Source organism: Carassius auratus, unplaced genomic scaffold (assembly GCF_003368295.1).
Source record: "Carassius auratus strain Wakin unplaced genomic scaffold, ASM336829v1 scaf_tig00011242, whole genome shotgun sequence".
NCBI classification, from domain to species: Eukaryota; Metazoa; Chordata; class Actinopteri; order Cypriniformes; family Cyprinidae; genus Carassius; species Carassius auratus.
In genome coordinates this window covers 293,906-415,801 of record NW_020524184.1, presented here as the reverse complement: position 1 = coordinate 415,801, position 121,896 = coordinate 293,906, and the positions used below count along the sequence as shown (strand labels likewise).

General features: G+C 38.5%; 5 protein-coding genes and 1 long non-coding RNA gene across 7 annotated transcripts in view; 4 read left to right on the top strand and 2 right to left on the bottom strand.

Moving 5' to 3' along the window:
- The first annotated feature begins 407 nt into the window (after window positions 1-407).
- Window positions 408-66,522, top strand: LOC113073031 (antigen WC1.1-like). The gene is made up of 18 exons (XM_026245903.1): window positions 408-693; window positions 827-904; window positions 1,000-1,053; window positions 1,192-1,314; window positions 1,401-1,583; window positions 1,682-1,765; window positions 4,365-4,424; window positions 4,595-4,651; window positions 4,779-4,795; window positions 53,374-53,434; window positions 56,277-56,336; window positions 56,767-56,841; window positions 57,720-57,782; window positions 61,587-61,646; window positions 62,967-63,041; window positions 65,431-65,493; window positions 65,982-66,041; window positions 66,166-66,522. The coding sequence occupies exons 1-18, from the start codon at window positions 477-479 to the stop codon at window positions 66,213-66,215; spliced, it is 1,440 nt and encodes a 479-aa protein (XP_026101688.1). The 5' UTR covers window positions 408-476; the 3' UTR covers window positions 66,216-66,522.
- LOC113073023 (uncharacterized) lies at window positions 15,008-16,472 on the top strand. The gene is made up of 3 exons (XR_003280438.1): window positions 15,008-15,755; window positions 15,859-15,924; window positions 16,451-16,472. It is a non-coding gene; the product is annotated as an uncharacterized LOC113073023 (long non-coding RNA).
- A 14,299-nt stretch (window positions 66,523-80,821) lies between the features above and the next one.
- LOC113073001 (uncharacterized) lies at window positions 80,822-86,596 on the bottom strand. The gene is made up of 6 exons (XM_026245882.1): window positions 85,431-86,596; window positions 84,236-84,369; window positions 83,880-84,027; window positions 82,940-83,188; window positions 81,895-82,156; window positions 80,822-81,504 (listed from the first exon to the last, which is right to left on the bottom strand). The coding sequence occupies exons 1-6, from the start codon at window positions 85,844-85,846 to the stop codon at window positions 81,304-81,306; spliced, it is 1,410 nt and encodes a 469-aa protein (XP_026101667.1). The 5' UTR covers window positions 85,847-86,596; the 3' UTR covers window positions 80,822-81,303.
- A 287-nt stretch (window positions 86,597-86,883) lies between these two features.
- Window positions 86,884-95,121, bottom strand: LOC113073000 (uncharacterized). 2 transcript variants are annotated; one of them, XM_026245880.1, is made up of 12 exons: window positions 94,630-95,121; window positions 93,701-93,910; window positions 93,244-93,482; window positions 92,051-92,160; window positions 91,647-91,963; window positions 90,835-91,032; window positions 90,372-90,458; window positions 90,044-90,294; window positions 89,556-89,687; window positions 88,199-88,339; window positions 87,951-88,065; window positions 86,884-87,405 (listed from the first exon to the last, which is right to left on the bottom strand). In XM_026245880.1, the coding sequence occupies exons 1-12, from the start codon at window positions 94,805-94,807 to the stop codon at window positions 87,188-87,190; spliced, it is 2,196 nt and encodes a 731-aa protein (XP_026101665.1). In that variant the 5' UTR covers window positions 94,808-95,121; the 3' UTR covers window positions 86,884-87,187. The 2 variants fall into 2 exon arrangements, with proteins under 2 accessions (XP_026101665.1, XP_026101666.1); XM_026245881.1 differs by lacking the exon at window positions 94,630-95,121 and adding an exon at window positions 94,222-94,598.
- Window positions 95,122-104,603: 9,482 nt separating this feature from the next.
- On the top strand, window positions 104,604-109,059 carry LOC113073002 (soluble scavenger receptor cysteine-rich domain-containing protein SSC5D-like). The gene is made up of 4 exons (XM_026245883.1): window positions 104,604-104,761; window positions 104,925-105,248; window positions 105,508-105,828; window positions 108,639-109,059. Exons 1-4 carry the CDS (start codon window positions 104,704-104,706, stop codon window positions 108,980-108,982), a joined length of 1,047 nt encoding a protein of 348 aa, XP_026101668.1. The 5' UTR covers window positions 104,604-104,703; the 3' UTR covers window positions 108,983-109,059.
- Window positions 109,060-109,618: 559 nt separating this feature from the next.
- Window positions 109,619-121,896, top strand: part of LOC113073030 (scavenger receptor cysteine-rich type 1 protein M130-like) — a gene marked incomplete at both ends in the record, with an annotated part of 21,449 nt that continues 9,171 nt past the window's right edge. Inside the window, 5 exons of the mRNA XM_026245902.1 lie at window positions 109,619-109,919; window positions 113,669-113,968; window positions 114,792-114,869; window positions 114,965-115,005; window positions 118,568-118,720. Of these exons, the coding sequence (XP_026101687.1) occupies window positions 109,619-109,919; window positions 113,669-113,968; window positions 114,792-114,869; window positions 114,965-115,005; window positions 118,568-118,720 (873 nt within the window). The remainder of the gene's footprint in view (window positions 109,920-113,668; window positions 113,969-114,791; window positions 114,870-114,964; window positions 115,006-118,567; window positions 118,721-121,896) is intronic.

Genomic DNA, 121,896 nt, shown 5'->3' with positions numbered 1-121,896 from the left:
CGTGTGCTCAGGTAAACGGTACACTAGAGGAAATGCTCTCCAGAAATAATATAATAAAATAAAATAATTTTTCCCCCAACAAAAGGCTAATGCATGTTGCAAATGTTGATAACATACGTTGCCAGTGTTAAATGTCAGTAACAGTTTTACGATAACTAAGAGGAAATGTTCTCCATTAATGTATTTTTTTGTTTTTCCCACCAAAAAGGCTAATGCATGTTGCAAATGCTGATAGCATACCATGTCATTAACATTAGGATACCATAATATTGTAGATGCTGCCAGTGCATGAATAAGCCTTGAACTAACCAGTTATTTTGGTTTTTTATTTCAAAATAAGCACTACCTGAATTTTATTTATTTTAATGCACATCCCTTATCATCTAGAGTTTAAAGAGATCAGGTTAACTGAGGGCTGTGAAGGGAATCTGGAGGTTTTCTACAATGGATCCTGGGGTAATGTGTGCTGGAACCAGATGGACAGAGACACAGCGAGTCTGATCTGTCAAGAGCTGAACTGTGGAAGATCTGGTGTTTTGTCTGAATCTGCAGCAAGAGTGAAATCAGCTCCTAACTGGTTGGATAAAGTGAAGTGTCGACCACATGATTCATATCTGTGGCAGTGTCCATCTTCACCCTGGGGACAGAATGACTGTAATAGTAAGGATGAAGTGGCCAAAATTACCTGCTCAAGTGAGATGATATTTAACTGCTTTAAGTTGGTTTGAAATTGTCATGTTTTGTTTGTTTAAATATAATAATTTTTTGTCTTTTAATTATTTTATTCTATTTAGTGATTTATTAAAATTTTATGTTTTAATCTCAGAGGATCAGATTAGTGAGTCACCTCAGAGTTTTCTGACATGTTCTACCTCACCATCTCCATACAAGAGACAGTGTTCAAGTAAGTTTATTATAATTGTATTATTATTATAACCACTTTAAACTTTGTTGTAAATGTTGTGCTGAAGCTGGTCAGTGCTGATGTGTGTGTTTTAGATCATGTTCCTCTCAGACTGATTGGAGGGGACGGCCGGTGCTCTGGGAGGCTGGAGGTGTATCATAACGCTGTGTGGGGCTCAGTCTGTGATGATCAGTGGGACATCAGCGATGCTCAGGTGGTCTGCAGGCACCTGGGTTGTGGAGCAGCACTGAGGGCTGATGGGTATTCAGTCTTTGGTGCTGGTGAAGGTGTTGTGTGGCTGAATAGAGTCGAGTGCAGAGGGAATGAGATTCACCTGTGGGACTGTCCTCTCTCCCTGAAAAACAACACTGACGGTTTCCGCAAAGAGCACGCTGGACTCACCTGTGCAGGTCACAACAAACACTGAGGAATAATGTTCAATTTTAGATAATTTTATGTATTCATAATTTGAATCTATTTGTGTCTGTTTTACCAGATGTGTCAGTGTCCACTACTCCTGCCACAACATCATCAGTTTCTCCTTCAGTGCACTCAACATCAGTCTCTCCTCCACAAACTCCTCCATCAGTGTCTCTCTCAGTGCTTGTGATTCTTCTGGGAGTTGTGCTCTTAGTGCCACTGCTTATACTGATTCAGCAGAACAGAGTGATGAGGAGAGGTAGGAGAGATCCAGAGACTGTCATATTGTGTCTTATTCAGTGTGTGATCAGTCATGTGTTGTGAACTGACAGCAGGTTTGTCTGTCTACACTCACAGCTCTCCCTAAGAGGAGACACAGGACGATGTCTGAGACCGTTTATGAGGAGATTCAGCACAGACACAATCACTTCACTCAGAGGGGTGAGACATGAGCCATCAATCTCATTTAATACCTTTAATAAGAGTCTGTCAGACAGTTGATGTTCATCTATTATTAGTCCTGTTAAACCTCCTGCTTCAAACCACAGAATTCCTGAAAGAAAACCACAGAGCTACAGGTGCATGTTTGTGTGTGTGTGTCTGTGTGTGTCTGTGTGTGTGTGTGTGTGTGTGTGTGTGTGTGTGTGTGTGTGTGATAGACAGAGAGAGACAGAGAGAGAGGGAGGGAGTGTGTGTTTGTGTGTGTGTGTCAGTCAGCGTCTCTTCCTGTGTATATTTTTAGAGGGTCATAAGCAGGGACTTATATGTTTGTACATGTACAGTAGATGCAGGTGTGTGTCTGTGTTTGTCTCTTCCTGTGTATATTTCTGGAAGAAAGAAATGGCTTCAATATGTTTGCTTATAGGTCTTAAACTCTGCAGACCCGGTACCGGGTCCGAAAATAGCATGCCACATGTTTGTGTCTCATTTGCATATCCTTCCTTATATGGCATATGTCCAAAAATGGGTTCATTTGAAAGCTTAGAGTGTTTTCTTTACAAAGAATACCATTAATTGGGGTTTTATGATACATAAAGTAGTCAAATTAAGCTAAGAAATATATTTCCCCCCCCCATAAATTTCCATCTAACGATTGCGAATACGTTTTCGTAAGAATGTGTATTTAAAATATTTTTCACAAAACAGTCAAGTCATATATCACAAGAAAGCTCTCATTCTCAGGAATCTGATGATGTAGATCATTTTATTGTGTGACAATCACAGATCGAATGATCTTCAACAGAATCGCGATGTAAAATTTCTCACCTTATTATTTATACATTTTGCACCGCTTCAGTCAGCCGCAAACAGCCACGCATACCTATATACTCGATATAATCTTTTAGATTAGAATCTCTTCTTTCAAACAAGACCATTTTTACGTTTCTGCGTGCTTCCATTGCTGAGATATAAAGCGTTTTGTACAAGTGCGCAAAAGCGCTCCAAGAGCTGTATGATTGACAAGATCTCTTACTCATATTGATGGGTCTAAAAGCCTTTCTTCTGGTATAGACGTCTGTTTTCTTTTGTGAAGCGCTATTTGTCATGATAGGTGCCATTCACAAGTCGTTCTCTCCAATCGAAGCTGTGATTCAGCACCGCGGGGGTGCTGGAACTGGACAGCGACTGCCCACTCTTTTCCGCTTGTGGAGACGCAATGGTCTCTGGGAAACTGAGTCTTTGGCTGCTTCTAAACAAAGGACACGCAGGAAAAAACTACTAATGGCCGACGCAACGGATTTATAATGCATAATATTCATAAAACAAGTTACGGGTGGCCAACTTCGCCGTGGAGAGGTCAGGACGCGCATCTGGTAAGCCTATACGCGTGCTACTCGCTTTCATACATTTGATTCTTTATTCTGAGGCTTGGAAGCTTCGCTAGCAATAAGCTAATATGTTTATTTTCATAACTGTGCAGTGTTCGACCGCATCTCAGTGAATGTACAGTAATCCGTACAGTACTGGGGGAATAAACATAAATTAGTTTGTTGACGCTCCGAAGTTCGCGCAAAAGCTTCGGGGAGCTTGTTTACGCTAAATAGAAACCGAAACTAAAATACACGCTGATAAAAAAATCAAAATATGAAATATGAAAGACACGGCGAGGTCTCTCAATCTCTACACGATGCAGAATAGACATAAATGAAACGATATGAATCTAGAGATTGTGGATTCTATTTTAGATTGTGATAGACCAGATATTTTTTATAATTTTATGCATGCTGCTTATTGTGAAATATGAATTATTTTCTTTCAAAGACTGTTCAGAAAACCCACACACAAAAAAAGCACAATGTATTGAGATGGTTCATCATATGTGAAACAACATAAATAATACTATTTGTCACAAACAGCAGCTTTTTATGTAACTTCTGAGTGTTTTCTGTCAAATAATATACAGAGATCACATTATTCCATACTGCAAGTGTGCAAAAGATGACTTCATACTTATTTAGACAAAAATTTTATACAAAAATGCTATTATTCCTTCCTTCAGTTGGAATAGAATAACTTTTGCATAGATTAGGATAGAAAGAAATTTCTGTTTTCCTCTAATAGCAGAGAGTTGGAAGAATCACAAGCAATTGGTCTGAAGTTGCCAGCCCCTTCAATGCCTGAGTTATAACATTTCAAACTTCAGTTTACACAAATAAAATAAAAAAGCGCCTTGTTTTTTTCCCTATTTATTATAACACAGACAGCATATATTGTCATTTTTATCAATTTCAACAGTGTTTTATGTAATTTCAAAGGGTTTCCTTTGAAATTATACCAAACTTTCTGAGCTTACACTGTAGCATTAGTATAGGGAAGCATTCAAAATTAGGTAGGAAAATGAAAAACGGAAATCCCCAAAATAGCATTTGTGCTTAAGAGGTTATAGGCCTAAACACCATGGGATGTATTTCTTTATTACGTTAAATAATAAAGTCATTTGTTGTGTTGTCACTAACACAGTGTTTTATAATCGAAAGGAAATGAGGATTCAGTCTGTTTGTAATGATGATCATGTTTGTGTTCTGCTCTTCTTTAACAGGGAGTCTCATCTCTGAAGAACTGCATTCTGGGTATGAAGATGCTGATGAGCTTCTCTCAGGTTAGAGAGCTGAACCACATAATCATTCCACATTTAAAAAAAATAATAATAACAATAATTTTATAATGAACAACTGTAACTAGTAATTCTATAATATATTTGGTAAATGACTCAATACTATTCAAATCCTGCTGTTTACTTGTATATTAACGTCTGCTCTCCTTTTTTAGCAAAAGAGTTCAATACTGCATATTACGATGATGTCACCAATGGCAGTGGCCTAAAAGGTCAGTGACCTTTTAAATTGATCTCATGATTCATTACCAGATGACGTATAATACATTTTCAGTCTTATGATCTGCAGCAACAACATATTTTGGCTTTTGTATCCAAACATATTGTGTGTTGATGCAGATGAGATGATGAAGGAAATCACAGAGGGATACTATGATGATGTCATCACTTATGGACTGAAACCAGATCGTGAGACAGGTGTCACTCCCTTATTCTACAACAGCATAAATATACTTTTAAATCAAAATATTACAATTTATTTAAAACAGATATTTCAAATTTGTTCTGAATGTAATGAATGTGTGAATTTGTAGAAGACACACCTGAGAGCTATGATGATGTCATGACGAGCGAACACAACTGTTTTACTTGATCATCAAATATATATATATATATATATATCTGTACAATCAAGATCATTACAGATAATATTTTACATTACTTAATTTACTTAACTACAATGGGCCCTATTTTAACGATCTGAAACGCAAGTGTCAAAGCGCAAAGCGCAAGTAACTTTGTGGGCGGGTCTCGGCGCTGTTGCTATTTTCCCGGCGGGATAAATGGCTCTTGCGCCCGGCGCAAATCTAAAATGGGTTGGTCTGAAGTAGCTTCATTATTCATAGGTGTGGTTTGGGCGTAACGTGAAATAAACCAATCAGAGCGTCATCCAACATTCCCTTTAAAAGCAGGTGCGCAAGTTCCATTATGGATTGCTATTATTATGGCGTATTTACCAGGCGCACGCCAGGAGCGGTTCACAGCCGAGGAGACTGATGTTCTTGTAAGAGCAATGAAAGACAGAGAAAGTTGTGTTGTATGGGGATGGGAGAAACCTACCCAAAATAGCGTGGGAGGAAATAGCCACAATTGTTTCATCGATTTTTTTTTTCCTGGTTCTTGACGGACAAACCAATTTGTCAGATGTCCTTATATACATATATGACCTCAAACAGGTCTGATCCTTAATTACTACAATTAGCCTGAATAATTTGTAAGCTAGATTTATGCCTATTTTTTCACATCTTCGTGGCACACCACAATGATTTCCGTCATCTCATGTGTTAATATTTTTTTAAGTGTAACAATTTATGATTTGCAAAAATAACTGTTGCATCTGTGTAGATTACATGAGCAAAGTGTATGCGCGTTGTGCACGCTATACATTATGGTCAAGCATGCGCCCTTAAAATAGCATAAGAAACAAAGCGCAATGCGCCACTGACTTTAGACTAGGTTTTTTCTGGTCAGTGGCGCAATTGTTTAATGGAACAGCAAAATAGCACCAGGGATTGTTTGCGCCGGAACACGCCTCCTTTTTTGCGCTGAACCGCCCAGGGAGCGCAAGTTCATTCACTAGTTTAGCGACGTGCTTCTTGCACCAATTGCGCTGGGTGCAAGATAGGGCCCTTAATGTGTTTTTGGTTTACACTTAAATTGACTCATATTTCCATTTGAAGTGAACACACCAGATAATTATGATGATGTCATCATTAATAAGGTAAGACACTCTAGTTTGCAATATCAAGCAGCAAACAAGCTGTTTTGTACTGCTAAAAATAGCTAGAAGCAGATGAGAACAGAAGCCTGACACATAACATTTACAAAAGCACACAAGAAAAATAAGGTGCATACACTGGAGAACTACTATAGCAAAAAACAAGCAGATGGGTGTGGTCAAATGAGTGGCTATGGCAACTAATGAGATTAACAATAAAGACAAACAAGGCACACAACAGACAAGGACAGAAAACACACAGGAAACATGTAAGTTATCAGGCCCTGTCCACAGGAACATGGGTATTTTCAAAACTGCAGCTGTTTCTGTGTGGTTTGGTCGTTCGGAAACACACAAACACAGTTTCAGTTCACTGAACACGAACCTTTTTAAAAACTCCTGCCAGGGTGAAGATTTTCAGAAACTCTGATTGCAGTGTTGTCGTGGCTTCTAATTGGTCAACAGGGCTTTATTGTCAGGGTTATATAGCCACCTGATGGTTTGGCAACTTTTTCTAATCTCTTGACTGTGTTTTGGCATTTTCATGAGGAAAAACTCCTGTTTATAAAAATACCAGTTTATTGTGGACTAGGTCTCAGACATGTTTAAAAGTCACTCAAGGGAAAATGGATCCTTCAAATGATAAAGTAATTTATAAACTGATATGAAATGTTTTTCTGTCATTCTTGATCAGAGAGAGGTCAGGAGGAGTATGATAATGTGATGAGTGTCAGTGAAGATGTGAGAAACCTGTTGGGCAAGTTATTATAACCCTTTTGTTCTCATTATATTAACATTACATATTATTTTAATTTAGTTAATATTTTCCAGTTAAGCCTTTTAAAATATGCATCCAATAACAAAATTTGACCTGATTTGTACTTAATAACAGATTATGATGATGTGGAGGAGGAGTCGAACAAAGACGTGGGGCATTCGGCTCAGTGATCATCCACTGCCTCGGTTCAACAAATCTGAACAAAGTCAGAGTGATATTGTTATTATGTTAAACTCCGGTTTTTATACCCCCCCCCCTCCCCATCCATTTTTGTATTAAAACTTTTAAACCTTAGAGAGTTTTGTATTTTTTTTGGCCTTGTTGATATCAATAAAAAGAAAAATGTTCAGACTTTTTTCAATAAGACATTACACAAACCCTGAAATCAAACTTAAGATCTAACCTTATAAAGCACAACCAAAGTGATACAGTTAACAGTCTTCAACATCGCTGCAGCAAACACTAGAAATTTGTAACTGGATAAGTACTGAATAAATAAATAGTCTAACTTATAAAATAATTATTAAAATAATAGTTATTATTATTAACATGTTATAAAGTGTGTTTTTAACCATTAAATAAATATGCATATTGCTTGTCTGCATTTTACTTTTATATGCATCATTTATCAGACTGTATAAGTGTTGAGTTCTGTGTAGTTCAACAACCTGTAAGACGTTTAAAATACATCTTCACTATAATCCATATGAATCACTTTATAATAACTTTTACAACATATGACTTAAAGGGGGGGTGAAATGCTCGTTTTCACTCATCACTCATATCCTGTTTCACTCATATCCTGTTAATCTTGAGTACCTATAGAGTAGTACTGCATCCTTCATAACTCCAAAAAGTCTTTAGTTTTATTATATTCATAAGAGAAAGATAGTCTGTACCAATTTTTCCCGGAAAAACACGACCGACTGGAGGCGTGACGTGTGGGCGGAACTAAAGAATCACGAGCGCGAGTAAGCTTTTGAGTTGAGAGCGTTTGGAAGCTGTGACATTACCGCAAGGAAAAAAACATCATCCAAAACAAACCATGGCTTACAGTCAGATTCAGCGTATATTTATGATCCAGAATCAGATCCAGAGGCTGACATTTAACAAGAGCAGCATCAGCAACGACGTCTCTATGTGGTATGTACTGAAACTGTATATATTTGCATAGCGGTTTTGGAAAATGACTAAGTTCCACTTTGTCTCTTTTTTTTTTAAGCTGTAACGTTACATGTGAAAAGTGCAGTTTGATGACAACATCGCATGTTGTTTACTTGATGTGCTTACGCGCCGATAGCTAAGTTAACAACACAGAGATATTTGAAGCAGTTTTACTCACCGCATGCGGTTCCAACACAACTTTTTCGTTGGGACTGCATTATCCTTAAGAAATAAACGATGTGCAAACCCGGCGTCAAACGGCGTCAAAGCATCTTCGAAATGCAGGGGAACAAACACAAACACTTGCACAACTCCTTTGATGCTCTGTAAAAATAAACTCCATCCACTGGTCCCTTAATGCTGTTTCTCTTTTGGTAATCTGTGCTGGGTTGTCTTGCCCTGGCAGCCAAAAACACACGTTTTTTGTGACATTTCGCGACGCTCTCGCTCTGATCAGTGAAGTCTGTTGTGCTCTCAGTGCTGTGCTATAAGGGAGTGTGCGCTCTTCCGCAGACGTGCCCTCAGGACCCATATAAGGAAATTCCGGTCCATCTAACGTCACACAGAGCCATGCTCGAAAAAAACTTTCCGAAACTTGTGACAAACCGGAAGGAGTATTTTGGGAACAGAAATACTCCTTCAAAGGTACAACTTAATTTTTGAAACTTTGTCCATGTTTAGCATGGGAATCCAACTCTTTAACAGTGTAAAAAACTCAGTATGTATGAAATAGCATTTCACCCCCCCCCCCCCCTTTAATGATAAATAGAACATTAGAACCCAGTGCAGATCATGTTTTTTCCATCAATATAAAACAAGTACAGTTGACTGTCGTCTGACGTCACAGTAATTTAATCTACACAAATGCTTCAGTCATTCATGAAAACATGGTTATGTCCTGCTAATTTATGATTCTTTTAATATTCGTTTGGTCGGAGATTGTCCTTCCCTGCAGTACCGAGTCATACAAAGCTGCACACAACATTACATCTTCTCACTGCTGACAGAGATAGTGTGGAGCTGCAGGTTCGTTTCGGTTGTTTGTAGTAGTATCCTCTTCATCGAATGCTCTTTTTTTTTTTCTCTTATTTTATTTTGATGTTAATATCTTGTTACAGTTTTGCTGAGTGAACTACATTGATTCAGTTCTATTATTCATTTAACAATTAAGTGGTCATCAAGTTTACAATCTCAGTCCTTTACTGTCACCAAAGGACTAGATCGGTATTTCAGTATAAACACATACAAGTGCAGCTGCAAACTTTTGCTGTATGATGAACTGTTTATATATTTTGTCTTTTTTAATGCTCCACTAATATACTGTAGTAAACCTAGACAGGACACTTTATGTTGTGGCTAGAGGAATCTACTCTACAGACCAAGCAACACACAGGGGTAGAAACAGTAATCTTTATTTTATATAATTCATGCAGTTACCAAACATGTCAGACGGGGTCAGGTTCTGAAAGTCCCAAGCACTAATGTTAAACAAATCTGGGTGAACAACACCACCATGGAAGCTGCTAAACAGAGAACCGCAATAAATAGGCCATAAAAAACCTAGCGCACATGCAATAAATAGGCAAAAGCTATGAAACACATATCACCCCCACAGGACACGCACACGTTCACATAACATGTCACCATCACACAAAAGATGCCATCAGGCTGCCACATAAGAATTTAGTTCATCATAACCCTCCCACCCAATCATTAAATGGCTATACTGCTAGATTTAAAATTACACACACACACACACGCACACACACACAAAGAGTTAAAAACTTAACTCTCCCGGGATGCGAGACCCTCCCCCGGGGTCTAGGCTTTGCGCTGGTTGGTAGAGGGGAAAAAGCAAACACCAGTCAGGCGCTCGCGAGGCCTCCAACTGTAGCGAAAACGGAGCCCCCCTTTTCTGAGAAGCCGCGTCGCCTAACGCACTCCTATACCCGTCCTTATCTACAGGTTAGCCCGCTAACTATCTTCACCACCGGCAGCCCTAAACAGCATGCGAACGGCACCCACCCCCCAACCTTGAGTGCAGCTCGGCGTTTAGCAAAAACACTGCTTCCCAGAACCTCTCACGCTTCGCTATGCCTCTCTATATATTGTTCTCTCTCCTTCACGCTAATCAATGGTCAGGTGCAACAATTATTTACTCAACCCCATCTTCCCTCAAATCCCTCCCGCCCACACACAATCATAACAATGCATCTTTACCACGTCACTTCATTACACTCCCCCCACCCATAAAGCAGACTCGTCCTCGAGTCAAATTCAAAACATCTCATAGTCCCGGGACCACACCGGTGCCCTTCTTGCTTGTCCTAGATGCAAGTCCTTGGATACCGTTGCACCTTGTTGGACCTCCTCAGTCACTGGAACTTGGCTGGTCATGGATTGTTGCATATGCCCCATGTGTGAAGATCCTTAACCACCCTGGTCCTGTGTGGTCAAAGCCAGCCGGTCCCTTTGCCCTTGTGATCCCACTGAGGCAGCACTGCTTCCTGGCACACCACTTGCTCCACTCGTAGGTGTGACTGAAGGCACCTCAGACCTGGCCCCTGGCACTGCCACCTCGCTCTCTCGACCCGCTGTAGAATCTGAAGTCTGCAGCCAGGTCTCCTTAGGTGGGACACCAGCCATCCGTGGGCTCTCGAGACCCTCTTGGCTGGTAAACTACAGCAGAAGCAAGACACGGTTTAAGTCGGTTGAAGTGCACAACTATTTCTGTTCCCCCCTCAACTGGTACAAGTCTGTACAGAACTTCAGTTATCCTCTCCTTGACTTTATAAGGCCCCTTAAACCTTCGTTGTAATTTTGGACAGAGCCCGCTTTTCCTTGCTTTCCCCTGAACCCAGACCAATTCTCCTTCAGAATAATATTGGAAATGTGCTCTGAAGTCATAGTCTCTCTTCTGCTTCACCGCTGCTCTTAACTGATGGCCCTTTACCGCCTCTACCACTGTAGACAATGTCTCCAACAGTCTAGCCACATACTCTGACATGGAAGAGAATATCCCCCCCCCCCACCCACATTAAGCATAACATCGACAGGAAGGATGATCTCTCTCCCAAAAACCACTTTGTAGGGTGTATACCCCGTACTAGAGTGAACGCTGCTTCTATAGGCCATCATTACATATGGCAACAGGATGTCCCAGTTAGCTTGGTTATCATCTACAAACAGAGACAACATAGAGGCCAGTGTTCTGTTAAACCTTTCAAACTTTCCATCTGATTGAGGATGATACGGTGACGTCCTGGTCTTATAAATGTTCAGCAACTGGCACACTTCTTTAAATAACCTGGATTCAAAATTTCGGCCCTGATCAGTATGGATTATCCTGGGGGCTCCAAAGCGGCACACTGTTCAACCAGCAATTTAGCCACAGTCTCTGCTTCCTGATTAGGAAGAGGGAACGCCTCCGTCCATTTAGAAAAGTAAATCACCAATAACTACAATATATTTGTTTTCTTTGGGGGTTTCGGGAAGAGGTCCCAAAATATCTACCGCCACCTGCTCATAGGGCCTCAAGGTTACCACCGATTAGAGTGGGGCCCGCCATTGTTTCCCTACAGCTTTCCTGGACCCACAATCCACACACTCCCTACACCATCGCTTCACATCCCCAAACCAGCCCAGCCAATAGAACCGATCTTTCACCTTTGCTTGTAATTTCTGTATTCCCAAGTGTCCACCCGTGACATCATTATGCAACTGTCTTAAGATGTCTGACACCATTACAGTGGGAATAACCACCTGGACCTGGTTTGACCGGGAGCCCTGCATTTGTAACTGGGACCATACTGGTGCATACCTTTGTAGATCATCCGGCGGTTGCAACCCAGTCCCTCCCTCTTTTTTTTTTTTGAACAATGATCTTTTTTAACTCTGTATCTTCCCATTGCGCCCGAGCCAGCTCATCCCCTTCTCCCTCTGGGGTTACATTAGGAGGCAAATTTTGTACTGCAGCTATTACAGGCACCCCTCCTGTCAGTGGTGCTGGCTCCAAGGGCACTGGAGTTGACAGGTAAGCAGGCAGCCTGGAAAGGGCATCAGCATTAGCATGCCCTCGTCCAGGGCGATGAACAATTTTATACTGGAAACTTGCTAACTGCTCCACCCATCTGGCTAACTGTCCCTCTAAGCCCTGGAAATTATGCAGCCACCTCAAGGAATTATGGTCAGTTCGCAGAACAAATTCCTTACCTAAAAGATAATGTTTAAAATGCTTGATGAACGTGACCATGCTTAACAGCTCTTTCTTAGTTGTGGCATATTTTCTTTCCTGCTTAGTAAGGGCTCTGCTGGCATATGCTATAACATGTTCAAACCCCCCTTCTTCTTGTGACAATACAGCCCCAATACCAGCATCGCTAGCATCCGTATCCAAAATGAATGTTTTAGAGGGATCAGGGTATACAAGAACAGGAGCTGACATTAAACTCACTTTGAGCTGTTCAAAAGCTGTTTGACATGCCTCCGTCCATTTAAAACGCCTGCCTTTCTCAGTGAGCTGGTGCAGCGGGCGGGCGATCTCAGCAAACCCCTTCACAAACCTCCGATAGTACGAGGCTAAACCCACAAAACTCCTGACCTCTGTTTGATTTTTGGGCACCGGCCACTGACGCACAGCCTCCACTTTGGCAGGATCTGCTTTCACCCCCTTTGAGGAGATGATGTGTCCTAAGTGTGAATGGCAAACAAGTTACACTTCGTGGGCTTGACTTTGAGGTTAGCCTGGCGTAGTTTTATCAAAACTTCATCCAGACGGCCCCTGATGTTCCTGAAAGGTCCGTCCAAATATAATAATATCATCCAAGTACACCAGACAGGTCTTCCACTGAAGATCTGCCAGCACCAGATCCGGCGGGCTGTAAATGTAGCCCTACTCCAATCGCTACTATCACAAGGCTCAAAACATCTAGCCATAGCAGCTTTTAGCAGCCCATAATTTCCTTTAGCCTCAGCGGACAAACCACTATAAATATCTCTTGCACGCCCAGAGAGTAGAAGAGACAATTTAAGTTTTAAGGGTTCATCCCAATTATTTACATCAGCCGCCAAATCAAGTTGTTCGGACCAATTAGACCACTCCCGGCCTACACCAGTGAAAGTTTCAGGCATAAATTCTGGCCGTGCGTTAGCTCTTAATGTTCCCATCTCCCTTACATGGCCCCCACCTTCAGGCCCAACATTATCATCCCCCTGTAGCATTTTTACAACAGTGTCTAGGTTTTAAGGTTCACAACAACAACAAAAAACCAAGGTCCCACCGCTGCCACCAATGTAGTACACCTAGACAGGACACTTTATGTTGTGGCTAGAGAAATCTACTCTACAGACCAAGCAACACCACAGGGGTAGAAACAGTAATCTTTATTTTATATAATTCATGCAGTTACCAAACATGTCAAAAACGGAGCCCCCCTTTTCTGAGAAACCGCGTCGCCTAACGCACTCCTATACCCGTCCTTATCTACAGGTTAGCCCGCTAACTATCTTCACCGCCGGCAGCCCTAAACAGCATGCGAACGGCACCCACCCCCCAACCTTGAGTGCAGCTCGGCGTTTAGCAAAAACACTGCTTCCCAGAACCTCTCATGCTTCGCTATGCCTCTCAATTTATTGTTCTCTCTCCTTCACGCTAATCAATGGTCAGGTGCAACAATTATTTACTCAACCCCATCTTCCCTCAAATCCCTCCCGCCACACGCAATCATAACAATGCATCTTTACCACGTCACTTCATTACAATATTATATACATTAATATATGTAAACTAATGTGTTCTTGACAAGCATTGCTAAAATATACTTTTGAATAATACTTTTGATTCTTTAAAAATGTAGCCTACATTTGATTTAATAACTAACATGAACTCAAAGCGAGAAGCCTGCACCCCATTGCTCATATAACTTTTCTTTTTTGCAGTTTACAACACACTGAACTATACAAACTGGTGTAACCCACAGTTTATACACTGCAAGCACTAGGTAAAGTAAATGTATACTTTAACACTTTATGAACTTATTAATTTGTGTCTTCATCATACTTCAAATGAACATTCTCAACAATTACCAAACAGCAGCCATAGTTACTGCCAACTGTGTCAAAAAAGGAGTTAGCAAATTAAGTATAGGCTTGGCAAGGATATTGATATAAAACATTTAATAAATAATTGCATTTCAAAGTGTTTTATGAACGGGGGGGAAAAAATCATATCAGCCTCCTTTGTCTGCACTTCTTTCTCATTCTCCTTGTCCGATTTGTTGCCAAGGAGCTATAGGGTCGCCTACGCCCTCCTGTATGCTGATCAGCCAGAGGCGGACTGGTCTGAAACTGTCCTCCATTATGATGTCATAGATGACCACCACACCATCTGCCTTACTGCTTGGTAATGCTGCGATACCTGCAGGGCACAGTGACATTGTTTTTTATTCATTATGGATGTTTATCATCAGTCACAAGTGAGATTATGTTTTGGTTATGCCATAGATTACTCTAGACGACAAGCTTTTCAGAGATGCTTAAAAGGATAAGAGTACAGACTGTGGAACAAAAATAAAGAAATCAGACAAGACGATAATAATTGTATTAATGCAAAACTCAATTCAATGGTCCGCACACTATAGTCAATGCCTGCACACCACAATTTAAATGTTTTTTGTTTTTTTTGGTTGGTTGAATGTATACAAAATTATAAATGTATATATATGCACAAAATAAAGGCATAAGGTACTGTTAAAAAATTGTTCTTTATTAAATCAAAACGAGCAAAGAAAAAATGCAGTAAGGTATAATGGCCACTAGGAGGAACTGTTGTATAATATTTCTCTGTGGAACATACAAGTGAATTGATTAAAAGTAACTAAATGGATAAAAAGCTTCAGTTTGTTTTTTGAAGATGCCTTTTGGTTTGTTTGTATCTAATACAATGAAATTCATAATTTTTAAGTGTCCAGATGAAATTGTATAGTTCAGGGCTGAAAGGCTATAAACTCTGCAGAAAGTGAGTTGACAGTGTTTGTCTGTGCAGTGTGTGTTTGCCAGGGTTTAAATGCAGGCAGTGTGACTTCTCAAGCCCTTTCATGTGATGCCTCCTGCTTTAACAAATCCATCTGATATAGCATAATGGGCTTTAACTAACACATGAACACACATTTAAACACGATTAACTGAAAAGTCTTTAAGAAGTAAGAAACACTATTCACAATAATGATGCACAGACGTCAGACATCAAAGGTTGCAAACTTTTGTGAATCAGTAGCCTTATAAATCATAACAGTTAGCAAAAGAGAGAGGAGTAATCCTTCCATCTGATCCAATATAGTGTAACGAGATATATACAGTTTGAATGTAACACATTTTTCCCACTAAAATCATTTTTATTGTATTATGGGTTTATTTGTTATTGCATTCTTTGAGCAATATTTGTCTGCTGATGCTGCTGTTCACTGTTTGGCGCTCTACTGACTCCATTTTCACGTGAGTGCGCGCTTCTCTTCACACCGCTTCATGACAGCGACGGAACTGCTCCTTCTCCTTCTCAGCCTTCGATCTGTCACAAAATACAGGCCATATAAAAGAACCGATGATCAGGTTCAAATAAACCGTTTCAGGGCTTCGATACATTTCAAAGTGTTCAAGCACAGTGAGTGACGTAGGGCTGCTTGTGTGATATATTAAGTATTTTTACATACGCAAATAAATGTTTTTAGACAGTCATAATTCAAAATGTATCTTTTTCTTGTCAGAAAAGCACATGGATACATTTGTGGGAGATAAACTCGTCGAGTGTAGTCTTATCGAGACGTTTAACGGTAAGTTCATGTTCCTCTGTTTATTATACATTTTACAGATTTTACATACATAATTGATTGTCTGTACATAGTTAAAGCTGGACTTTGAAACTTTGTGTTCAGAATGTGCAGAATTTATAATGAGCGAATAAATCATTGTCCTTAATCACTTTGGTTCACCTGTAAGTGTTCATATATGGACTGTTTTAAAGCTGCAGAGTTGCCCAGTACCTGCGTGACTTGTCATAGAAATGTCTGTGTGTGCATATGCAGTGTGATCTGCACAAATATATGTGCCAATACTAGTGACAGCATATTAATATAAAACTGTGATTATACTGACTGGAACATCCCATTGATTTCTCAGTTTGAACGCACACCATTCAACCAATCTCACTATATCATATTTCTGCTTCTGTAGACCTAGTCATAAGTGAATTTAACTCATAATTATGATTAACTCAATTTCATGATGAACTTCACACAGTTATTTGAACTGAATCACTGTTATTAAAACAATCTGTATTTTGTTTACTTTATTTTATAGGTTGGAACAAACCTGGAATTCCTTAATCGAGCAGAGTCCAAAAAATCCCATCCAATTTCATGGCGATTAAAAAATACCAACAGATCTCTCAGGCATTGATCATAATCAATGGACAGGTAAGGATATTCTGGACAATTTTCAAAAGGAATTGCAATTGAAAAGCATTTGAATTTCAGATGCCTTACATGGAAATCTGTCAGTTTGTGTCGGGGTGGGACTATACCTAGGGCTTGTTTGTATTGGGAAGTATTTTTTACTTTTTACCCCAAATCTCTCACTGTTTGCACTCACTAATGCACGTCAGCAAAACAACATTTCAGTTATGCTCTTGCATCCTATCCTATATTTTATTTCTTAGGAGAAAAGCATTTGGTAAATGGTGAATATTGACCAATAGTACCATGTGGCTTCATCTGTTAGCAGGGGATAGTACCTGCATTTGGGGTAAAAATAACAGACTTATTTATTGTGTAAGGTGCCAAGAATATAGGGAGACCCAGGTTTCACTGTCAGTTCTTTAACACGCATCTCTCGGAGTGGCAGCTGCCTTTAGTAATGCCTTTACCTCTGTGGTTCAAAGCGTTTGGCACAATTGTCTTTGAGTGAAGTCACCTCCCAATACAAACACACCCCATAGTATGGTCCCACCCCTGACACTGATTGACAGGTTTCCATGTGAGACATTGGAAATTCAGATGCTACAGTAATTGTGATTCCATTTGAATTTTGACAAGTTACATGTGCGACACAGTGAAAAAACAGACATGGTAATTAATAACACCCCATGTACTTGTTCTCATGATAGATCTACACTAATTAGTCTGTTTCTCTCTTATTCCGAGGTCACCGTAGCGACCCGGATCCAGTACATATCCAGATCAGAGGGTCACTGCAGTCACTCGGATCGAGTACATATCCAGTCCAGATGGTGGATCAGCACCTAGAAAGGACCTCTACAGCCCTGAGAGACAGCTGAGACCAGGACAACTAGAGTCCCAGATACAGATCCCCTGTAAAGACCTCATCTCAGACGACCACAGGCAACAGATGATTTTGCTGCACATTCTGACTTTGCTGCAGCCTGGAATTGAACTGCTGGTTTTGTCTGGTCAGAGGAGAACTGGCCCCCCGACTGAGACTGGATTCTCACAAGGTTTTTCTTCATTCTGTCACCGATGGAGTTTTGGTTCCTTGCCGCTGTCGCCTCTGGCTTGCTTAGTTGGGGAACCCTTAATATCAAGCTATATCATCATCAACTTGATTGCACAGCTGGATGATACATCACTGAATCAATGATGAACTGACTTTAACTGAAAACTGAGTGTTTACTGTTGTCCCTTTGCATTATTACACACTGTTTTCCTATTTAATACTGTAAAGCTGCTTTGATGCTCTTTTTTTTAAATGTGACAGGCTTATTACTCATAATACATGGAAAATAGAACTGCCAATGCTTTTCCATTTGAAATTTGGCAGTCACTGTGCATTTGTGAAAACAGAAATGTAATACAAGATTTTCAATTGTGTTTGGATTATGTCACAATTTGTCACATTTGGAAAACATGATTGAAAATATAATTTGCAATTCCTTTTGAAAATTGCCCTTCCATAGACAGGCTCTATATCAGACCACACTGCTCTCAGTTGTAGATTTTTGTTTTAAAGCTTTCTAAGTGTTTGACAATAGTTCACCAAAAAATGAAAATTATTCACCCTGGTCTGAAAGCTCTTAACTTAAAATATCTTAACTTGTGTTTCGAAGATGAACGAAGGTCTTACGGGTTTGTAACGCCACAAGGGGGAGTAATAATTGAAAGAATTTAAATTTTTGGGTGAACTACACCTTAACTACTCTAAGCAGTGCACATCTACCTAGGAGTCTTTATATTCTTTATTTACATTTTAGGACATCTTTAAATTATTTTACATTCTGCCTTTAAATTTTAATTGTCAATGTCATTTCACTGTGTATTGAAATAGCTAAACATGTCAAAATGTAATAATTAAACAGCCATAGAAACAGGTCATTCAGAACTCATTTTCTTATTTGATTTTTGCATTTGCTGGAAATTGCTGTTGAAAATGTTGTTTGTCAATTCTCGGATCTCAGTGCGCGCGAGGAGAGATTGAGGATCTTGTTCAGCTCGCGGTCAGAACAGTAGCTACGTTTATAGAGTGACACGGAAGCATGGGATAAAATTATTCTCAAATCTACTAAACAAATTCATACGGAAGTTCTAAGCGGCCATGCCTTATAATTTTTTTCCTTCTTGTTTTCTCGTTATAACGACTTAATTTTCTCGTTATCTCGACATAACGAAAGTTTGTTTTCTCGTTATAACCATAGACATCATATAGGTTGTCTATGGTTATAACGACATGACAGTTTTACTGTTGCTATAGTAACAAACTCAACTTTGACAAGCATCTGATAGACAACCATGCAGGCGCTCTTACTGTAGCCTTTATTTCAGCAAATTTTGCATCGCCTAGGTAATAACTTCTACAATAATGTACCTAAATAAAGGCTGATCAATCACTGTTGACTTTTCCAGTGACCAAACACCAAACGTTTTGTTTTTGGTATTAACATGTTTAAATGGACACACCACAAACACAGGCTGAGCGCCATCAGAAGGATGCAGAACTATTCTAAGATCTATTAGAGCTGCTTGGATTAAACACACTTTTAATTTTCCCTTTATTTGAAATACTATTATATATAATTTGTATTTTTTAGTAGTCATTATATGCTGTGACAGATATATCATGTGCGTTACAAGCTTCTGTTTGAAAAGAGCGTTCATGTGCAGTGTATGTGTGTGTGTGCAGAAAAAAATGATTACAACATTATAGAACAAAACTGAATTAAATTAGCCTATGCACTTTACATATACATCAGATTTGTCATGAGTCCGGACCCGGTGGTCCTCCCTCTCACCACCAGAGGGCACCACTTCCATTCTCCGGACTCATCACCTTCACCCACTCACACATTCACTCTACACGCATCTGCTTTACTCTGTACACCTATTCACATACTCACTCACACGGCTGTTTCCCATTTGTTCACGAGTATATAGTTTTGTCTCACACACCACTCTGTCTGGTTGCATTAATCGTCATTTGTATATGCTGTGGTTCCTGATACTTGTGTTTTTGCTTGTCAGCGTTATTTGTTTCTGTTTTGTTTTTGACGTGTTGGTCTTTTTGTTCTCGTTTATAATAAAGTGATGTTTCCCTGCATTTGAAACCAGACCCTGTTTCTTCCACGGTGCCGTCTCTACCGCGCTGTGACAGAATGCAACCAGCAAGTATGGGTCCAGCAGGGAGATTCCTCGATGTCCGCCAGGGAGAGCGAAGTATCGAGGATTATTCTTAGGACTTCGTGGGGGCGGCTCGGCTGTCGGCGACAGAGAAGACCTGTCTATGGTCTTCTTCTGGGGAGGACTAGCCGAGCCCTTCAAGTCCCTTATGCCATTCAATACACCATCAGTTATATTCAGGTCTATAGTGCCACCTGCTGGCGCAGTTTTGTAACTTCTTAGAGAAAATTAAGTCTACTTTTGTTGTCGAGATAACTAGAAGGAAAAAAAGTATAATGCATGACCTCTTAGGACTTCCGTAAATGCATGCCTGTCAACTTGTGTCTGTGGAATTCGGAAATTACATGAATGTGCAGCGGTTTGTGCACATTATAAAAATCCTGTTACACCATGCAGGGACTATGCTAAAGTTTTTGGTGCCATTTCTCCTGAAGTTTGTATGTTATTTAGACATCAGACAAGAATTAACATCCAACAGTGATCTCTGTGTTATATAATAAGTTCGTATATAACATCTGTTTTTCTCTTAAATCACACAACAGTTCCATAAGATCTTTGTTTCAATGATATATTGTGCATTTGCCTTATCTTTATTCATATTGGAACAAACTAACAGACAATATTGTTTGGAAAAAGGTTTAAATTACAGACAAGGTTAAGGAAGTATCATTCAAAATTATGCACAGGATTTAACCATATTATAATATTATTTGGTAAAATTTAAATCTGATATTGATTTTAGTTGCTCCTTTTGTGTCAGTTGCCCTGAGACTGTGATACATTTGTTTTGGCATTGCCCTTTTGTAAAACTATTTTGGCGAAATGTATGTGATTTATTGTGCAAAATATTGATAATCATTTTATTTTGTCATGGAAATATGTATTATTTGTATACTGGAGAACAGTAAAAAAAACAAAAAAAAAAACGGCACATTTACATGATAAATCTTATTTCTTTTAAAGGCAAAATTTCATATTCATAAATGTAAGTTCTCATCAAAAAAAAAAAAAAAAAAAAAAACCTTTATTGATACTATACGATTTTCTGTTAAAAAAAAGCTTGAAAGTTTAAAAACGCTTTAATATTTTTATATAAATGTGTATTTGTATAAAGCCCCTCTAGTATGAAATAGTTTATTTAATGTATAATGTTTATATCATGTATAATGTTTGTCATATACATGTATATATTCTGTCTGGAAAAAAGTGAGATGCTCCCTCATGTGGTGACACAAGGACAAGGCTCTTGTCTGCTGCTCTTTATAATAAGAAGTGTTTTGCTTCCATCTTCTGGAAGAATTACACATTACAGTGATAGGCACATAAAATTTTCTTAAGTTTAATATGATGCCAAATTAAGATCTTTAGAAGAGAAAACAATGTTTATTTACAGATCTTGTCTGAATAGTCTTCTGCTGTTGTACACAATCAGTCCAAGTTCATTTGATAATCATTAACATACTGTTTATTTTATTCTTGATTAGAGCATCATAATGGTGAAGTAAAATCCACCTAATATTATGCACTTTTGCTTATAAAAATAACTTTAAAATGTTCAGTTTATTCTAAATTATAAATTTATAGCAAAAATCATTTTAAATTAAAGTTTCAGTAAGTGAGCAGTCAGTCATCAGTGCTTGTGTCTGCTGTGTTCAGGTTCAGGTTTTGATGCTGAATATAAGCTGCAGTGTTTCTGTATCAATCTGCTTTAAGTTTAGTGTGACTTTATCTCCACACAGACTTCTGACTGACACGAGTCTGTCCTCAGTGAAGTGTCTCTTCACGCTGGAGGAGGAGTCCCGCTCATCAGCACTCACACTTTATCGATATATATGGAGAAAATAAAAATGCTGCTTTCTGATTTGTCCCTGATTGTGTTTGATGATTTCCTCTGTTGTGTCTAATAAGGTAACAATGAGTGTCATTGGCAGCTGTGAGTCTCTCTCTCTCTTTAGGGGGCTGACAGGAGCCAGTTTCTTCAGTGTGTTTGAAGGAGCAGAGGAGAAACTTGTGCTGACAGTCAAACAGACGTGTGACGAGCAGAAGATGATGGAGGGATGTCTGAAACTTGTATTACTCTTCACTATAATCACTCTAACCACAGCTGGTGAGTACACAAATAGACAGTAAAGAGTTTAATTTAAATGTGTGTTTAAATGAGCCGTTTATCTATGAGGGACTCAAATCACTTGTAAGTGAATAGAGGCCTGTGTAATATCTAGAAAATAAGATCTGGTAACACTAATTAATAAGAATTACATTTTATAAATTATTTGAGCTTTTACAATACATGATGTCAGACTTATATGTTCCGGTAAACTGTTTAACCTATTTAACAAATCCAATTGTTACATTTACTCAAATGTAATTGTTTAATCAGTACCATCATTATAAGCTCTGAATGACTGTAATAAAGAGAACTAAGAACATGAAAATGACTGAGATTATCTCTGTTCTCTTAGAATCTCAGTAAACTCTGTGTTGTTTCTCCAGGTTACACTGATCTCAGACTGGTAAACGGTCCAGAATCTTGTTCTGGTCGAGTTGAACGTCAGTACTTCAGTAAATGGGGCACAGTGTGTGATGCATGCTGGGATATGAGAGCTGCCAGTGTCCTCTGTAGACAGTTGAATTGTGGGATTGCTGTGTCTGTTGTGGGATCAGACTGGTTTGGAGAGGGAAGTGGTGAAATCTGGGCTGATGTGTTTGATTGTGACGGGAATGAAACAAAACTCTCAGAATGTTCCATCTCTTCATGGAGTCGAGCTGAATGTTCTCATAGACGAGATGTTGGAGTCATCTGCTCTGGTGAGTCCATATTACTGTAAGATTGACTGAGATTATGCTACTGGAAGACTTAATCTTATACAAAATACTGTATGTATTCCCTATATATTTAAGACTGAAGATTAATGCTTGTGTCATTTAAGTTTTGAATTTACTTATGTATTACATCAAGTAAAATTGATATAAACATATTTATTACATAAATGTTCCTCTGTGGTATTTAACACATTTGCAGTATTGTATTAAAATATCAGATCTTTCACTCAGATTCCTCTCTGGCTCTTCATGACGGTCTGGTGCGGTTGTCTGGAGAGAGACAGTGTGAGGGGGAGGTGGAAGTTTTCATCCATCAGGTCTGGAGGAGAGTTCTGCTGGACTCCTGGAGTCTCTCTGAATCCTCTGTAGTCTGCAGACAGCTGGGCTGTGGCTCTGTGCTGAACTTCTACAGCTCCTCTTCATCCAGTCCTGAACACAGTCATGAGTGTGTGACGGGCTTCCAGTGCTCTGGGAGTGAAGCTCATCTGGGGAACTGCAGCTCTCCACAAACTCTCAACTGCAGCTCCACACAACAGCTGTCAATCACCTGCCTTGGTGAGAAGAACAACATCTGGACAGATTCTTCAGTTGTTTGTGATCAATAATGTGTTTTTCTGTCTCTGAATATCAGGTCGGGGGTCCATCAGGCTGGTGGGTTCTGGGGGAGACTGTGCAGGGAGGCTGGAGGTTTTTCACAACGGCTCATGGGGGACAGTGTGTGATGACTCCTGGGATATTAAAGATGCTCATGTGGTGTGCAGACAGCTGCAGTGTGGAGTGGCCCTCAGTAACCAGCAGGTACCAGCCTGGTTTGGTCCTGGTTCTGGACACATATGGCTGGATGAGGTGGAGTGTGAGGGGAATGAGACGTCCCTGTGGAGCTGCTCTTCTCCAAGCTGGGGAAAACATGACTGTCAACACTTGGAGGATGTAGGAGTCATGTGCTCAGGTAAATAGTACACTAGAGGAAATGTGGGAAGTGGGAAGTTGTGGCCTAAGTTTGACTCCTAACCCTAGGGTTGTGGGTTCGAGTCTCGGGCTGGCAATACCAAGACTTAGCAAGGCACTGAACCCCCAACTAATCCCTGGGTGCCGTAGCATAAATGGCTGCCCACTGCTCCGGGTGTGTGTTCACTACTGTGTGTATGCGCACTTTGGATGTAGTTGTACAGTATTGTTCAAAATAATAGCAGTACAATGTGACTAACCAGAATAATCAAGGTTTTTCGTATATTTTTTTATTGCTACCAGTTACCAGTAGGTTCAGTAGATTCTCAGAAAACAAATGAGACCCAGCATTCATGATATGCACGCTCTTAAGGCTGTGCAATTGGGCAATTAGTTGAATTAGTTGAAAGGGGTGTGTTCAAAAAAATAGCAGTGTGGCATTCAGTCACTGAGGTCATCAATTTTGTGAAGAAACAGGTGTGAATCAGGTGGCCCCTATTTAAGGATGAAGCCAACACTTGTTGAACATGCATTTGAAAGCTGAGGAAAATGGGTCGTTCAAGACATTGTTCAGACGAACAGCGTACTTTGATTAAAAAGTTGATTAGAGAGGGGAAAACCTATAAAGAGGTGTAAAAAATGATAGGCTGTTCAGCTAAAATGATCTCCAATGCCTTAAAATGGAGAGCAAAACCAGAGAGACGTGGAAGAAAACGGAAGACAACCATCAAAATGGATAGAAGAATAACCAGAATGGCAAAGGCTCAGCCAATGATCACCTCCAGGATGATCAAAGACAGTCTGGAGTTACCTGTAAGTACTGTGACAGTTAGAAGACGTCTGTGTGAAGCTAATCTATTTTCAAGAATCCCCCGCAAAGTCCCTCTGTTAAAAAAAAGGCATGTGCAGAAGAGGTTACAATTTGCCAAAGAACACATCAACTGGCCTAAAGAGAAATGGAGGAACATTTTGTGGACTGATGAGAGTAAAATTGTTCTTTTTGGGTCCAAGGGCCACAGGCAGTTTGTGAGACGACCCCCAAACTCTGAATTCAAGCCACGGTACACAGTGAAGACAGTGAAGCATGGAGGTGCAAGCATCATGATATGGGCATGTTTCTCCTACTATGGTGTTGGGCCTATTTATCGCATACCAGGGATCATGGATCAGTTTGCATATGTTAAAATACTTGAAGAGGTCATGTTGCCCTATGCTGAAGAGGACATGCCCTTGAAATGGTTGTTTCAACAAGACAATGACCCAAAACACACTAGTAAATGGGCAAAGTCTTGGTTCCAAACCAACAAAATTAATGTTATGGAGTGGCCAGCCCAATCTCCAGACCTTAATCCAATTGAGAACTTGTGGGGTGATATCAAAAGGCTGTTTCTGAAGCAAAACCAAGAAATGTGAATGAATTGTGGAATGTTGTTAAAGAATCATGGAGTGGAATAACAGCTGAGAGGTGCCACAAGTTGGTTGACTCCATGCCACACAGATGTCAAGCAGTTTTAAAAAACTGTGGTCATACAACTAAATATTAGTTTAGTGATTCACAGGATTGCTAAATCCCAGAAAAAAAAAATGTTTGTACAAAATAGTTTTGAGTTTGTACAGTCAAAGGTAGACACTGCTATTTTTTTGAACACACCCCTTTCAACTAATTGCCCAGTTGCACAGCTTTAAGAGCGTGCATATCATGAATGCTGGGTCTTGTTTGTTTTCTGACAATCTACTGAACCTACTGGTAACTTGTTTGCCACGTAGCAATAAAAAATATACTAAACACCTTGATTATTCTGGTTAGTCACATTGTACTGCTATTATTTTGAACAATACTGTATATAGTTTTTTTTTTTTTTCAGAAAATATACCATGTAATCATCAAACTGCTGATCAGGAACGAAAGGGGTCTGAAGGGGTTTTGATTTATATTATATTATATTATATTATATTATATTATATTATATAAAATATTGATTTGAGAGTAAATTACTTTATTATTTTAAATATATACTGTCTTCATAAGAAATACATTGTTCACTCCAGAATATAAAAGAGTCATATGGTTGCAATGATATTACTGTATTATTAATATAGAATTTCTCTGTATTTTAATAACAAATCATGGAGCTATTTTTTTACATGTTTTGGTTATATGTTTTTATGCAGTCAGTGCTTGCAGCATGCATAAGCTTCATATTTAAATCACTGTTTTGGTACATATTTTAGTTTTATTACTTTTTAATAACAACATTTTAATTGTTTAAATGCACATCCTTTTCTCTCTAGAGTTTAAAGAGATCAGGTTAACTGAGGGCTGTGAAGGGAATCTGGAGGTTTTCTACAATGGATCCTGGGGTAATGTGTGCTGGAACCAGATGGATAGAGACACAGCGAGTCTGATCTGTCAAGAGCTGAACTGTGGAAGATCTGGTGTTTTGTCTGCTTCTACAGCAAGAGTGAAATCAGCTCCTAACTGGCTGGATAAAGTTACATGTCGACCACATGATTCATATCTGTGGCAGTGTCCATCTTCACCCTGGGGACAGAATGACTGTGGTGAAGATGAAGTGGCCAAAATCACCTGCTCAGGTTGGATGAATAATTTAATAAATAATTTAATATGGTCTCAATAATAATATTCTGGGTGATTCTATAATTACAGGTACATTTGGTGTCCATAGTCATTATTTTTTGTTTCACCTGCATTTATAAAATCACCCTTCTGTACATACATTTTTATATCTAATAGGGTAAGTAAACTTAAATGTTTCTGAGAATTAAAGTGAGCTTATTGGAAGAGTACAATTATTTGTGAGGGTAAAATATTTAGCAGTTTCCACACTGACAATTGGTTTTTACTGAGAGATGTCAGATGTATCACCCTTATATTCTGTTAACTTTTTTTTTTTTAATCATGTTATAATGTCAGAGGAAACTCATGAGTTGCTTCAGAGTCGTCTGACATGTTTTACCTCACCATCTCCTTACCAGAGACAGTGTGCAAGTAAGTTTATTGCATCAAATTCACAAATTTGTTCCGATGAGAATGATGTGAGCATTGTATGTGCTGGTAGGTAAACAACATATGAACTATGAGTATTAACAAAATTCTTGAGTAATATTGTTAAAAAAATAAAAATAAAACAACTTACTTTATCTTTCTTGTGTTCTTATTCCTTCAGAAAGAGTGAGATTAGTGGGTGCTAACAGTGGCTGTGCTGGTAGAGTGGAGGTTCTTCATGATGGTCAGTGGGGAACAGTGCATGATCTTGGCTGGGATTTGCCTGATGCTGCAGTGGTGTGTAAAGAACTTGGCTGTGGAGAGGCTTTAACTGCACCAAAGGGTGCTCACTTTGGTGAAGGATCAGGAAGAGTCTGGGTTTCTAATTTACAGTGTACTGGATCAGAGTTTACATTGAAAAACTGTAGATTCAATGGATGGGGAATAGAAGCTAATCATACTGAAGATGCTGGAGTCATCTGCTCTGGTAAGATCATCTAGACTTATTCCATAATTACTAATCTTTTCGTCCACAAAATTCCAGGATGGATATAGATTTTTGCTCCACATTCAGTTCTATGTCAGGTGCCTGTGAGGAGTGAAGTATTATGTATTAAAAGTATTATGTGATATTCTGAATGACGATGTGGAACACACAAGAAGCATTTTTTGGACAACATGCATTTTTTTTTGTTCCAGAAGATTCCTTTTGTGAATCAAAAATACATAGTATTTCATTCAATGCTTTGATCAATTCACAGACAAAATGCATTTTAATGACATGCTGGGTGCATTTTGTTCACAATTTTTATTTCTGATATTTATTAAATGAAAACATATTCACTCTTATGTGCAAAAAATGCAAGATTTGTATGTGAATTTTATACACACACAAACCTGCTGACAATTGATGAAAGGAGTCTGTTTAGCTTGATAAAGTAATATAGGACAAAGAATTAGCAAATATCATCTTATTTGTGAATTTTTAATTTAAGGTGTCAGGCTGGTTGAAGGATCTCATTGTTCTGGCAGAGTAGAAGTGCCTCATAATCAGACGTGGATGTCAGTGTGTGACGCTGTCTTTGACCAGCAGGATGCAGAGGTTGTGTGTAGAGAGCTGGACTGTGGGGCTCCTGTAAAGGTGCTGGGAGCAGCTGCTTTTGACAAAGGAGACGCTCAGATGTGGACACAAGAGATTCAGTGCAGAGGAAATGAATCCTATATATCTTTGTGTCCGACTTCATCTTTTCTCAAACAAAACTGCACCCATGAGAATGCCATTGGACTGTTATGCTCTGGTAATAAAGCAGTAGTTACTTATTGAGAGAATCACAAACTATCTTTATAAAACACATTTCTTGCTTTCTTTCAAACTGTTAAACTAAACTCTCTGGTCTTTGTCCAGGTTACACTGATCTCAGGCTGGTAAATGGTTCAGACTCTTGTTCTGGTCGAGTTGAACGTCAGTACTCCAGTAAATGGGGCACAGTGTGTGATGCATGCTGGGATATGAGAGCTGCCAGTGTCCTCTGTAGACAGCTGAATTGTGGGATTGCTGTGTCTGTTGTGGGATCAGACTGGTTTGGAGAGGGAAGTGGTGAAATCTGGGCTGATGTGTTTGATTGTGACGGGAATGAAAGAAAACTCTCAGAATGTTCCATCTCTTCATGGAGTCGAGCTGAATGTTCTCATAGTCGAGATGTTGGAGTCATCTGCTCTAGTGAGTCCATTCATGCTGTGATGAAGTCATGGGTTCAAGAATAAAACTACTTCTAAGTATATTTTAGATATATTATGAATGATGAATAAATACTCTCTTCAGATTCCTCTCTGGCTCTTCATGACGGTCTGGTGCGGTTGTCTGGAGAGAGACAGTGTGAGGGGGAGGTGGAAGTTTTCTTCCATCAGGTCTGGAGGAGAGTTCTGCTGGACTCCTGGAGTCTCTCTGAATCCTCTGTGGTCTGCAGACAGCTGGGCTGTGGCTCTGTGCTGAACTTCTACAGCTCCTCTTCATCCAGTCCTGAACACAGTCATGAGTGTGTGACGGGCTTCCAGTGCTCTGGGAGTGAAGCTCATCTGGGGAACTGCAGATCTCCACGAACTCTCAACTGCAGCTCCACACAACAGCTGTCAATCACCTGCATCAGTGAGAACAACATCATCTGGACAGATTCTTCAATTGTTCATGATCAATAATGTGTTTTTCTGTCTCTGAATAACAGGTCGGGGGTCCATCAGGCTGGTGGGCTCTGGGGGAGACTGTGCAGGGAGGCTGGAGGTTTTTCACAACGGCTCATGGGGGACAGTGTGTGATGACTCCTGGGATATTAAAGATGCTCATGTGGTGTGCAGACAGCTGCAGTGTGGAGTGGCCCTCAGTAACCAGCCGGTACCAGCCTGGTTTGGTCCTGGTTCTGGACACATATGGCTGGATGAAGTGGAGTGTGAGGGGAATGAGACGTCCCTGTGGAGCTGCTCTTCTTCAGGCTGGGGACAACATGACTGCAAACACAAGGAGGATGTAGGAGTCGTGTGCTCAGGTAAACAGTACACTACAGGAAATGTTTACCAAAGATATCATTGTTTTTCAGAAAATATGCCATGTAATCATTCAACTCAATGGTGATCAGGAACGAAATGGGTCTGAAGAGGGTTGTTTTGAGTTAATGACTTTCTGACTTTATAGTTCATGAATACTTTAACAGAAAGAAGAAGAAAAAATTCTTCCTAAGAAAAAAATAGTTCACTACAGAATACAAAACAGTAATATGGTTGCAATGATATTACTGTATTATTAATACAGAATTTATCTATATTTTAATAACAAATTATGAAGCTATTTTTAATATCTTTTGCTTATATCTTTTTAGATGCAATCAGTGATTGCAGCATGCATAAGCCTCATTTAAATCACTCTTTTGGTACATATTTTAACCTTCTCAAAACCTGAATTGTTAAATGCACATCCTTTTCTCTCCAGAGTTTAAAGAGATCAGTTTAAGTGAGGGCTGTGAAGGGAATCTGGAGGTTTTCTACAATGGATCCTGGGGTAATGTGTGCTGGAACCAGATGGACAGAGATACAGCGAGTTTGATTTGTCATGAGCTGAATTGTGGAAGATCTGGTGTTTTGTCTGAATCTGCAGCAAGAGTGAAATCAGCTCCTAACTGGCTGGATAAAGTTACATGTCGACCACATGATTCATATCTGTGGCAGTGTCCATCTTTACCCTGGGGACAGAATGACTGTGGTGAAGATGAAGTGGCCAAAATCACCTGCTCAGGTTGGATAATATTTAAATCATTTAGTATGGTCTCAATAATAATCCCTCTTGGTGATTCTATAATTGAAGGTACATTTGGTGTCAATAGTCCTTATTTGTAATTTCACCTGCATTTATAGAATCACTCTTCTGTGCATATTTTTTTTATGTCTAATGGAGTAAATAAACTTAAATGTTTCTGAGAACTAAAGTGAGCTGATTGGAAGATTAAAATTATTTGTGAGGGTAAAATGTGAAAGATGTCAGATGTATCATCCTAATGTTCTCTTCACTTTTCTTTATCATGTTATAATGTCAGAGGAAACTCATGAGTTGCCTCAGAGTCGTCTGACATGTTTTACCTCACCGTCTCCTTACCAGAGAAAGTGTGCAAGTAAGTTTAATCACAACAAATATGTTGAATGTTTGTTAATGTAAGCCTATATTTTCTTAGCAAATTACTGTTAAATTATTAATATATGCATTTTTAAAATTATTTCCCTCAGAAAATGATCACGGTTTTAAAAGAATCTAGCATCATTGTCAGTGTGTGTTTTGTTGTAAATGTTGTGCTGAAGCTGGTCAGTGCTGATGTGTGTGTTTTAGATCATCTTCCTCTCAGACTGAGTGGAGGGGACGGCCGGTGCTCTGGGAGGCTGGAGGTGTATCATAACACTGTGTGGGGCTCAGTTTGTGATGATCACTGGGACATCAGCGATGCTCAGGTGGTCTGCAGGCAGCTGGGTTGTGGAGCAGCACTGAGGGCTGATGGGAACTTAACCTTTGATGCTGGTGAAGGTGTTGTGTGGATGAACAAAGTTGAGTGCAGAGGGAATGAGATTCACCTGTGGGACTGTCCTCTTTCCCTGAATAACCACACTGACTGCTTCCGCAAAGAGCACGCTGGAATCACCTGTGCAGGTCACGACAAAACACTGAGGAATAATATTCATTTTAGATCATTTTATGTTTTTCCCAATTGTTAATGTGTTTGTGTCTGTTTTCACAGACTTGTCAGATGTGTCAGTGTCCACTACTCCCGTCACAACATCATCAGTTTCTCCTCCAGTTTCTCCTTCAGTGAGCTCAACATCAGTCGCTCCTCCACAAACTCCTCCACCAGTGTCTCTACCAGTGCTTGTGATTGTTCTGGGAGTTGTGCTCTTACTGCTCTTAGTGCCACTGCTTACACTGATTCAGCAGAACAGAGTGATGAGGAGAGGTAGGAGAGATCCAGAGACTGTCATATTGTGTCTTATTCAGTGTGTGATCAGTCATGTGTTGTGAACTGACAGCAGGTTTGTCTGTCTACACTCACAGCTCTCTCTAAGATGAGAACCAGGATGAAGACTGAGGCCGTTTATGAGGAGATTCAGCACAGACACAATCACTTCACTCAGAGGGGTGAGACATGAGCCATCGATCTCATTTAATACCATTAATAAGAGTCTGTCAGACAGTAGATGTTCATCTATTATTAGTCCTGTTAAACCTCCTGCTTCAAACCACAGAATTCCTGACAGAAAACCACAGAGCTGCAGGTGCATGTTTGTGTGTGTGTGTGTGTCAGACTGCATCTCTTCCTGAGTGTATTTCTGGAATGCATTGATGAATGGGTTCATGTGAGGATACGTGTGTGTGTGTGTGTGTGTCAGACTGCATCTCTTCCTGAGTGTATTTCTAGAAGGCATTGATGAATGGGTTCATGTGAGGATACGTGTACGTGTGTGTGTACGTGTGTGTGTTTGCTAATTGGCCCAACAAAAACATTGTCTCTAAAGTTTTTAAAATGCAAGTAATTGACTTTTTGTTGTGTTGTCACTAACACAATGCTTTATGATCCTGAGGATCAATGAGGATTTAGAATGTTTCTGAATGTTGTGCTCTCCTTTAACAGCGAGTCTCATCTCTGAAGAACTGCATTCTGGGTATGAAAATGCTGATGAGCTTCTCTCAGGTTAGAGAGCTGAAATATATTAATTCCAGTAAATGAAATACGTCACCAATGACTCAACTGTTCATAATACTTGAAACATTCATTTTTATTAAAAATAGTGTTCAAAACTGTATATTATGATAATTTCAACAATGGCGGGTCGCAAGACTTGCAAGAGAATATATTACATTTTGTTTCTGAAAAAAAAAAAATCCCAATATGGCTAAATATACAGTACGTGTTTTGATGCAGAAGAGGTGAAGCAAATAACACTAGGATACTATGATTATGCCATCACTCTGTTATTCTGTAATTAGGTTACATATTTAAAATAAATAAAGCAGGAGTGTCCAGTCCAGCTCCTAGAGGGCTAATGCTACTCCGGTGTCTCATTTGTGTCCCTCAGTTGCCTCAGTCCAATTCACGAAAAAAACATAAAATATTTTAACATTTATTCCTCAAGACAAAAAAATGCTGAAATTATTAAAATAACCCCACTCAAAAGTTTGGGAACCCTTGGTTCTTATTACTGTGTTCTGTTACCTGATGATCCTCGACTGTCTTTCTGTTTTGTGATGGTTGTGCATGAGTCCCTTTTTTGTTCTGAACAGTTAAACTGAACAGCGTTCTTCAGAAAAAATCTTTAAGGTCCTGCAGATTCTTCAGTTTTCCAACATCTTTACATATTTGAACCCTTTCCAGCAGGGACTTTATGATTTTGACATGCAAAAAAAGTGAAAACTTTTGGAATTTGAAGATCAAGGTAAATTGTACTTAATTTGTGTACCGGGAAACATACAAGTATCTTCTGTTGCTTACGAAGGGCAGAACTAAATGGAAAAAAATTATATTTCAGCAAAATAAGACAAATTTGGCCATATTCATTGTGTTCAAAAGTTTTCACCCCAGCTTTTAATGCATCTTGTTTCCTTCTGGAGCATCAGTGAATGTTTGAATCTTTTTAAATAGTTGTGTTTGATTCCCTCAAATGTCCTCAGTGTGATAAGGTGCATCTCAAAAACATTAAGTCACTGCTGGAAAGGGTTCAGATATGCAAAGATTCTGGAAAACTGAAGAATCTGCAGGACCTTAAAGATTTTTCTGAAGAACGCTGCTCAGTTTAACTGTTCAGAAAAAACAAGGGACTCATGCACAACCATCACAAAACAGAAATACAGTCGAGGATCATCAGGTAACAGAACACAGTACTAAGAACCAAGGGTTCCCAAACTTTTGAGTAGGGTTATTTTAATAATTTCAGCATTTTTTTTGTCTTGTGGACTAAATGTTAATATCTTTTATGCTCAATATCTTACTCAGGACAGTACTAAATAAAATATAACATGCATTTAGTATGATCTATCTTATTTTTTGAAAATTACTCATATTTTCACAGATTCTGCTAGGGGTGCCCAAACTTTCGAGCCCCACTGTATATATATATCTCTCCCATGTGGGTTGTTCAAATGTACTACCCTTTCATTATGCTTGGGATAAAAACATCCACTAAATTGAACTGCTGTAAAAATGTATCAGATTTTTTTTTTTTTTTGCATAAATATATCAATTAACCCCAGTCCTGATCAAAACTACTAATGGTGGAAGAAAAAAAAAATCCAAGATTTTTAATCTTTAATTGCCAAGTTCATAAATGATGTCACTGATTACTTGTTTTCAATATAAAAAGTGATTGTGGACTGTATTATCACAGTCTTGGGCATGTCAAAGATTAGTAACAACATTGGCTTTGATGCATTGTTAGTTTTTGTGCAGCATCAGTTTTACATTTTTTCCCCCTCATTTACTTTTCGTGGCTGTTTTTGCCCAATTGACTTCCATTATAACTACATTTTTTGATTCTAAAGCCATGACACCATATAAATGAGGTTTTATTAACAAGGTTCAAGAGGAGCACGTCAGATACTTAGCCTAATCAACACCAGTGAAGCACAATCAAGTAATCAACACCAAGACTTACCACTATCCATTGACGGTTTTATCAGCATTCGGTTAGGGTTAGGGTTAATCTGTTGGAATGAGAAACTCCAATTAGGGTTAGCTCCATATAATTTGCAGTTTTCAAGCATAATCACCCTCTTTTGCTCTTGATGAATTCTCTCTCAACCGTGGAACAATTATCATGCAATCAATAAAAAAAAAATAAGAATAATAAATCGATACCGTTGTCATTTCAATACTTTTAAAATGGTACTGGTGCCTAAACAGTGCCTGAATCGATACTTCTATCAAAATAAATAAATAAATAAATACAATTAAAAAAAAACCTTAAAAGGATACAATAAATCCATAGCATTCACACGCTTCTTGGATGCTCTTATTTCCCAAGCTTCCCTTACTCCAAGGCGAATAAATGTATTTCACATTTTGGGTCATTATTTAATATAAAAGCACACAAATTTTGCTAAAATGAGTGATGTCTGTCACTGTCTTTAATCAGTTCTGTGAATGACTGTATGGTCATTCTTTATAAAGTAGTAATAATGTCGTTTGTAAAGTACAGTCTTAGGCACATTAGTATTTTCACCCCCAAAAAAAGGGGTTTTAAGCCAGTTATTATGTCTTTTGCTTTAGTATGTCAGTAGGAATTATCAGTTTATATTTACAAACATTCATTTTGCCATTCATTTTAATAATAATCTAGTGAGATTGTTGTATGCACAAGCAGTCTGACAACAGACTGCCTAAGACTAAGACTTTTCCACAGTAGTGTATGTATAAACTAATTAGATTAAGTATAAATTAGTAGAATTAAAGGGGGGGTGAAATGCTCGTTTTCACTCAATATCCTGTTAATCTTGAGTACCTATAGAGTAGTACTGCATCCTTCATAACTCCAAAAAGTCTTTAGTTTTATTATATTCATAAGAGAAAGATAGTCTGTACCGATTTTTCCCGGAAAAACATGAGCGTCTGTAGGCGTGACGTGTGGGCGGAGCAAAAGAATCACGAGCGCCAGTAGGCTTTTGCTTTGATAGCGTTTGGAAGCTGTGACATTACGTGAGGACAAAACCAACCAAAACAAACCATGGCTAACAGTCAGATTTAGCGTATATTTATGATCCAGAATCAGATCCAGAGGCTGAAATTTAACAAGAGCAGCAGCAACAACAGCGTCTCTATGTGGTGTGTACTGAAACTGTATATATATTTGCTTAGCGGTTTTGGAAAATGACTAAGTTCTACTTTGTCGTCTTTTTTTTTTTTTTTTTTTTTTTAAGCTGTACATGTGGAAAGTGCAGTTTGATGACAACATCGCATGTTGTCTACTTGATGTGCTTACGCGCCGATAGCTAAGATAACAACACAGAGATATTTTAAGCAGTTTTACTCACCGCATGCGGTTCCAACACACGATCGTGACCCTTTTTCATTGGGACTGCATTATCCTTAAGAAATAAACGATGTGCAAATCCGTCGTCAAACTGGGCCTTGTTTATTAAACAAAAATCTTCGAAATGCAGGGGAACAAACACTTGCACAACTCCGTTGATGCTCTGTAAAAATAAACTCCATCCACTGGTCCCTTGATGCTGTTTCTTTTTTTGGTAATCTGTGCAGTGTTGTCTTGCCCTGGCAACCAAAAACACACCCCTTTTGTGACATTTCGCAACGTTCTCGCTCTGATCAGTGAAGTCTGTTGTGCTCTCAGTGCTGTGCTATACGGGAGCGCGCGCTCTTCCGGGAGAAGTGCCCTCAGGACCCATATAAGGAAATTCCGCTCCATCTAACGTCACACAGAGCCATACTTGAAAAAAACTTTCCGAAACTTGTGACAAACCGGAAGGAGTATTTTTGGAACAGAAATACTCCTTCAAACGTACAACTTAATTTTTTAAACTTTGTCCATGTTTAGCATGGGAATCCAACTCTTTAACAGTGTAAAAAACTCAGTATGCATGAAATAGCATTTCACCCCCCCTTTAAAGTATGCGTTCATATGTGTTTAAGGCTTGATTGTCGTTGGAGGAAACAGCTGTGGTGTGATGAGCGAAAACTTTACAGCAATTTCTCCCTCGTGACCTTTTGTTAACTGTATTTATGACAAAAACTGCACAGATACAGATATTTGAACAATCTATCGATAAACACACACCTTGTATCCTCTGTTTCTGTTAGAGTTCGCTCGCGCTACTCCACCGCGGTCTGTGGATTGAAGAGTGCGCTAAAAGACGGGGAGGAGACAGAGACCGATCTGCCGCAGCTTTCATATGAAAATTAAGTGGACTGACTCTGAGGCGATTGCGAATTTGTGTAGTTTATAGAGCTAAATGCTAAAGCCATGCTTTAAAAAGGCTAGCGACGCCCATGCGTCTTGTGTACATTTTGGAGAACCAGGACAAATATTTAAATTGATCGCACAGGCATTTAAGAGGCACCGAAATGAGGCACTGAAATCTACGTTCTTATTCGGTTCGGTGCATACCAGTTCCATAGGTACCGGTGCCATACTAGTACCGGGTTACGGTCCCCAACCCTATTGTCAGGTGATGCAAGAGTGCTCCCGGTGGAGTAAATGTTTCTCTTTCAACTACCGGCAAGGCTCACCCATCTGATACAGTGAGTATTGAATTCCTGTCAGATGGCGTGAGAGCCTCCCGGAAAGCAAAGTTTGCCTTTTCTGTCAAACTACCGGTGGAGTTTACCCATCTGATGATAAGGTATTAAATTCCTGTAAGATGCTACAAGAGATTTCCCAGTCTAGTGAATGTTTTCTTTTGAATTAACGGTGTTGCTTATCTCGGCGAGAGTCTTCCTGCTAAACAACCTTAACTTTCCCATTTTATGGTCGGCGAGACTTACCCATTCGATGCCAGGAGTTTGAGCTCCCATCAGATGCCGGCAAGAACCTCCCTGCCACACAACTTAACCTTTAAGTCTTACACCTGGAGACCGTTACCCATTCGATGCCAGGAGTAGGGAGCTCCCATCAGCAAGAGCCTCCGGGCTAGAGAACCTTACCTTTTCCATCCTTCCGCCTGCGAGGCTTACCCATTCAATGCGTGTGCTCCCATTGGATGCCAGCGAGAGCCTCCTGGCCAGACAACCTTTACCTTCCTGGCCAGACAACCTTAACATTCAATGGCCTGCGAAGCTTACCCAGCCAATACAGCGAACATGAAGTTCCTGTTGGATGCTGGTGAGAGCCTCCTGGCCACACAACTTTTCCTTTCTGTCTTACATCTGGAGAGGCTTACCTGTTCAATGCAGTGAGTATAAAGCTCCTGTCGGACATCAGCAAGAGTCTCCCGGCTAGACAATCTTACCTTTTCCATTTCTACGGTCAACAAGGCTTACTTGTTTAGATGCGTGTGGTCCCGTCGGACAACGGCAAGAGTCTCCCGGCGATGCAACTTTACCTTTCCATTCAACGTTAGGCGAGCCTTAACCATCCAACGCCATAAGCATCCAACACAATCAAAAGGCAGCAGGTGCATGAATACACTTACTTTGTTTTTGTTTACTCCATGTAGTTCTGAGAGCTGAGGTGTATATTTTGATTTTCTCAGAAAACGCCCAAAGGTCTCTCTCACTCTCTCTCTCTCTCCCACAGACACTATAATATACTGTTATACTCCATATAAAAGCCAGAAACTAATATGGCTATGGCTTTGCAATCAAAAAAATGTCGTTATAATGGAAGTCAATGAGGCAAAAACAGCCACAAACCGTAAACGAGAGATAAGTTTACTGCACAAAAACTAACAATGCATCAAAGCCAATGTTGTTACTAATCTTTGACATGCCTAAGACTGTGATTAAAGATAAACATTGTTTGGATTGTTTTATCTTTTTTTAAACATTTCGTAGTTTTGATCAGGACTAAGGTTGATTAATAGATTTATGCAAAAAAAAAAAAAAAAAAGAAATAATCTATTACATTTTTTACAGCAGTTTAATTTAGTAGATGTTTTCATCAAGTAACATAATGAAAGTGTAGTGAATTTGCCCACAGTGTATTGTTTAGTTTTTGAAAATTTTAATTTTCCAAATTATGTGCAAATAAGATTTGTCAACATCAATCCATTTGCTGAAACCATAGACTGTATAAAAACATGGACATGGACATGTCCGTGATGTCACCCGTAGACTACTGAAGAGCGTTTTTTAAGCTTAAAGTGTGCAGAACAGGGGGCAGGGTTTCATATATTTTTGAAGCACCCCTGGGCGCCGCCATTGGCTAGCGGACCCCCACCTGCTGTTAGCATTCCATTGACTCCCATTCATTTTGGCATCACTTTGACAGCAAATAACTTTACATCTGAGGCATTTAAATACTCCATTTGTCCATTATTTTGGAAGGAACACGAAAATGTATAACAGGTTCCATTCCCTTGTATCTTACGCTATGGTCCCATAGAAGCAGTTTTTGTAAAAATAGGCTAACAATTTCGTCATAACCAGCGTCTCTCTGTCGCACAGTAGAGAAATTACCGTATGGACAGGAGGAGAAGCTCGCAGGCAATCTTTTACTTTCTATGAGGATATCGGGGGGACATGGAGGCATAAACTCAAGGGAGATATTTAATCAGAATACTTACCAAAATGTGCTCCTGTTCACGCTTGCCTTCTCTGGAAGATTCGGTGGGTGATTCAGCTTTCTCTTGGCACAGCGATTAGAAGACTTACAGGTTGCTCACGTGAAATCTACGTCATCAAGTTCAGTTTGAGTCTGCATAGTACGCCCGACCCCCAGGAAGTGAGTGCTTCTAATTTACTTCACTTGTCTCCGTCGAATCCAATAGGGTCGCTGTGTCCATTTCTTTTACTGTCTATGGTGCTGAGCGGGTCGTCACCACTCAACTCTCCAGGACAATCGAAAATGGGCAAAAAGGGGGAGCTGGTTTCCTGAAGCCACGCACACCTAGTGCGACGTCAGTGTCAGCAGCAGCAATCCACCTGTCACTCAAGTGGCCACGCCCTTAATTATACAGATATTTAAGACTTAATATAATTTAAACAGGTGAGTTATAAAAAAATTTCACCCCCCTCACAGCTGTCTTGAAGGGCCAAATTAGCTATATAGACCAAAATCTTTTTTTTGCACCAGGCTGTAAACATGTTTCTTTTCTACTGTAAAGTTGGGCATTTTAACATGGGGAGTATATGAAATTAACTCCCTTGTGCAGCCAGCCTCAAGCGGCCAGTCGATGAATTGAAATGAGATAAGGAAGTGATTAAAACTGTAATTCATCTACCGGGCCCCTTGAGGCTGGCTGCAAAAGGGAGTCAATCTCAATAGACTCCCTATAATTAAGGGTGTGGCCACTTGAGTGACAGGTGGTTTGCCGCTGCTTACACTGCCGTTGCGCTATTTGGTCGTGGCTTCAGCAAGTAGCTCCCGCCTTTTTGCCCATTTTTGATTGTCCGGGAGAGTCGCGCGGTGACGCGCTGCCAATATGGCAATGGCCCGCTCTGCACACTTTAGGCTTCAGAAACCATAGACAGTAAAAGAAATGGACACAGCGACCCCATTGGAACTCAACTTAGACAATTGAAGCCCATTTTTAGCGTTTTTTTAGCACTTCCGTTTCTGACGCGCAGACTCAAACGAAGCTTGACGACGTCAGCAACCTGTCTGACAGATGTAAATGTTCTAGTAGCTGTGCGTGCAAACTGCCATCGTTAATCTTGCAGAGACGGCGAGCTTGAGCGGGGAGTTCTTTGGCGTGAGTGAGCAGGAGTAAGTATTCTGATTAATTATTTTGTATAGTATTTTAACATGTAACGCCCGTACGCCATATTAAGTTAATTGCCTGCGAGCTTCTCCTCCTGTTTGTACTGTAATGCGACAGAGAGTCGAGTGTTTATGACACAATCGTTAGCCTATTTTTTTACAAAAACTGTTTCTACGGGGCCATATTGTAACATAGAAGGTAATGGAGCCCTTTATACATTGTCGTGTATCTTTAGAAATAAATAATGGACAAACGGAGTCTTTAAACGCCTCAGATGTAAAGTTATTCACTGTCAAAGTGGCGCTAAAATGAATGGGAGTCAATGGGAATGCTAACGCAAGTGAAGTTCTGCCACAAGATGGCAGCACGCAGCCGACTTCAACTTCCGGTCGACTGCCTTGCCACCTGTCAGAAACACACTTCAGGAGTCTACGGGTGACGTCACGGACAATACGTCCATGTTTTTATACAGTTTATGGACTCAACATTACCGCCTAGTAGACATATATATATATATATATATATATATATATATATATATATATATATATATTTTTTTTTTTTTTTCAGTATGAAGTATTATTCAAATTATAATTCTAGTAGTATTTTTCTGCTGTGACAGAACTTTTATGACATAGACATGTGCACTAAGTAGTATCATTCTGGCATTTAATGCTGAGAAGGACTCTAGCTTTGAATCCTCAGAATGACTGGACAAGGAAGAATGTGTCCTCACTAGGATGTGTGTTCCATTTGAGAACCACTTAGTGAGTCTGAAGACCTTGATTATTTTGGTTCAGGAAAGTTGTTTTTAATTAGGGTTGGAGCTAAACTCTGCAGGACAGTGGCCCTCAGGAACAGGTTTGGACAGCTCTGATTTAAAATATTTTTTCTCTCTCTTAGTGCTGATATGGTGATGTGACATTTGGTGATGTGACATTTGTTTGTATATTCATGTGTAGTGGACACACTAGATCATTATGATGATGTCATCATTATTGGACAGAACTTTCAAGGTGTAATGAGTGAGTCACACTGAACTGCAATTTAATATCACTCTTATTTATGTTTTTATTATATATTGAACATTCCTTTCTACCATTAATGAGTCAACATGGCTTTATCAGGTTTAATCTAATAGTCTCAGACAGTCATGAGGAGAATGAGATGAATGACACAAGTTGTGTTACACATTACAATGTGAGGTTTTATTTCTCATGTGTATCAGAGGGATATCAGGAGGAGTATGATGATGTGAAGAACAGCAATGAAGATTAGAGAAACCTGTTAGGTATGATTTTGTCATCTTTTTTACATAATCTACTAGTAATCATTATGTTGCTCATTTAAACCCTATTTAAACTAAATCGTGATGCATTTATAAAATTTTTTTTTTTTAATTTGCTTGTTTTTAAAAACAGACTACGATGATGCGGGGAGGAGTCACACAAAGAAGGAGGGGCTATATGACTCAATGGCCACACCCTATGCCTCTGTTCATGAAATCATATTACAGTTACTGTAGCTGCTTGGGGTTTCTCATATTGCTACTAATGCATCAATGCCTTATGTTTTTATGTTATTTTATATATTTTTGTATGAAAATGTAATATTTGTATTTTAGCATTTGGTCTTTTATTACTATTTTGATATAAATGCTTCTCACCTACACAAAAGATATCATTCCAACATCATGCCACAAAATTACTTGTGGTTAGAGAAAAGAAGAAAGTTATGCTATAAATGTTTAATAAAGTATTTTTAGCAACTTTTAGGCTGCTGACAGCATTATTTACCTAAATATAGTGATGAAAATAGATTTACCACATAATAAATATTATAAAGCTTCATGTTTTCCATAGCATTAGTCCTGTACTGTCATCTTGAATTAACTTAGGAAGAGTATAATTTAATATTTTACTTACAAAAAATATTACTGGGAAAGAAAAAGATTATATGCAAATGCACGCACATCCTTGAGGTAAAAAAAAAAAAAAACTCACCCAAACTGCACAGTTTATTGTGTGATTACAGTCTGATTTTGTGGATGATACTGAATTATTTCCGCTGAGCTTCAATCTTTTGCAGCAACAGCTCCATATGTAGGTTAAGGTTGGGCTGACCCTTTTTGTTTTTTCTTTTCAACAACTGATATGTTGCCGTTTTCTTCTCCTTGTATTTCTTCAGAGCCTCTTCTCGCTGAGCTTTGTCTTTCAGGAATTCCTATACAGACACGCATAATAAAACATGAATCAATCATTTACTAAAGAATGTAAAGGATGAATAAACTGTATGTTTACATGACATAATGGGTCCTTAGTGACAGGAGATTCATTAGGGAATACAAATCTGTACAACAATTGCATCATACTGATAAATTTCCTAGGTTTTGAAAGCAAACCCCTGACTTGAGAAAGAATGAGAGAGATGAGAGTCAAAGAGAATACATTTCAAGTTTAGTCCTTTTTATGCACACTATAAACTATTTATTGTATATACTGGTTGAATACAATATTGCAAAATATGCAAAAGAAGCCTAGGATTAAACTTTTTTTTTTTCAAGAAAATGATAAAACAGTTTAAAAACTGTATGCAACCAACATTAATGCAAAGAATGCATATCTAAGAGCTAGGCATATGCGTTTTACACTAGTTTTTTTGTTCCTTCATCTCAGACTTCTTTAATTGCACCGTATGTCAAATTAGTTTATTCAGTGTGAATCTTTTACATCGAATACACATTTAACGTTACTCACCATCTTTTAAACCACCATGAAAAACTTTGTTCTCCGGAACCCATTTTCTTTTCCTTTTGGCGTTATATGTTATTAAAGTATTTTCCTCTATTTGGACCTTTACTTTTAGCATTTTGTTTTAAAGGTGCTTACACTAGTTTGTGGACACAACCGATGTTTCTGCAGTTAAGATGCACAATAATGACGTACGGATGTCGCAAGGCATTACTAATCAGAATAAACGGCATTTTTGTGAGGGCAACATATTCGATTCCCCCATTCAACAAAACGCAGACTGGTACACCCAACATGGCCGAACATTCGGTCTCTCAATAGCTCAGATCCTGATTTGACTACTTACGTCTTGAATACTGTGTCAACAGTCAACAGCTGCGGTTAACACCAGAGCCATCCAGAGAGAGACTCTATATGGCTAAATATTCTAACTTTTCTGTGCCCTGAACAACGGCGTTTAATGACATACCCATCGACAATTGAAAGAGAAAAATATGAATATGCAAATATGACGTTAAGCGCTTTCTCTCTATATCGCTAACAGTGTTGGGGCTAGTTACTCAAAAAAGTAATATATTACATATTACTCTCAAAAATAGTAATGCCTTACTTTACTTTATTACTCCCTGGATAAAGTAACTAGTTATATTACTAGTTATATTACTAGTTACATCTTTTTTTCTTAATTACTCTATGATTGCCTGAGATGCATCAGATGAAGGGAGAACATACAAAGGAGGAGTGTTCTTTAGGGTCTTTATCAGTGCCAATTCTCTCAGGGGGGGCAAATGTTTGCTCTATTAATGAGGAGAGGTCACCCATTCAATTGATAAATTAACGGGTAGTTAAAGATGTAAAGGGAACCGAACTACTATAGTATTAATTAAAAATAAACTGACATTAGGACTCAATCTCTTGCACTCCTTATTTTTCTATATCCGTGTTAACACTATTCAGCAGCATATGAAGACTAACACCAGGATGTGGTTTTTCCAAAAAATACTTTTTACTTTTCGATTTCAGTTTAATAAGAAATAATTGAAGTCACAAAAATCACTGTTTACACAACTCACTTATATTACTGCTCGTCAGTACACCTGTTCTCTAATCAGCGGTTAATTCCATCAGGTGCGTGATTTCACATAGAGCAGCTGTTACTACACAGAGCCTTTGTTAACTGAGAAGATGCGCAAATCCACGTTCATTTTCAGCGTTTATTGGCACGGTTGTATGAACATATGGTTCACGCACCTGATGGAATAAACCGCTGATTAGAGAACCGGCTTTACTGACGAGATGCGCATTAACGAGCGGCCGATCGTGATCGGCCCTACAAAAGCACCCCTACAAAATAATTACTGAATCTCCACCCGTCGAAACTAGCTTTCTGTTGCTGGGAACCTTCCTCTGAAAAAGAGCTTGCCGTTGTTGACTTTTCCCCATCTGTCTGAGCGTGCCGCTCTGCTCCGGCTGTCGACCAATCAGTGATGGTAAATGATACCTCGTGTCAAACCCAGACCAATCACTGTTCCATTCACGCCCTCCCCTTCCCTTCTGGTCTCTGTGTTGTGTGCCTTGTGTGTGATGAAGGTGCTACTGGCAAATGTAACGCAAGTAACTAGCTCGGGAAAACTGTAATAATATTACCATTTTCAGACGAGTAATGCCTTACACTACTAGTTACGGAAAAAAGTAATATTATTACTGTAACGCGTTACACCCAACACTGATCGCTAAGTACCTCTAATGCGCACACTGGACTTTTATACGCGTGGTGTTTGGAGCACGTTCTGGTGTGAGTCCAGAGCAGGTCCAGAGAAAGCGCTGTGTGTTATCATCAGTTACACAGCAGACCGCATGAGGGCGATAGAAGGGAAGACTATGAAGATATTTTTGTTGCGAAAACAACTGATCGTCTGTGACAGTGCAATTTGGCAATTTCCCTTTCTTTTACTGTCTATGGAATTTCTATCAAATCCAGTTCTACGAGTCACAAATCAAAAAACTCGTACGCTCACGTTGTGATTCTTTTATATTAAATACTTTATTAGTAGAGTGTCATGTACGAGACGATTGGATATATTTAATATATTTAAATTATTCACAAAATGTACAGTATAAAGGTGAGTGATTTCAGAAAAAGAAAGAAAATGTACCTTTATTGATATTTTCTGCTATCAGGTCTGAAGTTGCTTGCAGCTCGCAAACATTTTTATTATTTTATTTTTCTTCCTTCTCGTTCAGGTGCCAACTGACACATAACACTATAAAGAGATTGCTGTAAATTTTACAGTAGATGGGTGTATTATTTTATTTTCATATTTACTGTATTGTCAGTGTTAGTACTCTTCAGTTTATTTGCATTTGTTACCTGAATAAAACAACTCCAACTGCAATACAGCACTGTAAACCATATTTTTTTACGACCCCATAAAAATCACAATAACTCATTAGCATTTGTCCTGATAATATTCTTTTTAATTGTTGAACATTTTATTTCTAAAAATACAGATTACAAGTCTGTAAAAAGGGCATCATCACAGTCCCCCCAAAATAGGCTTTACTGAAATAAAATACAGTAAAAAATGAGTTGTGTTAAATTTCAGTAAATTTGGCAAAGCTGACAAGCTCGCTGATGAGAAGCACCATGAGGGGATTCAGGCTGGTGCTTTTTTTTTTTTTTTTTGATCTGTGACTTTGAAAGGCATTTGGTGGCACCAGGGTTGATTCTCGGAATGAACCTGCAAGCACAAGAGAGAGGAAAATAACATTCAGTAACACTTTCTATGAAGTCCATACTTAAAATAATTTATATTCTTAAGGCATTATAATGAATGCATTATAAAAACCCTTAAAATATTCCGTACCATCTCATGAATAATCATAACAACAATTAAAATACATTATAATACTTGGGTATTTGTGGTCATAACTTTTAAGAGTATGATTATTTATAACAATGAACATCATATTAAGTCAACATTTGCTTATACATTAGGTTACATTTTATTTTGATGGTCCCCTTATAGTCTTTTGACTATAAGCAACTTTGCAGCTAAATGTCGACTTACTATCATTAGAGTATTAGTAGGGTTAGGTTAAAGTTAGGTTAAGGTAAAATTTTGATGTAGTTCCATGTTTTTTTATAGTCAGTTTGTCTGTTGGTTGACCATCAAAATAAACAAACTGATATTACAATAAAATTAGTTTAAAACTAATGTCTCATGTTACACATTAATCTGATATCTGAATTTACTGATTTTAATAAGTAAACTTTTTCTGCTTTATGTAAACTAACATAAGTAACATGGCAAGATATGAGACTTATAATACATTTGTGCTAGAAAAAGCATCCAAGAAAAAAATGTATATATATATATATATATATATATATATATATATATATATATATATATATATATATATATATATATATATATATATTAGTGGTGGGCCGTGTGCTGCGTTAACGCGAGACTTGTCGGGCTATTAAAAAAATATCGCCTAATCTATTCTCAAAGTCTGGTTGGGAGCTGGGTCTAAGCAAGCTACAGTATGATGACTTTTCACCTTGACATTTTATATAACCGACTGGCTGAGGCCAGCCTAAAAAGATGCTCCGGACAGTGGACGGGCCACTGCTGCGCAATGCTTATCTTTTTCATGTGTTTTTAAGCCTTAGCGCTTGTTGATTTAAACATTAAAGCATCCAAAAACAAGATGAGGAAAAGCTGAACAGAGTAGCTGGTTACTCGCGGTGCGCGCTGTGTTCGGTGCGAATGAGAGAGAGAGCCGCGTATCACAGACTACGTTTACATGCAGCCAATAACCCATTTCAAAACCGGGATTTTAGCAATAACCCAGTCGCGCACGGCCATGTAAACACCGGCAAAAACCCGGATATGCTCATATTACACCTGGGGTACCCATTTTCTAACCCGAATATTTGGTCTTGTAAACGCGTTTCGGCATATCCCCATCAAAATGTGTGTTTTGTGCATGTTCTATTCGCAAGGAATCTTGGTCTTTTGAGTCTTTGGATACAGGAAGAATAATCGGAAATGACGCATTTTGCTTATTACGTCCAGACGCTAACCGTGCGTCGCTGTTTACATCGGGATATTGGCGACTGATTACACATTCCATGTATACAGGAGTAACTTTCTGTGCTCACGCATGTAAACGGGTTATCCCAAATGTTTCAGAAACCCAAATAGTGACCTTAACCCGACCATAACCCGAATTTTAACAGCATGTAAACGTAGTCACAGACAGCGACACTGAACCGAGCTCTCTTCTGCGAAGTTCTTCTCGAAGTCCCTCCTGCAACTGAACGAACAAATACAAATATCAGTTTGAAGAAACAAAAAGATGTGAAAGAGCCCAATTCACTACCGCGGTGTTCTGGTGTTCAGGGCTGACGCAGAGAAAGGCGTCTCAAAACACTTGAACACCGAATTTGCTTAATTTTGCTCTTGTGCCGACAAATACATACAAAATATGTCAAAATATCTAGCTTGGAAATTATGCTTGAAAAAACTGTCAGTTATTTCTTAAGTGAAAGTAAACAGTTGAGGGAAAAAATGGGATGTGTAATAAATGTAGGTTTGATTGTATTTTTCATTTTTACATTGAAGACTATCCAGTGCTATTTTACATTTAATTATTTGGTTTCTGTACCTTGACACCTACAAACTTGAAAAAAAAAAACTTAAACATTGTGTAAATAGCACAAATAAATAAAAGTAAACTAACATACAAATTAAACAATTTCAAACAGGGCCCATTGATACAACCTTAACCGGGGCCCCGCTGACCCCAGCTACGCCAGTTTCACACATAATCCGTCTGCAGTGCGTATGCAGTCCCTGTGCATTACTAGTAGTGCAGCACGGACTCAATGTGCTTTCAGGTGTTTGCAGTCCGCTACTCAGTACATAAACTGCTGCAGACGCAACACCGCAACTGGAATCCGTTAACATGGGTGCGTAAAAAAATATGCAACGCATACACACTGCAGATGGAGTATGTGTGAAACAGGCAAAAGGTTGTTTGCACCTTGTGCAATGTGGAATTAGTTTACAGCTTTTTCAATCACTTTGTGATGCATTTTGGAAACAGGAGATGAGCCCCTTTTCTAATGCACCACCTGGCTTGTTAAACCCCTTCTCAAAGACTTACTGTTTGTCAATTTTATTTGGGTAACACACATATTTTGAATGCCTTTGGCAGAATTAGAATGAGCCATTTTAATCTAGATTAATCTAGATTAATTTCAAGATCACAGTGAGATTAATCTAGATTAAATAATATATATATATATATATATATATATATATATATATATATATATATATATATATATATATATATATATATATATATATATATATATATATATATATATATATATATACACACCCATATATATGTGTGTGTGTGTGTAAGAAAACATTCAATAAGTGAGCTCAGTCTCATTGCAAGAATTCACATACTAATTTGCGGATGTACAAAATTTGGCCGGGACTTCACATTTTTGATGCAGGTGTGTGAATGTGTTTAGCACGCAAAGCAGATTCATTCTCACCAAAGTCTCAGTCCTGCCCTAGTAATTGTTTGTTATTAAAATTTGATCAGGTCATTTGCCTCTTCATTAAATCCACTTGTTTCGCTGTTGTGCCCAATTTCGACCCCCTGCCGAATTATTACCCCCCTTTTTTAAATCACTACTTGATTGCCTAATCCTAACCCCACCCCTAATCCTAACCCCTCCCCCACACCTACTTCTAAACCTACCAGTACTAGGGGGGTAATAATTTCGGCAGGGGGTCGAAATTGGGCACAACAACTGACAAGCGGACAAGCGTTAATGTCGAGCCTTGGTTCGGCATTACAGTATTAAAAAGTGCAGCTGCAAACTTGGCTCTCGTATGATGAACTATGCATGACCATAGACATACTTTATTGTCTTTATTTTTATTTATTTATTTTTTAAACAAAATACCCTACTAATTTTGTATTAATATGCACTAACGGGAAAGTTGTGGCCTAATGGTTAGATCTTTTGACTCTTAACCCTAAGGTTGTGGGTTCAAGTCGCAATTCCATGACTGAGGTGCCCTTGAGCAAGGCACTGAACCCCCAACTGCATAAATGGCTGCTCACTGCTCTCTCTCTCTCTCTCTCTCTCTCTCGCTCTCTCTCTCTTTGTGTGTTCACTGCTGTGTGTGTGCACTTTGGATGGGTTAAATGCAGAGCATGAATTCTGAGTACTCTTTGTCACGTCTCTTTCACTGTGAACTTGACAAGTGTTGCTGAAATATATTTCTGAATAAACAAATCTAGTAGCTAAAACAAATCTTTAAAAAAGTAAATTTGATTTTATAACTAAAATTTCTAAACATGAACTCAAAGTTATAAGATTGAACCAATTTGTTATGAGCATTAGTATTTCTATATCTGCAAATGTTGGGCTTTGATGCTGTTAATAAACTGGAATGTTTCCTGTAACTGAAAACAGTTTCCTGTATGTTTCTGTCTCACTCCTCTTGTGTGTTTCTCCCCAGTTAAGTGTCTCTGTCAGATGGAGGAGGAGTCCTGTTCATCAATGCTGACGTACTTTTAATAAATATGGTGCAAATCATAAATACGCCTTCTGATTAGTCAGTGAAGCTTTTTGATGATTTCCTCTCTTGTGTTTAATAAGGTAAAAGTGTTTGTGATTGGCTTGTTGTTTGGTGGTTGTGAAGCCTTCTGTCTCTGTCTCTCTTGAAATTTTTAGTTCAGAGTTGATCAAACAAAGTGCATGATCAGTAAAGATGGAGAACTGTCTAACTTTTATTTTTTTGTCTTCTGTGATCAAACTCTCCACAGCTGGTACGTACACTCAGGATCGTTATGTGTTAGTTATGTTATAGTGATTTGTGTTTGTGATATTAATTGGTCATGATATAATTTATATATAACAACATAATTTATAGTTCCCCTTTTATATGTGTAATATTTGCATTAATATAAAGTTATTTTTTCCCCCTCTCGTGATCATTTTCTCTGTTCCTTTCTCTTTTGATGACTTTTCTCTGTTGTTGTTTGTTCTCTCTCAATCACATTTTATATACATTGTTGTGGCAAAAACAATTACTAACAAATAGCATCTCAGTGTATACAATGATTTTAATTATATTTAAGAAGTTTATTTTCCTTAAAGAGGTGCGTTCACTGATTCAGCAGCTACCCTGAAACACAACAGACCTGAATCACACTGAAAACAGACAGCCTTATTATACTGTTATCAACCCCTCTTCTTACAAGGCTCCTTCTTTGTATATGTCCACTTAAGCCTGTAAACCAAACCTAGCTGTTTTCAGAAAACACAATGGTCCTCCTAACACACTGGGCTTTTATTATCTTCACACCCTTGAGGTCAAAGGTCTTTATTTATGGATAACCCCTCTGTCTTTCCTGAGTAAATTACCTGCACTAAAGACCTCAAAGGCTTTTTGTTTTATTGTGTGATGTCTTCGTTGCATTCCAGGTGACATACATACATATTGAGAGAGAAACACAAGTTAAATCAAAAGGAAAAATAAAAATATACAGTATGTAAAACCCACACAATGTCTAAGAAAGTAAATAAGAAAGATTAAAATATAAATTTTTCTACAACAACAACATTCTGTATCTATTCTGCAGGAAATGTGAGGTTGGTGGATGGTGTTAATTCCTGTGCTGGTAGGGTGGAGGTTTATTATGATGGAGAATGGGGAACCGTGTGTGATGATTACTGGGCTTTGACAAACACTGCAGTGGTGTGTAGAGAGCTGGGCTGTGATGAAACTTCAAACACAATGCGTGCTGCTCATTTTGGACCAGGATCAGGAAAAATCTGGATGGATGATGTGAGATGTAATGGATCTGAGTCATCAATATTTGATTGTTCAAAAAAAGAAAAGGGTGACCATAACTGTGGACATAATGAAGATGTGGGCGTTATCTGCTCAGGTAGGATGATTTTATCACTACCTTTCATTAAGAAATAAATACATTATTGACCTTAATAAAAGCATGCATGTACTAAGTAAATTATCTAAATCAGAATTTAAACCATTAGGAGAGTCAAAGGAGTGATGTAATACAGTGTGAGTTTGACCATTTAGAATACAAATCACTCAATATTATATCAATCATATAGGACCACTAAAAGATTTGAGGTGAAAGCAGAAGTTGTAAGCGTCTGTGTGAAATATAAACAATCTATACTGCATGAAAAAAAGATGGTTTATGATTTGAATTGTGGTCATGTTCATGTTCATGTTTAATGACCTGAAACTCTCTTGTGTAATTTCATATATAATATTTACTCTAAATGTTACACTTTCTCCTACAGTATATGTTAAGAACTTACCTTAACATTTTAATTAACAAAATAAATTAACATACAAAGTTCAAACTGATGTTCTGTTAGTGTTACTTTTAAATAAAATACTAAATTTGGTATTTCATCAGCAATGGATTTGAATGGACTTGGTCTTTCTCCCTCATGCACGGGACTGGTGATTACATCAGAATAGAAATATGAAATTATTCTGCTTAGCTAAAAATACAGAATTATGTTAGACAGAGATTATTATACTCTGTCCCAACTATATTTTATAAAATTATGCATTTTACTTTACATTTATTAATAAATAGTACTAACTAATAATATTAATAAATAAGAAACATGAAAGCTCAAATGTGTGACCTTTTGGGTTTACCATATTGAATGTGCCATTACTTTTTTTGATGCTAAATAAAATATCTAAACTTTTATTTTCATATTGTGACAAAATATATTGTTACAACCCTAGTTAACCCAGTGTACCAAATGTAGCAGGACCCGCACGGACCCCACATGTTAATCTAGGGCTTTAATAGCACTACTCTCTAATTAATTTAAGATAAGTTGTAGATTTCAAAACAACTTTAATTTGTGGCAAAATTGTGGCAAACACTTGTTAAAGCACAACATTACAACATTTCTCTCCTAGTACAGTACAGTATATAAGCTTTTTATTTTTATTAATGTTATTTCATGATTTTTAGCAGTTTGTTATGTCTAACATTTCAGGCATCAGGCTTGTTGGAGGTTCTCGCTGCTCTGGGAGATTAGAGATACTTCATGATCAGACATGGATGTCAGTGTGTGGCTCTGCCTTTGACCAGCAGGATGCAGAGGTTGTGTGTAGAGAGCTGGACTGTGGGGCTCCTGTACAGGTGCTGGGAGCAGCTGCTTTTGACAAAGGAGACCCTCAGATGTGGACACAAGAGATTCAGTGTAGAGGAGATGAGTATCAGTTTGCTCTTTGTCCAGCATCACCTTCACAATTTTGTTCCCATGAGAACAATGTGACTGTTGTATGTGCTGGTAGGTAAATGACATATGAACTATGAGTATTGACAAAGTTCTTGAGTAATATTGTAAAAATCTAAACAACTTATGTTATCATTCTCGTGTCCTTTCACTTTCAGAAACAGTGAGATTAGTGGGTGCTAACAGTGGCTGTGCTGGTAGAGTGGAGGTTCTTCATAATGGTCAGTGGGGAACAGTGGGTGATGCTGGATGGGATTTGCCTGATGCTGCAGTGGTGTGTAAAGAACTTGGCTGTGGAGAGGCTTTAACTGCACCAAAGGGTGCTCACTTTGGTGAAGGATCAGGAAAAGTCTGGATTTCTGATTTACAGTGTACTGGATCAGAGTTTACACTGACAAACTGTAGATTCACTGGATGGGGACAAGGAGATAATCATGCTGAAGATGCTGGAGTCATCTGCTCTGGTAAGATCATCTAGACTTATTTCATATATATATATATATATATATATATATATATATATATATATATATATATATATATATATATATATATATATATATATATATATATATATATATATATATATACACACACACACACCACACACACACACACACACATATATAAATATATATATATATTTTTTTTTTCAATAATATAATTTTTTATACAATCATATTAATGTTTGTTAATGTGTTTGTGTCTGTTTTGTCAGATTTGTCAGTGTCCATTACTCCTGCCTCAACAACATCAGCTTCTCCTCCAGCAGCGTCTCTCTCGGTCCCCCCAGTGCTTGTGATTGTTCTGGGTGTTGTGATCTTACTGCTCTTAGTGCCACTGCTTATACTGATTCAGCAGAACAGAGTGATGAGGAGAGGTAGGAGAGATCCAGAGACTGTCATATTGTGTCTTATTCAGTGTGTGATCAGTCATGTGTTGTGAACTGATGCAGGTTTGTCTGTCTACACTCACAGCTCTCTCTAAGAGGAGACACAGGACGATGTCTGAGGTCGTTTATGAGGAGATTCAGCACAGACACAATCACTTCACTCAGAGGGGTGAGACATGAGCCATCCATCTCATTTAATATCATTAATAAGAGTCTGTCAGGCAGTAGATGTTCATCTATTATTAGTCCTGTTAAACCTCCTGCTTCAAACCACAGAATTCCTGACAGAAAACCACAGACCTGCAGGTGCATGTTTGTGTGTGTGTGAGTGTTTGTCAGTCAGCTTCTGGAAGGCAGTGAGGAATGGGTTCATGTGAGGGTGTGTGTGTGTGTGTTTGCTAATTGGCTCAACAAAAATATTCTGTCTCTAATGGTTTTAAAATGCAAGTAATTTAAATTTTTGTTGTGTTTTCACTAACACCATGATTTACGATCCAGATGAATGAGGGTTTAGTCTATTTGTAATGATGAACATGTTTCTGACTGTTCTGCTCTTCTTTAACAGGGAGTCTCATCTCTGAAGAACTGCATTCTGGGTATGAAGAGGCTGATGAGCTTCTCCAAGGTAAGAGACCTAAAATATATTCAAATTAATAACTAAAAACTCAATGAAAAAATACATGAAATGTGTATCACACTCAAAATCACACAAATATAATTCTATCAGTAAAATAAATATTTCACCAATGACTCAACTGTTCATAATACTAAAACTTTCATCTTTTAGAAATAGTGTTCAACACTGCATATTATGATGTCAACAATAGCAGATCTCAGGACCTGCAAGTGAATATATTACATGTTGTTTCTAAAACATATTTCAATATGGCCAAATATCCCACATGTTTTGATGCAGAAGAGATGAAGCAAATCACACCGGGATACTATGATGATGTCATCACTGATGGACTGAAACCAGATCGTGAGACAGGTATCACTCGGTTATTCTGTAATTAGATTAAATATTTAAATACATAAAGCAGGGATGTCCAGTCCTGCTCCTGGAGGGCCAAGAGTTAGCTTCATCCAGCTCCAACACATTTGTCTGGAATTTTCTAGTGAGTGCCACTCAGGTGCATCCTTTGTGTCTTTCAGTTGCCTACAATCCTTTGCACGGATTCCTATTCACTGAAAATGTATGATCTGAAAATGAAAATTGGCACTAAGCTTGTTCAATTTCATTACGTTATGCAATACAAAAACTGTAATTATTTTAGGTGAAGGCATTATTTTTTTTTATTTGTTTAGTTGTTAAAGAATCACATAATGCTATATTTTGTGTAATGTAAACCAGAGAGAGTCAAACAGACGGTCATTACCTGTACCGCATTAAAAGAAAGTCAGTTAATACATCTTTTTTCAATATAAAGTATTATTCAAATTATAATTCTAGTAGTATTTTCCAGCTACATTTCTGATATAACATATCTCTCTCTCTCTCTCTCTCTCTCTTTCTCTTTATATATATATATATATACATACATATATATATATATATATATTAGGGGTGTAACGATACGCGTATTCGTATTGAACCGTTCGGTACGACGCTTTCGGTTCGGTACGCGGTACGCATTATGTATACCGAACGGTTCGTTGGAGTAATTAATTATATTTGAAAAAAAAAAAAGAGAGAGAAAGAAATATAATGATATGCGTTCAACAAGGTAGCCCAATAACCCAAACAACGTAACAGGCAACGCCCCTGACACTCCCGAAGAAGAAAAAAACACCATCTTATATGTTTATGTTAGGCTACTCAGCAGGCGCTCGCTCACTCAGTACGCGCTGAAGGCTCGTTGCAAAATAGCCAATGCGTTTAACAGACTAGAAATGAGAAGATCCTCCAATAACCAACAGGTCTGGTGTTTGGGTGCACTTTGGATTCCCTTTAAGCTATAATGGTGATGGCAAGAGAGTGGTGGATAAATAAACAACGGTATGTCGCATCTGCAACATGACAGGGTACACCAGCGGGATTACAAAAAAAAAAAAAAAAAAAAACCAGCGGGAATATCTGGGATATATGCGTCAGTACTATCTGGGAAAAGACGAAAAAAAAGAGAAACATGCACGCAGCAAACTATCCCTGCAGCATTTAGACACTATAGCTTACAGGGAATCCAACCCAAACACCAGACCTGTTGGTTATTTTAGGATCTTATATTTCTGGTCTGTTAAATGCATTAGACATTTTGCAACGAGCCTTCAGCGCGTGCTGAGTGAGCGAGCGCCTTAGGGGCCGTTCACATATCGTGCCTAAAAACGCATGGAAAACGCTAAGCGCGTCTTTCTCCTGAGGCGTCTGTCTTTGCTAAGCAACAATGACGTGCTCTCTCCATGAGACGCGGAAATTTCAGCGAAGGATAAATGGATTTGCAGCTCTAAAAATCGCTTGCAGTAGCTCTGCTACTGAATTTATTTCAAAATTGCAATCCATATACAACTATGATCAGCTGTTCCTTCATCTTGGCTGAGCTCTCAACGTTGTTACGGGAAAGGATGAAGCTGATTGGTTGGTTCTTGTCACATGACCCGCGGTGCGCTTGCGGCATTCTGAAAAGTTGAGATGTTTTTACATTTTGCTGTATCTAAAACGTATCGAACCGAACCGAACCGAACCGTGACATCAGTGTATCGTATCGAACCGAACCGTGAATTTTGTGAACCGTTACACCCCTAATATATATATATATATATATATATATAAATATATGGGTGTAATGTTTCATGTTTAATTTGTAAAAGACAGACACGAGAGTTATGATGATGTCACGACGAGGGAACAACTTTTTTTTTTACCCGTTTAGGATAATACCTTTAAAATTATGCTCAGTACTGATACTAAGATAAAAAAATATTCACCGACAGTGAATAAATGAATAAACCTTTTTGGGCTGGAAAACGCAACTTTGCTACCTCTATATTGCTTCCTCAGAATTGATGGTGAGCTTTTGAAGCCAGACATTTACCTGATGAAAGTCACAACTGAAGTAGAAATGTGTGTGTTTGGTGCATGAAAACAATGATCATTATTTCTCACATCAGGCACACACATTTGAGCTTTTTTTTTTTTTTTTTTTTACTGTATTTAAGCTGTATAAGATAAAATAAAAAATATTATGTACTTTTCAAGATGAAATAAAATTGTAAGGAGTTAAAAAGTAATATTTTTTCGTCAGAAATGTAATCAAGTACAAATCAAGTACAAGTAGTCAGTTTAAATTGTAGTTGAGTAAAGTACAAATCCCCAAAAATAATACTTAAGTACAGTAATCAAGTAAAATTACTCAAGTATTTTACACCTCTGGTTTTTATGTTATTTTAAATATTTTGTATGAAAAGTTACGTTTTGCAAAATTCAGTATCAACAAATTTGAATATTTGTATTTTAGCATTTGGTCTTTTATTACTACTTTGATATCAATGCTTTGTCAGACAGTTGATGTTCATCTATTATTAGTCCTGTTAAACCTCCTGCTTCAAACCAAATAATTCCTTACAGAAAACCACAGGGCTGCAGGTGCATGTTCGTTTGTGTGTTGTTCTTCCTGAGTGTATTTCTGGAAGGCAGTTATAAATGGGTTCATGTGAGGATATGTGTGTGTGCGTGTGAAAAATGGCCCAAAAAACATTTGGTCTCTAACGTTTTTGTAATTGACATTTTTGTTGTGCTGTCACTAACATAATGCTTTTATGATCCAGAGAAAATGAGGGTTAAGTCTCTTTGTAATGATGAACATGTTCCTGACTGTTCTGCTCTCGTTTAACAGGAAGTCTCATCTCTGAAGCACTGCATTCTGGGTATGAAGATGCTGATGAGCTTATCTCAGGTCAGAGAGCTGAAATACACTTAACAAATTTATAAACACAAATCTGTCTAAATCTGTGTTAGTGAGCACTTCTCCTTTGCCGAGATAATCCATCCACCTCTCATGTGTGGCATATCAAGATGCCACACCTGTGAGGTGGATTGATTATGTTCAGTGTATATTCAAATAATACCTACAAATAAATAATTTCATGTTCAAACTCAATGACAAAATATAAAGTAATTCACACTTAAAATCACACAAATATAATTCTACCAGTAAATGAAATGTCACCAATGACTCAACTGTTCATAATACTAAAATGTTTCAACTTATCAACATTGCATATTATGATGATGTCAACAATGGCAGGTCCTGCAGGAGAATATGTAACATTTTGTTTTTAAAACATATTCCAATATGGCCAAATATCCCACATGTTTTGATGCAGAAGAGATGAAGCAAATCACACCGGGATACTATGATGATGTCATCACTGATGGACTGAAACCAGATCGTGAGACAGGTATCACTCGGTTATTCTGTAATTAGATTAAATATTTAAATACATAAAGCAGGGATGTCCAGTCCTGCTCCTGGAGGGCCAAGAGTTAGCTTCATCCAGCTCCAACACATTTGTCTGGAATTTTCTAGTGAGTGCCACTCAGGTGCATCCTTTGCGTTCTTCAGTTGCACGGATTCCAATTCACTGAAAATGTATGATCTGAAAATGAAAATTGGCACTAAGCTTGTTCAATTTCATTACGTTATGCAATACAAAAACTGTAATTTTTTTTAGGTGAAGTCATAATTTTTTTTATTTGTTTAGTTGTTAAAGAATCACATAATGCTATATTTTGTGTAATGTAAACCAGAGAGAGTCAAACAGACGGTCATTACCTGTACCGCATTAAAAGAAAGTCAGTTAATACATCTTTTTTCAATATAAAGTATTATTATATTATAATATATTTATATATTTATAAATATAAATATATGGGTGTAATGTTTCATGCTTAATTTGTAAAAGACAGATACAAGATTTATGATGATGTCACGACGAGGGAACAACTTTTTTTTTTACCCGTTTAGGATAATAACTTTAAAATTATGCTCAGTGCTGATATAATGATGTAACATTTATTCTGTTTATATCTTCATTTATGTGTAGTGGGCACACTAGATCATTATGATGATGTCATCATTATTGGACAAAACTTTCAAGGTGTAACGAGTGAGTCACACAGAACTAATTTAATATTTAATATCACTCGTATGTATTTTTTTATCATATACTGAACATGCATTTCTACCATTAATGAATCAACATGGCTCATGATGAGAAAGGGATCAATGACACAAGCTGTGTTACACATTTGAGGTTTTATTTCACATGTGTATCAGAGGGATATCAGGAGGAGTATGATGATGTGAAGAACAGCAATGAAGATGGGAGAAACCGGTTAGGTATGTTTTTGTCATCTTTTTACATAATGTTCTTTTAATCATCAGATCATTTAAACCCTATTTAAACTAATAACGTATATGAGTGCACAGACTTTTGCATTGCTTATAAAAATATCTGCCTTGTATGGTGATTATAATCCACATCAGATCAAGTTATTGCAAACACTCGCTGCTGACTGAAAGTGAGTTTTGAGCTCAACTTATTTTTAAAAAAGTGTTTAGTGCTGGTGTTATAGCTGTTATCTTTCTGAAATGATCTGCAGCGTTGAGCTCTCCAGACATGGAGAAACTCCGCCTTTGTTCATAACCATTCCTTTAGCCCCAGCTGGCCTGCTTTGGCCCAAGGTTTTCGTTGGGCCAAAAACATAGACAGTAAAAGAAATGGACACAGCGACCCTATTGGATTCAACAGAGACAAATGAAGTCAATTAGAAGCATGGCACTTCCTGGGGGTCGAGCGTACTGCGCAGACTCAAACTGAGCTTGATGACATAGATGTCACGTGAGCAACCTGTCTGACAATTGTAAGTCTTCTAATCGCTGTGCCAAGAGAAATCTGAATCACCAGCCGAATCTTGCAGACGTTGTTGAATAATTTTGTCCCGTTGCTTTTATGGACTCTCTATGGGCTTTTCCCTTGAGTTTATGCCTCCACGTCCCCCTGATTGCCTCATAGACAGTAAAAGATTGCCTGCGAGCTTCTCCTCCTGTCCATACGGTAATTTCTCTACTGTGCGACAGAGAGTCGCAGGTTATGACGCAATCGTTAGCCTATGTTTACAAAAACTGCTTCTATGGAGCCACAATGTAAGATACAAGGTAATGGAGCCTTTTATACATTTTTGTGTTTCTTTAGAAATATTTAATGGACAAATGGGTTCTTTAAACGCCTCAGATGTAAAGTTATTCACTGTCAAAGTGACGCCAAAATGAATGGGAGACAATGGAATGCTAACAGCAGGTCCGTTTGGAGTGGGCCCTCACCCCCAGGGGGCACGGCTCGCCTTGGGAATGGTAAGCCAAGGCGATGGCGTCCACTATCCAGTGGGCCAACCTCTGCTTAGAGACAGCCTTTCCCTTCTGCTGACCTCCAAAGCAGACCAGGAGCTGCTCAGAGCTTCTAAGCTCTGGGTGTAGTCCACGTATATTCGAAGCGCTCTTACGGGACACTGCAACGACAAGGCTGGATCTGCCTTCTCCAGGGGCAGCGCTTGCAGGTTCACCACCTGGTCTCGGAAGGGAGTGGTGGGAACCTTGGGCACGTATCCAGGCCGGGGTCTCAGGACAACGTGAGAGTAGGCCGGCCCGAACACAAGGCACTCTTCACTTACCAAAAATGCTTGGAGGTCCCTGACCCTCTTGATGGAAGTGAGCGCGATCAGGAGCGCTGTCTTGAGAGACAGGAACTTCAGCTCGACCGAATCCAGCGGCTCAAAGGGACCCCTCTGAAGTCCCGCCAGGACAATAGAGAGGTCCCAGGAGGGAGATAGGGGTGTCCTAGGAGGATGTAACCTTCCGGCACCCCTCAGGAACCTAAGGATCAGGTCATGCCTCCCCAGGGACTGGCCGTCCACTGCATCGTGATGGGCTGCAATGGCAGCCACATACACCTTCAGGGTGGAGGGTGACAGCCCACGCTCCAGCCTTTCTTGCAGGAAAGAAAGCACGACACTGACTGAGCATCTCCGGGGGTCTTCTTGGTGAGAAGAACACCAATTCGTGAACAGACTCCACTTCAGAGCATAGGCCTGCCTCGTAGAAGGGGCTCTAGCCTGAGTGATAGTGTCTACCACCGCTGGGGGCAGATCATTTAGGTCTGCCACGTCCCATCTAGAAGCCACACGTGGAGGTTCCAGAGATCTGGACGCGGGTGCCAAATGGTGCCAAGCCCCTGAGAGAGAAGGTCTCTCCTCAGGGGGATGCGCCAGGAAGGGGCTGTCACGAGGAGCATGTCGCAACCAACAGGACCTGTTCCTCGTCCTCCCTGACCTTGCACAGTGTCTCTGCGAGCAGGCTCACTGGGAGAAACGCATACTTGCGTAAGCCCGAGGCCAGATGTGTGCCAGTGCATCTGTGTCCAGGGGGGCCTGGGACAGGGAATAGTACAGCTGGCAGTGGGAGGACTCGTGGGAAGCAAACAGGTCTACCTGGGCTTCCCCGAATCGACTTCAGATTAGCTGGACCGTCTGGGGATGGAGTCGCCATTCCGCAGGGAAAGTGAGCTGTCGTGAGAGCGCGTCGGCTGCACGATCGAGCTCCCCTGGGATGTGGACAGCGCAGCGACTTGAGCCACGTCTGACTCCAGACGAGGAGATGGCGGGCGAGTTGAGACATGCGACGTGATCGTAGACCGCCCTGTCGGTTGATGTACGAAACAGCCGCAGTGTTGTCCGTGCACACCAACACGTGCTTGTCCAGCACTAGCGGATGAAACCGTCGCAAAGCTAGATGCACTGCCAGCTACTCCAGGCAGTTGATGTGCCAAAGCAGTCGAGGTCCTGTCCAGGACCCTGAAGCTGCCTGCCCGTTGCATGTCGCGCCCCAGCCCGAGTTGGAGGCATCTGTTGTGACAACAACGTGCCGGGACACTTGTTCTAAGGGCACGCCGGCCCATAGAAAAGCAAGGTCCGACCAGGGGCTGAATAGGCGGCGACACATCAGTGTGACGGTGACACGATGTGTACCGCGGCGCCATGCCCATCTCGGGACTCGGGAGTGTAACCAGTGCTGAAGTGATCTCATATGAAGCAACCCGAGCGGCGTGACTGCGGCTGCGGATGCCATATGCCCCAGGAGCCTCTGAAAGTGTTTCAGTGGTACCACTGTCCTGCCTCTGAAGGAACTCAGGCAGTTCAGCACTGACTGGGCACGCTCGCTGGTGAGACGTGGCGTCATACTCACCGAGTCTAACTCCATACCGAGATAAGAGATTCTCTGCACAGGGGAGAGCTTGCTCTTCTCCCGGTTGACCCGAAGCCCCAACTGACTGAGGTGCCGGAGCACAAAGTCCCTGTAATCGCACAACTCTTCTCGGGACCGGGCCATAATGAGCCAGTCGTCGAGATAGTTGAGGATCCTGATGCCCACTTCCCAGAGTGGGGCAAGGGCGCCCTCCGCGACCTTCGTGAAGACACGGGGGGACAGGGAGAGCCCGAAGGGGAGGACCTTGTGCTGCCATGCCTGACCCTCGAAAGCAAAGCGCAGAAACGGTCTGTGACGAGGGAGGATAGAGACATGAAAGTATGCGTCTTTCAGGTCGATCGCTGCAAACCAGTCCTGGGACTGGACGCATTTGATAATTCGTTTCTGCATCAACATCCTGAACGGGAGCTTGTGTAGGGCCCGATTCAAGACTCGCAGATCCAGGATAGGTCGAAGGCCACCGCTTTTCTTGGGCACAATGAAGTAAGGGCTGTAAAACCCCGTCCTCATCTCGGCTGGAGGGACTGGCTCGATTGCATCCTTCGCCAGCAGGACAGCAATCTCCTCGCGCAAGACAGGGGTGTCCCGGACTGCCCCCGAAGTCTCGAGCACGCCATTGAACTTGGGGGGTCGCCGGGCGAACTGAATCGCATAGCCGAGTCGGACCGTCCGGATGAGCCAGCGTGACGGGTTGGGCAGCGCAAGCCACGCTCCCAGACTCTGTACAAGTGGCACCAAAGGGACAGTCGACATACCCGCAGTGGTGCAGCGATGGGGAGTCGTGCCGGAAGGCCCAGAAGGCTCTGCGAAAATGAGAAAATGAGGGTTAAGTCTCTTTGTAATGATGAACATGTTCCTGACTGTTCTGCTCTCGTTTAACAGGAAGTCTCATCTCTGAAGCACTGCATTCTGGGTATGAAGATGCTGATGAGCTTATCTCAGGTTAGAGAGCTGAAATACACTTAACAAATTTATAAACAACACTTTTGTTTTTGTCCTCATTTTTCATGAGCTGAACTAAAAGATCTAAGACTTTTTCTATGTACACATAAGGCCTATTTCTCTCAAATATTGTTCACAAATCTGTCTAAATCTGTGTTAGTGAGCACTTCTCCTTTGCCGAGATAATCCATCCACCTCTCATGTGTGGCATATCAAGATGCTGATTAGACAGCATGATTATTGCACAGGTGTGCTTTAGGCTGATCACAATAAAAGGCCACTCTAAAACGTGCAGTTTTACTGTATTGGGGGGCCCGAGGGGTGTCCCAAAACCAGACAGTATCTTTTTGTGACCACCACTTGTCTCATGCAGTGCAACACATCTCCTTTGCATAGAGTTGATTAGGTTGTTTATTGTGGCCAGTGGATTGTGCTTCCCTGAGATGGTTTCTGACAGGTGCAGAAATTATTTGGTTATACAAACCGATTGTTGCTGTCTGGGTGGCTGGTCTCAGATGATCTTGGAGGTGAAGAAGTTGGATCTGGAGGTCCTGGGCTGGTGTGGTTACACTTGGTCTGCCGATGTGAGGCTGGTTGGATGTGCTGCCAAATTATCTGAAATGCCTTTGGAAATGGCTTATGGTAGAGAAATGAACACTCAATTCACATGCAACGGCTCGGGTGGATATTCCTGCTGTCAGCATGCCAATTGCACTTTCCCTCAAAACTTGCGACCTCTGTGGCATTGTGCTGTGTGATAAAACTGCACATTTTAGAGTGGCCTTTTATTGTGGCCAGCTTAATGTACACCCTGTGCAATAATCATGCTGTCTAATCAGCATCTTGATATGCCACACCTGTGAGGTGGATTGATTATCTCTGCAAAGGAGAAGTGCTCACTAACACAGATTTAGACAGATTTGTGAACAATATTTGAGAGAAATAGGCCTTTTGTATACATAGAAAAAGTCTTATATCTTTGAGTTCAGCTCATGAAAAATGGGTGCAAAAAACTAAAGTGTTGCGTTTATAATTTTGTTCAGTGTATATTCAAATTAATAACTACAAATAAATAATTTCATGTTCAAAATCAATGACAAAATATAAAGTAATTCACACTTAAAATCACACAAATATAATTCTACCAGTAAATGAAATGTCACCAATGACTCAACTGTTCATAATACTAAAATGTTTCAACTTATCAACATTGCATATTATGATGATGTCAACAATGGCAGGTCCTGCAGGAGAATATGTTGCATTTTGTTTTTAAAACATATTCCAATATGGCCAAATATCCCACATGTTTTGATGCAGAAGAGATGAAGCAAATCACACCGGGATACTATGATGATGTCATCACTGATGGACTGAAACCAGATCGTGAGACAGGTATCACTCGGTTATTCTGTAATTAGATTAAATATTTAAATACATAAAGTAGGGATGTCCAGTCCTGCTCCTGGAGGGCCAAGAGTTTAGCTTCATCCAGCTCCAACACATTTGTCTGGAAATTTCTAGCGAGTGATTACTTTGGTTCAGGACAGGTTCGAGCAAACAGTGGGATAGTGGCCCATAAGGGACCGTTTTGGACATCTCTGATATAACATCTTGGTAACGCTTTATAAAAACTTTCATTACTAGATCATTAACAAACATTATGTAATGTTTAACAGATCATTCATTAATATGTATTCACATATCTAGAAACATGAAATAATGCGCTTGTTAATGTTGACTAATAAATGTATTAAACATTACCTAAAAATTAACATTTCATATAAATGAAAATTCTTACAAATGTTATTAAACTTCTAATTCATATGATCCATACACATCTTGAAAACCTACAAATGATGTTAACAGATGTTGAAGGGGTCATATGATGCGATTAAAAATTTTCCTTTATCTTTGGGGTGTTACAAGCTCTTGGTGCATAAAGATCTGTAAAGTTGCAAAGACTAAAATCTCAAATCCAAAGAGATATTTTTTATAAAAGTTGAGACTCGTCCACGCCCCCCTTAAAACGGATAGTTCTAACACGCCCCGACATGTCTATATCATGATGGGAAGATTTGCATAATACCGCCCAAATGTTCATGCAAAGAAAGGAGGAGTAACTTTTATTCTCCCTGTAGTGTTGTTGTTGTGGCCGCAACCATGTGGTGGAGATGATGTGTGTTTCATTGTGAAAGCAAAACTTCTTTGTTTGGCCTTCCAAAAGAGGACGATATCCACTTCATCATGTCTAGAGCTGATCCATGCTATTCGCTGAGGAAATGCTTTAACTTTGGGCTGTGGATTGCATGATCGGCGCTCTGAGTACTTGGCATCTCAGTATGGTGAGGGGCTTAACATTTCCGTCACACACTTGAGGCATTAGGCCAATCACAAAGCAGTGGATAGCTGGCCAATCAGAGCACACCTCGATTTTCAGAACAATGAGCTTTGTAAAAATCGACGCGTTTCAGAAAGGTACAATAATGTACATTATGTTGAAAATAATGTGTTTTTTTTTTTTTTTACCTTAAACCGCATTAGCACGTTACACCAAATACACAACATAATGTTCTTTTTATCAATGTCATATGACCCATTTTATGATTAAAAGCATTTATTAATGCACAACACTTGCTGCTATTGAGGTGTGATACAGGTAAGGTTAGGCTCAAGTGTGTGGGTTGAGTAAGTGGTCAACAGTGTACAAGGGTCAATTTGATTACCATAAGGGAAAAGGATTCAATCTGTTTATATTGCATTGTTTTGATAAATAATAAATAATTTTCTTGAAAATTAGTTTTTTACCCCTCCTATTAATGTATGATTCAAGAAATATTCTGTTTAATGATTCACAATAGTATAGTAATATCATTGTTAAGACAATAAAACCATGTGTTGCACCGAAATTACAATTTGTGTAATGTCTCTACCAAGCATTTAACTAAACTTATCTAACCACCCTTTACACAAACGTTGTTACAGTAGCTAAAATCTAGTGCCAAAATAATAATAATCAATTAAATGTTTGATGAATAGTCTCAACTTTACATTGATACTGCAAAAACATGAACAAATGATTAATAAATGCTTTGTAAAGATGCAAAAGCATCTCTGACGTTCACTGCTTCCATAACTACTTCCCTGACATTGACCGCTTCCATAACTACTTCCCTGACATTGACCGCTTCCATAACTACTTCCCTAACATTGACCGCTTCCATAACTACTTTGCTGACGTTGCTGACTTCCATGACCACGTCCCTGATCGCTTCAATTTCCATAACTACTTCCCTGAGCCTGACCACTTCCATAACTAGTTCCACTTCCAGAACCAGTTCCAGAACTTCTTCCACTTCCAGAACCAAATCCAGAATTTTCTGGGCACCTGATGGATGGGAACAGGATTACATTTCATCCCAATACCACATATGAGGATGTCAGAAACAGTATCCGAATTCTGCAAAAGTGGAAGTAACTCTTTCAATATTAAGTACTGCTTCGAACCAGTATCCCGTACAATAAGGACAGGTTGAGGTTCAGTACGCAACAACTAAACATGAAAAAAGGATCCTCCACTTAATTCCGGGCATTTGGGACAATTTTTGCAATCAAAATGACTGCTCACTAAGGTACAAATGATTAGTAAATGTTTAGAATAATTTACAATTGATGGTGATTGAATGATTTATTAATGAAAGTTATTATAAAGTGTTACCAAAATCTTTTTCTCTCTCTCTTGATATATTTTGTATGGGTGTAATGTTTCATGTATAATTTGTAGAGGACAGACATGAAAGCTATGATGACGTCATGACGAGTGAACAGAACTCTGATATTAAAAAAGGTGGTTTACCTTTTTTTTTTGTATGTTTAACATAATACCTTTAAAATGATGCTCAGAACTGATAAGATGGTGTGACATTTATTCCGTTTATGTCTTCATGTATCTGTAGTGGATACACTTGATCAGTGGTAAGCAACGTCGGTCCTGGAGTGCCGCTGTCCTGTAGAGTTTAGGAGCTAAACTCTGAAGGGCATCGGCACTCCAGGACCGAAGTTGCCTACCCCTGCACTAGATCATTATGATGATTTCATTATTATTGGACAGAACTTTCAAGGTGTAACAAGCGAGTCACACAGAACTGCAATTTAATATCACTCTTATATATATGTTTATATGATATATTGAACATGCATTTATACTATTAATGAATCAACATGGCTTTATCAGGTTTAATCTAATAATCTCAGACAGTCGTGAGGAGAATAAGATGAATGACACAAGCTGTATTACACATTACAATGTGAGGTTTTTTTTCACATGTGTATCAGAGGGTGATCCGGAGTATGATGATGTGAAGAACAGCAATGAAGATGAGAGAAACCGGTTAGGTATGATTTTGTCATCTTTTTACATAATCTACTTTTAATCATGTCTCTCATTTAAACCCTAATTAAACTAAATTGTGATGCCTTTATAAAAAATTTACATGAATTTGCTTGTTTTTAAAAACAGACTATGATGATGTGGGGGAGGAGTCACACAAAGGAGGAGGGGCTATATGACTCAATGGCTGCGCCCTCTCCCATTGTCATTAAATCATGTTACAGTTACTGTAGCTGCTTGGGGTTTCTCATATTGCTACTAATGCATCAATGCCTTATGTGTTTATGTCATTTTAAATATTTTAGTATGAAAAGTTAAATATTTGTATTTTAGCATTTGGTCTATTATTACTATTTTGGTATCAATGCTTTTCACCCTAATAAACAAATTATATCATTCAAACATCATGTCACAAAAATACTTTTAAAAGAGTGGTTAAAGAATAGAAGAAATTTATGCTATGAATGTTTAAGAAAGTATTTTTATACACTACTGTACTTCTAGGATTCTGACAGCATTATTTACATAAATATAATGATAAAAATAGATTTACAACCTAATAGATATTATAAAACTTCATGTTTTTCCATAAGCTTACTGTAATAGCATTAGTCCTGTACGGTCATCTTGAATTAACTTAAGAGTATAATTTTATATTTTATTTACAATAAATATTACTGGGAAAGAAAAAGATAATATGCAAATGCACGCACATCCTTGAGGTCAAAAAAAGAAAAGAAAAACTCAACCAAACTGCACAGTTTATTGTGTGATTACAGTCTGATTTTGTGGATGATATGGAATTATTTGCGCTGAGCTTGAATATTTTGCAGCAACAGCTCCATATGCAGGTTAAGGTGGGTCTAACCCTTTTTGTTTTTTTCTTTTCAACAACTGATATGTTGCCATTTTCTTCTCCTTGTATTTCTTCAGAGCCTCTTCTCGCTGAGCTTTGTCTTTCAGAAATTCCTACACAGACACGCATAATAAAACATGCATCAATCATTTACTCAACAATGTAAAGGATGAATAAACTGTATGTTTACATGACATAATGGGTCCTTAATGACAGGAGATTTATAGAGAATAGAAAACTGTACAACAATTCCATCATACTGATAAATTTGCTAGGTTTGATTTCCTCACCTCTCTTTTTCATGCATGTTTCTCCTTTATCCTTTCATATTCTTGCTTTGTCTTCTGATACGATGACATTTCTACTTTTGCTTTGGATGAATGGAATCTTGAGGGAGCTGATGACACAAAACAGAAATCAGGAACGTGGCTTTGGATATTTCTGTATGTGTGTGTGTGTGTGTGTGTGTGTGTGTATGTATGTATGTATGTATGTATGTATGTATATATATATATATATATATATATATATATATATATATATATATATATATATATTAGGGGTGTAACGATACGCGTATTCGTATTGAACCGTTCGGTACGACGCTTTCGGTTCGGTACGCGGTACGCATTATGTATACCGAACGGTTCGTTGGAGTAATTAATTATATTTGAAAAAAAAAAAAAGAGAGAGAAAGAAATATAATGATATGCGTTCAACAAGGTAGCCCAATAACCCAAACAACGTAACAGGCAACGCCCCTGACACTCCCGAAGAAGAAAAAAACACCATCTTATATGTTTATGTTAGGCTACTCAGCAGGCGCTCGCTCACTCAGTACGCGCTGAAGGCTCGTTGCAAAATAGCCAATGCGTTTAACAGACTAGAAATGAGAAGATCCTCCAATAACCAACAGGTCTGGTGTTTGGGTGCACTTTGGATTCCCTTTAAGCTATAATGGTGATGGCAAGAGAGTGGTGGATAAATAAACAACGGTATGTCGCATCTGCAACATGACAGGGTACACCAGCGGGATTACAAAAAAAAAAAAAAAAAAAACCAGCGGGAATATCTGGGATATATGCGTCAGTACTATCTGGGAAAAGACGAAAAAAAAGAGAAACATGCACGCAGCAAACTATCCCTGCAGCATTTAGACACTATAGCTTACAGGGAATCCAACCCAAACACCAGACCTGTTGGTTATTTTAGGATCTTATATTTCTGGTCTGTTAAATGCATTAGACATTTTGCAACGAGCCTTCAGCGCGTGCTGAGTGAGCGAGCGCCTTAGGGGCCGTTCACATATCGTGCCTAAAAACGCATGGAAAACGCTAAGCGCGTCTTTCTCCTGAGGCGTCTGTCTTTGCTAAGCAACAATGACGTGCTCTCTCCATGAGACGCGGAAATTTCAGCGAAGGATAAATGGATTTGCAGCTCTAAAAATCGCTTGCAGTAGCTCTGCTACTGAATTTATTTCAAAATTGCAATCCATATACAACTATGATCAGCTGTTCCTTCATCTTGGCTGAGCTCTCAACGTTGTTACGGGAAAGGATGAAGCTGATTGGTTGGTTCTTGTCACATGACCCGCGGTGCGCTTGCGGCATTCTGAAAAGTTGAGATGTTTTTACATTTTGCTGTATCTAAAACGTATCGAACCGAACCGAACCGAACCGAACCGTGACATCAGTGTATCGTATCGAACCGAACCGTGAATTTTGTGAACCGTTACACCCCTAATACACTCTAAAAACGGCTGGGTTATTTTTTAACCCAAAATGCTGGGTTGAGTCTGTTGGGTCATTTTGTTGGGTTATTTTATTTCTTTTTAAACACTTTTGGGTAGTTTCAATTTACCACGTGTTGGGTTAAACCTGCTGGGTTGCGTCGCTGGGTTGTCTCAGGCCAGCGCTGGGTTATTTAACGCGCCTTGAAGATGTTTAAATCGCTCCCCAACTGTCATTTTGGAAGAACAACGGGGCAAAGCCACGGCTTTCAACTGTTTTAAGGTAAGTTTATTTAATGTTTTCATTAATAATTATTTTAAATTGGCAGAATTATAACTTTTTTTAGGGCAACAATACTATTAAACGTCTACAGGCCAACATTATTTACAACATTAGTTACGTTATTTACGTGATGAACCTCAAACGGCCAACCTACGTTACGTGACTCGCATAATCGTGAGACGACAGATTAATAGTTTTATTAAGTTTCAGACAGTGACGGATGGCTGAAATATGCGAATACCTGTGAAAATAGAGGAAAAAGTCGTTTCTGACACTGAAAAGCGAATTTAACATTTAAGTGAGTCAAAAGTTCAAAAAGTGAATACGACTTTCTGCTCTAATGTAAACGCCTGCAGTTGTCCATATCGACATGTAAATCATACAAATTACGTACAATATAGTCGGACTGCAGGTCTAAAAGAACCGACGATCCAGTCCAAATAAACCGGTTCAGTAATTCTCGAACAAATTTCCAGGAAAAGAAATCGACGTCTCAGGGCATTTCAAAGTGCGCGCACGCACAGCGATTGACTTAGGACGCGTTATTGAGGTGTTTTGATGCTTTTGTGGTTTATAAAGTCTTTTTACATACAAATTAAAAATCAAAATGTGTTTTTTCCTGTCAGAAAAGCACATGGATACATTTGTGAGAGAATAACTCGTCGAGTGCAGTCTTATTGAGGCGTCTAACGGTAAGTTCGTGTTTATTAATACATTTTACATAATTGCTTGTCTGTTATAATCAACTAACGTTAACCCTGACGTAACTTAAACGCACATATATTTGTATTTCGTGCTATAGTTAAAGCTAACTTTGTGTTCAGAATGTACCTAATTTAGCAGCGTAAACATCATATTATACCAATTTTCCAGCTCGTGTTTTTGACTTGTCCTTATCACTTTGGTACATCTATAAGTGTTTATATGTGGACTGTTTTAAAGCTGCGGGGTAACCCCGTACCTGCGTGACTTGTCATAGAAATGTCTGTGTGCGCGCATTCAGTGTGATCTCCCTTATCTGTGCCAGTGACTGTGTGTGTTTGATATAGCCAGCATATTAACATAAAACTGTGATTTATAATAACTGGAACATCCCATTGATTAGACGGTTTGAAAGCACACCTTTCAGCCAATCACTATATCATATTCTGCTTAGATATAACAATTTTTTTTTGTTTTGTTTTTTTTTGTTGTTTTTTTACTTTATTTTAAAGGTTGGAACAAACATGGAATTCCTTAACCGAGCAGAGTCCACAAAACCCCATCCAATTGTAATGGCGATTTAAAAATAGATCTCTCAGGAATTGATCACAATCAATGGACAGGTAAGGATATTCTGGACTATTTTCCAAATAAATTGCAAATTGTATATTTAATTGCATTTTTCCACATGTGGACACATACATTGTGAAATAGTCCAAACGCAATTGAAAAGCATTTGTATTTCAGATGCCTTACACAGAAAGCTGTCAATTTGTGTCAAGCGTGGGACTATACTATGGGGCATGTTTTTTATTGGGATATATTCTGTAATTTTTACCCCAAATCTCTCACTGTTTGCACTCTGATGCACGTCAGCAAACAACATTGCCGTTCTACTCTTATTTACCTATTTGCATCTTACCCTATATTTTATACCTCAGGTGAAAAGCATTTGGTTAATGGAGAATATTGACCAATAGTACCATGTGGCTCTAACTGTTAGCAGGGGATAGTAATTGCATTTGGGGTAAAAATGACAGAATTATTTATTGTGTGAGGTGCCAAGAATATAGGGAGATCCGGGATGCACTGTCTGTTCTTTAACACGCATCTCTCGGAGTGGCAGCAGCTTTTAGTAGTGCCTTAACCTCCATTGTTCAAAGCATTTGGCACAATTGTCTTTGAGTGACATCACCTCCCAATACAAACACTCTCCATAGTATGGTCCCACCACTTACAAAAATTGACAGTTTTCCATGTGAGGCTAAAGTAAATTGCTAAAGTAATTGCGATTCCCTTTGAGTTTTGGCAGGTAACGTGCAACACAGTGAAAAAACAGACATGGTAATTAGTAACACCTCATGTACTTGTTCTTATGTTGCATCTATTCTAACATTAGTCTGTTTCTCTCTTATTCCGAGGTCACCGTAGCCACCCGTATCCAGTACACATCCAGACCAGATGGTGGATCAGCACCTAGAAAGGACCTCTACAGCCCTGAAAGACAGCGGAGACCAGGACAACTAGAGCCCCAGATACAGATCCCCTGTAAAGACCTTGTCTCAGATGACCACCAGGACAAGACCACAGGAAACAGATGATTCTTCTGCACAATCTGACTTTGCTGCAGCCTGGAATTGAACTACTGGTTTCGTCTGGTCAGAGGAGAACTGACCCCCAACTGAGCCTGGTTTCTCCCAAGGTTTTTTTCTCCATTCTGTCACCGATGGAGTTTTTGTTCCTTGGTTTTCCTTAGTTGGGGACAATTAATATCAAGCCATAGCATCGACTTGATCGCACAGAGGGACGATACATCACTGAATCAATGATGAACTGACTTTAACTGAGAACTGAGTGTTGACTGTTGTCCCTTTGCATTATTACACACTATTTTCCTATTTAATACTGTAAAGCTGCTATGATGCAGTATTTGATCAATATGAGAGGCTTATTACTTATAATAAATGGAAAATACAGCTGCAAACGGACTTTGCTTTTCCATTTGAAATTTGGCAGTCACTGTGCATTCATCAAAACTGAAAAGGTAATTTTTGTTCGTTGTTTCTGAAAGTGTTTTTGTTCAAGGTTTGCAATTGTGTTTGGATTATGTCACAATTTGTCACATGTGGAAAACGCAATTGAAAACATAATTTGCAATTCCTTTTGAAAATTGTCCTTCCGTTGACAGGCTCTAAAGCAGAGTACACTGCTCTCAGGTGTACAGTAGATCTTTGAATTTTCATTTTTGGGTGAACTATATATGTTGAACTACCCCAAGCAGTGCACATCTACCTACATAGGAGTCTTTATATACTTGATATAAATTTAAGGACATCTTTAAATTATTTTACATTTAAATTTAAAGAATGTTAATTGTCAATGTCATTTCACTGTGTATTTAAATAGCTAAACATGTCAAAATGTAATAGTTAAACAACTAGACAGGTCATTTTGAATTAATTTTCTTATTTATTTCAACTGTAATTCTGTGATTTCTATTTTATTTTTATTTTTTTTGCATTTGCTGGAAACAAAAAAAGGGAAAATTCCATGTTGTTTGTCATTGGTACACATTTTTGAATATCAGATGGCATTAAAAATATTTTTTAACAGTCTAAATAACCTGTATTCTTCATTATTTATTAATCCATGATTGCTTTGTTAAGCAAAAGTGAAATTATGAGAATAACCCAGCAAGAATAACCCAGAATCATAAAAATGCAAACCCACAAATGGTAAAAATGACTCTAACTTGGGTTTTCTAAATAACCCAGCATGCTGGGTTAAAATGTGTAAACCAGCATGCTGGGTTACTTTAACCCAGCACGTGTTCTGTCCAATATTTACCCAGTGCTGGGTTGCCAATTGGGTTATTTTTAACCCAGCCATTTTTAGAGTGTATATATATATATATATATATATACACACACACACACACACACACGCACACACACACACACACACACACACACACACACACACACACACACACACACACACACACAAATTCACACATACTATCTGTTTATGTACCTGTCAGACTCTGCTGGTTCATTAGCTGAATCTGAGGCAGTTTTGTCAGTTGTTGTGTTTGAGATGTGTTTCTCAGTGAAAGGAGAATCCAGCACTGATTTTAGTTTATAGTCTACTTCTGTCTCTTCATCTACTGCTCTCCCTTTACATCTTTTCTTGTTCTACTTCATCTAGTCATTCTCGTTCCACCAGGTATAGGTGTCTCAGATGCTCGGGATATTCCTCCTCTAACTTCTCTTTTCAAAGAGGTATTCATGTTTTTGTATTCATGTTTTATTTTCTCTTTCCTTTTGAAAGCAAACCCCTGACCTGAGAAAGAATGAGAAAGAGAGATTCAAACAGAATACATTTAAAGTTTAGTCCTTTTTATGCTCACTATTAACTATTTATTGTATATACTGGTTCATAGTGTAAATACAATATTGCAAAATAAGCCTTGGATTAAACCTTTTTAAAAAAAATTGTATAAACACTTTGAAAAATACGTACGTAACTAACATTAATGCAAAGAATGCATATCTAAGAAGAACTAGGCATATGCGTTTTACACCAGTTTTTTTTCTCCTTTCAGACGTCTTTAATTGCACTTTATGTCAAATTCGTTTATTCAGTGTGAATCTTCTACATCGAATACACATTTACTCACCCTCTTTTAAACCACCATCAAAAACTTTGTTCTCCGGAACCCTCTTTTCCTTTTGGCATTGTGTGATAAACAACCATGTGCTAATATGTAATTAAAGCATTTTCCTCTAATCTGACCTTTATTTTTAACATTTTATTTTAAAGGTGCCGTATCTCACGATAACTTAACATCTGCGCACACTAGTTTGTGGACAAAACCGATCTGCGTATGAAACCCTGCCCTGCATTAGTGTTTATACATGTATAGCTATGTCACGACAGAAAATACATTTTGCTTCTTTTACTAAAATGTAATTTTAAGGAAAAAAATAATTATATAATTATTGGTTGGTGTAACAGAGACAGGGGTGTGCCAACTGCTACAAGGTGTTCAAGCAGTGGCGGCACCCCTGCTCTGGATGTACCGGCCCATGGAGGCGTGAAAAAAAATGAAGTGACGTGCTGATGAAGTCACAAAGTTGGTGTTTATTCCAAAATGTGAAAAACAAAGATTTTTCAAAATAATTCAAATTATATTTACAGTGTAACTCAAAAAGTAGAAAAAAAAAATAAAATAAAAATACATACAAAAAATAGAAAAAAAAAATTGTACAAAGTTTAAATGTACAAACAAAACTTTTGGCTATGTCAATAATTTGACCCAAAAATCAAGCAAGCAACTTTTCCCCGACTCACTCTACGAGCCCCATTACCAGACTGAGAGAAACACTTAAAAAGTATAAGCCCCTCCCACTAGGACTAAACCATTAAATAATTGATGGTAACAAATAAGTTCAAGAAAGACAAAACAATTAAATAGCAACTTAATTGTAACAAAGGCATAATTATTAGAACTAAAAACATGCAGAAATATACAACCATTTCAAACAACACAAACTTAATTCATCATTATGGTTTACCAAAGCATCAAACAAACACCAATCTCCCCCTCCGGCATGAGACCAATTAAGTGTGCCTTCTATTGGCGGGAAACCGGTATTTAAAAATGGTGGCAATGTGGTGCCTGGGTTTCTTCTGTTTTTTTTTTTTTTTTTTATGAGAAAATGTTCCAGTACGTAAGTATGACTGTTTACTTTATGTAAGTGGATGATTGAAAACAATAAACATTTAACATGTCAACCGGTTTTGTTTGTATTCTTAACAATACACAAATTAACAAAAAAAATTGACTCACCAAGTGTTAACCTAAACAAAAAAATGGTGAGAACAGGATCAACACTTAAACAATACACAATCAATTACATACACACACATACCTGGTGTTAACTGGTGTTACATTGCGCAAAACAAATATGTGTTGTTGTATGAAAAGTCTATGCATGCCTAGTGTGTTGTGTTCTAAGTCCAGTGCCAGTATCTAGTCACAGTGCCCCACTGTGACATTTACCCCTCCCTCTCCAGACACCGACTGTGGTGTCCTCGAGAGAAAGTCTGCGGTGTAATTCTGTGACCCTGATCTATACAGCACCTCAAAGTCAAACGGCTGCATGGCCAGAAACCACCTAGTAATGCGAGCATTAGTGTCCCTCATGCGGCCTAACCAGGCCAATGCTCTGTGATCAGTCTCCAACCAAAATTTTCGTCCAAGCAAATAATACCTTAAAGAGTCCAGGGCCCACTTAACAGCAAGGCACTCCTTTTCAACAGTGGAATAGTTTACCTCTCTGGGCAGGAGTTTCCTACTGATGTATACAATCGGCTTGAGTTGACCTTCTTCCTCTTGTAGGAGTACAGCACCAACGCCATGTTGTGAGGCATCAGTCTGTACTGTGAATGGCTTCCCAAAGTCAGGACTCTGAAGAACTGGTTCCTGACATAGTGCATTCTTTAAGTCTTCAAAGGCTTTTTCACAGTCCTCAGTCCATACTACATCGTTGGGTTGGCTCTTTTTTGTCAAGTTTGTTAGGTGTATTGCCCTGGCTGAGAAATTTGGAATAAATTTCCTATACCAGCCAACAAGTCCCAGAAACGCTCTAACCTGCTTCTTTGTCACAGGCCGTCCTGCTCCTTTAACGGCCTCCACCTTCCCCACCTGAGGTCGGATCACACCGTGTCCCAGTACAAATCCCAGGTATTGGGTTTCTGGCTTGGCGAGGGCACATTTATCAGGACGGATGGTTAGTCCTGCAGCCTTGATACGATTCAACACCTCTTTAAGGTGCTCCAGATGCTCTTCCCAGGTTTGGCTGAATATTATGATGTCATCAAGGTAAGCTGCAGCATAGTCCTCTGTACCATGGAGGATTTTATCCATCATCCTTTGAAATGTGGCCGCAGCCCCATGGAGACCAAAAGGAAGGACTCGGAACTGGTAGTGGCCAAAGGGGGTTCTGAATGCAGTAAGCTCCTTACACGCTGGTTCCAGCGGCACCTGCCAGTATCCCTTGCAGAGATCCAGCGTACTTAGGTATTTCGCCCTTCCCAGCCTCTCCACCAGCTCATCTACCCGTGGCATTGGATAAGGATCAAATTTACTAATACTGTTCAGCTTCCTGAAGTCTAAGCAAAACCGCAAGGTACCATCTTTCTTCGGCACCAGCACTATAGGACTGCTCCATTCACTTGACGATGGTTCAATAACTCCCAGTTGTTTCATGGTCTGTAATTCCTCTTTCATAACAGATAGAAGTTTCTCTGGCACACGATACACAGACTGACGGACAGGTTTAGTGTCCTTGAGGATGATCGAATGATTTACCAAGTCTGTTCTGCCAGGCGTATCCATGAACAGCTGATCAGGTATACATTCCCATAGCTGATGTCTCTGCACTTCAGTCAGGTGCTGTAAATTCAATTTGCTGTCACTGCGACAGGACGGTAAATACTGTTCTTCTATTTCCTCTTCACCCTCTATGGCTCTCACCAGCATAGCAATGTCCTTGTTCTCTTCTGTCTGGCCTGGAATTCGATGCGAATGCCATTTCTTCAGCATGTTCACATGAAATATTTGAAGAGGCTGGTTTCTTGAGGGAATTTCGATTTGATAGGTCACCGGACCTACCTTCTTCTTTATCTGGTACGGGCCTTGCCACTTTGCTAACAGCTTATTGTCAGATGTTGGAAGTAACAATAGGACATCCTCACCTGGTTCGAAGCTTCGTGATCTAGCCATCTTGTCGTACCAGTGTTTCTGCTGTTCTTGGGACTTTACCAGGTTTTCTCTTGCCAAGGCAGTATTCTGTTGAAGTTTCTCCCTCATTTTCATCACATATGTGAGGATGTTCATTCTCTTTGGGTTGTCTGTTGCCTCCCAGCTCTCTTTCAGTACATCTAGAGGACCTCTTACTTGATGGGCATATAGCAGTTCGAACGGCGAGAATCCTGTAGAAGCCTGGGGTACTTCACGGTAGGCGAAAAGGAGGTACGGCAGCCATTTATCCCAGTCTTTGCCAGAGTCTGAAACAAACTTCTTTAACATATTCTTTAGAGTCTGATTGAACCTTTCAACAAGACCATCAGTCTGAGGGTGATATGGGGTTGTTCGTACTCTCTTAATGCCCAATAGCTGATAAACTTGATGCAGTGTGTGACTCATAAAGTTAGTGCCCTGGTCTGTCAGAACCTCTTTTGGTATTCCTACTTGCGAAAAGAATTTCAACAAGGCTGAAGCTATTTGCTTAGCAGTAACATCTCTTAAGGGATATGCTTCGGGGTACCTTGTGGCATAATCTGAGATTACTAGAATAAACCTGTTCCCTGTCTGGCTTCTCTCAACTGGTCCAACAACATCTACTCCTATTCTCTCAAAAGGTACATCAATCACAGGCAAAGGGATTAGTGGTGCAATGGCAGGAGTCCGACCAGCAGTGAGTTGGCAATCAGGGCATGTCTGGCAGTAGTCTTTAATGTCTGTGTACATTCTGGGCCAATAAAATCTTTTAGAGATTCTCAAACATGTCTTTGCAAACCCTAAATGACCTGACCATGGAATGGAATGACCTAACTGCAACACCTCACTTCTTTGTGCTTTAGGTACAACTAGCCGAAGATCTCCCTCCTTAGTTTGCTTATACAGAAGTTCATGTTTTAATACAAAAGGATCATCAAGTAAAACATCAGCATCATCCTTCTGCTTAACCTGTTCAAAACATGTGGCAAGGGTTGGGTCTCCCTTCTGCAGCTGGGCTAGATCATTGGGTATCACAATGTCTGACTCACATAATTCAGGTTCAGCAACATCCTCGTTAGCCTGCTCTGAGGTGTCAATCAACCCTGATACCCAATCTCTACGTTGTTGTAACCTGTTGTCTTTTGTTGGTCCTGACTCCCTCTCAATATCCACAGAACTAAAAGGCAAAGTTTGCAATGGATTATCTGGGTCTGGATTGAGTGTTGTCTGTACTACTTGCTTTGACTGAGCCCTTGTCACTACCCCACACCATTCTGTGTCTTGTAGTAATTCAGCCAACACTGGCATATCTGTGCCAAGGAGTATGGGATAGGGAAGAGTCTCAGCTATTCCAACCTTCATCAAATAAGACTGATTTAAGACCTCTATATACACTTCTGCTGTAGGCAATGGAGTGTTGTCACCATGTACACAACAAACAGTAACCGTCTCTACATCATTCCAGTCTTGTCTGGGCACAAATCTGCGCTGTACTAATGTATATGTACAACCAGTATCTACCAAGGCTAAAACTGGTCTACCATTTAACAAGACAGATCTAACTGGCTGTGAGTTGCATTTCCCGGGGTATGACTGAACTGGATGAGGTACATAACACAGGCTTGCCGTTTTGGGTTTCTTCAGGGGGCAAAGAGGTCTAGTATGTCCTGGCTGACCACAATGATAACATACAACATCATCTTTAACTACCCTCTGTGAAGTTGCATGCGGAGTAGTGGTTTTACTTTGTGGGAGTCTTAGGATCCTGTCTTGAGAGTTTGAACCCCCCCCAAACCCCTCAGACTTACCCCTGATCGAAGGGAGGATTCCAGCATAGCGGAAGTTTCCTGTTCCTTTTCGAGCTGTGATATATGCCTCCGCCAGTCTGGCCGCCTCAGCAGCAGTGATTGGATCATGCTCCTTGACCCAAGTCCGCACATCTGGGTACAAGACTCTTAGGAACTGTTCCAGAACAAGTGCCTCCATAATATCCTCTTTATTGCTGCTGGAGTAGTGCACCCACTTGCAAAACAGGTCTTTCAGTCTGATGTAAAGCTCATGTGGCGACTCATCCCCAGGGGTGTTTAGGTTACGGAACCTCAGCCTATAAGTTTCTGCATTGATCTCATACTTTTTCAATATTGCGGTCTTAACTACATCATAGTCTTGTGTACTTGAAGGGCCCATTGCAACAAACGCCGATCTGGCCTTACCAGTTAGCAACGGTATGAGGTGAATGGCCCAGTCTTATTTAGGCCACTGGTATACCTCTGCCAGTCTCTCAAATGTCAGCAAATAGTGCTCAATATCATCAGAGTCCTCCAGTCTCGCAAGCCGTGGCTCCCGGTCTAACACCCTTGGCGCTGATTTGTCGCACCTTGCTCCATGACTGATACGTTCCACATCCAGTTGCATCTGCGTGACATGGTGACTGAGCACTTTAAAATTTTGTTCTCGTCGAATTGTCTCTCTCTCTTGTCGATCATCTCGATCCTTTTGATATTCCATAAAGGACTTGAACATCTGCGCCAGTATGGAGGGATTTTTGGGTCAAATTATAAACGAAAAGTCTAAAACTAAAAGTCTTAAACCAAAACTAAAAATCTAAATTTGAAACTTAAAGTCCAAGTCGAAAATTTATTTGGTATTTAGGATTGGGCATTTGGTATTTAGGATAGGGCATTTTGTATTTAGGATTGGGCATTTTCTATTTAGGGTTGGGCATTTGGTCATTTAGCCATTTAGGATTTAGGATTGGGCATTTGGGGATTTAGGATTGGGAATTTGGTATTTAGGATTGGGCATTTAATCATTTAGCCATTTAGGATTGAGGATTGGGGATTTGGGGATTTAGGATTGGGCATTTGAGGATTGAGGATTGGGGAGTGTATGCAAATTAGGAGGCGTGGCCCAAATACTGGAGGCTGGGTTTGAAATGGCTGGTGCGCAGAGGCACCTTATGGACAGCAGAGGGAGCTCCCAGTGCTAAGGAACACACTGTAATGAAACCAAACGGAGCAAGTGAGCGGCTTGAGCGAGGACTGTGTGATAACTTCAACTTAATGACAGCTTTGTAACATTTGTGGCCTCAAACACAAAGTCACCAGTGAAAGGAGTGCTATCGTTCTGACGACGAAAAAGCAGCAGACAGACAGTGCAGCAGGTAAGATGCTAACATTAGCTACTAGTTATATAAGCTGATATTGCTAACATGCTTTAATAGGGTATTATTATATTGGGACATGCTGCCTTCTTTTTTAAACTGCGCTTAACCCCTCTGACATTAGTAGATACACTCCTTTCACATTGCCACTAGATGGTCTTGTTTATGTTTTTTTCTTTTTTTTTTTTTTGCTATATAGTATTTTATTAAGATTGTAAGAGAAAAGAAATTAGGCTTGTTCGACTTGAACCGGCGCTGCACACTGCAAGACCGATCGGTTTATGACATCAAAGTACTGCGAGAGCGATTCAAAAGCATAAGGAGCGTCTACTCTCTTTGATGTCATATGTCGTGTGTGTATGTATGTATGTGTGTATATGTATATATAACACAACTCATACAAAAAAAAAAAAAAAAAAAACAAGGTTAGGAAACAGTAAAGGCAGCATGAAGGCCAGTGACGATGTAACAGCAGGGTATTTGTGCAGTGTAAAAAGGACCGCAATATATTGTTATATTATACTCTGACATCGTCTTAACGTGTTTATGTGGTGACTTTGCTGCTTCCAGCTGATATTCTGCTAGTCACTTGCAGTCCGTGCCATTGGGTCACTAACATATTGTCTTGTGTGGAAAGGTTTAACCATCACAGCTAACACTGTAGTTCAGTGTTGTGCTACTCACCTGAAGTCAAACAGGACCAAAGAACTAGAGGGGACTGTTGAACCGTTAAGGCCATGTTTCAGTAACTTTTCTTATAACAATATATAACCCAACCACTGACTTGTCATGATTCTTGCAGATGTTTCACCTGGACATGAAGGACCACTTGTTGTCACAGCTTTGGGTCAGAGATTTGCTGCAGTGTTTCCAGAAGTGCTCACTAGGTCACAGCCAAGCTACGGCTCATTCTGTAAAAACACCACTAGACTCCAGACTTTTTCACTCACTCAGACACATTGGCACTTTATTCTCAAGTATTGTAGTTTATTTTCTCCTCTTAGTTCTTATATATATGACCTTGTAATGATTTTAACTTCATATTCATCGGGAAGGAGGAGGCGGGAACCGGCACACAATCAAAACATTTTAATAATTCAAAAATAAACACAAAACAGCACATCAGCCCCTCACGGACGACTGGTGCGCACAAAATAAAAAGCAAACATAAAATAATGGCCCAGGCCTGGTCCTCTCTCGTCCTTCACTATAGTCACTCCAGTTTTATATCCTTCCATCTCCTACGTGGGACTCGATACCGGCGGTGGGGCTCAGGTGCAGCTCATCTCCAATCACTACACCTGGCCTCACTCCTCGTTCCCCACGCCTCTCGGCCCCGCCCCACTCGCCACAGACCTATAATTACATGAATTTATTTTGTTTGTTATATCTTTAAATTACCTTCTGTACTTTTCTGTTCTCCCTGTAATTATTGTTGTGGTGCCTGATTTCCCCCATAAAAATCTTGACTAGTAACTAACACTTTATTGTCTTTCTTTTTTGTTGCATAATACAAGTAGTCTAGTAAAGCAAAATACAGGCATGTTACAGTTAATTAATCTCAATCAAGGACTTCCCTTTTTATCAAAAATGTTCGGTGTCTTGTCTTCTGTGAGCATATATATATGCATTTTGTCAGGAGAGGACTACAAGGAGAAGGGTAGTTTGTCAAAGACAAAGTCTTCCGGTCTGTTGGGGGGCTGAATTACTGTAGATGTGCTGTATCTTGGACATGCCCTGGTTCTCCTTAAAATAATCTAGACAATACTTCCACAGTTTCACAATAAAGTTGAACACCGTAGTCACGTTGCTCTGTGCTTGGTTGAGGTAAAAGGGCAAAGTCTGCTTCAGTAAGCTGCCTTGGAAGCTCAGTCTCTGGAATGTCAAGATGAGTGTCCACCCCTGCTGCACTTGGTCCACTCCAGTCAGTCCCATATTCTTCACTGACCTGTTGAAGAGCAAAATGACTATTTTAAAAAGTAAACCGTACAAAATCCAAATAAAAGCCAAGAATCAGAGCATAAATGCAAGCAACTTAAGAATCATTGAACTGCTACAGGAACATTCTTTAATGTAATATTTTTTTCAACAGGGACAACATTATTGTTGACATTGTTACCAAGATTACAGACATTTCAGAGCAACCGCAGCCAATGTTGTGTTGTGGCAAAAAAAAAAAACATTCACCACATTAAACATCAACACTGCGTAAGACACAGTCAAATTTATAAAACGAGAAGTATTTATTCTTGCAAGAATAGGCCCAGTCGCCACACAGCAGTTACCCTGTGGAGTGAGTGAATGTGTAGCAGAGGCTTTTCCCCATTAAAATCTCTACCTGCATGATATCTTCACTGTTCCTGAACACATGCCACATTTGCAGGGGAGACATATTCCTGGCAGTTCGGATGCTGTGGTTGTTCCATCCCTGGACAAAGAAGTCGAGATGGGACTGGATCACAGGTATGAAGACCCAGTGGAGAGCATACAGGTGGAGCTCGTTGTCTGGATGTAGCAAACCCATGCTTTCCAAACATGAGAAGATGGAATGGAAAACATCCAACACACAGATGTAAACATCTCGCCACAGCCTCTCGATTCTGTTGGGGGGAAAAAAAGCTGTTAAAGCAACACTAAGTAGGATTTTTTTACCTTCAAATAATGTTTCCAAAATCGTTTCAGTGGTTCATCAAGTGGTGACAGGGTGAATGGCACTTCTGGATTCGTTTTGCGGCCCTTTATCAGCCCTAGCCACACTATACAAGTTTGTCAGATCAGGTCACATTTCTATAGTTTTAATGAGACAATTCTGCTTCCAACCTGTAGGGCGACCGGAGTTCCTTAGTGTTACTTTAACTGTCCACAATTAATTGTAGTAATTTATAACAAGGACACATTGTCATAAATTCAAAGCAGCAGTCCTTATTTTAGTCTATATTCTACATGTGTTTTTGCAAAACGGATTAAAATCGGATCTTCAATTACAGCGCTATATTCAGATATAAAAGAGTGCATGTCACAGAAAGCAACAGGATTGCCTATGAGCTGCATTTTATTGACCATCAGCTAACATGTCTAAATCAAAGACAGCAGTAAGAGTGAGCGGCAACAGCCCTGGTCAGATCATCTCGTTTCTTTTCTTTTAATGAAGATGATTGTGTGTTAAGCGTCTGCTACTTACTTTCACTTTGATTTGCAATTGTTTTGCGCTAGGCTTTATGAATAGGCCTAGATGCTCAGCTGCTAAACACAGGCATGTTGAAGCCTGTAGTAATGTTTTTCATAGATGTTATGGCAGTTGACTCTGCTTATTGTTTTTCGAGAATGTTGCAATCCTCTTTGTATTGTATCTACACAAAATAAATTCTTGGCTTTTTACATACCTTTGGTTATGGACACTGCGTCCCGCAATGTGAGAGTTTCGATTGGTTCCTCTGTGGTGCAACATGAAAGTAGCAACATCTCTGTTTTCACCTCCTTTGTCACTCCGCACACGAGATGGAATTCCGTAGTTTGTGACAGCATGTTGGAACAGATTTAGGACCGTCTCAGCCCTGTTGTTTGTGGATGCACCAAGATAAACCACAAGTCTGCTGAAGCCATCAATGCCACCATGGATAACTATGCGCCACCTACACAAATAATAAAACATTTAAAAAAATAAATTTGTAAGAGACAAACACTGAATACATGGTTTGTCCAACAATCTTTCACATTTACAAAAAAAAATAAATACATGATTTTGCACAATGTAGTCATGAATCGTAAGAGATGCCATTACAATGTCAGAGACTGTTATTGATCTCGAAATAAGCAGTTGGTGCAAAAATAACTCACTAGTGTAACAAAAATAACCATAGACACTTAAACATTCTTTTTACCAGGTCACATTATTAGGCTTTCCGTCTACTTAATGATGGTTAAAGTAAATATTTTGATAATCATTGTTTTACAAAATGAGGGCTTTCTGATTAACATTTTCACCAGCCCCATCTACAAATGGTTGTGTTAATGTGCATTTTTATTAGTGGTGGGCATAGATTTTTTTTTTTTATTATCTAGATTACTAGATTTTTAGACATGTTGTTGCAATAGTAGCATTGCCTTCTGATTATAAAAAAAGTGACCTACCCTAACTGTCTTTAAAAACAGTTGAGAAAAAACAAGTGTATGTTATTTTCCATTTCTGGTGTCCAGTTTGCACCTTAGACTGCTCATTGGTGTAAGAATATGTGTGAATATGAGCTTTCGAAAAAAACTAGTAAGGCGCTATACAAATACAGACCATTTACCATACAGATTTTCATATTACACAACACTTGCCTGATTAATTTATGATTCCCATCTATGTGCCACAAGCTGTTTGGAGCAGGCACACTGTAGCATCTTCTTCTCACTGTGTGAAGACTCAATGAGCGCTCCATTACTCCTTGAGGATCGTTTCTCCTCATGGATCGTTGAACTCGTAATGCTGAAAGACAAGTGCAAAAAAATACCTTTTAATTTATTTGAGACTTTAAACAGTGATTTTGGCCTGTAAATAAACCTTAATTTGTTGAAATACCCACTCCATAACAGCTATTGGAAAGATGAACAACATTTTTCCTTCCAGAATATCTTTCTCAAATAACTGGCAAAAGTATTTTCTTGCCCCTTCAAACACAAAAATAGGTTCTTACTTTGAATCCTCAGGCCTAGTCCATTTAGATGTCCTTGAACCATTTTGTAGCCACAGTTGGGGAACATGTGTTGAATGTCACAAATAATCTTATCAAGTTCTGCATCAGCCATGTCAACATAGAAATCTGAAATTCTGCAATATTAAGGAAAAGACTTAGTAACACATAAAGACTAGTTGATTATGTTAGCAACACTGTGAGAAGTAATGTAACTTTGTAACATAAAAACTAGGACCCTATGTAACAAAACATATTGATATTTGGTCTCTGACCAAGATGGAATTGATGATAATTTTCTAAAACTAAATAAAATGTAAGGTTCCTAACTTTATCAAGTGTGAGTGATAAACTTAACCTTTGACCTTATTTTGAGACTGTGCTCATGTTGGTTGCCACTGAATGGCCATATTGGAAAAGGCCTTGCAACCATATCCTGCGTTCTGTAATCTTATGAGATGATCAAGTCAGCTATACCAAGGCTCAACATATCTGACCTTTCAGCCTTAAAAATTAATGACGTCTTTAAATGTGCTTTAGGTTGTTATATTTTAGCACAGATGTTAAAAAAAAGTGAAGAAAAAAAAAAGTGTTCCTTCCTTTACGCGTGACTGGTGTATAAAACACAGATAAAACACCAGTAAAATACAGCCTACAGCTTACATCCAGTGGGCAGTTACTTGGCAAATCTTGTCCTAGCTGACCCTTCTGCAGTTGTTACAATAAACTTAGAAAACACCCCTCCCCAGCATAACATTTCATTAACTGCATGTCATTTTGCACCACTAGTCCAACATCTACCTATATATTTCAATTTTGATATAGCTTACTATGATGTTCTACAACGCAAGAGACGCATGCCCTCCAAAGTACACGGTACCATGACGATGGGACTCTTTGATCGTGCTTGCTTGTCTTAGTTATGACTTCATGTCCAAACTAGTGAACTTCTGACCCAATAACTTTTAGCGTGGTTCCACAAATTTAAGTATCTATTAACGTTATTTAAGAAGCTGCTGTAATGAATATAACGTTACTTAGTTAAACATAACGTTACTAGGTGCAACCCATGGCAGGGATATTAACATCATTAATAACGGTTCCTGAAGCATATTGTGAAAGTTATACATACGTTAGGGTTACAACAATTTAGATTAAACTAAATAAAATTCAGATAGTTAAACTTTAAATTACAAACCTTATGTCGTGGTCTCGCATTCTTCTCCATATTGTTTTTTCAGACACCCTTAAAGCAAGGGCTATCTTACTAACAGGGATGCGCAGCTCAAGATACTTGCATATGACATTAATAGATATTGGTATTGCAGGGCGTCCTGGTCCTGTATGTTCGTCCCGTGTCTGACTTCGATACGCGGTTCCACCTTCAGCTGCCGTGGTCATTTCAAGTTGGATAGCCTGTCGAACTGATTCCAAAGCAGAAACAAACTCTTGAGGAAACGCAGAGTTTGTGAGTGCTGAGACCTGCCCTATCCTTTCCAACAGCCAGTCAACCCGGTATAATATAAAGTCTGTACTAACGATGGCTTGCTCAGTTTGTTCTGTCAGTTCCAGCAGCTGCTGTCTAACATAGTCCACCATTTGAATGTGGTCCATTATCAGAGTCCGAACATTTGGATTAGCATCCACTCCCGCCCAAACACTGGATCACGCTCCTGCCTGTACGACCCCCCTAACTCTACCTCTGATTGGCTTAGACTGACGATGACGTTTCTCACGTAGCCCTGAGTTCTGCAGTCTTTGTCAAATAAGCTAACATTTATTGTTCAACCACAATCACTTTTTATAAATGTAGTCCACTTGCACTTGTTCATATTATAGGTAGTAGCAATTCAGTCATGATTTAGTAAAATTTCCCGGCCCTTGTCCGTCCTTTACGTGTTGAACTGGTGCACTGTAATTGAGCATACCTGTCCTATGGTCCTATCTCCCTCCAGGGGGCTTCACTTTCACCTTGCAGGGAAACCACGATTTTGTATTTCACATTCACTTTCAAGATAAAAATTCTCACATACAAAATGAACATTTTTTTTATTATTTTATGTTAACTTTTAAGATTAATGTGTTACATAACATTAACTTTCAAAGTCTCACCTGAGATACTCAGTTTGCAATAATGCTATGTGTTGCATCTAAAACAAATTCACTCACATTACTGAATTTCCCTTGGAAAATTTTGACTTTAACCATCTTCATGTAAAGTTAGCAGTTTTTTCTTTCTATCACATACTGTGATATTTGACTATATTTAGACAAACAAACTTAAAGGGACGCTCCACTTTTTTTGGATATAGGCTCATTTTACAACTCCCCCAGAGTTAAACAGTTTCACCGTTTCCGAATCCATTCAGCCGATCTTCGGGTCTTTAGAAGAATGTCAGTAACCAGACAGTTTTTGGTCCCATTGACTATTTATTAATATTTTTTTTTAAATATATATATATATAATTTATTTTATATTTATTTGTATATCTATTTGTTTATATATATATATATATATATATATATATATATATATATATATATATATATATATATATATAATTTATTTTATATATATTCAATGGGACCAAGAACTGTCTGGTTACTGACATTCTTCTAAAGACCCGAAGATCGGCTGAATGGATTCGGAAACGGTGAAACTGTTTAACTCTGGGGGAGTTGTAAAATGAGCCTATTTCCAAAAAAAAGTTGAGTATCCATTTAAGCTGTAGAGAACGAACCAACTACGGTGGTTAATTAACTCTCTACAGGATGCGCTTGGAACGTTAACCTGCAGACACTCGGAACTCCATGGCACTTGACCCTGATATAACTTTTGTATTCTTAGAACATTTCTATGTTTACATAAGTGCATTGGGTTACAATGAACATGTCAGTATGTAACACTGCTACATAAAAAGGATAAACAACTCCTTGAAACTGTCCCTTGAGTAGCTAGATAAACCCAAATCCAGTGTCTGCTGTACGAACAGCTCCTTCAAGAGCTTCTTTAAAGTTGCTGTAGCCTGTATGATCTCCCGGAATTTGCAAAGTCTCATAGCAGGTCTTGGACTTTGGCAGCAGACCAGAGGTAACCTTAATGTAGAGGTGTTGTGGAAAGATCACCCAGCCAACCCAAAACTTGAGGAGGTCTTTCAAACTTTCTGAATTGGCTATGAAAAAAATGACATGAAAACAACATTTAAAAATCCATTGTGGTCTGTTTTCTGTATGAAACTTCATTGTTTTAATCTCACAACCAATACACAACTTACAGACAATAGATAAATAAAAGTACTGACGTTGACAGTTATAATAATCCACCTAACTCATTATCTCCACAAAGGATGTTTTCAATGCGTGTCTGTCTGTTTATCAGCTGCATAGTGGAAAAGCTACCAGGATTCTGGTGCTTCCTTCAGAATTGTTCATATGTTTTTTTGTGTGCTTTAAACACAACAAACAAAATAGCTACACATTGTGTACATTTCGTATCAGTATCAGTATTGAACTTATGGAAGACATTTATGGTAGATTTATTTTAAGCTCACAACAAAACTAACAAAACTATCTGAATAGATAATAGACTATCTGAATCTTTGTTGGGTATAAAATATGTCAAGTTACATTTTAAACTATGGAAATTCAGGTTCATGTGTAGCAGTATGGAAGCAAGTCTACCGGTATTTCTTCTGTGACAGGTTATTACTTAACTCACCATTTTCCACGTACTGTCGGAAAAATGCGAGAGCAGAGCACTGCTGTTCAATGTTGCACTCCTGCTCACTGTCAGAGCTATCATTTGAAGGCCAAATGACTCGTTCAAGAATCATCTAGGTACATGTGAAGGTAGATTCAAAACCATCAGAATGCCATATAAACTCTCAACCTGAAATACTATATCTTGTGTGATACTACCAAACATCTTGAATGAATGGCATAGGATTAATAATGTAGAAATTGTACCTCTGGCATGACCACCAGGCTTGATGAACGGGGGAAAAGAACTGCAGCAGTCTCTGGTTTTTCCTTAAGAAGTTGCAAAACGCCAGTGTCTTTCAGGCCTTTTTTCAGCTGCTTGATCTGACGGATCCTTCGAGTAATCACCTGAAAAGGATTTTCCAAATTCAACTCTGACTAAAAATGTAGTTTGACTTTGACATTTAGAAATTAAACCTGCTGTAAAGTAAGAATGATTTCCAAAATAGACATGTTAATAGATTATATTTATCAATTAAAATGTAAAGTCAGTGAACAGAAACAAAATCTAATTTAGAAACAAAATCTAAATCACAAGAGTATTTGGCATGACCATCCTTTGTCTTCAAGACAGCTACTTCTAGGTAAACTTACCCAAAGTCAGTGATCTTTTAGCTTTCAGCAGCATGACAACAACCCCAAACATACAGGGAAAGACATTATATAATATATATCATCTAATATAGTCACACATCTTTAGTTTAAAGAAGAACCTTGTGTCCTGGAAGTGATGGTATGGCCCCCACAGAGCACTGATCTTAACATAATCAATTCTGTCTGATTACATGAAGATAGAGAAGCAACTGAAGCTTCGTAAATCCACAGAAGAACAGTGGGTAGTTTTCCAACATGTTTGGGCTGACCTACAAATGTAGAAGCCTACTTCCGCTCAATTTCATTTCGCTTCTTTACTCAGTCTGATACAGCGTCAGAGCTTTCGGTTTGCCACCGGTCTGAAAACAGCCGGGCCAATCAACGAACAGAGGGCGGGCTGAGAGCCGTGATGTAGATGCTAAGCACCGAGTTTTAAATTGTAGGTTAGAGAAATCGAAAACCGAAACGACCGCGGAAATGGGAAACGAGACACGGGATGCAATTCGCTCTGTTATGGAGAACATTCAACTCTTTTTCAAACTGAAGCCAGAACAAGAAGAGTGTTTAACAACAGGTTTACAGTGGAAGTTCAATCATAGATTTGAGTTCGATGCATGATGTCTGTGCTTCGATGCGGCTGTACAGGCGCATAACATAACTAAACGTATCTGATTGGCTTACGGGTAACCAATGATTTTAAACTTCAGAGAAGCGCCTCCTAGTGAGAGAGAAAACACTTCTCTATTATGCCATTCCAGACTCTGTCTACGAAGCAAAGTGAAGTAGCAGAGTCTGGTATTACCAGGCTACAAATGTAGGTCAGCCTTCAAAAACCTTGTGCAAGCAAACCTAGAAAAACTGATGCAGTTTGAAGGCAAAAGGGTGACAAAAGGCAAAACAGTAAACGCACCACCCCCAATACTCACTTTACTTTTCGTCTGAAAGCACCTTAAGAAAGTATGTTACTTACCGAATGGTGAAGGATCTTTTCTGCAAGCCAGTTCCGGTTGGTGTCATTAACAACAGTGGGCAGATCCCAAGCAACACACATCTCGGCAACATTGTGTTTATCAGCTGGGCTCAAGGGGTCCTTGCTGGTAAGCTGTTCAATGTACAATTGACATATGCGATTGTTAAAACAGCTGCTTATCCAAACAATACAGTCGCATCAAGTCAAACATCAGAAAAAAACAAACAAACAACTACAAAAAACAAAAAAAACGGAAACGAGACAAAAGGTAAAGACCAAGTATGTCCAAAAATAAAGAGGTTACATATTATGATGTCCCATGAAAATTTAGTAGGCTAATATTTGATATACATTATACAGTAGGCTACATACATTGTGCATCAAGTGACTCCAGTGGCTCAACCGTAAGTCGACTCACGCGAATAGAATACTTTTTGAATAAATTATGAATAAATAATAACAAAAACAACAACAACAGAAAGACATACCAGAGTGACAACTTCCCTCACATCAATGTCTGGGCTGTCTTGAGTTGCAAGCTGGTTTGTGTCTTCTTTTCCAGAAATTAAGTCCAAAATGGCTTGGCTTAATCCAGTCAGCTTTGGTCCCCCATTTAAAAAGGAGTGCCCAATAATCCGTCCAGCAACATGAAAGATATCGCCTTCCAGCAGGAAAGTAGAGGTGGAAGGCACCAGGTGGTCTTCCTCACCAACAAAGAGCAAACTTTTGTTGGTGTCATCTTAAAAAAAAAAAAAGTAAATATATTGTATTTTATTCAGAAACACATAGTAACACAACCAAAAATACATTATATACCTAGGCCAAAACTGAATCCAGACTGGAGTTTTGAAATCCCAAAAGTGAAAAAGAACCGGTTCACTCCATCTCCCACTGCGGGATCACCTGTAACACGAGTTGAGAGATGTTGTATCATTTGTGCTTGAATGAATATGCCACTTACTGACACCTGTAACAAAGCAGTAACCACAACCCTTTATACTGCCATTACCTCAGGTTTTGAATGTATTTCTATTCTGTGGATTTGGCCATTTTTTGTGGGGAAAAAAACTCAAATTACAGTTGGCTGCCTCTAGGGTGTGTCTAGATTTCCAAGCTAAGCTTTCTGGGGTTTTTGAGGTGTCATTAATTTAGAAAAACAGAGCAAAAATCTCAGTGAAAACTATGAAATATCAGCAGAATACCTTATATACTAATATTATTTAATAAAACTATATAATCACTTATACTATCCAATTCTGTTGGAAACACTGAATAGTACCTTTCAAAAACACACAAAATGGACTGGCCCAGTTGATGTTATTCTGCTTGTAGAAAACCACAACTGCACGCTCTTTCTCCTCTGGGCTCTCATGCATATCCATTACATATTTCAGACTCCTGTATGTTTCTGATTGTTGCAGTAAATCCCTTCTGTAGGTCTCAGCTGCCTTTTCTGGATCCTTTTCAGCTTTCCATTCTGAAAATGATATTAGAGAGAGAAAAAAAGTAAGTTATTATAAATTTAATAATAATAATTATTAGTATTATTATATCAGTGGTCGAGCGGGCTGCCACAAACAAATCAATATATGGTATGATGTAAACATACGGCTCTGATTGTTAGGCGCAGTGTGAGCACAGGCCAGTGGGGACAATCATGCTCAGGCACAGTACAAGGCAACCGGGCCTAGTGTGAGTACACCCTTATGCAATGACTATACTTTTCCGCACACGCGAGACAAAAAATTGTCATCAGAGGGGTACGCGTAGGGTCCACGTGCCTCTCCTTTTTTATGACTGCGCCAGGTCCACAGACAAACTAGCACTACCAGGGCACCAACTGATCTACTGTGCATGTGTGGAACGTGTCCGCCATGATGACTGCAGAAGGGAGTATGAACAGAAGTAGTCCGTGTTCGCAGCTGTCTTTGTCCGTGTTTCCTCCTGAGTATATTCGAGGCTTTTAGATAATGTTCTTAACCTCCAAGATCAATCACTGACGTTATTAGCAATGCTATCTACTGTATAAGACCATATCAACACTTTGGAGAAAGAAAAAGGGTCAACTATAAGAAAAGCTCTTAAACATACCGGCATTATGACTTTTTTCAGGAGATTGAAAGATGTTGACTGAACCATTGTAACTGCTGGTTGATGGCTGTTCTTCTCTCTGTCTCGATTGCCTTTGGAGTCTGTGGTGGTCGCTGTCGGTTTGTGGCCATCTATCAGTCTGTCTCTCAGTGTGTTGACTGCTTTCAATCTGCGTCTGCCTGTACATGTCAGTCTCATTTTGAGTGTGTCTATGACCTCTGCCCTCTGATGTTGTCTGTCTTTCTGTACTGGTGTCCATCTTTCCATGGTTGTCAGACTCAGCTTGTACTGTGGGAGTTTCTGTGTTGCCAAAATCTCTGAAATTTAAGAAGAGATTAACAATACACACATTTAAAGAAGCTAGAATTTAGATTTAATTGATAAATAATGTCAATATAACATACCTTGTACAAATGTCTACGTGATCCTGCATATTGGAATGTTTGAAACTGTTGTGGCAATACATGCACTCAACCATTGGTCCATCATTTTCATCAGCAGAACTCCCCCATACCTAGAAGTAATAAGAAGTTAAAAAAACAAACAAAGAAATAAACATGGAATTGAAATGTAAAGTTAACAAATTCATAAAACATAGATCATAACAGACACACTGTGATTATTAAAGGAAACATTGCATTCTTTCAGATTGTGCATAAGGGGGGCTTTCACACCTGAAAGTCCGCACCAAGGTCCGAACCAAAGTTAATGTTTTGATACATTAGGTTAGTTTTGGTTTGGTATCACACTGCAATTCTGTGACAGCACTAAAGAACTTTACATTAAATACTTGTGTCCTGTTGTCATCATATATGTAGGCTGCGTCTCCCTATAATTGACATTATTTGGTTTATTAAACGGTTTAGCGGGGAGCTTTGATAAGAATGGATGAATAAAACATTTACATATGCATATTTGCCACGATATTGTTATTATTATGGCATTACTACCTGCAGCACCAACTAAACTGAAGGCTAGTTCAAATTCACAATTAAACATCCTGGTTGTGTGAACATTATAACGTCGCCAACAGGAAAGGAGGAGAGACCAAAGAGATGGGTGGCAGTGAGCTTCTATAGTGGCCATCTGTTTGAAAAGATGAGCTGTCACGGGAGATTTATAATTTACAAAGCAATCGCCGAACATCCTATAAATAATCTGAAAGTACGAACCATCCAAAAAGTGCTTTCATACCATAAATGAACCAAACCATGGTTCAGGTTGGTCCGGACCGAGACTACCTCTTTTCATCAGACCAAATTTCACCTGTTTGGTCCGGACCATGGTCCGGGGAGGTTTCACACCTGTATTTTTGGTTCGGACATAACTGAAAATTCCAAAATGGACGAGGTAGATGTGAAAGGCCCCTAAGACAGCTTTGATAATCATAACAGTTCCAATGTACAACAAACCTGCAGCCTAGACCAAATAATATAACTGCAATCTAGCATCATATTGCTATTTTGCTAAGCACCTACATTACCCAAAAGGTAATCCTACTCTTAATTTAAAAAAAATCAAATGATCAAAATTGTATTATTGTATGTAACAGCAAATTGAACTGGAAGGGTCATTATAGATTGTATAGTAAACTCACTGGTTCTAGACACAGATCTTTTTGCAGAGGTCTAATGTAGATAGTGGCTTTGCCAAGTCCTGCTTCAGCACTGAGAAGGTACATTGGGGAATATCCATTTTTTGGGCAGGGCAGAACCTCAAGCACCTTGCTTCTGGTTGAACCGACGATATGAAGCAGTTCATAACCACCCCCATCCCTGAGTTTGGGATAGTGGTGGACCAACTGTGCTGAGAAGTCACTAGCACTGCAAAGTTTATCTTAAAAGAAAGAGGTACAAAGGTTATGAGTGGTGAATTAGGTTTGCAGTTTAACTTTAAGACTTCCAGATGAACTGGCTTTATTCTAACAATAGCAAGTTAAGTAATACATCAATATTTAAAATATCTATAATGTCTAAAGAAAAAAACAAAACAAATTCAAAGTCTTCTGAACACACACACGGTACTTGAGCTTAAAAGTGGCTTATTAAACATACCTGGGAATACTATTTTACGCTCCCCCATTCCAGCAGCTGTCAGCGTTTCTTTATACGACAGTGAGGGGACTTCGTCATCCTTTCTGCTACTCATACAAAAGAACTTGTGTGTGTATGAGGTGGTACTAGATGGTTTGATTGACCACAGAGATGCTGGCCTCTTTTTGGCTGCAGGTCGGCTATATGGCGAAAAGATTCTGGACAGCTCGTCTAGATTGGGACACACAGTTAAAGCATAGTTACCATTTGATCACAACTAAATTGTTTTGTGTTTAGATACCATCATATTCTACATTTCATTAAGACTATATTAAGAGCGAATTTATAAATAGATAACCAATAAAATATATATTTATACATTCATACTAAATGACTGCTATAGTACAACTTACGTTTAGGACTAAAGTTACTCATAAGTAGTTTAATAAAATAAGTTTTGACTTTTGTTTATTAGATAGGCTAGTTACATGTTTTGAATATATATGTATATTATATGATTTTAAATTTGAAAGTAATATTACATGGCTTGCCTTGGTTGAATTCTTGATAACAGAACGCTGCGAAGTAAGTTAACTGTTATAACAGACCGTTGTCATGAAAGAAATTGCGTTGCTATGGACGCAGTTCTGTTTAGCTGAAGCAATACAATCGTTTTTAAATCAATAAACTTCTTTTTAAATCAATATTTTGTGTCAAATTAATGATTTATTTGGTAGCCATGTAATAAGAGGTATAATGTATAGCGAATACAGGGGTCCCGATGCAGCCTCGTTATGTTATGTATCCTTGTAACATCGGCTCCATTAGCGCTCGCCATTGTGTGACTCGCACGCGGATCCGCTCATCATATTTAACTTTAACGTTATCTTGACTTTGACAGGAAAAATACACATTGCACTTAATGTTTTTCTAACATTAATGTAACTTACCTTGAACAGCATGGTGGGCGCGAGTCGGGGTTGAGTTTAGACCGAACACTTTCGGTGTTGGTAAAATGGACGAGGTGGTGGTCGAGGAAGAAGCCTCTCCAACGTTACTGGAAGCCTTTTCTTTGTCCAAAACGTCCAGCGCCTGTCTCAACAAAGATGCTAGCTCTGGCTTTGCCATTGTTAATATGGCAGCCAATGTGGATGGCAGAGCATGCAGAGAACCACAACTTTTACTCTGAAGAGGACGCTCTGACAGTGTGCTCCTTAGCACTGGGAGCTCCCTCTGCTGTCCATAAGGTGCCTCTGCGCACCAGCCATTTCAAACCCAGCCTCCAGTATTTGGGCCACGCCTCCTAATTTGCATACACTCCCCAATCCTCAATCCTCAAATGCCCAATCCTAAATCCCCAAATCCCCAATCCTCAATCCTAAATGGCTAAATGATTAAATGCCCAATCCTAAATACCAAATTCCCAATCCTAAATCCCCAAATGCCCAATCCTAAATGGCTAAATGACCAAATGCCCAACCCTAAATAGAAAATGCCCAATCCTAAATACAAAATGCCCTATCCTAAATACCAAATGCCCAATCCTAAATACCAAATAAATTTTCGACTTGGACTTTAAGTTTCAAATTTAGATTTTTAGTTTTGGTTTAAGACTTTTAGTTTTAGACTTTTCGTTTATAATTTGACCCAAAAATCCCTCCATACGCCAGAGCAGTAACAGCAGTATCAGCTCCAACCCCAGAAACCATTGCAGACTGCACTTCCTCATCTGGATCATCCTCAACTTCACTCTGGTCCACATCTGGCCTTGTTTTTTCATCAGGCTGATTCCTTGTCTTTGGTGGCATTGTAAAAACAAGAATGTCTACGTCACCTCAGCGGTACAAAAAAAAAAACTTCTGACACCAACTGTAACAGAGACAGGGGTGTGCCAACTGCTACAAGGTGTTCAAGCAGTGGCGGCACCCCTGCTCTGGATGTACCGGCCCATGGAGGCGTGAAAAAAAATGAAGTGACGTGCTGATGAAGTCACAAAGTTGGTGTTTATTCCAAAATGTGAAAAACAAAGATTTTTCAAAATAATTCAAATTATATTTACAGTGTAACTCAAAAAGTAGAAAAAAAAATAAAATAAAAATACATACAAAAAATAGAAAAAAAAAATTGTACAAAGTTTAAATGTACAAACAAAACTTTTGGCTATGTCAATAATTTGACCCAAAAATCAAGCAAGCAACTTTTCCCCGACTCACTCTACGAGCCCCATTACCAGACTGAGAGAAACACTTAAAAAGTATAAGCCCCTCCCACTAGGACTAAACCATTAAATAATTGATGGTAACAAATAAGTTCAAGAAAGACAAAACAATTAAATAGCAACTTAATTGTAACAAAGGCATAATTATTAGAACTAAAAACATGCAGAAATATACAACCATTTCAAACAACACAAACTTAATTCATCATTATGGTTTACCAAAGCATCAAACAAACACCAATCTCCCCGTCCAGCATGAGACCAATTAAGTGTGCCTTCTATTGGCGGGAAACCGGTATTTAAAAATGGTGGCAATGTGGTGCCTGGGTTTCTTCTGTTTTTTTTTTTTTTTTTTTTATGAGAAAATGTTCCAGTACGTAAGTATGACTGTTTACTTTATGTAAGTGGATGATTGAAAACAATAAACATTTAACATGTCAACCGGTTTTGTTTGTATTCTTAACAATACATAAATTAACAAAAAAAAATTGACTCACCAAGTGTTAACCTAAACAAAAAAATGGTGAGAACAGGATCAACACTTAAACAATACACAATCAATTACATACACACACATACCTGGTGTTAACTGGTGTTACATTGCGCAAAACAAATATGTGTTGTTGTATGAAAAGTCTATGCATGCCTAGTGTGTTGTGTTCTAAGTCCAGTGCCAGTATCTAGTCACAGTGCCCCACTGTGACAGTTGGCATTTATCATTATTATTGCATGTAAGTGTTGGGGTGGGCAAAGGATGCAATTCATTATGGGGTAGGCTAATCTTCATTTTTTTGAGTAGTAATAGTTACATTTTTAGAGTATAAAATCATCAGTCTTCTCCAAAGGTGAGATCTTCGAGCAGCTAGCTGTTATACACTTATAACATAAAAGATCAGGGTAAGACGGTTGTATTTAACAATAACAATCATAACGCCATAACACAGTAAATAAAAATTTAACCTGTTCATCATATGAGATCCTATACAAGAAAAAAAAAAATCACATACAATAATAAAAAAACTATTCTAGAGATAACGATTTTGGGTTTTCTAATTCTATATATATATAAAAAAAAAAATCACATTAGTGGAGTTAAAAATATAATGGCTATACTAGAATCTTCATTATCAAAATACTTACAAATACATTCATTAAACCTGTCATATCTTTTACATTGTTACGCTCGTTTTAACTTTGTAGATTACATGATCAACATAGCGGATGATGATATCCAAATCGCATTGATGCTTCATACATAAATAAGCATTCAGGTTGTAGAGTATGTATTCTTTTATCGCTAGTTAAATTAGTTCGTATTGAAATTAAGTGCCTAATTAAAGGGTATGCGGTTTCGCACGCAGCCCGACAAAATCTCGTTTTGACATCTTGTGTGGTTCTCTGTGATTTGGACAACTTCAAGTTACGCCTCTTTCGTCAAGTTACGCCCACTTCAAGTTAGGCCCCTGTCTTGCAGTCTGCAGACAGACCATTCTCTAGGCTACAGGAGCATTGAGCAGCATAGAGTGCCGTCTTGTGGCTGTAGAGGGTCATGTTTTCTCTTGGTTCATGTCAAATTAATTTAGATAAAGAAGTCGCAGGACCAGCCAAACTCAAAAAAGTGGAATTTATAGTCTGGAAAATAAGGTAGTCATTATCACGATAATCCATGTCGTAGAGTCAATTTCCTCGGATGAGATGATTTTTATTTGTTCCTTATTTGACACAATGCTATAAACACACACTGATCATCGAGCTTTTATTTTGGCACTTCCGGAATTTTGAATTTGCATATTAGCTAAATATTTAGTTTCACCAGAAACATTTAGATTCAACATTTAGATTTAGATTTAACATTTAGATTTAGATTTAACATTTAGATTTAACATTTAGATTTTATATTTATATTTAGATTTAACATTTAGATTTAGATTTAGCATTTAGATTTAACATTTAACATTTAGGTTTAACATTTAATATTTATATTTAACTATTTAAAATATCTCTAAATTGACAAATATTGTTGTAAATGTGCTAAAAAGTGACCGTCCAAAAATTCAAACCGTTTTTTTTTTTTTTTTACATTGTTTGAAGCTAAATGTGACAAAATGTTGCTGCTATTTTCAGCATGAGCCGCTTTACAAACGGCGCCGCATAAGGCTTATGCTCTTTTTCAGTTTAAAATTAGAGGCAACCACAGTATTTTAAACACAACACAGTCCAGACAAAGAGGCTGCAGCATGAGCAGATTTTAATCTACATTAGATTGTATAACTTCGAAATTAAAAAAAACGAAATATTCTGACTTTAATTTTGTGAAAATATTCTACATAAAAATCTGCACGAAACAAAACAGCAGACAGGCTGAATTAGTATGCAGATTGACTCTCTGCCAACAGGTTTCGCTTGAACAGAAATTAAACATAATTTCCTTGATTGCCACCGTAAACAAAGCAGCACTTTATCATTTACACACACACGCACAGTTTATCAATGGAAAGGGAGCTGTAGAGTACAGGAATGCAATAAGTTTGAGATTCAGCAGATCAACAGCCTTGAGCAAACCATCAGTTTCTTAGTTGTAACACTCCCTTTTTATAATGGGTGGGGATTTTTAATGGATCAAACAATGAGACTAAATTTGATACTTGCATGTTTTGCCCATTTGATTAAAACTGTCCTGATGCAGTTTGTTGAGGCTCCAGTTATTCTTGATGTTGTCTTGATGAGAGAGAACCAGCTGAAATCTGAGGATCTTTGATGAATGGAAAGACAAGAAAGACCACAGCCTGGCACAAACTTAGCGGAACTTAGAAGACTTCTCAGCTTCCTTATCTTCTCACTATCTACAATGAATGGACTGATCTGGTGATCATGATCTTTATAGTGTGAGGAGATGAGGAATGGTACCTTTGGAGGGAAATTTTTCGATCCTTTGTCTCTAGCCAGGGGCGGACTTTACCATTAGGCAAAGGTCGGCAATTGCCTTGGGCCCCGAGCTACCTAGGGGCCACCGAAAAATGCCCCATTAACTTGCTTAAAGATATTTATTATTTTTTACTTCGTGCAAAATATATATTTCTAAAACTCCATTTGCGAAAAATGGCATCACATCATTAGTGTCGCAAACAGGAGGCCCCCCCCCACCTCACTACATTGGACTATTCCATTATTTCACTTACTGCGCTTCTGCGAAAGTGACAAGGCTGTAATGCGCCAAAAAACTGACGAAGAAGAAGTGATTGACAGTGATAGACATTGTGTACAGAGAGAGAGTGTTGACAGTAAAAATGAAGCGAAGCTACCCAAGCGGTGCTGAAAAAAGGAAGAAACGGGAGGAAAGCAAAAAGTTTTTAGCAAAATTGATGAGTAATGAGTACTAGCAGTCACTAGCCGCATTTCCACTGTCGGCCCAGTGCGAGCCAGGGCTTAAAAGAGGCCGTTTGTTTGCATGCTTTGTTATATATTCAAATTCAAAATCATCGATGTTTTAACTATAGAATTGATTTAATTTATCAGGACTCAAAATTAATCACACATAAATACACTTATTTCTTTTTTATTTTTTTATTTGTAACGCTTATGAAAATAGCCTGCTTATTCAGTCGAGTCTGTTTCTGTTTATTAGCCACAGTATAGCCGTCACATTTAGAATGAATGATAATATCTCTATTTTTCTAAAAGCTCCCGAACAAAAAACATTATTAGGCTATATTCTTTTATGATAGGCAACGTGAGATAAACTCTCGAGACGAGGCTTGTGAAAGATAATATAAGTTACTTAATACACGATTGTGATAGAGAATAAGAAGCTGACGTCTGATTTCTTCAAGCGGTCATATTTTACCATGTTTACTATATGTTTAGCGTGCATATCTTTTTCATCGCTTATAAATATTTCTGCCTTGTATGGTGATTATCCACATTGGATCAAGTTATTTCAAACACTCGCTGCTGACTGAAAGAGAGTTTTGAGCTCAACTTATTTAAAAAAAAAAGTGTTTAATGCTGGTGTTAAAGCTGTTATCTTTCTGAAATGATCCTCAGCGCAGACTCGCTATTTTTATAAAAGCTCCCGAACAAAAATCATTATTATATTTTGATGATATGCAACGTGGAGCTAAACTCTTGAAACGAGACGACAGATAAAATGTTACTTAATAAATACACAATTGTGATAGAGAATAAGAAGCTGACGTCTGATTTCTCCAAGCGGTCATATTTAACATGTTTACTGTGTAACGTTAATGTTTAGCGTGCATAGTCTTTTACATCGCTTATAAATATTTCTGCCTTGTTTAGTGATTATAATCCACATCGGATCAAGCAAACACTTGCTGCGAACTAAGAGTGAGTTTTGAGCTCAACTTATTTTAAAACGTCGTTAACGCTGCTGTTAAAGCTGTTATCTTTCTGAAATGATCCGCGCTGACGCTCTCCAGATGCTGAGAAACTCCGCCTTTGTTCATAACACCTCCTCTAGCCCCAGCTGGCCCGCTTTGGCCCAAGGTTTTCGTCGGGCCAAAAAACCCTGGCCGTTGGCCCCGAGGAAGCCCCGGCGAGGCACGATCAAGCCCCGGAAGTGACAGTGGAAACGCGACTAGCACGCCGGTCTTAGCTCGGTAGTGGAAACACGGCTATTCTGACCAATGTGTTACACTATAACTTGAAGATGACCAAGCACTCTGGCCAAAACATCTCACTGACAAAGAACGCTGCTTAATAGTGCAGAGAGGCCCAGTTCAGAGCAAGGATAGAATTTATCCTTTTTATTTTCTTCTTTTTTTCTTACAGATACAACTCCAGATGTCTATACATTATTGCTGTGTGAAGACTGCTGAAGAGAAGTAACAAGTAGGGCTTTTTTTAAAATAAGGATTGACAAAAGGAGGGAAACAAGAGATGTAGAGGGCCCCATGTCTGTGTTTGCCTTGGGCCCCATAATGTCTAAATCCGCCCCTGTCTCTAGCATTTGATTTTGCATTTGAAACTGGATTGGAGAAGATTCTGATAATGTGACAGAGTTAGCCAAGTGTAATGTGAATGATCAAATAGGTAACGTAATTTGGAGCTCATAGATAAGCTTGGCATTTGTGAGATCATATTGTAAAAGCTTTTAACAACCGTTTTATCACTGCTGACTTAATTACAGACTTTAGTAATTTAAAGAAACATAATGTAGAAGGCAATGTGGCAAATGCTTCGTGTTGTTCTCAGCTGTTCACTTTTACTCCTATTTTAGCTACACAAGTTTATAAAGCCTTATCTAACTTGGATTGTAAAAAATCAGTGGGATCTGATAAAATAGAGCCTTACTTTTTAAAAATTGCTGCAGATCTTATAACAGAGCCCATCACTTCAATTTTGAATTTAATTTTAAAATCAAATGTTATTCCTCATGCATGGAAATCAGCTATGATTCTACCTTTGTTAAAAGGTGGTGATCCATCTGAGATGGATAATTACCGTCCGATTTCAAGGTTATCAGTGATGGCAAAAGTATTTGAATATTTTATAAATGATCAAGTAAAACAGTTTATAACTGAAAATACAATTTTAAATGAATTTCAATCAGGCTTTAGATCAGGTCACAGTACTATAACTGCAGCCATGTTGGTCACTAATGATATTATTAAATGTTTGGATAGTAAACAGCTCTGTGCAGCTTTATTTGTAGATCTGTCCAAAGCATTTGATTATGTAGATCATAAACTACTGTTACAGAGACTTAGTTGTGTGGGTTTTAGTCAAACAGCTCTAAATTGGTTTATTAATTACTTATTTGAAAGAACTCAATGTGTCTCAGTTGAAAATGTTATATCTGCAGAACAAACAATTAAAAAAGGTGTCCCACAGGACATATTTATATAAATATTTATATAAATGACATAGGTTGTGGGATAACCCCAGCTATATAAATGATTGATGACACAATCATTTACACAGTAGCACATTCTTTGAACCAAGCCATGGAGTTTCTGCAAGATTCTTTTCGGTCTTTGCAACTGTCATTGTCAAATTTAAAACTGGTTTTAAACACACACAAAAAAAAAAAAACAACAAAAAAAATTATATGCTTTTCACCCGTGGTTCCATTAAAACAGATTTCCCGATTTTAACTTTAGAAGGGGACTGTATAGAAAGAGTAAATTGTTATAAATACTTAGGCATTTGGATAGATGAAAAATTAGGTTTTAATGTACATATTGAAAATCTCATGAAAAAGCTTAGACCAAAACTGGATTTCCTCTTTCGTTTAAAGAAATGTTTTCCTTTAGAAGCAAGAAAGAGAATTATTCAAAGTTGTTTCCTCTCCGTATTAGACTACGGTGATGTGATTTATATGCATGCAAGTTCATCTTCTCTAATAAAGTTAGATTGTGTATACCATGCTGCCTTGCGCTTTGTGACGAGTGCCTCTTCACGCACTCATCATTGTACCTTGTACGAATTGATGGGTTGGATTTCTTTGTTTCAAAGGAGAGAAAAACACATGCTGATGTTTATTGCTAAGGCACTGTTAGGAAAACTACCAATTTATATTTGTCGTCTTTTATCATTTTGCACCTGTACTTATAGCACTAGATCTAGAGTTAAATTGCTTTTAAAGGTTCCTAGAGTACGTTCAGAGCTTGGTAAAACTGCCTTCTCTTCCTATGCTCCCTTGTTATGGAATGAGCTGCAGAGTATAATAATGATATAAGCACTCCCATCTTTAAAAGTTTTTAAAAATCTCTTATTGACCAATTTAAGGGAAACGTGTGTATGTTTGGATAAGTAGTTTTTTTGTTGTTATTTTGAGTGCTGAACAACATTTTATGAAAGATTCTGAGTTTTATGTTTGTATGTTGTTTATGTGAAACTTGTGCTGCCATCTTGGCCAGGACTCCCTGGAAGAAGAGATTTTATATCTCAATGGGACTATCCTGGTAAAATAAAGGATAAATAAATAAATATAGGCAAGGATGCATGATTTCATATGTCTCAAGTGAATAGTAGATAGAAATATATGTTAATTCAGAGAAAGGCTTGTCTATGAATTTATGTGGTGGAAAGGTCCCTTTTACAGGCTTTTGTCTGTCTTTCACAGGGTCTGTTTCATTGCACATAGCATCTTTCCACATACTTTTGAGCAATAAAACAGTCTGTGCAGGCTTCAAAATGCCCCAGTGTTTACAGACTGTATCATAATCTGGCAGGCTGGGACTGCTTCACATGTAACTACTTCAACTATGATCAAAAGTGTACATTCCTGCACGGGATCCACACCTGAGCTCATCATCTTGGTGACTCGCAAATACCTGTGTTGGCCCTGTGGAGGGGCACAGCCTTTTACAACAACAGCAGCCTTGTGCAATGGTTGCTCATGTAGCATTCAGTGGCTGGATAGACACAGAGAATAACTGATGACCTGCCTGGATCTGCCTGGTGATCGGAGCAGTTCACCTGTCTCTTAAGTGTTTCTACATTTAGGTCCATCACAAGCATGTTCTCGTTTGCATGGACAACATGGCAGCTGTGGAGTGGTTCCCATTCTCGCCCTCTTCTCACACTCGAGATGAGCCTGTAGACATGGCCAGACCAGCACCTTCTGTCTGTTCAGCTGTCGGTCATTCAGAGGTGAGCACTCTGTTTACTATCTCTATGGTCATAGGTGGCGAGCCTTCGAAAATTTGCATGTCCTTTGCATGTCAACTACCCCCACTGGGACCTCGCTTTTGTATATATAAACGTAAACAACGTCTCTTTCCCTTTTCAGGGAACAGAGTTTATGTCAGTAACCACAGTTAAAATACATGAATAAATAAACCTGGAAATAAATAAATCTAAAAAATAAACAAATGCATAAATACATTTAAAAATAAATTAATTAATAAATACATATATAAATTAAATATAAAAATAAAAGAGAGAATAAGTAAATAAAAATAAAAAAAAATTACAAAACAAATATACATAAAGGAAAAAAGTAACAAATTCCTGTTTAAATTTTATTACACACACATTATATTTCTTTTTTTATCAAGTCAACTATTTCTTTATTTGTTTTCCCTGTTATTTTATTTATTTATCTATATTTTTGTTTAGCTATTCTTAATTTCTGAAGGTTTGGTCCTCCATATTTCTCTTGTCTGCTTCTCTTTTCAATAAGAAATGTTTTGCTTCCCCCTGCTGGATGAATTATGAATTGCAGTATGAAACACCCTTCTACAACTACAAATGTCTTTTATTTAATGGTAAATTAATATATCTGGAATAGAAACCCATTTTTATTTACAGATTGACCGAATTGCCCTCTATTTTATATTTTCTATATTTATAATAAATATATTTTTTTCTTTGTGAAGTAAAGTTTTAGTAAGTGTCTGAAGTGAGCAGTCAAGTCAGTCATCAGTGATTGTGTCTGCTGTGTTCAGGTTCAGGTTTTGATGCTGAATATAAGCTGCAGTGTTTCTGTATCAATCTGCTTTAAGTTTAGTGTGACTTTATCTCCACACTGACTTCTGACTGACACGAGTCTGTCCTCAGTGAAGTGTCTCTCACGCTGGAGGAGGAGTCCCGCTCATCTGTGCTCACACTTTATTGATATATAAGGAGAAAATAAAAATGCTGCTTTCTGATTTGTCACTGATTGTGTTTAATGATTTCCTCTGTTGTGTCTAATAAGGAAACAGTGAGTGTCATTGGCAGCTTTGAGTCTCTCTCTCTCTTTAGGGGGCTGACAGGAGCCAGTTTCTTCAGTGTGTTTGAGGGAGCAGAGGAGAAACTTTGGTGCTGATTTAATTCGTTTTTTTGGGCAAACAAAGGGATGGAAAGCTGTCTGACACTTATTTTATTGTCTTCACTGGTTACACTCACCACTGCTAGTAAATATACTCAGCGACAGATGAAATTCAATTTATATTTTTAAACATTCTATATTGTGTTGATTTACATGTGATTATGGAATTACATGTTATTCTTATAACTTCTATATGGTTAATATTTTATTGTTGTATGCTTATTTTATGACGTATCCCTCATGTACAGACAGTGTGAATGTGAGGCTGGTGAATGGTGACAGTCGCTGTGCTGGACGAGTGGAGGTTCTTCATGATGGTCAGTGGGGAACAGTGTGTAACTGGGACTGGGATCTGACTGATGCTGCAGTGGTGTGTAGAGAGATGAGCTGTGGAGAGGCTTTACAAGCACCAGGATATTCTTACTTTGGACCTGGATCAGGAAAAATCTGGATGGATGGAGTGCAGTGTGAAGGATCAGAGTCTACACTGAAGGACTGTAGATCAAATGGATGGGGTAAACATCGTAGCATCTGTAACGGTCATAATTATGATGCTGGAGTCAGATGCTCAGGTAAGTGATTTCATGCAGCTCATTGTTTAATCACTTATCGACCTTTCTTCTCTTAACACAACATATGCAATATACAATAATTTTATACAGTTTGTTTCTGAGCTAGTTATAAACATGGAATTTAGGGTTAGGGTTAGGGTCAATCGAAGGATAGACTTAATTACTCACAGTTGTTGTTTGTTTGTAACATTCACAGTAAGACAGCTTCACTCACCATGACTCTAATTTAATTGGTTTTATGTATTATGCAAATATGTAGAAACCATAAACTATGGACGATTTACAAGACTTGCTGATGGACCTCACCAGTGCTCCGGGAGGTTAGAGGTGCTTTATGGGAACACATGGTACGCAGTGTGTGACGCTGCCTTTGACCAGCAGGATGCAGAGGTTGTGTGTAGAGAGCTGGACTGTGGGGCTCCTGTACAGGTGCTGGGAGCAGCTGCTTTTGGCAAAGGAGACGCTCAGATGTGGACACAAGAGATTCAGTGCAGAGGAGATGAATCAACCATTAGATTGTGTCCAACTTCAAATGACACAAATTGCTCTCAAGACAACAACGTGGGATTGATATGTTCTGGTAAAATGTCGTTGTTTATCCTGTCAGTTAAAGGAGCATTGCGTAGGTTCTGAAATTTCTAACCGTTACTGACACCAGTGGCCTTTAGATGAACTGCAGTCAGTCTCATGCTTGTTCTCAGTGCGCACGCTCTTTTTTTTTTTTTTTTTTTTACTTACGAGGAGTGTCCGTGGGTGTCTGAATTGTGCTGGAGGCTGGTCGCTTCTTTCCATCCGCAGAGTCCATTTGAAAACACTATTGCCGCTGCTTACTATAATAGCTGGCGTGCCGTACGGTTGTTAGCCCAAGTAGACGAGAACGCGCATGACGTCACATTTTAGTTTATTCACATGTTCACATATACACATACATATATTCATATACACTTAAGATGAGCATGCATGTGAACTGGTCCCCAAAGAAGCTATCTAAATCTTATAATAGGGGGCCATGACAAGCTAGGGAAAAAAAATAAAAATTAACAAAAATGTGTGGCCTGGCCTACATATAATACATTTCATACATCACATTCATACAACAAAAGGAAGGAGATCCCATTTAACAGATACAATTTTGTTTAACAGTTTACCTTGAGGTTGAAAAATTTATACTGACATACATGCAGAGTGAGAAATAGTACGTACATCAGGAAGATGTATTCAAGTTTAGTAATTGTTTCTTGAGGTTTAAAAGAAGAAATCGAGCTTGAGTTTTTTCAAATTTTCTTCCAGCTCGTTCCAGATCCGCGGTCCCCGGCACACTACACTCATACCAGTGCTTTTTAATCTCCGCTTTTTACCAGTAATGATATGCATGTTTCTAGTGAGGTAAGTGTGCCGGGGATAGCGGATGGGAACAAGCTCACATAGACTGTTATTCAAACCAAAGACCACCTGATACATAGTACATGCATTGTGAAATATATTATATTCAGTTAGTCTTAAAATACCATACCTAAAGAAAAGTTGGAGCATTGAAAACAGACCATGATATGGCACGAATTTTTTTTTTTGTCGAATTTCTAATTTTTTTTAGGTGAGTAGAATAAGTATTGCACCATATAATATTGCAGTAATTTAAATGTGGTTCAAAGAGGGTTTTATAAAGAGTAAGTAGTATTGCGTGGGGAAGCAGGTGTCTAAGCTTAAGGAACAGACCAACATATTTTGATAGCTTTTTGACAAGATATTCAATATGGTGTTTAAAGTTTAGGTGATCATCTATAAAGACACCCAAGAATTTAGTCGTCTTCACTCTTTTTAGTTCCTCTCCTCTTATTTTGATCTTGAAATTTGAATCCTCGAAATTAAGTTGTTTTTTATTTGGACAGAATATTATGTAGTTGGTTTTACTAACGTTTATGGATAGTTTATTTACTTTGAACCAGCTATCCACATTCTGAAGCTCTTTGTTGAGTAGTTGTTGAAGTTCAAATTCATTTTTGTGTGATAGGAACAAGTTAGTGTCATCTGCAAAGATTACTTTGTGGAGGGTCTTTGAGGAATTTTCCAGGTCATTAATGTAAATAATAAAGAGGAGAGGACCTAATATGGATCCTTGTGGAACACCATATTTAATGTATTTGTTTTCTGATGTCTGTTCATGGATAGTTACATATTGTTGCCTCAGGTGTAAGTAGCTCTTGAACCAATTCAGTGGTTGGCCTCTAATTCCATAATGGTGCAGTTTGTACAGTAGTATGGTGTAGTCGATGGTATCAAAGGCCTTTTGAAAGGTCTAAGAATACACCAATACCATATTCCCCCTTTTCAATTGCATCATTGATCTTTTCAGTAAGATCAAGGATCGCCATACAGGTGGTGTTTTTTTCTAAAGCCATACTGGGATGGGTTGAGTATGTTCAGTGTATTAAGATAATTAATAAGTCTATTATAAACCACTCTTTCCAATATTTTGGAAAGAGTTGGTAAGATGGATATGGGACGATAATTTGTTATGTCATTTTTATCACCAGATTTGAAAATCGGAATTAGTTTTGCAATTTTTGTCATTTTGGTAACAGTTCCTGTAAGCAGTGAGAGATTAATACAGTGTGTAAGTGGTTCAATTATTTCTTTGGCAATACTTTTTAATATTTTACTGCTAATTTCATCTTCTCCAGCAGAGTTTGAGCTCTTCAGAGCCATTATGATATTATGCAGTTCAGTGGCGTCTGTAGGCTTTAGGAAGAAGGAATTTGGATAGTTGCCTGACATATATTGTTTGTAAGAGACACTGTGTGGTTGAGTTGTGTTTTTTGAGAGATTAGCCCCAATTGATACAAAGTAATTATTAAAATCATTTGCAAGATCAGTTTTATTAATTGTGTCTGGGAGCACAGTGTCTTTATGGCCCCTATTCAAAACATTATTAAGCACTTTCCATGATTTCTTGGAGTCTCCCTGCGAGGTTTTTATAAGTTCAGAATAGTGACTATATTTACTTTTCCTGATTATATTTTCAGGAATTTTCGCGCCAATTCGGGCCCGACTCCTCCACACACAATTGAGCCTACAGGCTGATAGAGGCAACCGTGGTGGACAGTCGAGGTGTCATTCTTTTTTTTTACATCATGGTTGGCTCATACATGTACAAATGAAAACTCTATCTTAAAGATTTTTTTTAAGTAAAAACCTCCACATAGCTCCTTTAATAAATCGAATACAACATTTTAATCGCTAAACATACTAAAATCCAATTGTTCAACATTTCTAATGAGCATGTTATGTATTATGAATGGTAATGCAACAACAGCAATAAAATAAACAGTTAGTTCTTCCCTCTAAACTATCCTGTTATGTCTTGTTTAAATACATTTTAATTTCCTGCAGGTTACACTGATCTCAGACTGGTCAATGGTCCTGACATCTGTTCTGGTCGAGTTGAACGTCAGTACTTCAGTAAAAGGGGCACAGTGTGTGATGCATGCTGGGATATGAGAGCTGCCAGTGTCCTCTGTAGACAGCTGAATTGTGGGATTGCTGTGTCTGTTGTGGGATCAGACTGGTTTGGAGAGGGAAGTGGTGAAATCTGGGCTGATGTGTTTGATTGTGACGGGAATGAAAGAAAACTCTCAGAATGTTCCATCTCTTCATGGAGTCGAGCTGAATGTTCTCATAGACGAGATGTTGGAGTCATCTGCTCTAGTGAGTCCATTAACTGTGAGATTTACTAATATTATGTTTCTGATAGACTTAACCTTATACAATATACAGTACTTGTTCCCTATACATGTACTTTTTTAGACTTTAGATTAATGCTTGTGTGATTTAGGTTTTTTAATTAATTATGTAAAATGTACTAAATGTATAAATCATATTTATTAAATAAATGTTCCTCTGTAGTCTTTAACACATTTGCAGTATTTTAGTAAAATATCAGATCTTTCACTCAGATTCCTCTCTGGCTCTTCATGACGGTCTGGTGCGGTTGTCTGGAGAGAGACAGTGTGAGGGGGAGGTGGAAGTTTTCATCCATCAGGTCTGGAGGAGAGTTCTGCTGGACTCCTGGAGTCTCTCTGAATCCTCTGTGGTCTGCAGACAGCTGGGCTGTGGCTCTGTGCTGAACTTCTCCGGCTCCTCTTCATCCAGTCCTGAACACAGTCATGAGTGTGTGACGGGCTTCCAGTGCTCTGGGAGTGAAGCTCATCTGGGGAACTGCAGATCTCCACAAACTCTCAACTGCCGCTCCACACAACAGCTGTCAATCACCTGCATCGGTGAGAAGAACAACATCTGGACAGATTCTTCAGTTGTTCATGATCAATAATGTGTTTTTCTGTCTCTGAATATCAGGTCGGGGGTCCATCAGGCTGGTGGGTTCTGGGGGAGACTGTGCAGGGAGGCTGGAGGTTTTTCACAGCGGCTCATGGGGGACAGTGTGTGATGACTCCTGGGATATTAAAGATGCTCATGTGGTGTGCAGACAGCTGCAGTGTGGAGTGGCCCTCAGTAACCAGCAGGTACCAGCCTGGTTTGGTCCTGGTTCTGGACACATATGGCTGGATGAGGTGGAGTGTGAGGGGAATGAGACGTCCCTGTGGAGCTGCTCTTCTCCAGGCTGGGGAAAACATGACTGTCAACACAAGAAGGATGTTGGAGTCATTTGCTCAGGTCAGGATTAGACAATAATTTAATATCAATATGTATCGTGATATGATTTTTTTCAATAAAGGTGATATGCTTTTTAAACACATTTCTGATATTTTGATACACATTAGCAGTATTTCCCATATGGTTTTTGACTTCGTTCAATAAACATGAGCACTGCATGTTTCAAAATCAAAACACGTCGCGGGTGTTTTATATGAATGTATATCTGAAGTGAACCGAGTGTCTTCAGAAAAGATTCGATGGCATTTTTTTTTATCCGATATAAAGAAGTGTTCATAAGCGGAGCTGCTTTGTTCAGAGCCGTTACTGGAGAAACCGATAGTTCTACCGCTCTCAATCAGACAATCACTTTGCATTCAAATCCGTCTCCAGCAACTCACACTTTTCATACTCTTTATACTGCTAAAGCACATCTGTTTCAATCTATAAGAATAATCAGCTTACACTACCAGTTAAATGATTTTGTACAGTAAGATTTTTAATGTTTTTAAAATGTTTTTTTTTGTATAATGTTTTTCTTTCAAATAATTCTTCTGCTTACCAAGCCTCCATTTATTTGATCCAAAGTACAGCAAAAACAGTTAAATTGTGAAATATTTGTACTATTTAAAATAACTCCTTTATTTTAAAATGTAGTTTATTCCTGAGATCAAAGCTGAATTTTTAGCATCATTACTCCAGTCTTCAGTATCATATAATCCAGAAATCATTATAATATGCCGATTTGCTGATTATCAATATTTAAAACAGTTGAGAATTTTTTTTAAAGGATTATTTGATGAAAGGAAAGATCCAAAGATCAGCATTTATCTGAAACAAAAAGCTTTTGTAACATTATACACTATTCCATTCAAAAGCTTTAAGTAAGTATAATTTCTTTCTTTCTTTTTTCTTTTTTGGAAAGAAATTATAGAAATTTTTATTTAGCAAGGATGCTTTAAAGGGGGGGTGAAATGCTCATTTTCACTCAATCTCCTGTTAATCTTGAGTATCTATAGAGTAGTACTGCATCCTTCATATCTCCAAAAAATCTTTAGTTTTATTATATTTATAAGAGAAAAATAGTCTGTGCCGATTCTTTTCGGAAAAACACGAACCGCTGGATGCGTGACGTGTGGGCGGAGTTAAAGAATCACGAGCGCGAGTAAGCTTTTGCGTTGAGAGCGTTTGGAAGTTGTGACATTACCATGAGGAAAAAAAACATCATCCAAAACAAACCATGGCTAACAGTCAGATTCAGCCGTTTATTTATGATCCAGAATCAGATCCCCAGGCTGAAACTGAACGAGAGCAGCAGCAGCAACGACTACAACAGGACGTCTCTATGTGGTGTAGCTGACACTGATAGGTCATTTATGGGTTGTGTATGAGGTATTTGTAATATCAGGGTTTTGCTCCTTTTTGTATTTAAGACTTTACAATTTAAATATAATATTGTATATGTGTGTCAATTGCATGAATTCTGATGTGTTTATTTTGTGGTACTGCTAAGTTTTATTAAATCGAAGGTCATGTGACCCTTCCTGATTAGATTTAACCTGGAAGTGCTGCAAATTGAATGATGAGATTTGAACTTAGATACACCTGTTAGAGCTCTACACCATTCTACTGCTGGTAACCAGGCCACCACGGTAAAAGTGTTCATTTATGTATATTTCTTTATTTGCATTGATGTCCTTCGTATTATGTGTAAAACTATATTTTTTTGTGTTTCTGTTTGTATGTAGTTTTCACGGTGTTCCATATCTATAAATAAAACAAATGGACATTAGTACTTTGGAAACATAGACTGTTTAATGACCAGCGAGTAGTTACATGTGGTATGAAACTTATTTGCTTATGTAACCCCTCTCTCCCGGGTCCTTTCTGACGCCCCTCGCACTTGCTCCGAGCGGGGCTCGAACCCGGGTCTCCTGCATAGGAGGCGGATGCACTAACAAGGAGGCAGAGATATTTTAAGCAGCTTTACTCACCGCCTGCGGTTCCAACACACGATCGTGACCCTTTTTACTCTTGCAGAGACGGCGAAATTGAGCGGGGAGTTCTTTGTCGTGAGTGAGCAGGAGTAAGTATTCTGATTAATTATTTTGTATAGTATTTTAAAATGTAACGCCAGTACGCCATGTTAAGTTAATTGCCTGCGAGCTTCTCCTCCTGTCTGTATGGTAATGCGACAGAGAGTAGAATGGTTATGACGCAATCGTTAGCCTATTTTTTACAAAAACTGTTTATACAGGGCCATAATGTAACATAAAATGTAATGGAGCCCTTTATACATAGTCGTGAATCTTTAGAAATAAATAATGGACAAACGGAGTCTTTAAACGCCTCAGATGTAAAGTTATTCGCTGTCAAAGTGACGCCAAAATGAATGGGAGTCAATGGAAATGCTAACGCAAGTGAAGTTCTGCTAAAAGATGGCAGCCCCCACCCGATTTCAACTTCCGGTCGAGTTCCTTGCCGCCTGCACACAGACCCATACTCGAAAAAAACTTTCCGAAACTTGTGACAAACCGGAAGTTTAATTTTTGAAACTTTGTCCATGTTTAGGATGGGAATCCAACTCTTGTGTAACAGTGTAAAAAACTTAGTATGCATGAAATAGCATTCCACCCCCCCTTTAAATCGATGATAAAGTGATGATAAAGACATTTATAATGTTACAATTTCTATTTAAGATAAATGCTGTTATTCTGAACTTTCTATTCATCAAAAAAATAAACTGACAAATTCTACTGAGCTGTTTTCAACATGATAATTTTTTTTTGAGCAGCAAATCAGAATATAAGAATGATTTCTGAAGGATCGTGTCTGGAGTATTGATGCTAATAATATAGCATTGAAATCACAGGAATAAATTACGTTTATTTAAAATAAATTAAAATATTTCCAAATATAAAACAATTATTTTAAATAGTAAAAAATATTTCAAAATGTTACTGTTCTTGTTGTATTTTGGATCAAATACATGCAGGTTTGGTGAGCAGAAGAGAATTTCTTACTGTTCAAAAACTTTTTTAATGTTTTTTTAATGGTCTTTTTTTCTAAAATATTATATGGTTTTAAATGAGGTGTCATAAACTTGACAAATTCATTTTTCGTAAGTTTGTATGCACAGAGATCTGTTATGGGCATTCTTGGTAGTTTTTATGAGGGTTTTTTAATTGTGTTCATATCGATATCGGAATTATATCATATCAACCGAAATTTAGAAATATATTGTGATATGAACATTGGCCATATCATCCAGCCCTCGCTCAGGTAAACAATAATGTAAATAATAAATTTAATCAAACTTTTAAAGTTTTCCAAACTACTCACTCATCCGCTCCTCAATATAACACTACTGAATCAGCATTAAACACACAGCATGGCCAATGATTCCCAAACTAATCTCTAATCAGTCTGTCCTTTTTAGTGAATTAAAGACATACAGTTTACAATTAACATTAAGACTTAAAATCAATGTAGTTACACAGACTGCATGTTCATATGACAAAGTGTAGCTAAAAATATGCATTGGGCATTTGGTCAATATTAGTAATTTATATATATTAATAACTAAAGTATTTTTTGTTTGTTTAGTGTTGTTTTTATCCATAAAATAATCATTAATGGAACAATTAAGGAAACATATTCATTAGGAGAAATCAGAATCAGAATCGTTAAATTATCTATGATTCCCATCCCTAATTAAAACATTGTCATTCCGTAAGAGTCAAGCTTGATTTTTATCCTTTTCCATCTAGAGTTTAAAGAGATCAGGTTAACTGAGGGCTGTGAAGGGAATCTGGAGGTTTTCTACAATGGATCCTGGGGTAATGTGTGTTACAACCAGATGAACAGAAATACAGCGAGTCTGATCTGTCAAGATCTGAACTGTGGAAGATCTGGCAGTGAACCCAGTTATTCAGAGGGACAGAAGCCTCATAATTGGCTTGATAATCTTAAGTGTCGACGACATGACTCCACTTTATGGCAGTGTCCATCTTCAGCCTGGGGACAGAATGACTGTGATAATGATGAAGTGGCCAAAATTACCTGCTCAGGTAAGATGATATTTAACTGATTCAAGATGGTTTGAAATTGTCATGTTTTGTTTGTTTATATATATATATATATATATATATATTTGGCCTTTAAAAGGGATACTCCACCCTAAACTGAACATTTTGTCATGAATTACTTACCCCCCATCTCACAATTTAAGATATTTTGGATGAAAACCTGGAGGCTTGAGACTATCCCATAGACTGCCAAGTAAATAACAGTGTCAAGGTCCATAAAAGGTATGAAAGTTGTCGTCAGAACACTGCCATCAGACATGCAATCTGGGTTATATGAATCGACAGGAACACTTTTTGTAAGCAAAGAAAACAAAAATAATGTCTTTATTCAATAACTCCTTTGGCAACGCTCTCCTCTGTGTCTCTTCATATCACCGTGCTGCGTATGCTCTTCTGAGTCATCCACACCACAAGGATGCGCTGTTTTCTTCTAAATCAAAGCTAAATACACAAAGAAACAGTGCATCCTTGAATGAAGTTATTTTTGTTTTCTTCACTTACAAAAAGTGTTCCCGTCGCTTCATATAACCCAGATTGCACGTCTGATGGCAGATGGAGTATTCTGATGACGACTTTCATACCTTTTATGGACCTTGACACTGCTGTTTATTTGACAGTCTATGGGACAGCCTCAAGCCTCCAGGTTTTCATCCAAAATATCTTAAATTGTGTTCCCGAAGACGAATGGAGCTTTTACGGGTTTGGAACGACATGGGATTAGTGATTAACGTCAAAATTTTATTTTAAGGTGGAGTATCCCTTTAATTATTTTGTTCTATTTTTCGATTTTTTTTTTTAATCTCAGAGGATCAGATTAGTGAGTCACCTCAGAGTTTTCTGACATGTTCTACCTCACCATCTCCATACAAGAGACAGTGTTCAGGTAAGTTTATTATAATTGTATTATTATTATCACAACTTTAAACTTTGTTGTGAATGTTGTGCTGAAGCTGGTCAGTGCTGATGTGTGTGTTTTAGATCATGTTCCTCTCAGACTGAGTGAAGGGGACGGCCGGTGCTCTGGGAGGCTGGAGGTGTATCATAACGCTGTGTGGGGCTCAGTCTGTGATGATCAGTGGGACATCAGCGATGCTCAGGTGGTCTGCAGGCAGCTGGGTTGTGGAGCAGCACTGAGGGCTGATGGGAATTCAACCTTTGGTGCTGGTGAAGGTGTTGTGTGGATGAATAGAGTCGAGTGCAGAGGGAATGAGATTCACCTGTGGGACTGTCCTCTCTCCCTGAATAACCACACTGACTGCTCCCACAAGAAGCTTGTTAGACTCACCTGTAAAGGTCACAGCAACACTAAGGAATATTATTTGAGTGTTTAGAGTTGAATATATATATATATACAGTCACCTAAAGAATTATTAGGAATACCGGTTCAATTTCTCATTAATGCAATTACCTAATCAACCAATCACATGGCAGTTGCTTCAATGCATTTAGGGTTGTGGTCCTGGTCAAGACAATCTCCTGAACTCCAAACTGAATGTCAGAATGGGAAAGAAAGGTGATTTAAGCAATTTTGAGCGTGGCATGGTTGTTGGTGCCAGTCGGGCCGGTCTGAGTATTTCACAATCTGCTCAGTTACTGGGATTTTCATGCACAACCATTTCTAGGGTTTACAAAGAATGGTGTGAAAAGGGAAAAACATCCAGTATGCGCAGTCCTGTGGGCGAAGATGCCTTGTTGATGCTAAAGGTCAGAGGAGAATGGGCCGACTGATTCAATCTGATAGAAGAGAAACTTTGACTGAAATAACCACTCGTTACAACCAAGGTATGCAGCAAAGCATTTGTGAAGCCACAACACGCACAACCTTGAGGCAGATGGGCTACAACAGCAGACGACCCAACCGGGTACCACTCATCTCCACTACAAATAGGAAAAAGAGGCTACAATTTGCACGAGCTCACCAAAATTGGACAGTTGAAGACTGGAAAAATGTTGCCTGGTCTGATGAGTCTGGATTTCTGTTGAGACATTCAGATGGTAGAGTCAGAATTTGGCGTAAACAGAATGAGAACATGGATCCATCATGCCTTGTTACCACTGTGCAGGCTGGTGGTGGTGGTGTAATGGTGTGGGGGATGTTTTCTTGGCACACTTTAGGCCCCTTAGTGCCAACTGGGCATCGTTTAAATGCCACGGCCTACCTAAGCATTGTTTCTGACCATGTCCATCCCTTCATGACCATCCATCCTCTGATGGCTACTTCCAGCAGGATAATGCTCCATGTCACAAAGCTCGAATCATTTCAAATTGGTTTCTTGAACATGACAATGAGTTCAAGCCAATGGAGCATCTTTATATATCTTAATATGGGCCAACATTTCTAAAGAATGCTTTCAGTACATTGTTGAATGAATGCCACGTAGAATTAAGGCAGTTCTGAAGGTGAAAGGGGGTCAAACACAGTATTAGTATGGTGTTCCTAATAATCTAATAATAGGTGAGTGTGTGTGTAATATATATATATTAAATGCATTATTTTTAATGTTTGTATCTGCCTGTTTTTATAATGACAGATTTGCCAGTGTTCAGTACTACTGGCGCATCAAGATTACTCTTTCCTCCACAAACTCCTTCAGCAGCGTCTCCCCCAGTGCTTGTGATTGTTCTGGGAGTTGTGCTCTTACTGCTATTAGTACCACTGCTTATACTGATTCAACGAAAGAGAGTGATGAGGAGAGGTAGGAGAGATCCAGAGACTGTCATATTGTGTCTTATTCAGTGTGTGATCAGTCATGTGTTGTGAACTGACAGCAGGTTTGTCTGTCTGCACTCACAGCTCTCTCTAAGAGGAGACACAGGACGATGTCTGAGGCAGTTTATGAGGAGATTCAACACAGACACAACCACTTCACTCAGAGGGGTGAGGCATCATGAAAGGATGTTAAAAGAATAAATCCTTGGCAAGTAAAGGCCATCAACACCCAAGTAAACAAAAATTTGGGACTCTAGTCAAATGATATTAAATGATGGGAGACTTCAGTGATACAGATCTGAGTCTGTATAAAGCTTCAAGTAATTTTAGTCAAAATTCTAAGAATGACGTAATTTTAATCTTATTCCAAGATTTGAGAATAAGAGTGATTCAGAAAGGTTAAGACTGGGTCTCAGCTCCTAAGTTATTTAAGAGAGCTAAAGAGGTCTCCTAACCTAGTTATGAGTAATGGCAGCAAAGAGGAGACCCACACTTTCCAGTGAAGATATGACATATTGGAGTTATATGATAATTTGGCTTTGATAAAACAATACAAACCTGATTGTCAAGATTAAAAAGTTGTATTATTATTATTAATTATATTAAGAAATTTAATAACCTCTTCCACTCAACAAGTCAATGCTCTAACTGCAGAAATGTAATTACATTTTTTTGGCTGGAAATGTGGAAAAATGCAGCAGTGCACCGTTGATGACACAGTAAGCAGACACAACAGTGTCTAAAAGTGTGGATAATTTTTTTTTATGACCCCAAATTTCACTTAAACCATCAAAATACAAAAGATAAAAAAAAATAAAAAATAAAATAACACTGACCAGTGTTGCCAACTGCTTTCAACTTAAAAAAGGAGCTAAAACTGGTCACTTAATGTTGCTAGATGACCTCATAAAGGTGATTTCACTTATCTATATTTCTATTTATGTACTGTAGATCAGTGAACTTGCCTTTATGTCATGGGAGAGTCACAGAATGTATATAAGGTTTGTCCAATAAATTGATTTTGTTGCTAGGCTTTTAAAAAAAAGTCTCTAAAGGGGTGAGGAAGTCATTAACAAAATCACTAAATCGGCAACACTGACACACTGACTACAACATACGTTATTTTCATTTCATTGGTCCTCGTTTTTGCATGTGATCATAATTTTTTTGTATGGCAGTATGGCTAAAAATTATGACTGCACAATTTGGCATGTTTCAATAAACAAATAAAACAACTGACTCTAAGCAACTATACAATAGGTTTACAAAATCTTGCACGTTTTTTTATTTTATTTTTTTAAATCAAGGGTGAAGATGTCAAATTTCCTAGGTCGGACAGAACTTTGCCCACTACTACTACTACTAATAATAATTCATTACATTTATATAGCCCTTTTCTGGACACTCAAAGCGCTTTACATAGTCAGGTGGTATCTCCTCATCCACCACCAGTGTGCAGCATCCACCTGGATGATGCGACGGCAGCCATATTGTGCCAAAACGCCCACCGCACACCAGCTTACTGGTGGAGAGGAGACAGAGTGATGAAGCCAATCAGTGGATATGGGGATTGTTAGGAGGCCATGATGGTCAGAGGCCAATGGGCGAATTTAGGGGATTTTTAATGACCACAGAGAGTCAGGACCTCGGTTTAACGTCTCATCCGAAGGATGGTGCTCGTTGACAGTATAGTGTCCCCATCACTACACTGGGGCACTAGGACCCACACAGACCACAGGGTGAGCACCCCCTGCTGGCCTCACTAGCACCTCTTCCAACAGCAACCTAGTTTTCACAGGAGGTCTCCCATTCAGGTACTGACCAGGCTCAGCCCTGCTTAGCTTCACTGGGCAACCGGTCTTGGGCTCCAGGGTGATATGGCTGAAGGCAAATGTCAGTTCATTGACTTTCCAACTGATCATCAAACCATGCTGAAAAAACAAGCTACTTTCATGAAGATTGTGGGCTTTTCTGGAGTTGTTGGAGATGTTAATGGTACTCCTGTTCACATCATTGCTCCAACTGTAAGCGAGGAGACATACCAATAGAACACAATTTCAAAGAATCAGTAACAATTTATGATAAATTTGCAAAATGCAAAGCGTAAATTTAAATATTAAAATATTTCAATGTCTTAATTAAATGATTTTATTGTAGTTACATTAAATAATTGGTTTTGTGCTGCTGTGACTTCACATGAGTATGGTCACTATTGACTGATTCAGAGGTCGATGGCAGCCATTTTTGGCTGACATCATTGCAGTCCTTAGTTTGCAACACTAAATAAGTGTCATCTCAGTCAACAGTTAAGAATAAGTTTTAGACTTTTCTAAAAGTTGTTTTTAGCTTCTTTATAAAAGTATCTTACTCTTAGAAAAGTCCTACTTGTAACTAAGAATTTTTTAAGACTTAAGTCTAAGCTTCAGACTATTAAGAGCATTTCTGAGAGGTTTTATACATACAGGCCGTGAGCCACTGTGGAATTAAAGCTTTTTCTATCATTCACATCTATCTAATCAGTTTTAATCATATAAAAAAGTAAGATTTCAATCTTACTCTAGTTCAGTCTCTGAACTGAGAATGTCAGATGGGTGCAGCAGTTTATATTTCTGTGTTTGTGTAATCAGATGCATCTGTAGATGACAGTCTATCAGACTCCAAACCACAAAACTGCATGTTTATTTGTGTGTCAGCGAGAAGTTTCTTCCCGTGTGAACTTTTCGAGAGCGATAAGCGGTTTCATATTAGGTGCATTTGTAGAGCTGGAAGAGATAAAGAACTAACTTAGTTCCCCAAACACAATTTATTTTCAAATAAGTTAATTAAAATATGATATGAATGATTGCATCAGCTCTTTGAGTCAATGCAGATAATTGAAAACTTCTGACTGTTCAACAGTTGCTATAAAAAGAGGCCAGCCACACAAAGTGAAGAATAGTTTAAAGTGCACTGACAGATGCTGACCAGCACAACAGGCACACTTGTCAGGTTTTGTTGGATCATTGTGTCTCCCTGTCAGTGTCTGTTGCCATTACTCTTCATTTGTTTCCATGAACTAAATATGTTCATTCTGCATTTTTCATGTTGTGAAAAATCTAAGCTGTATGGTGATTTCCTTTAGAAAACTCTGATGATTGTAATCATCTGTGGTTGCAGTGTGAATTAACCCTAAAATTCAGTGAGCTGAATAAACAAGTTGTTCACACAGAATGAATGTAAGCTTTTAAAAAAGCAAGGCACAGTGCAGTAAAATAAAAAAGAGCTCATGGTCTAAAAAAAAAGTTAACTTGACATTGGCAAAAAGCCCACTTATAAAAGATCAAATCCAGATTTTGGCTGTACCTTCGAAGTGAGTGAAAGTCAAACTGAGAGTTATATTATATAATTATTATTATTATTACTGCACTACCATTAATGAATCATCATGGCTTCATCAGGTTTAATCTAATAGTCTATGACATGACAAGCTATATTACAAATTACAATGTGAAGTTTTGTTTTACATGTGTATCAGAGGAAGATCAGGAGGAGGAGGATGATGTGAAGAACACAATGAAGATGAGAGAAACCTAGGTAGGTTATTGTCACCTTATACTTTATAACTATGCTTATAATGTTTACATTTCTAATTAAAACTAAATGTAAATGAAATTATTACTATGAAATATGTGAATTTGCTATTGTTTTTTAACAACAGACTATGCTGGTATTGGGGAGTAGTCAAACAAAGAAGGAAGGGCCCTATGACTCAATGACCACACCAACTATTTCTGTTCATGATATCATATTACAGATACTGGAGCTACTGGGACTTTCTTATATTGCTACAAATGCATCAATGTGTTTTTATGTTATTAAATTTTTTTATGCTTTGCAAAATTCGGTAACATCGAATGTTAGTATTTGTGCATTTCAGTATTTAGCTTATAATTTTTGTACTGATATTAATGCTTTTTACCTAATGAACAAATAAGAAAATTATATTATTCATTAAGTCTATTTACCGTGTTTTTAAAGAGCAGTTAAAGCAAAACTAGTCTGTAGAGATTTATTGCACACTACATGTAAAATGATTTATTGTAAAGTGATTTAAAAAAACATTTACACTGATCACACATTTATACACCTGTCCCAACTTCAGAGTTTACTGTGTGATCGTGCACTTCAGCTTTAAAATGTTTTAAATGACTTCAAACCGTTTTAAGTCTTGTTTTGTGGCTGATTATTTGCTTTGAGCTTGAATCTTTTGCAGAAATAGCTTCATCTGCAGTTTAAGGTTGGGCTGATCCTTCTTGTTTTTTCTTTTCAGACACGGTTATGTGCCTTTTTTATTATTTCTTCAGAGCCTCCACCTGCTGAGCTGAGGGCTGAGGGTTTTCCTTACAATGACATTACACAGGGGATATATTAAGAAATACGAAATCATTTCTCACACACACACACACACACACGTTTGTTTCGCTGTATTAGTCAGGACATCTCATAAACTTAAATTGTTTTGATGACAGTTGAAAAATATTTTCTAATGCATAACCCGACCCTCTTACCCCTAACAATAACCATCACAGAAACTACTCACTACTCCAATACTGAAGCCTTATCTTGCAGAAAGGGTGTGGGAAACAGCCTATATAAGCAGCGCAGAGTGGCATTTAATCAGAATATATCTCCTTCATTATAATCAGACATGTTCACAAGTCTCTGAGGTCCAAGTCAAATCTCAAGTCTTTGTTCTATTTATTATGTCCTGCTAATTTATGATTCTTTTAATATTCGTTTGGTTGGAGATTGTCCTTCCCTGCAGTACCGAGTCATTCAAAGCTGCACACAACATTACATGTCACTACTGACAGAGATAGCGCTCTTTTTTTCTTATTTTATTTAGATGTTAATATCTTAATAACAAACTTTTTCTGTATAATGAACTGTTTATATATTTTGTCTTTTTTAATGCCCTACTAATATACTATATGCATTCATACAGTATATGTAAACTGATGTGTTCTTGACAAGCATTGCTAAAACATACTTTTGAATAATAATACTTTTGAGTCTTTAAAAATGTAGCCTACAGTTGATTTAATAGGCTTACTAACATGAACTCAAAGCATGAAGTAATTTGTTATCTGCACTAGTATATCTATATCTGCAATTGCTGAGCTTTGTTTTTGTAAATGAACTGGAAAGTTTCCTGTCCCAA

Excerpts from the sequence above, each read along its gene's own strand:
- LOC113073031 (XM_026245903.1), top strand. The coding sequence starts at position 477 with ATGGACAGAGACACAGCGAGTCTGATCTGTCAAGAGCTGAACTGTGGA. Across the intron at positions 63,042-65,430 it reads GAAACCAGATCGTGAGACAG|AGGACAGACATGAAAGCTAT; the intron begins GTATCACTCGGT and ends TATAATTTGTAG. Across the intron at positions 65,494-65,981 it reads GAACTCTGATATTAAAAAAG|AGGGTGATCCGGAGTATGAT; the intron begins GTGGTTTACCTT and ends CATGTGTATCAG.
- LOC113073001 (XM_026245882.1), bottom strand. The coding sequence starts at position 85,846 with ATGGACCACATTCAAATGGTGGACTATGTTAGACAGCAGCTGCTGGAA. Across the intron at positions 84,028-84,235 it reads ACTAGGCCTGAGGATTCAAA|CATTACGAGTTCAACGATCC; the intron begins GTAAGAACCTAT and ends CTTGTCTTTCAG. Across the intron at positions 83,189-83,879 it reads GGGAATCATAAATTAATCAG|GTGGCGCATAGTTATCCATG; the intron begins GCAAGTGTTGTG and ends TTATTTGTGTAG.
- LOC113073000 (XM_026245880.1), bottom strand. The coding sequence starts at position 94,807 with ATGGCAAAGCCAGAGCTAGCATCTTTGTTGAGACAGGCGCTGGACGTT. Across the intron at positions 93,483-93,700 it reads GCGTAAAATAGTATTCCCAG|ATAAACTTTGCAGTGCTAGT; the intron begins GTATGTTTAATA and ends CTTTCTTTTAAG. Across the intron at positions 90,295-90,371 it reads TGGATTCAGTTTTGGCCTAG|ATGACACCAACAAAAGTTTG; the intron begins GTATATAATGTA and ends TTTTTTTTTAAG.
- LOC113073002 (XM_026245883.1), top strand. The coding sequence starts at position 104,704 with ATGGAAAGCTGTCTGACACTTATTTTATTGTCTTCACTGGTTACACTC. Across the intron at positions 105,249-105,507 it reads TGCTGGAGTCAGATGCTCAG|AAACCATAAACTATGGACGA; the intron begins GTAAGTGATTTC and ends GCAAATATGTAG. Across the intron at positions 105,829-108,638 it reads CGTGGGATTGATATGTTCTG|GTTACACTGATCTCAGACTG; the intron begins GTAAAATGTCGT and ends AATTTCCTGCAG.